This window comes from Magallana gigas, chromosome 9 (assembly GCF_963853765.1).
Source record: "Magallana gigas chromosome 9, xbMagGiga1.1, whole genome shotgun sequence".
Classification (NCBI taxonomy): domain Eukaryota; kingdom Metazoa; phylum Mollusca; class Bivalvia; order Ostreida; family Ostreidae; genus Magallana; species Magallana gigas.
Window position 1 is genome coordinate 19,247,335 of NC_088861.1, and position 140,098 is coordinate 19,387,432.

The window sequence follows — 140,098 nt, forward strand, 5'->3', positions numbered from 1 at the left end:
TTTCTTAAATCTATACCAGGATCTAATTTGAGCATGTTTCGTAGCTCGTTTGTCACCTTAAGCGTTTTGATAAAAATAAATTATCCTATATTTAGAAAGAAAAAACCAACCAATAATACAAATTTTTAATGTGTGTCTATAGTCTATCTTAATACTCAATACATGTTTGGCATACGCATTTTAGCACTTTTACTAATGAAACAGATTAAAGGGTCAATTAACTTATATGAGTTAAACATGGGCCGGTAATTAATTTTTTTTTGGTGGCCAAAGTGCCATAAGTTTGGTATGTTGTTAAAAAAAAGGCATGGAAAGAAAATCTGAGAAATTCAAAACGCTTTCGAACAATTGAATATATACACGGACAGACGGTACGTAATTGGAACAGAAATAAACTGTGGTAGATAATCTACCGCATATCTGTAGAAATAAATGTTCTTTCTTCGATCGAATTAACCTCAAACAGAATCAAAAAGAAAGGAAACATAAAAATTATTTTGACGATACAGTGAAATTGCATTTTCAGTACTCACTCCTCTGCAAATCAAAAATGGCATCATGAATTTTAGTTTACTTTAAAATGAACCTTCACAATCTACCAGACCGGCTCCATTTTTTCTTCAAATGGTTGTTGTTTAAGAGAAAAAGTTCAAAATCTTTATTTTAACTGACGACGAGCGACCCATAAATTATATCGAAAAGAGACAGACCAGATGAACTCATCATGCAGTTGTTATCCAAAAGTCTTATTTGAGCAATTATAAATATCAGATTAATTACTTTTTTCAACTTACTATTATTATGTTTGATTTTGTAAAATGTTGATTAAGCACTTGTAGGAGGTAAGGGGTTAGTAGTTAAACTCATTTAAAGGTAATCAGTAAAGTAGAACTCGTCATGTATTTCTGTCAAAGACAATTATTACCTGTTTTACTGCTGGTCGTGACAGTTCTGTTCCCAAATTAGAAAAGTATCAGTCAAAAGCGGGCAATTTTTGAAAACAAAGTCTTCACTTAATCCCTCGCAGTAAAGATGAAAGAAAAAGTCATATGAAAAATACAGCAAAAGAATTTTTTTTTATTAAAAATCAAAGAAAAAGCAAAAACTGAAATTATAAGAATATAAGATTTAAAATTCAGCACATGCATTATGATATAAAGTGTGAATTGTTTCAGAGGTATGAGATTGTTTCCTGATTTTGAAGTAATTAGTACTGTTTTGTTTATGTTTTTTTTTTAAAAATACAATTGAAACAAATTATGTCAAATGAAACAGCAAATGGACCCGAAAAAAATTTAGAAGAGAGGGGGGAACCGTTTCATTCATGCAGAAAACAAATGTAATTTACCATCTTCACATTGTGATTTTATCAACATTTAATACCAAGTTTTTGTGGATTTCGTCGTTGGTTTGTTCCACGATATTATATGTTTCTTGAATGGCAATATCTAGTAACACATTTTAAATTTTAGATTCATTGCCAACAAATAAACGTATTTTTAAAACAGTAACAATACTTAGTCTTTGAAAATTGATTTGCAAGAATATTGAATACTAGTAAAACGAAGTTGCCTTAGGTTCTTTGATATATTGAAAGTATATTAAATTTTGCTTAAAAAGAAGGGCTTAAAATGAAGAAAGCTTTTCGGTTACAATACAACCATTGTTTCATCTGCATAATGCACACGATTTCTGTTAATAAACATTCATTTAATTATGGCAAAACGTGAATGGTTTCGTCAAAACTCCAATTTACGTAATCATGATTTCAAGAAAGCACATGCTACTTTTACTGCTGAATATGTCAAAGAATAAATGCACCAATTTAGACAGAAGAAAACAAACACAATTTGTGGAATGTTATATAATAATTTGAGGAAAAGTTCATATGCAATGTTAATCAAAACCCCAAAAGTAATAATTCATTCTTAGCGACTCCTATTCATCATGTCATTATGGAAATCGTGACTCGATGCTGATCGGAAATGAGGCCCTATGAATTGTAAATAGATAATAGAGACCCTTATTTAAATCTGAACAGGTTTTTTTATATAAAATTCTTACGCAAGTCCAAAGGTGTAACATTGTGTGGCGTAGGAATATTTTTGACAGTTCGTGAAAAGGTGTTATATTAATATCGTACATACTGTTCAACAGATCAGAATTTGTTTCTCACTTCATTAGGAAAGAACCATGGTAAGTCTTGACATAAAAATAACATTTTTCTTTTCATATACTTAAACTTTGATATATTTATGATTTCTTTTAAAATTTACTTTTGTATATATGAAAACTGTAAAAAAAATTCGACTCTGAATAGAAAATAAATATTTGAAAAAATTTTCAATGAAGAATTATAAAGACGATTTCAACAATTCATTTTTTTCATTATTGATTTTATCATCGGAATAAAAATAACATATTTTACTTCATTGTTTGTAGGAATCGACAACATTTTTCTCCGTATTGGTATCATGCTTGGGAATAGTTTTGTCCCAGAACCCCGCAGCCGGCCCCCAACACCCACCCCTGTGTCTGATGGAATGCATGTCGGAATGGATTTCATGTGAATACGAATGTAGAATAGAATTCCCCGTGGCTACAAATCCCATCGACTTCCAAGGCTGTGCCATGCCATGTGAGGAGGAGAGAATGATGTGCATGATTGGATCACCTGATCCTGCTTGTAATAACAACACTCTAAACAACGTAGCCCACCTGCCTTTCCAGGTGGACCTGACCCCTACGACTACTGCTGCTCCCACTACCACACCTGCCCCAACACCTGCGCCAACGCCCGCACCAACACCCGCGCCAACTCCTGCGCCTGTTGCTGCTGTAGCAGCTTCTGTGCCAAAGGCACCAGTTGCTGCTGTGGCAGCTTCTGTGCCAAATGCTCCAGTTGCTGCTGTAGCAGCTTCTGCGCCAAAGGCGCCAGTTGTTGGTCCAGTAGTTGGACCATATCCAAAGGTTATTAAGTCCCCCCAAATCAAGCAAGTGGCCAGTAATCCACAACCAGTTGTCATTCAAGGTCCCAGCCAGAGAGGGCCAAGCCCACAAGTTCAGAACAAGAGAGCTCAGAACATCTTTTCAGGATCTCCAAATCAGATTTCTTATCCAAGGCGGTCAAGCAACAAAAATCAAAACCGTGTGCAGGGACCACCAATGCCCGCTGTCAGCGCGCCGTCTTCAAGTGGAAATGCTGCAATGCCAGCCACGGTGCAACAGGCTAAACTTAATGAACCACCAAAACAACGGTTTGGACACAGATTTTTGAAAGTCCATAAACTTACTTATAATTTAAACAACCAAGGAGGAAAATAGATAAAAAAGGATACAGCAAAAAAAAAAAATACAACAGTGATAATACAGTACTGATACAGTAACTCTTTTGTCGCTTTGATGGCAACCATCAAGGACTACTTTTATATCACCTGTGGCTTTTTTGCTGGTGATAGAAAAGAAACAACACAATTTGAACTTTAATGCATCATCAATGTGCATTTATTCTTTTTGTCTGTGGTATTGGAAGATATCGCTTTTTTTTTTAACTCTGAGGTTGTAGTCGAGCAGATAATGCCATGGCTGTCACGCATGAGCATGACTTTAACAATCAAGTCACTAATTTATTACTTGCACGTTTTGAATTGAATATATACTCATGTTTCTTTGATTTATGTTTTTTTTCTTCTGTTCTGTTACTGTCATTTATTAATGAAATGTTAATAATATGGACGTAAAACACTCTAAATTCGTGTCTTTTTTGTTTGACAAATGCCACTGATGGGTTGAACTGATCAAGCATTCATTACCAAACTTCTATATGAATTATATTTCTTTAAAATAGATTACTACCGGTGTGTTTTCTCAATCATCACATACTTGCACTATTCAAAACAAACTAATCTTTTAATTAAGTTTCAAAGAGTAGGATTAGTTATAATGAAGACATGTGTTAATTTTATTTAAAACTTATGATTTGGAAATAAATCAGCGACAACATGTCTATAATTATGGTTAAAAAAATCAAAATGAAATTAAGAAGGCTTAGTTATCGAATTTATCGAAAAATATGTTGACCACCTACCAGATATAAGCATAAAAGTTGGATGAATAGTGAGTTGCTCCTTTTAAACAATTTAAAACTATACTGGAAATATCCTAATGTTAAGTTTAATCTCACTAGTTTAGATCTACATTTACAATATAATAATTTTAAATATGACCCAAAAATTGACGAAAATTTTTTTTGTATGATATAAAATTATAGAAAATATTCAAATGAATAAGTTTCAAGGATAAAATATAATTCCTGACCGCCTGTCCCCTTAAAATGATGTCTTAAAATGCACATATTGAGGAAACGTATGTTTGTACGAAATACCGGTATGTAGCCTTCAAAAATTCTTAGTCAGTAACTGAACTCACTGTCTTTGATCATATAATGTTACTTAGTATATTCAGTTATTTTCCTATGTATATACTAGCTGTACATACATCATGAACCCACAGACTAATTACTCCTTTGAAGTGATTTCTTCGTTGTTAAACAAAGAATTAAAAAATATGATCTGCATTTGTTCACTTCGAACATATTTACACAAATTATAATACTCCAATTGCATAAAACAGATATCTTTCTCTGCAAAAAAATCTGTGTTTAGCTTTATTGCTACTCTTTATTTTCATAGAAGATAAGCACATTATTTTATTTAAAATAACAATCACGTGCATGATAATTCAGGTCATATTAATTTAAAGTAATTAACATAAAAAAAAAATACCGGAGAAAAAAAACTTCGGAGTGAATTATGGACGTTTCATTTCATTGGATTACTCAGTTGACAAGAACTTCTAGACTGTTTTTTTTTTGTGAGACTATTTTTGAACATATCTTTAATTTGAAATGTCATTCGGCATGGTTTAAGGACTTGTATAAGCATAAAAATGATGTTATCAATTTAGTCACGAATACACTTTAAGTGTTCATTACGATGTGTCGCGAAATGGTAGACAACAGACAGAAATATTTATTCAATTGTATAATAAAACTTCATTCCCAGCTAAGAGAACTTAGTCTAAAAATTACTTTTGAATTTAAAATTCTGAAATGGTCATTGAAAGATCTGATATTATAATTACTGTACATGTATTTTGATATGGAAAAAATCAAGTAGTCTCTCTCTCTCTCTCTCTCTCTCTCTCTCTCTCTCTCTCTCTCTCTCTCTCTCTCTCTCTCTCTCTCTCTCTCCAGATATCTAAAAAAAAAAGGAAAATGCTGAAATATATTATATTTAGAATATTTTGAATATAACGTTACATCTCCTGACTTTTCTAAAGGAAGAAAATAAAGAACCCATTTTTGCATAATATATATTGGTGCAGTGCCGGAATCAGAGTCGAAGGATCTGCGTACACATTTACAACGTTCGAGCTGTAGATTGAAGAGGACAGTGTTTGTCATTGTTTTGATGCCGAGATTGATAATGTACGAGCATACTTGCACACGCCAATGAATTAAAGCGTACACAGGACTCAGACGCTTGGTCAACAACAGACGTTTTCAGAAGACCCTCTGTCGCAAGTCTGTCGATTCGGTTGATAGAAATATTTTAAGATGAAACGATAAGTAAGTTCTGCAGACAGAGGATGATCATACGTACTGATGCTGCTGTGATCGGACAATTTAAAATCTTTATGCTGAAAGAGTTATCTTTCCTATTAAAACGACATTGTACCTTAAGGAGAGACGAGACGTTCCTCAATTTTGCATAATTTTCCTTGATATTTTATTCCTTATTTATTAACATTTAAACCTGTTAATTCCCAAAAATTCAGGGTATATTACCAGGCTCGTTTCGGAGCTAGAATAGTTTGAATTTTCCTTAAAATAGCATGCAAAATGCATTTGAATGCCTATAAGTAAAGTCATAGTATACATTTTCAATTGAACACTTTATATCTAAATAAAAAATAAATCATATTACATAAAGATATCATTATGAAATTACGAAGTGGAAATCTTCACATTGTGGAGATAGAAAAAAATATAAAAAAAGGAAGATAGGTCGCGTCAGACCTTAAGCTTGAAAATTTCAGAAGGATCCGTAACAATGTTTCGTAATCACCCGATACTTTTACGCTACCCTTTAAAAATCAAACCTAATCCATTCAAAAAGGTTTTAATATGATTTTACTCCATATATTGCATGTGGGAGCATGTTTTCTAGCCTAGCTGCATGTATTTAAATACCAGTAAATATTTAAATATCCCTTGTATGTCCAAAACAAGACATTTAAATACGTTATTTTCATTCACTGTGCCATGGAACAAGTTTATCCTTAAAAGAATTGAACCCTGCCAAGTTTACGTTCGCATTAGATTTTGACAGTATGAGAAAGCAAACTTGAACCGAGAGAGTCGATGATTTCGGGACTCTCAGCGTAGCGTTCTATTGATTATCAGGGCTGTTTTGGTTGATCGTCGGATCCCGTGTTATGAAGGAAAATATGATCTTCAGGTAGATATTACAGCTTCTGTTCATTTTGGGGCTTCGTACGGTATACATAAGTAATAGGAACATCGATTTTGGCCGAGAATTGTTTGAAATGTTTACCTGCCTCGCAACATGGATACTTGTGGAAAAATTATCTTTATCAAGGAGTTTTCGGGAGTTTAAATAACTTTACACGATAAAAGTTCATACACTGTACACTGAGTTGAATATTGATTCGAAGAAGAAGAGAAGAATCGGGCTCCACGTGGAAAGCAAGGAATTTGATATTTATTACGGCAGTTTCGGCATTAATTATGAATGAAGATTAGGATATATGAAACAAGAAAGTTGTGAAGTAGAGAAGATATTGGGACATGGTGCACGGGGGAAATGTCGCTGGATGTGCGAGATTTCGATGCAGAGTTTGTGAACTCGCGTCTTTTTGTGGCAATCAAAGAGAAAAACCACCGGCACGTGTTGGCCTACATAAAGAAAGGTGATAATGTCAACAACAGGTGCAAGAAGTCAGGAATGACTTATCTGCACGTTGTGATAAAATGTGCGAACCCAATTTCCGAAACAAAATACGTGCCAATTATTTACTTGTTTTCCAATGCGGATATTGAGTTAAACGTGGCGGACAACTCAGGAACGAGTCCGCTCCAACTAGCAATCAAACATAATCTGTTAGAGATCATGGAAGCTTTAATCAAATGTGGTACCGAATATATTGTTGATCCGGAGGACACGCTTTTTTCCGGGTTACGAGGTCCGTGTGTTTATGAATTAATCAACAAGTATAAATTCTTCAGTCCCGGTTATTGGAACGCCGTGAAAGAGGACAAGGCGTTCCGGGTCAATGTACTGGTCAAATCGTGGTGCCGAATAAACGTTTCCCAAAACGGAATTACTTTGATCGAGTGTGCCAAAAAATCTTTCGCCTGCGATAAAATTGTCAAACAGCTGACCAATAACGAGGCTTCCATTGAATTCGCCCATGCTACGATGGCAGGCGACAAGTTCCGAATGAAATACCTTCTGGATCATTACAAAATCGACATGGACATAACGGATTGTTCACACAGGGACAGCTATTTTGAGCCCTATAGCCCCCTATCTTTGTACGGCGCGGCCCTTAAGTATGGACATAAGGATATTCTAGAACTACTACGGACAGATAACAACTCTCAAGCAAACACAGTTCAATCAACTGTGTGCTCGGTTTCGTAACGATATGTGTTTATTATTAATGTTTTTTAAAATAAATCAACAAAATATTTTTCCTGAGTGTCGAAACACATCGATTTGGTGTCTGTCTGCTAGGAAGCACTTGAGAGAAGGGTGTATCAATTTTATACGGTAGTCTTTTGTTGACACGAATTATATCCATTGACGATAAAATATTACCTGCCCTCAATGATCAGTTTTGACATTTAAAAGGAAAACTATATCTCGCATTAAAGTACAATCTCGGTACAAAATGAACAGTATTGCATTGATTTTAACTGCCTTAGCAGGTATATCAATCAACAGATAAACGTTGTTTGGGCGTTATGTGTAAAATTAATAAATTGCTAGCTTTTCTTGAGGCGCGATTATAGGCCAGAGTATTACCTATAAACAGAAACTTTATTAAAAATTTGGTGTTTGATATTAGAACTCGACAGTCTGCTTAAAATTATACTAAAAGTAAAAAAAAATCCAAATTTCATCTAGAAGTTTATGTTTTGAAGGTTTAATCGTAAATTTACGATTGTTGTGGTTGATGTATAACCGCCTCAACGTAAATTAACTACATATTCAGCAGTTAATCTGATTAATAAGCAGTTAATATGTCCTTGACAATTTTGTACCTTTAGAGGAAAAAACCGCACATGGGAAAGTGCACTTAATTAAATGTACCCTGCTCGATTTATGTTAAGCCATGCAAGAGTGCATTCATTGAATTATGAATTACATTGCACTAAAATCAAAATTAACGATATGCTATTACAACAAATGTTGCCAACTCTTAAGATTAAATCGTGTTTACAAAGCCACATATTAAATAAAATATCTTATGATCTTTGTAAACAGTTGAATGCTTTGCTTTCTGGAATATACCTGAAGTGAAGCGAAAATATTTAATTTTAAAAGTTTGAAGTTTATAATGATGCGGCTTTCTAATTAATTTCCTCTCTGTGTCCTCCATTGTAACCGCAACATTTGAAATGCTAAAGAAGACAGTACCTTTTTTTTTTGCTGTAATGAGGGACATAAATCTTTTATTAGGTCTGAAAAAAAGCTATTGTGTGACAATGTAATGATAAACTTTTAACATCTATTATGCCATTAGAATAAGTTTTATTGTCGTATATAAACAGGCTCCGACATTGGTTCTTTGCCTACACTTATGTAAGGAGAAGAAAAACGGTTCTTTAAAATATAAGACTTTGATTGGTGTTTTAAAATTTGCATTTTTAACACGACAGTTAGTTATGTTATGCAGTCATGCGCGGTTTCAGAAAATTTTTCCGGGAGAGGGGGGAGGGTTTGGACCCCACACCCCCTCTAGATCCGGGCATGCGGTGATACATGTAGATGTATGCCCCCTCCTCTTTTATGTAAATTTGTATTGAAAATAGACCAGAAGTGTTTGAAACTAATTATTGCACATTTGGTGATTGAAATACTTGTATTTTTTAAAATAATTTTAATTAACATTTTATCATGATTCAAAATATAGTTACTTCGGGGAAAGGAAAAACTAATGTAATATCCCAGTTACATTCGCAATTCAACAATTGAGATTTGCAGTTTTGAGGATGCAGAATTACTTCTAGTTTAAAATTCAAAAAGAGTTTATGTCTTTTATGCCATGAACCATTTTTGTTGCAATTATTTAGGTTCTATTTTAAAGAATTTCCCGTCTACCTTCGTTCTTTAAGGTCAGACGACACGTTCCTCGAGAATCTTTTTTGTATCTCCTCGTAATAAAGAGTTCCAATAAAAAACATTAATTTTATGATTACTTTAAAAGTGATCAAAATTTACTTGGAATTGGTATATGTCTAGATGGTCGAGTGGTTAGAACCGTGGCCGCTCACTGCCAGAATCGTATAGGTTCTAGAGGTCGTGAGTTCAAAGCCCCGGCCCGGCGGAGATATAGTTCTAATATAATAAATTTCGCTATGCTGTAGATGTATTTATTTTTATATCAGCAAATCAAGTGTATTTTCAAGAAGATTATGTCGAAAATTGCATACTCTAGTATTTTGTAGAAATGCCTGGTAAGGTACCCTAATTTTTTGCAAGAAAGCTTGTCAAAGTAGTAGTAAACCATTAACAAATTCCTGGAAAAAGTTATCTAAAATTGAGGAACGTGTCGTCTGACCTTAAACAACCAATTGAACAATTTGACCTTGACCTTAGACCTTTATCTTAACCACGAATACTCCGCTGAGTTGAATGTCTTTATTAATCTTCATGGGATGACAGCAATTGCTTATAAACAATAAAACAATATAATCATTCTCTCGTTAATTATGAAATTAATATGGTGTACGCTGGAATTATGTTATAGGCATTTTATTGTTATGTACAGATATACGTATTGTACAACAAAAAATCTCTATAATTTATGTGATTGTTTAAGATTAACTGCGAGGAAAGACTGCCCCCAAATAGTTCATGAAAGACTTATGTACATGTACAATGTATTCCACAGAGTTTGAAAAAGAAAACCAAGTTACTACGGCCATTTGTTTGACCTAGCAACGCTGAGCAGAGCGTTCTTGAAATTGCAACAAGAGTTGTATGTTGGCTCTTTTATTTTTCATTTTAATGTAACTTGCTATCAAGTCAATAACTCATTTAAAGCTAACTTATTTGCTTGTTTCTTTTGTTGTATTGGTAACTCTCACTCAAACTTTGAGTTATATCTTCGAAGTGATATGGGATTTCGGGAGAAATAATTCATAGATACATGTGCTTGAAACTTTGGTACTGAATATGATTTGTCATATTGCGTGCAATGCTATTAAAAGATGTACATGAAAAGTCTGGCTATTCAGAATATCAAAATATTTTCTCTTAATCTTCCGTACAAGCTTTTTTTACATTCCAGCAAACACATAGCAATGTTACATCACCTCAGCAATAAGTTGTGCTAGAGGATAATTAAGCAAAAAAAAAAGAAAAAAAGACAGACCAGCATACTGGATTCATGATATGCACACACGCCATTTTTTTCAGACAGTCACATTTCAAATTCGCTTATAATATTTTAAATAACTCCTTTTAGCATTTTTTACCATGGGGGCAATGTGACAAAGATTAATATCTATTGCAAAGACGTCCAGAAATACGATTCATAAGTCTGTTTTAAAGCATCAAGGTTGACAGATTGGTCAGATGCATATATATATATATGTAGACACTTGAGACAGCTATATTCTATTTAAATTTTAAGTTAATAAGTACTCAGCAAGTCAAGTAAAGAAACATAGACACGTAATATATTAAAATTACTTAAAATGTTTGAAATTTATAGGTTTTCATTTTTTTTTTGTTCTTGAATATTTCTTGCATTGTTCTAGACATCAACATTCTTGCACCATTGCTCTGTTGTAAACAACTTTTTTGGTCGTCCAACATAAAAAAGTTGGCTGCAAATTTGAATTTATATAAGCATAGTTAATTTTTTATTTTCATCACTGTATAGAATTAAAAACTAAACGAGCGGAAGCCCCCCCCCCCCCCCCCCCTCCGTTTCCCTCGTGACATCATGAAGATTACGCTTAACCGATTATAAATAAAAGTTAAGGACATTTACCGATAATAAGAGATAAAAGCAAACAAAACTTCAGAATTTATTAATGTATACAATTTACTCATCATCAAGTGTCATTATCATTGAATTAACATCGATTTCAGGGACATTGTCTTCTTCGTTTTTATATGAATAATTCAGCTTCATCGAACCTTTTTACGGCACAGTGATGTTGACCCCCCTTTTTTCATTATAGTTTTAAATTATTGATTAATATGTAATGGTTTTCTACATTTTATTAAAACAATAATAAATCGTTACTTTAGAAAAAAAAAACAACGTTCTTTTAAATGACACAAGTGCATTGCCTTCCTTTAGAAATGAACAATTAAAGAATGGTGTTACATTTCAATTATTAACTCATGTTACGATAGAAACGACAAAACATACATTAATGAATACAAAAATTAATACAAAACTATTTTAAAGACAATACGTGTTAATGTATGATATCGGATACGTGGGAAATTGAAAATTAAAGTCCAAACAAGTCTATAAAAATAATAATGGGGTCTTTACTTGCCTGAATTTGTGATTGTAACATATTATTGTATAGATTCAGTTTTAAAATTCTGATATCTTCGATTATTTGGATGAACATGATCCAAAAGACGTCCGAATTTCGTTTCAATGCCAAATTATATCCCGTTTATAAAATCGAAATTGATGGACACTGTAATTTGTAACTCACTTTTATTCAACACACTGTAAGTTGTAGAATCTTCTCAATGACAGTTACTCGCGTCAAATTATGACAACGGGTCGCCTTTCTTCAATAAAGAGGTCAAACAACATTGACGCTCAATTTATATATACATGCTCATATTTAGCGCTATGCAACAGAGCTTGCTTCCTCGCACTTGCTCATATTCATTATTTATATATATTTACATTTTCCAGCGTCTTTGCCTGTGATAGCACTACGTATCGATTTTGTACTATATAACCCATAACTTCAAAGACGCCAAATTGAGGCGCCAGCGGGGTTTGCTTATTTGTATTTAAATATTTAATCGTACGATGGCTTAAACTTATATAAATGTAAGTAATAAGGAATAATTCTTTGAATATTATGAGGTGATAATTTCGGTCGGGCGTGATCAAATCTATCATTAAAAAAATGCTTTATTGGATTTGATCACGCCCCGACCGAAATTATCACCTCATAATACTCTGAGAATGATTCCTTATTCCTTATACACATTCTCATATTTAGCGCTATGCAACAGCGCTTGCTTCCTCGGCTTTGAGGGTACCGTAGGCACAATGTAGGTTCAAGTTAAATAGAAAGGAGCCCCAAGAAAATGACAATGAAACGTTTTGTTAGGATGCCTGGAACACTCAACTCTATTGCGTCTGCAAGAATCTGCGAGAATCTGCGAAAACACTGTAATAGTCAGATAAGCAGTTAAAACTCGATATTTTAACATTTGAATTTTCTGTGCAACCACGCAGGAAGGATCGAATGACATGTCTTTTTCATTATTGATATGTAATTTATGTTTGTATATCAGGTCAAATAAATGACATTATACGAATCTCGAATACAATCAATAAAACGACATGTACAGTTAGTAAATTGTTCTGATGACAAATAATTGACAATTTTAGGTTAAATATCATGCATTTATAAAAAAAATATCACATTAATACATCATTCTCATATTTTATAAAAAGATTAATTCTACCATTGATTCTATAGACCCCGACCTTTCCATAAGTTCTTTTTGCGTCTTTTGATAATCCATATCTCAAACTAGTTTTTACGCTCAATAATATTTGATATTAAGTGATACTAGTAATTAATGAACAAAAATAATACGGGTAACCGTAAAATCGAGATAAGGATTCCCTATATTTGTCAATAGATTCTTGGTTCGTTGATCATAAATGTCTACGTTTACGTGAACAGATACGTTAAGATAAACGAAATGACTGTGTTAAATGCAATTTGTGAAAGTAGACATTATATTAAATGATATCATGTTTAATCAATCAGTGATCTGTTAATTTCTTAGTCTAAAATGATATTAACATTAAACGGGAGGGGGGGGGGGGGTAATCATCATACTAACCATAATGACCCTTGGCAATCCAAGTACAGTTTATCAGAAATAATAAAAGACGAATTCTTACATTTGAAATATCGTCTTGAATTTCCCTTGGGAATCCGTTTAAATTGTAATTTTGGTAAAATGGATCAACACTCAAGAGACAAATAAAAGACATCAGATAGTTACATTTCTCAAACCTCTTCTATCCATTATCACTATTCCAATTATGGTTCTCAAACCGTATATATTGACGGAGAAAAGTTATGGTTATCGATTTATTGGAGAAAAAATTGATACCTTTCAAATTTTAGATAATGAATCATTTTCTATATTCGTGTATTGCCAAATATTTCTAGTGTACGTAAGATTACTTTGATTTTTCTCTGTGTATCTTCACCGTCTTAATTTCTCTACTCTCGTTCTCTCTCCATGGTCTGTCTGCTCCGTGCATTATTTTTTTTACTATGTAATGCTCGCTGATAAGGATATTTGAATAAATTAACATGTTTACAATGTCAGAACTTCATAATTGTCCTTATACATGTATTGCTATCGTATACATTCATTTTATGTAATTCTCTATACAAATATAGTATATATTTATATCAAAGATTTCGTATCATACAATATGTCCTTTAGCTTGGAATTGGCAAATTACGAGTTTTCTTTAATAAACAAAAATATATTTATTTTTCATTAATAATTATTTCTTTTTTACGCAAAAATATATATATCAACTTGAAAATTACACAACAGTTTTAATCGTACTAAGTTGTTTTTTTTTATGGTCCATCCTTCCATTTAAATTAAATCATGCTAGTTTCTTTAATGGAATTCCTTTAATGCAATTAAATTACACCCCCCCCCCCCACCATACACACACGGACGCACGCGTAGAATACTAGAGTTGTTTCTCTTGGAACATGATTTTACTTATCATTGTGGTATATGGGCAATACACACTGTATAGATATGGCCTGGGTTGACTATGGTCGAATGTTAAAATATCACATGATCAAACCATGCAACTCACACGTGCAGTGGCCTCATTTTCTTCCTGATCGTCGGTCATTTGTTTCTGGGTTAGGTTTTTTTTTTGTCTTATCAAACTCTTTTAAAAATTCATTTTTCTATCAACGATGTAAATAATTATAGGAAGCAAACCCAATTTGCATGTAGGACTATACATACTACAATTGTAATGTACATGTACATCCAAATGAAAGGCAGGTTTGATATGAACATATTTTATTGTATAATATAAATTATATAATATAATATACAGTGGGTTTGAACACAAATGACAACTAACTATTTTTTATAGGATAAAAATCAGGTGACATTCGCGAGGGTTATTTCCCTTGACTTGTAAAAATGATCAAAAAAGAAAAAAGAAAAAAAAGAGCAGTTTTAATATTGATGATTTTTCCTCGTCTAATCGATCTTACCATTAGCAAGAGTTTAAATAGTGATTGACTTATCAAATTCTACTGACACCATTAATTGTATGGGTTAGTAGACATGGTAGATTAGAATCTGCATACGCAAGGGTTATTGTCCGACATATCTGACGTTTTCCTGGCTTTTTTTTTAATGATTTTGATAATTTACTTGTCAAGAAAACACAATTACATGTATTTTCACAATTTTCCTTGCAAGTACAATATCAAAAATTGTTAAAAAGGCCAGGAAAACGTATGTATTCTTTTTATTTAAATTTATCATTTCAAATAGTGTAAATAAATTAAATTTTCGCAAAGAGATATTAAGGTTGGAGCCTGGCTTATACATTTTTTATTTTCTTTGATCAAGTATGACAAATAAAAAGCTATAGTTAAATATTTACATTTTCCAGTGTCTTTGCCTGTGATAACACTACGCATCGATTTTGTACTATAAAACCCATATATAATACAAATGACGCCAAATTGAGGCGCCAGCAGGGTTTGTTTATTTACATTTTTATATTTAATCGTACGATGGCTTAAAATTATATAAATATAAGTAATAAGGAATCATTCTTTGAATATTATGAGGTGATAATTTCGGTCGGGGCGTGATCAAATCAATCATAAAGCCCTTCGGGCTTTATTGGATTTGATCACGTCCCGACCGAAATTATCACCTCATAATACTCAAAGAATGATTCCTTATTCCTTATATATATGTAACGTTTTCTTTATAATCGTAAACGTATTGACAATTACATGCATGTACGTTGGTAAACCGGGAAAACTTACAGCAAATCTGACATTTTTGACACTGAAATTAACATAATATCCTGTTGATAATTGACATTGCCACCTGCACCATGATATCACACAGAAGGGCGTGGTCTAGTCGGTCAAATGAAAAATGTAGCTTATAACTATTTCTAGTTGAAGCAATATGAGCTGGGTTTTTAAGAATTTTATTTTGCTGGAAAAACCTGCAAGTATGCTAAGTCTGCATGTGACTTAACTTTTTTGATAAATAAGATTTGAAAGAATCATTGATTTTTGTCAGAAGAAAGATTTCTGTCTTGAGGAATATATAGTAGTTCAATTTTTGTACAGGACGACAATAATTCAATTTTGCTTCAATTAAGGCTTCTTAACGGCTTTTCCAACAAAACTAAGACTAACAGAGATTAAAAATTCATGATAATTTTAAAGTCATTTTAGTAGAAAATAACATTTTCAGTAAAAAATGCATGAAAATTGTTTTAAATTAAACAATTAAGCCAATCTAATTCAATCAATAAATTAAATTCTACCCTTTCTAGGCAAGTATCGCTCTATTACCTAGATAGATTTTTAAAGTGACACACAGTATCTGTTTTAAAACGATATGAGAAAGTATTTTCCTTTAAAAAAAAAATTGCCGCCACATCATTCAAAACATTTAACCTAAAGGGTTAAAAATGTTTTTTCGTAGGAATGGGAAACCATGGGATTACATGTAACTGTTACGATAGTGTATAATAATAAATACATGGTGGTAATATGGTAAATCATTACAAGTTCGTAGCGCTATTATTAATTAAATATAATTTCTAATTGACTTTCTCGGATCAAATCGCAACTTCTTGGGCCGCTCCAACAGCAAGAAAAACAACTTTGTCGGAATTGAATCCTTATAAAGTTTTCCGGTCAAGCGCCACCTATGATAGTGAACTACATAATGATACCCTAACCAAATGGGTCTTACTACCTTGATGTTTACTTCTAATGAATGAAATCAATATACACCATAGAAACGCGTTACTGAAGTAGGGCTGTATAAAATTATATACATACATATTTTAAAGAGTAACACGTGTATTATGGCAAAAAAACAAAACAAAAAAACAACAACACCCCGCTCTGACGGCGCGTTACAAACACTACAAGACTGCGGCTAGAAAACAAGCATATGATACATATATTCAGATATGTAAAAATTGATGAAAGGGTAAAATGATTTTTCCTAAATGTTCATTCCTACAACAGCAGAAAATTAACAGACTATTTTGATTTTTAAAATCTTCATTTTATTACATTTAAATTCATGATAAAACATAAACAAGGAATAATCAATTTTCTCGTATTCAATTACCAGAAGGACGAACATATATAACTTCTGTTTGCTTATATGTAAAAAGAAGCATTAATGGTTTTTGTTTTTTGCTTCGACATTGACACGGTTTTATGACGGGGTGTGGAACCAACACGTGAAAAAGTGCTATAAACGTTTTTTGACATTTCTGCGTCCCTGGCATGCAAATTTTTTCGAGGTCTATATATGCAGTACACAGCCATTAAAAAGAGCCCCAATCTCCTGTGTTGTTAAAAAAATCAAAAGAATTTTAAATTTTCATAGAAAATGCATCGAATTTCATTTTAATGTCTACGGTCAATGTATTAGCTACAAAAACTAGTATTGAAGAAACTAAAATATGAAAATGTGAATCGTAAGAGAATTGTACTTTACTTCCTTTTTTACATAGAAATAGAAAGCTTAATGAACCCACGTTATGTTAATTATACCGTCTACACTGCGGTCAATTAAAGGTCGCTTAATTACTCTTTACATAAAAATGAGATCAGCTAAGACAAATTGTTTACACGAGGAAACCAAATTGCTAAGATAAGCAGCTTAAAAATTTCAGCACAACAGTTTCAAAAATTTATTGCCGAAATATTAAAACGAGGCCACGAATCAAAGAACAAAGCGACCCTGGTCGTCTGTAATGTCCCGCCCTCTACTTTCACAGCTAGGCCTCAGTGACCCTCGTTTCAAAATTACTAGTTTCTGATTTCCGTATTTCTAAAAAAATTCAATTGTTACTTTATGACTCTTAACTCCCCACAATCTCTTCCCACACACTAGTGTACTCTCAACTCTTTATCTTCCCGCACTCTTATTCCCCAAACTCTCCCCACAAACTCACTCACTTCCCATATTCTATCACTCCCCATATACCTACTCCCAACTATTTATTTCCCCACACACTACTAGTAACTTTCCATATCTTTTATTCCAACACACACTTCCCATACTCTCTCTTCCCACTCTCTTTACATACTTCTACCACTCTCCCTACTCACACTCTCTCCACACACACTCACTCTCTCCCCACACAGCCACTCCTTAAACTCACAGGCCACACTCACATCCTTAATTTCCTCACACACATACACTCTCACCCCCGACATTCTTATTCTCTCATACCCCTTACACTCTCTTTTTCCCCACATCACACTACTGTAGATTCCTAATTTTACATGAGTACTTAATTTCGCGATTCTATCGTTATGCATCAAATCGCGAGAATATAAAATTGCGGACACCAATTTTTTTTTCTATCATATTTTTTAATAGTTTACATCTCTCCGAAAATTTAAAGCGTGATTTTAAAATCTGCGAGATGTGCTTCTCGCGATTTTACGCGGACATTAATTAATCGCGTTTAATAAGGAAAGTATCTCCCCAAACACTTACTCCAACAACTAATCCTCACTCCCCATACATTCGTTTCCCCCACACATTCATGCTGAATCCCAACACACTCACTCCACCCATACTCGTGCTCACTCCACACACACTCACTACCAATACATTCACACTCTCCCCACACACTCACTCTCATGACACATCCACAATCTCTCTTTTTCTCCACACACACTTTCTCTCCTAACATGCTTACCCTTATTTTCTGCCATCCTGCTCACTCTCCAAAATGCTCATTCTTTCCCACTCATTGCTCTCTCGCTTCCAACTCTAACTATCACTCCTCACACTCTCTCTCTCTCTCCCCACATTCACACTCTATCATCACACTTTCTCTCCAAGCACACCCTCCCTTCGCACCATCTCTCTCTCCCAACACAATCAACACTATCACCATCTATCCCAACAAATTTAACCTCTCTTTCTCTCTCCCCACACTCTCATCCGCTCTCCCAACAATCTCATCCCTCCCTACACTCTATCACTCCCCAAACACTCTCCCCATGCTCATCTTCTCTCTCTCTCCTCCACACACTCTCACCCCCTCTCCCCAACACACTCTCGCCAACCCCCCCCCTCTTTCTCTCTCTCCAAATTTTCTCACCCTCTCTCCCCACCTCACCTCACACTCGCCTCTCTCTCTCTCTTTCTCTCTCTCTCTCTCTCTCTGTCTCTCTCTCTCTTTCTCCCAACAATAGCCCTCTCTTTCTTGCCCTACACTGGCACCCTCTCTCTTTCTCGCCCCAAAGTCACCCTATCTTTTTTTTGCCCCTCTCTCTCTCGCCCAACAATCACCCCTTTTTCTCTCTCCCCGCACTCGCCCCCTCTCTCTCGCCCCATTCACCCCCTCCCCTCTCTCTCTCGCCTTACACTTACCCCTCTCTCTCTCCCACACTCACCCCCTCTCTCGCCCCACACTCACCCCCTCTCTCTCTCTCGCCTCACACTCACCCCCTCTCTCTCACTCTCTCGCCCAACATTCACCCCTCTCTCTCGCCCCACACTCACTTCCTCTATCTCTCGTCCCACACTGACCCCCCTTTTCGCCCCACACTCACCCCTCTCTCTCTCTCTCCCCACACTCACCCCTCTCTCTTTCTCTCTCTCACGCCCCACATTCACCCCCTCTCTCTCTCGCCCCACACTCACCTCCTCTATCTCTCGTCCCACACTCAGCCCCTCTCTCTCTCTCTCGCCCCACACTCACTCACCTCTCTCTCTCTCTCACCCACACTCACCCCCTCATTCTCTTTCTCTCTCTCTCGCCCAACACTCACCTCCCTGTCTCGCCCCACACATACCCATTCTCTCTCTCTTCCCACACTCGACCCCTCTCTCTCTCTTTCGCCCCACACTCACCTCCCTCTCTCTCTCTCTCTCTCTCGCCCCACACTCACCTCCCTCTCTCTCTCTCTTTCGCACCACATTCTCTCTCTCTCGCCTTACACTTACCCCTCTCTCTCTCCCACACTCACCCCTCTCTCGCCCCACACTCACCCCCCCTCTCTCTCTCTCTTGCCCCAAACTCACCCCCCTCTCTCTCTCGCCTCACACTCACCCCTCTCTCTCTTTCTCACCCCACACTCACCCCCCTCTCTCTCACTCTCTCGCCCAACATTCACCCCTCTCTCTCGTCCCACACTCAGCCCCTCTCTCTCTCTCTCTCGCCCCACACTCACTCACCTCTCTCTCTCTCTCTCACCCACACTCACCCCCTCATTCTCTTTCTCTCTCTCTCGCCCAACACTCACCTCCCTGTCTCGCCCCACACATACCCCCTCTCTCTCTCTTCCCACACTCGACCCCTCTCTCTCTCTTTCGCCCCACACTCACCTCCCTCTCTCTCTCTCTCTCTCTCGCCCCACACTCACCTCCCTCTCTCTCTCTCTTTCGCACCACATTCTCTCTCTCTCGCCTTACACTTACCCCTCTCTCTCTCCCACACTCACCCCTCTCTCGCCCCACACTCACCCCCCCTCTCTCTCTTGCCCCAAACTCACCCCCCTCTCTTTCTCGCCTCACACTCACCCTCTCTCTCTTTCTCACCCCACACTCACCTCCTCTATCTCTCGTCCCATACTCACCTCCTCTATCTCTCGTCCCATACTCACCCCTCTCTCGTTCTCGCCCCACACTCACCTCGCTCTCTCTCTCGCCCCACACTCACCTCTCTCTCTCTCTTTCTCACCCACACTCACCCCTTCATTCTCTCTCTGTCTCGCCCAACACTCACCCCCTTGTCTCGCCCCACACATACCCTCTCTCTCCCTCTCTCTTCCCACACTCACCCCCACTCTCTCTTCCCACACTCACCCCCTCTCTCTCGCCCCACACTCACCCCCTCTCTCTCTCTCTCGCCCCACACACACTCACCCCCTCTCTCTTCACTCACCCCTCATTCTCTCTCTCGCCCCACACTCACCCCCTCTCTCTCTCTCTCTCTCTCCCCACACTCACCCCTCTCTCTTTCTCTCTCTCTCGCCCCACATTCACCCCCTCTCTCTCTCGCCCCACACTCACCTCCTCTATCTCTCGTCCCACACTCACCTCCCTCCCTCTCTCTCTCTCGCCCCACACTCACCTCCCTCTCTCTCTCTCTTTCGCACCACATTCTCTCTCTCTCGCCTTACACTTACCCCTCTCTCTCTCCCACACTCACCCCTCTCTCGCCCCACACTCACCCCCTCTCTCTCTCTCTCTCTTGCCCCAAACTCACCCCCTCTCTCTCTCGCCTCACACTCACCCCTCTCTCTCTTTCTCACCCCACACTCACCCCCTCTCTCTCACTCTCTCGCCCAACATTCACCCCCCTCTCTCGCCCCACACTCACTTCCTCTATCTCTCGTCCCACACTGACCCCCCTTTTCGCCCCACACTCACCCCTTCATTCTCTCTCTCTCTCTCCCCACACTCACCCCTCTCTCTCTCGCCCCACATTCACCCCCTCTCTCTCTTGCCCCACACTCACCTCCTCTATCTCTCGTCCCACACTCACCCCCTCTCTCTCTCTCTCTCGCCCCACACTCACTCACCTCTCTCTCTCTCTCTCACCCACACTCACCCCCTCATTCTCTTTCTCTCTCTCTCGCCCAACACTCACCTCCCTGTCTCGCCCCACACATACCCTCTCTCTCTCTCTTCCCACACTCGACCCCTCTCTCTCTCTTTCGCCCCACACTCACCTCCCTCTCTCTCTCTCTCTCTCTCGCCCCACACTCACCTCCCTTTCTCTCTCTCTTTCGCACCACATTCTCTCTCTCTCGCCCAACATTCACCCCCCTCTCTCGCCCCACACTCACTTCCTCTATCTCTCGTCCCACACTGACCCCCCTTTTCGCCCCACACTCACCCCTTCATTCTCTCTCTCTCTCCCCACACTCACCCCTCTCTCTCTCGCCCCACATTCACCCCCTCTCTCTCTTGCCCCACACTCACCTCCTCTATCTCTCGTCCCACACTCACCCCCTCTCTCTCTCTCTCTCGCCCCACACTCACTCACCTCTCTCTCTCTCTCTCACCCACACTCACCCCCTCATTCTCTTTCTCTCTCTCTCGCCCAACACTCACCTCCCTGTCTCGCCCCACACATACCCTCTCTCTCTCTCTTCCCACACTCGACCCCTCTCTCTCTCTCTTTCGCCCCACACTCACCTCCCTCTCTCTCTCTCTCTCTCTCGCCCCACACTCACCTCCCTTTCTCTCTCTCTTTCGCACCACATTCTCTCTCTCTCGCCTTACACTTACCCCTCTCTCTCTCCCACACTCACCCCTCTCTCGCCCCACACTCACCCCCCCTCTCTCTCTCTCTTGCCCGAAACTCACCCCCCCTCTCTCTCTCGCCTCACACTCACCCCTCTCTCTCTTTCTCACCCCACACTCACCTCCTCTATCTCTCGTCCCATACTCACCTCCTCTATCTCTCCTCCCATACTCACCCCTCTCTCGTTCTCGCCCCACACTCACCTCGCTTTCTCTCGCCCCACACTAACCTCTCTCTCTCTTTCTCACCCACACTCACCCCTTCATTCTCTCTCTGTCTCGCCCAACACTCACCCCCTTGTCTCGCCCCACACATACCCTCTCTCTCCCTCTCTCTTCCCACACTCACCCCCACTCTCTCTTCCCACACTCACCCCCTCTCTCTCGCCCCACACTCACCCCCTCTCTCTCTCTCTCGCCCCACACACACTCACCCCCTCTCTCTTCACTCACCCCTCATTCTCTCTCTCGCCCCACACTCACCCCCTCTCTCTCGCCCCACACTCACCCCGTCTCTCTCGCCCAACAATCACCTCCCTTTCTCTCTCTCTCGCCTCACACTCACCTCCTCTCTTTCTCTCGCCACACTCACCTCCTTCTCTCGCCTCACACTCACCCCCTCTCTTTCTCTCGCCACACTCACCTCCCTCTCTCACCACACACTCACCGCCTCTCTCTTCACCCACCCCCTCATTCTCTCTCTCGCCCCACACTCACCCCACTTTCTCTCGCCTTACACTCAACCCCCCCACCCTTTTCTCGCCTCACACCCATCCCCCTTTCTCTCCCCCACACTCACTTACTATCTCTCCCCACACTCATCCCCTCTCTCTTTTTCCCCACACTCACCCCCTTTCCCCCTTCTCTCTCACTACATTCTCTCTATCTCTATTTCTCCCCACTCTCTCTCCTCTCTCTTTCTCTCCACACACTCTCCTTACACATCTTCACAAACTTTTTTCCCTGCCTTTCTCACTAATCATACTTACTCTTCAGTCACACATGACAAACTTACAATTTGAAGGTAGCGATAATTGCAACAAAAAAAACTTACACGGATTATGTATATTTTTGCAATATTGCTACCTCTATACATACAAGAAACACCAAACAAAATATTTCATTGGTTAGATATACTAAAATACGCATAATAAAGCATTGTGATTTGATTATATAACATGCAAACTAAAATAATCACGAGTGAATACGAGTTATAAATAACTTTTTGCTGAATAATTTCAAAACATAGGATACAATTAATAAAATAGCAAACATCCAGAGCTGGATTTTCGTCGTTATCGGAATAATGTGATGTGGATATGGCACTTCTTGTAGTATCGTAACTGTTGATATCGTGACTTCCCTTGATATTTCGGTAACACATGCTGATGTCCGATTTTCTGTTGTTCTGACGGCACATGAAGTTTTGGTAGCACATATTGTTGGTTTCCAAACCTGTTGTTGTTGCGTGGTAGCACATATTATTGGTTTCCGAACCTGCTGTTGTGTAGTTACGCATATCGTTGGTTTCTGAAGTTGTTGTTGTTGCGTGGTAGCACATATTGTTGGTTTCCGAACCTGTAGTTGTTGCATGGTAGAACATATTGTTGGTTTCCAAACCTGTTGTTGTTGCGTGTTAGCACATATTGTTGGTTTCCAAACCTGTTGTTGTTGCGTGGTAGCACATATTGTTGGTTTCCAAACCTGTTGTTGTTGCGTGTTAGCACATATTGTTGGTTTCCGAATCTGTTGTTGTTGTGTGGTAGCACATATTGTTGGTTTTCGAACCTGTTGTTGTTGTGTGGTAGCACATATTGTTGGTTTCCGAACCTGTTGTTGTTTCGTGTTAGCACATATAGTTGGTTTCCAAACCTGTGGTTGTTGCGTGTTAGCATATATTGTTGGTTTCCAAACCTGTTGTTGTTGCGTGTTAGCACATATTGTTGGTTTCCGAATCTGTTGTTGTTGCGTGTTAGCACATATTGTTGGTTTCCAAACCTGTTGTTGTTGCGTGGTAGCATATATTGTTGGTTTCCAAATCTGTTGTTGTTGTTTGGTAGCACATATTGTTAGTTTCAGAAAACTGTTGTTGTTGCGTGGTTGTACATATTGTTGGTTTCTGAACCTGTTGTTGTTGCGTGGTAGCACATATTGTTGGTTTTCAATCTGTTGTTGTTGTTTGGTAGCATATATTGTTAGTTTCAGAAAACTGTTGTTGTTGCGTGGTTGTACATATCGTTGGTTTCTGAACCTGTTGTTGATGCGTGGTAGCACATATTGTTGGTTTCCAAACCTGTTGTTGTTGCGTGGTAGCATATGTTGTTGGTGTCCGAACCTGTTGTTGTTGCATGGTAGCACATATTGTTTGTTTCCGAACTTGTTGTTGTATGGTTGCACATATTGTTAGTTCCAGAACCTGTTGTTGTTGCGTGGTAGCATATATTGTTGGTTTCCAAACCTGTTGTTGCTGCGTGGTAGCATATGTTGTTGGTGTCCGAACCTGTTGTTGTTGCATGGTAGCACATATTGTTGGTTTCCGAACTTGTTGTTGTATGGTTGCACATATTGTTAGTTCCAGAACCCGTTGTTGTTGCGTGGTAGCACATATTGTTGGTTTCTGTACCTGTTGTTGATGCGTGGTGCACATATTGTTGGTTTCTGAACCTGCTGTCGTTGTGGCACCACAAGCTGTTATGGTATCCAATGTTGTTTCAGCACTTGCTCTTGTTGAGTTGTTGTTACAGCACCAGTTGTTGATGAGTTGCTCTGGTAGCACTTAAGGTTGTTGTGGAATTATACATCGCTATAATTGCAGCACAAGCTGTTGTGGGTGTTGTTTATATCTAAATATGTAATCACCTGAAAATAAAATGAACCTGTAACGTAATTCTACTTACTGTAAAATGTAAATATTAAACACAACTACAGTATATATATATTTACCAATCTAATACTTTACATAACAGTGTAAGAACCACAACCTCATATCAAAATAGGTTTTAGAATGATTATAATAGCTGAAGTTATTAATATTAAGACCTATTCTAAAAAATATATATATTTCATAAGATAGCATGCACAAATCCAGAATTTTTTAATAAAGAGGGGGTGAGGGGTTCTAAGTGATAATCATATTTCCCGGGGGTAGGGGTGGATTGTATTGTATTTATTAATATTACTTCGTGAATTTAATAGATTTGAATCCCATTCATGACTGCACTGATCGTTATAAGGATTATGAATATTATATGTACATAATATATTCATGTTAGTAATGACATGAACCTAATATCGGCAGCAGGCAGGTAATTGATTACATAATATTTGCATTTTCCGTGTATTTGTCTGTGATAATACTACGAATCGATTTTGACAATGTATTTACAGTCAAATAAATTTTAATGATCACAAGCAGCTTTTGCAAAATTAAATACTAGTATGTCAGTTTTCTAATATTCAATCGTATATGTATATTTATATAAATTTTTAGCAACTGTAAGTAATGTAATTAGGAGCCTGGTCAAATCTATCATAAAAGTCCTTTGGGGTTTGTTGGATTGACTACGCCAGGACCAAAATAACTTCCTCATAATACTAAAAGAATGATTCCTTATTCCTTAATCCATTCGTAAGATGAAAAGAGGGAGACACAATACACGTGACAGCAGTCAGGGAGGTTAACAAAAAAAAAAAACCCCTCTAAAAACTGTTATCGTCATGGCTCGCTTAAACTAAATAGAACGATCCGAAATTCCAATTTGAATTGTTATATAATAGTTAATCTATGAACAAGAAAGTAGCAACCTCCTCAGCAGCCTGTAATGATACAGTATACATTTTATAATTGTATTAATAACGGACTACATAATATTTTACTTTTTAGAATATTAATCTCGTGTAATTACCCTAAAACTATGAATTAGATGCATTAACAAAGGTGTACCAATCTCTGGAGGTTGGGGGGGGGGGGGTCTGGATTTGATAATTATTAAAGTTTTTAACAATTTGATTTGTTTTTTAAAATAATTAAAACTGGAATTATTATCGTGTATCCAAAATAAATTAATTAGAGTTCGTACAGTACTGGCAGACACGTCTGAAACAATTTGAGAAATAATATATGCATTGTATACATTCAACACATTTAGCCTTTTCTTAATTTAGATATGAAGTTTCATAAAACTTATGTTAAACAATATTTTTAACTTGACGTGATCTGTCTTTTCCATAATAATTGCTCATGGAATAATTCATTGTATGCTGCAGCTCTAATATAAATGACGGAAAAGAAGTGCAATTAGGAGTCGGCTTTTCTTTAAACCTGTAGTTTAAGATAAAGTAAAATTCTCTAAATCTAAAATAGGCCTTTTATGTTACACGAGCTGTCACTGAAATTGAAGTTTATAATGAACCTGAATTGATTCCTTTTATTTTTAGGAACATCGGTCAGTTATTGCACTTGTGCAAGCTTTGTCAGGCACGTAGCATGATGCCCCCCTCCCGTCCCCCCCCCCCCCCACACACACACACACACATTTTCTTCTCATGACACACATTTTTCTAAGATTTACATATCAAATTAAAACTACCATGTTTTAAAATTAATTACAAATTACAAATTAAACTACCATGGAGTTGCCCCCCCCCCCCCCCCACTTTTTGCATATCTGTACGCCATACACTTTTGACGCTCATTACTAGCTGCGAGCCGAGTTCGATCACCCTGTTCGATAGTGTTTGATTGTGAAAGGCTACGGGTTCTCTCCGGGTACTCCGGCTTCCTCCCACATCAATAAACCCCTTCGTACTAACATTCGTACCAACGAGAGATATGATATGCAGAACATGTTTTCAGTCGTTATAAAACACGTGAAGTTCAGTTTAAAAGCCATTGAACGTGTGTTGCCTTATGGGAATTTTTTTTTCATAATTTGTATTATATCTTTTTCCCCTAATTGTAAGATATGAATATTTTGAACATGCAATTAATGTATTGATAGTTTATGGTCTTGTAATTTGGGTTTTACCGGATACTAATGAACCGTAAAAAATCCCACTTCTTCAAAACTTATGAATCTTCTTTTGCTCAATTTGATTCATAACACATACATGTATAGTGGACCTTTTATGTCGATTTAGAAATGTCAGATATCGCCCACATGTATCACCAACCCCATGAGGGTAGCGACATATTTATGATGACACTTCAGATGGGGTCGTTTCATGTTATTATGTAACTTACTTATCCGTCATGCATTTTATTAAAATACACTTGCTATTTTAATTAATTTATGTACGAAAGATCACTTACATCGCTGAAGTTGTTGTGATGATTTCATTTTTAAGACGTTGTGTAGAATTTTAATTTAAAATTTATTTTCCATTTAATTTATGTATTTCTCAAGTGTGCATTAACCCGTTAAGTGTAAATCGCATAATTCGAGGACGTTTCATTTCAAGACCTGTTTTGCAGTAATACGCGTACAATATTATATGATGTAATTCCATCAGTTTGCGTGCATTAAATGACAGGTTCTTATTACCAGTTCGTGCTTGCTACATCAATGAATTATGACATTGTTCGTTTGTTTTGGTGGGGTTTTTTTTACGGTTTTCGGGTCTTTGCTCATTGTTAGATTAGCAATATTCCAAAACTACATACTTACGCACTTTTTAAAACAGTTTTTGGTAGAGAAAATTATGTAGTTTTAGATATGCCTGAACATTTGCGATCAATTTTGGCTCAGTTTAGATGTGGGATTTTATTACCATTGAGAATTGAGACGGGTAGATACCACGGTGAACCCGTTGAAGAGCGAATTTGTACTTTTTGTTGTAAAAATAGTATAGAAAACGAAATTCACTTTTTATTACATTGTCCTTTATATAACGACTATAGAAGAATCCTTTTCGAAAATACTTGGTTTAATCAATTACTAGATTTTTCAGATACAGATGCACTAATTGTTCTTATTTCAAATTATCCTCGGCAGGTTGCCAAATACTTATACATGTATCATTCTTTTACACGTAGACAATCTTTATTGTTCTGAAAATAAACATACACTGTATTATATAAACTATGCAAACTCAAGTCTCTGAAGAAAATTTTATACTCATACATGTATATTTTCAATCATATCCTTGTTTACCGCTTGATGCTGTGTTATTTTCTTTTCTTTTTTCATGTATTATGTGTTCAAAGTGGCATATAGGCCCGACGGGCCGGGTGTTAAAACTATGCTGACTTTTGTTAATATTACACTTGGAAATGTATACACATGTCACTATAAATAAATAAATTACTTTTTTACTTATTTACTTATAATGTTTTGTTGCAGAGTTAAATTAAAACAAAATGTCAGTATATATATACATTTAAAGTATTTTGCATCGACGTCCATGTTTCTCTACATACATATTACATAAACAATTATATACCAAAATTTAAAAAAAAAAGTATTTTGCAACCATATATTTTCTTACAGAATTAAATCTAAAGTTTGTAAATCTAGTAAGTTATGTTTCCATCTGTTTTTCACAACCATAACGTTACATGAATTTATATAATCTTTGAAAATACATTCATTGATGTATCTCAAGTTAAAAATGGTAAAAATTTATATTTTGTCATCAGTACGTACAACTTCACTATTAGAAAATATTTATATTAAATTCATTTCCTTAATTGTGAATGGACTTTTTTTCTGCAGCTAGATATGCACATCTTACACTAAATTATGTAGGAATTACGATACAAAAAAACATGTTTTGCTTATTAAAGTTAAAAAAAAAAACACTGAAAAATCTTTCAAGACTTATCTTTGTCACAAGCAACACCGATTCAACCACTGTCATTATACAGTCTGCTATTAGGACGCTTGTGACCTTACTTTCTGAACGACGCAATTCAATGTAAAAAAAAAACCAAAACCCACCAAACCTTAGTAAATTATAAACAAGACCTTTTACACCAAACAGAAAATAGAAATTCCGTTTGTTAAATATTTTTTTCGGCTCAAAGCCGTAATAGGTATACATGTACATGTATCTCAATCGATGTCGCTAATATTATAGTACATGTACATATATGTACTGTAACTGTTCAGTGTATAGTACATACCTCTTCAGTAACTGGTATTGCATGCTTTAAATTTTGTTTTTCCGAGGCCTGAAGTGAGTTTAGATGCGATTTACAAATAAACGTGTGTCGTTTACTGAATTTTATTTTATCAAGTTAAATTACATGTAAGTGTACGACCACGTATAGTGGTATATTTAATTCAACCCGATTGACAAGATTGACATGTGTGACTTACTGCCAAAATAAATGCTTAACTTTTATTCACTTAACTTAAATTTATCGTGTACAGTGGTTGTATGTGATAGGATTTGGTGGTCGCCCGCTTGGACACGTGGGTTCTCTCCGGATACTACGGCCTCCTCCCACATCAATGACCCCCTCGCGCTAACATCCGTGCCAACGAGAGATATTAATATAAGTTGTAGAACTTATTCATCAATCGTTGTAAAAATAAATAAAGTTCAGTTCATTGAACGGGATTAATTAATCTTGTTCATTGAAATTGTTTCGAGTGGAAAATTCATCTACAACCATGAAAATGTCAGTTCCCCTCACTTTATAGAGTACAATGAGACTGGTTAATAATTTTGGTAATAAAGATAGGATATCCATTTTTCCATTCCTCACATCTCGACAATTTCCTAAATAAATTTTTAAAGAAAATTCGTTAAATAAGATAAGGTATCCACTCATGTTCCTTAGATATTTTTACAACCATATTTTTCATATTCATTTACTAAAGTGTTGGTACAGTATATTATAAAAATGCTCAAACAATTTTTTAAAAAGAAAAATAATATTTTTAACATTGCTTAACTCATCTACATTGTAAAATGACACCTCAATAGGTGGTTTAACAACCACAGAAAGTGGTTTTAAATATTTTAAATACGAAAATAAATGTTGACAGGATAAACCGCAAAATATTACATAACCATCCATAAATAACAAATAAGAATGCATTTTTAGTTTTTATTCTAATTTTTTAAATTTAAACATTGTCTTTTCATTTTTTCTTCTTTAAAAATAATTATAAGTTATAATTATTTTCAAAGATGAAATGAAAAGACAATGTTTAAATGTTTTATGATTTATAACATTAAATTTAAATACAACATGTGCTTTATTTAAAGAAATATTATTTTGCACAGTTACAAATGTGCCCCGTCTCGTAAAAGTTAATCTATATGTGAAAAATTATTTTCTACAAATAAAAAATAAATAAATTAGTTAAGAAATTGGTCGCTTTGGGAGGAGGGGGGGGGGCTGTCCATACATGTATTTGCCAGCATGGACGGTCTAAAAGTACCGAGTAATTTATATTGAATTAAGATTGACCTTCTAATAAGTTAGTTATTTTCATCATACAACGACTTCCAAAAAATGTTTAGATTAAAATATACTTAAAAATCTTTAAAATTTATTTTGTATGAGTTATTGTTTTTATCAATAAAACTGCATAAATAATCAGTGATTTCATATTGTCTTCAATGAATCCTTCGAAATGAAGCATTAGTTTTTGTGATAAAGAATTGCTGAAAATGTGACAAAAGAAAATTTTAATATATTTCTATTAAGATGAATGCCAACAATCCTTCATTAAATTTAGTAAGTAATCTTATTAAAAAGTTCATTACTTATCTTTTGTATTCTGATATTTATATGCAACTTTTTCATTTAATGCATTTTAGGATAAGACAAGGCATCAGATAAAGCTTTCTATTCAATCAAACTTTCACCCATACTAAGACAGTTTCCTTTTCGAAAAAAATGAAAGCTATCTATTGGCTAATGAATTTCAATTTCAATGAAATCTTTTTCGTTCCTAGAAAGATTAATTCTGCAAAATAGACATAAGTTAATGCAATTTGTATACAAAGAGGCTGATGGTGCCCGTACATTAATTGAATTAAAGTCTTGTCTTAATTGTTTTCATTGGTAATGGCTCCCTGGTATTACCTGACAGTTGTGTCAAAAGTGCGTGGCGAGTTGATGTTAAAAAAATTAATTACAATAACTTCGTACATCCCGTATGTAAATTTCAGATTTTTCGTATAAAACTGGAAAGACTGCGGCAAAATTGTGTAAGTTTACAAGCGAACATCAGACAAAATGGTAAGTGTTGGAATTTTTTCTCCAGCGTTATTCTACCAAATCTTCGTTGTGTTGGAGTTATGCCAGAATAAGCTAAAGCTTAAATTATTTTTTCCTATAAACACAATGCTTTAAATATTTCTAAGACCAAAGTTGACTCTTCAAAAAGTAAGCATCATGATTGCTTTGAAAAAAATCTAACCGTTGAAGAAAAAGAAACATTATATGGCTAAAATTCATAAACAGACAAGATTTTAGTGTTTGTAATCCATAAATTGTTTTTTTTTTAAATTCAAGCTCTTCACTCAATAATATCAGTTACATGTATATGTAGTGAAAAATTTACACATTTTAAGTCTTATACTGTACGAAACTGAAATACAAAACAACTATTTAAACCTTATGCCAACAACGTTCAATAAAATAGTAATCTATTTAACAACACCAATGGTATTCAGGAGGTTAAAGAGTAATGTTGTCTAATTGTTGTTGTAAAAACGGCACGTTTCTTTTTTTAAAATATGAAAAGATTATCCTCTATCGTCCATGCTTCTAATGATGCTCATAGAAGCTGAATAATTTCTTATGTAGACTTTAAATAAACCAAATCTTGCATTATATTTTTTTTCCAGGGGAAGAGCGTCCGATTTTCCATCTTCGTTGTCTCCATGTGTCTATGTTTGGTGTACACATCAGGGTACATTTTCGCCGGGCGACCAAAACAACAGCAGGGACGCCAACAACAACAACTACAATATCAGGGGCGACAACAACAACAACAATCGCGAGGAGGATACCAACAACAGAAACAACAACAACAGCCGCGGGGCGGGCGCCAACAACGACAACCCATGCCCTTGTGTGTGATGGACTGTCTGGCCGAGTGGTTCCCTTGTGAGTACGAATGCAGGGTGGACTGGGGCAGCAATCGCCGTCAACTCAGAACCTGTACCAAAGAATGCGAACAAGAGAGGGCGTCTTGCATGACCGGATCTTCCGATCCAGCGTGTAGCACCAACAAAGCCAACAACCAGCTTCACGTGCAGTTCAAGACCTTGTAAAATATGATCTCTCTGATGGAACATAGGGCAAAAATGTATTTAATTTTTGTTCTTGCGGACAAATATTCTGTTATATTTGTAGTGTTGGTCATGTGGACTTGTTTTGTTTTTTTTTTGAAATACAAACTTTAGAAAACTGAATTTTATATCTTTTTTGTGTCTTATTTTTGGGTTGATAGACGTAGAGACAAGCTTCCTGCAGTTTTTTGTTACAAATTACAACGAATTAACAATAAAGGTGTGTACTTTGTCTACTGCTAATGGTTAACCGCAGAAAGAAAACCATGACAAGTATACGCTAATTAATACACAGTGCAAACTCCAGCCGTTGACTGTTAATTCACAGAACTCGACGTCAACAGTTTAAAAAAAAAATCATGCCTTCTCGGGTTTTCAGTTTAAAATTATATTTTAAGCAAAGTAGACTTTATTATATAAAAAATAAGTTCATCAGCACAAGAGTTTACTTCTTGCTTGGTCAGATTACTCATAAAGCACCTGGTTTTTAAAAGGAACAGGTCTGAAATACTCTATGAATAATTCGTAACCTTAATATGGTTTTCAAAAATGAAATATGAAGTATTAGCAAAACGCACGAAATGTGCATTTGGTGTCAAGACCTCTAGAACATATATTGTATGATGGATGCAAATGCTTGCAGAATTAGATCAGTGAAGCTCGTTTAAGTAAAACAGAAATAAATTCAAAATGATTTATCAATGTTTTCGATGGGTTTTCGCAGTCTCAATAGTTTAAAATTCTTTTTATCCATTATTGTGGCTTTGTCTTAAAAGAGTGCCTTTTCAAATTAAAATTATGGAATGGTCAATATGCGAGCATATATGTATAATTACAATAAAACTTAATGAGTTTGCTTTTGTAATTAAAATCGACAACAGTTACCGCAAAATTCATCAATTTTTTTTTTTGTTTCTAGAAAAAATTATCAAAATTATAAAAACGAAAAATCGTTTATAATAGACATTTTGAATAAGAGAGGATACGCGATTAGCCATTTTATAATGTTCCTATCTCCGTACAAAGAATAGTTTAATCGATTGATAGTGCAAAACAAAGACACTTACACTGAACACGTCAAGTAAGTGGGTTTTTTTTTCTACGTTTAAACAGCTAAATTAATGTAGATATACATTTGCATAGAGTTCATGAACGTCTTCCTAAATTATGTAGAAAAAAAGACAACATTAATGTTTGAAAAGATTAATAACTTTTCCAGTTCATTCTGCATAGGTTGCGATGAAGTAAGATGAACAGACAACGAAGATAAAAAAAAAAGTTTCGCCACAACCTTGCCTTTTCTATCACCCTTTCTCTCCGAAGGATTTTTCCATGAAAGGTTTATGGGCGAAGAACATGGAAGAGAGCGGCCTCCCCTGGGGTGGATTGTCTTCACACCCCAACCCAATCTCCGGATATTCTTTTCATATGCTTTATAATACATGTAGTGTTTTGTGTGCGTTTATGGGATGGTTTCTTCTATTTTGACCGCTTTGCGCCACAGATCAGGGCACGATCCGCGATTTTTTCAAACTAAAACTCAAATTTTCATTGAGGATATCAAAGTATAAATATATTAATATCATTATAAATGTGTGTCATTTATTATGGTTGTTTGTAAGTAATGAGGTCCGTCATACGATTTTGTTATCCAGCGGCACTTCTCTATGAATACAGATTTTCTAGAGTTTTTAAAAATAATAAACCTATAGCTAAGGGCTTTATGATAGATTTCAACACGCTCAAAAATTATCACTTCATAATATTCAAAGAATGATTCCCTGTTACTTATATTTATATTATTTCCAATTTGTACAGTTTAAAAAACATTTTAAAACCACTATATTTCACATATAACATGCTATGTATTACTAGTATATTCCGTTTTCAGTTATGCTGTAAGACATGCCCATTTTTTGCCACTCATCGTTAATAAAATCATTGAGCTATAGGCTTCAAAATTGATTCAAAATGTTATCACAGACAAAGACAGTTGAAAATGGAAATATAATGTTATCATAAATTGTGTTGAAAGTAAAATGCAATAAATACAACGTCCAGCGCACACTTTCGGCTGGCTCATACATTGTAGGCATATGCTGTTGCATCTTCACAAGTCAAAGGTTTCTGATCCGCCCCGCTCTACATAAACTCTTGACCGAATAGGCAGAGTTTGACGGGGTTAGAAACCTCGCACGCTGGTTGGTGTCATACAGGTTTGCATGATCCAGTAAGAAAAACGTTGTTTCAATAATGACGTTAATTGTGCATTGATCAATGTTTAACCGTTGTCAAATAAATTTGAGACGGACTAGTAAGTGTTTGACTCACTGCTATCGGTTTTTAGTCCAAGTGAATCCATCTTTTTTTTACAAATTGGATATTGTTCATGGGAGCAGCCATATTGCTATAGTGTTTCTGTTTATAACGCATTCTCTAATTGGTCATAATAAGAGGTCAAAACAGTTTAAAAATGAGTACTTTCACTATGGCTGAAAATATGATATCTGTATGTAGGTTATATGCTGATATCAACTCCTTACAACAATGTTCAGATAATATTAATCTTATTAAACAAAATCTCAATCATAATATCAAAATATTAGATGAGTGGTAAAAAAAGGGTTGTCAAAAAATAATCCACAAAAAACCAGGGCTGTTTTTTTTCATTTGAAAAATCTACATCATTTTCCTAATTTATTTTTCGAAAATTGTCAATTAGAATATGTTACTGAACACAAACATGTTTATGTTTTCTCATGCTGCACAACCTCACCGCAGCTCCGTTTTTGCTGTCTGATAAATGAACTCAACACTTGTGAATGATGAAATATGTCATTTACTAAAAATGACGAAAGTAAAGAAAAATATAAACAACATAGTAGGGGATCAGACCCAAAACTGTTCACACAAAATGTTAAATAACTTATCAATATGCTGATCCCCTTAAAATACAGAAAAACAATATTTTGTTCAAAATTATAAACAATATATACAAACCAAGAAAAGATGGCACCTCAAAAATAAAATATGCCATATGCAAAATAACAATATTTTGTACATGTATGCAACTTTCGAATATTGGAGTGGAGAAGCGGGGATGGTGGTGGGTGTATCAAAACATTACTCGTGCTAACACTCTCATAGATGAAGACAGAATGACCCTACTCTCACTGGTCAGATACTGACCGCATCAAACCACGTGACCGTATCGCTTAATTTGATTGGCTATTAAATTAAATTTGGGGAGAATTACACCATGGAATTTTTAGCAATTACATAATAGGTCACTGGGAGGTTTTTAGACTAGGAATTTGGGCTAAAAATAGACATGGACAGTGACCACTGCAGGGAAATTACATAATATGGCCAACGACCTCTACAAGGCCTGGGAAAGAAATGCAACTTATCTAATCAAACATAAACATGAAAAATACAATAAATCAGCAAATAAAATTATAGCATTCAACACATAAATACAATTATTAACATAATTGTTGTTTGGTATACAGTTTTCTTCAATTCTAAGTTGGTCACAACATATTGATAACATTGTTAAAAAAGCTTACAAAACTGGGTTAACTTAACAATGCTCTTGATTATTCTGTTCCAAAATTAAGAATAGAACTATATTCCTGATACTGTCAGAAGATGAAATGCCCTTAGTCTTGACAGAAGAGAGGTAACCTCTATAAAAACATTTTTAAAACTGTTTATACAATGGTATGGTAAAACTTCAGAAATATCTTTCAATCTGAAAAAAGATTTTCAAAAATAACTCAGATAGGATTGAGACACAACTGTATTTTTAATTCTGACATTCTGATGTAATTTAATATCGAGTCCAAATTGTTCATGTGGCTTTCTAGAAGATGCGTATCATTTGTTCTTTGTCTGTAAAACTTCTTTGATAGATGATCGAGCTCTTAGCATTACATTATATACACATGATAGATGTACAATTACTTTTATGGGGGATGATTCTTTGACGAATACACAAATCACTGATATTTTCAAGACTGTAGTGAATGTGGTCACTTCTCAAAAAAAAGAAGAAGTTTAAATTCATGATATCATATTATATATGAAGTACATGTATACTGTTTATTCATGTATATTTCTATGTATTTATATATATCATTGGCAATATTTATAAATTTTATTGTAAGAAGACTACCTAAGTTACTTGTATTTAGAACTTGTGTTTTATCAATTTGATTTAATCAATAACATATGCTAAATTCAACTTCGGTTGAGTAAGATAACCAAACAAAACATTCCAAAAACAAATTGTCCTTCTTTACTTAGAATGACTGTGTTATGAATTTTTAAAAAAATACTAAAATTTGATTTTGAAATGATTATGTCTGACTTACTGACAAATCTAGAAGAGAACATGTCACTTAATTCTTAGGGACTGGGAAAATGTTGGTCATCTTTATAATGTCTTCTTTAATCCTCGAAATTCCCAATCGAATTTGATGTGTCACTAAATATGGATTTTTTTTTGGTTTTCCACAGTACTAGTAAAAATACATGTAATTCTGAACCTACCAATGATAAGAAACACAGTTTTAGATTTGTCTTTAAACATATTTTTTATGTTAAAATTTTCAAAATGTTTTATTGATCTTTGATTATTCATGAAGTTTTCTTTAACTTAATAATAAACCAACTAGTTTTGTATATTTTTTCCGTTTAAGGCTGTGGCATTCACTGATATGAACAACCTTGTTGCTTTCCTTCCTTTATACATTATATATGTATAATCATCTAAGACAACATTACTATACTCTACAAATGGTCTTTAAAATTGTACAATAAAAGAAGTATGAAAAAAGCCATAGGTAATGGTGTTGAATTTACATTAACTTAGTCGCATGACTTTCATTAATACATGTACCTTGTATATATAGGTAGTTTCAAACTTGCTTCAGACTGAATGGTTAAAATTTGATGAGTTTGGATTGTATCCAGAACTTTAAATGAGGATAAGGAAGCATATTTTCTATGGAAATACTATCAATTGAATAAAAACAAAGTACTTTTTTCATTTTTTCTCTCCCATTTTATTGTTCCAATTGAAAATCAGCAAGAATATAACCATATGATAAATGCATAATACATAATTCCCTGAAAAATGTGCTTCTAAAAAACATTCATCTCTGTAATTTAGTAAAATATTAAGTACACAATCGTCAATGGATTTTGGATTTATACAATAGGTACAATGAAAAGTCAATCTAAACAGCATCAAAGAAAAGGAAACATGGCTTCTAGGTCCACCTCGCCCGCGAGTTGGAGGTAATGGATTGGGAATTGGAAATCGTGTTGTTGTAGTAAAGGCTCTTCAAAAGCTGTAAATAAATGGATCAATTTTACTTCACATATTTCTGCGCTTTTCATGGATTCACAAGGTTCTTGAAAATTTTCGCTGCTTTTAATTTCATTTTCTCGTTTATTATGTATTTTTGTCTTCTTATGCAATTGTGTTTTAAACAAATGTCAATGTTTAATGTTTATATTTCATATTCTTAACTTTTATCAATACTACAATGTACTTTTTTTCGATTCTAAGATTCTAAGATTTTTTGAAAGACCAAACGTAGGTTGCTTTTTCGAAAAAGTATTGTGTTTTTTATGATGACGTTAAATGTTTGTTAAACAAAAACAAATGTTTTCCGTGTCATCGTGAATCGTTTGAAGTTATGGGGCTTGTAATTGACATGACAGATAAAAAGATTGCCTCATTAATAAAATTAACCTCTGCTGCTTGACCAGTTTTTGCCTTCAAGTGGCTATATATATTTCTAGTGATTCATAAAAAAAAACTTCTATCGATGTGTTTGTTGCGTATAATCCCACGCTTTCTATTTAGTATTATCTAAATTACTTATTTCTTTAAATGAACAAAAAATTACACAGAAAGGTGTGAAAAAAGATGAACTGGAAAATAAGAAATGAAAAATCAAGATTTAAATTAAAGTGTTGTGAATTGAAAATGGCTGCTTAAGAAAAACGGCTATGTGTACTTGTTAAAAGACGTGAATGGGTAAATATGTGCAAAATACATTGTATAAGTATGCATAGTGCTATTATGATATTAGTACCATTAACAATGATCAACAATTTATATTTAGATGCATACTAAGTAAGAACTTCTTACGACAGACATATATAACCTTTGATTTGGTTATAATACTGTGCATTGTGCAAATGCTAAATACTAATAGTGAAAAACAGAAACGTTACAGTTAAGTAAGAGAAAAATTGTTAATAAAAGGACAAAGACATGTACCCATCACATGCATCACAATTCCATCAGCTCTAGAAGCCAGCCCCACCCTCCGTGCTCTCCCGTCCACCAAGGTTCTGACTGGTTTAGCTCTATCTTATATTCTGGCTCCTCTACACCCGCTTCTTTTTCTTCGGTCTTAGTTTTCTTTTTGCGTGAGAGCTTTTGCTTTTTAGTAGGTCTAGTTTTGTTTCGGCGCTTAGCCTCTTTTTTACCAGCACCGCCACCATTTTGTTTAGTTGATTTTACTTCCGTACCTCCTTCGTCAGCACATTCTAATACACAGGCTTGCTTGATCATCTTGCAGTCGCGAACACAGTCAAATAACAGCTTTCTGTTCTTGGATATAGGGAATTTGCAGTCATTTGAACACTGGAAGTTCGTAGAATCACACTTGTTCAAACAAATGTCTCCCTTGGATGCAGGTTTTTTGCTTGGCGCTGACGACACTATACAGAGAATGGTGGTTACAAAGACGCTTGTTGGCGAGATGAGCTGCATTGTGATCTAAAAGAGCACCTGCAACACAGAGAGACTGTTCAGTTACCACACTTAATCTTCTTACCCAAAATCCTTCCCTTTTGCAACCAATACTGATTTAACATTAATTTGTTTGGATTTTTATACTAACTGAAACATTTGCATAATTTGAGGTTTAATCATAAATGGAGACATAATATACCACTTTAAAACTATGGATCTAATTATGTTTGATTTATCTGCTATATTTACACTGTTATCACATGCTTTTGGCTGTTTCTTACAACGTTAAGTTTAAGGTTCAAACCAACGCTCATTAATTATCTCTTTGCCGTCCTTTACGGCAGAAAGTGTAATCATGACTCTTAATTTTGTGGCAGTAATTAACATGTTCTGATTCAAAAGCTAAAATTTGTTTGTAATTCTGTTCAGTTTGTAACACATTTCTATCGTAACCATTAATTCCTTTAAAATTTGAAAAAAAATATACTTCTGATGATTAGAACTGTACAAAACATAACAAACTTAATGGGTGTAATAATAAAGTAAAATGTAAAATACATAAGAACATAAACATGGGATTATTTATTAAAAACAATTTATAATTCTTCGTAATTCTATGTTTAAAAGTTTATAATAACAACATAAATACATGTGTATACTACAAAAAAAGATTGATTTTGGATGATACATGATCTGTCTTCTTGCGTAGGTGTATTTAACAGCTTATAAATCAAGAAATACCAACTGTAAAATGTGTATGAAAATGTACTTGATTACCATTCTAGAAATAGAATTTTTCTCTTTTGAAGAAGTCTAAAAAGTTTTGAGGACGGCTCTAATGAGACATAATACAGGTTGACCAAATGGCCTTTACTCATCCTAAACCCATATAATGAATACTTTTCTATTTTAAAAGTACTAAAACATTATGTTACAAAAATGTACATGTATTTCTATTCTCAACGTTTAATTTTTATAGTTTTGCACTTTTGTAAAAAGCAATTGGATTTTTTTTTTAAACAATCATTATTTCTATTTCTATGACTTTTAAATTGACTTTCTGACATGGTTTAACACGTGACGAAAATGTGCACTTTTACCTTTCCCAACACTATTATTAAATTTTAAAGATAAACTGCTCGATTTATTGCAGTGTGCAAACGAATTATGTATATAGTGTTTTGAATGGTCTTTGCCATTTTTGAACTTTATGAATCATTTTTTGATGAAGAAATTTTTATACACTGTATATAGATATAAATAAAATACAACATTTAAATCTAAATATTCGGAGTTTTAGTTACAAACAAATAGTTAAATACCAAATATTCTAAAGGATAATTGGTAATTTGTTGAGCATCTAGCCTATAAAGCATACATGTATTAACATGTATCCAAAAAGTTGAGCATAATTTTTTTCCTAACGATTACGCAAATTATAATTGTCATTAGATTTATAACTTACCTGAATAATTTTCAAATCAGTTCAATGAAATATTAAGACTGCAATGGTGTATTAAACTCTGAATTAACATAACAGCGTTAACCTCTATAATCATATGCTTAATGGTGGAGCCACGGGAACAGACTGAGACCACAACATGTGAGGGGTCCGTTTAAAGGCTAATTGTCTCATGATTAATATAATTACTAACTACGCAGGATTCGGCTGCAAACATAACTTTTTAAATAACTTTGATGTTGAGGAATGTATTATATCTTGTTAAACTGTAATGGGCTTCTTCCAGGTGAATTTGTATCTTGACGAAATATTTTTTAACCGACAAGACATTTTTTAGCAAAACATTTCCTTTTCTAAACATCACGTATCTCATATGGTGAGCTATTAATAATTGTGATGTATGGTATAAGCAGATGATACAGACAATGACGAACTCAATTTCTCTTGAATTCTTTCTCGTTTTGACCTTTGACATGCGCATGATTAGCAAAAATGATTCAGACAATATAGTTTTATGGCTTGATAAAGACAATAACTTAACTGTCAACAAATTATCTGTCGTTCTAATGAAAAAACCTCAAACACATTAACAGTTCAAAATTTGTAAAAAAAATTTATATATACCTAATAATAGATGTTTTATGTCTCAGGCACACGATGAAGTAAAACTAATCCAAAATTTGTACTTTCGATGTAAGGCTTTTTTTTTAATTTAAAAAAGGGATTATTTTGGACACTGGTTGTTTAGAAATAATTGGGTTTTTCTCTTTTATCTCCTTAATTTTCACAAAATATTTTTTCATTCCCATACGAATTTAATTCATGTTCGTTTTTAGCATTGTTGTTTTCATCGCAAACGGAAACATTTTCTCCTTAAAGGGGCATGGTCACGATTTTGGTCAAATTTTATTTTTCTGTTTTTATTATTTACAATGCTTTAGGAATGCATTTCTAATGATCAAATAAAACTTGGGTGCCAGTCGTTGAGTTTTAAGCAAGATACAGGGCTTACAATTCTTCCTCATGTAAACAAGGCTCGTGCCCTGTTTTTGTTTACATAGGTTCAATATACCATTAAAAAATCTTTTTAAAGCTGGTTTGTCTATCTTATTATTCATTTTAAGCATAAATAAACAGTTCCTAACGATTAACACATTCATTTTAGGTCTAAAACTGGAATTTTCACTTCAACATTCAAAATGTAAACAAACCGCTTTGTTTACATGGCGAAGAATTGTAAGCTCTGTGACTCGCTTATGGCTCATCAAATGACACTCAAATTTTGGTTGCCTATTAAAAATACCTTACTGAAGCATTGTAAACAATAAAATCGAGAGAAAAAATTTGACCAAAATCGTGACCATGCCCCTTTAATTCTCAGAGGCAATACGATAACTGTCAAAAAAAAGGTATATGTATAAATTTCATACAAAATATAAATTTTAAAACCCCGTTATTAAAAGAATTGTGTAACCGAAAATTAACAATTTAGTTACAAACTCAATCCATTAGGTGCACTATCTCGAAAAAATCATTTAGTAACATCACAAAGGCGTATATAGTTTAGTGTAGTTTAGTGCAGTTAACTGGGGATATAGTGTAGTAGTGTAAATGTTCAAAGAAGTTTTATGTACTTGCATACGTGTAGTATAATATATGCAAAATAATGTTATTGAAACCTACCCGATTGTGTAATGTTAGTTTAGTGTAATATAAGTGTGGAGTAATGTTAGTGTAGTGTAATTTAAGTGTAGAGTAATGTTGGTGTATGTATTTAGGTGTAGTGTAATATTAGTGTTATGTAATGTAAGCGAAGTGAAGAGAAATGAAGCTTATTAAATCGACACTGTTCTTATGCATATTATTGTGCACATTTTTATTCACCCATATCAAATGATCTGTAGAGGACACAAGTTATACATATGAAAACAAATTGAAATAGTTAATGTATTTTCAGGGCAACGAAATAAAAATTTGCGTGAAAATATCAGATATGAGTTTTTGGTCTTAAACGATGAATTAATTTTAAAAAATCCAAAATATGCTAGCTTTAAAAATTATTAACTAAAGCAGAGTATTGTTATCTAAAATGGTTACCACCGATATACCACCGATATAAAAGTCTTTATGAAATGATTAACGAAACTTATGTTGTTTAACACTGAAATGATCACCATGGCAAATGAATACATAGTAAAGTTTGTTCAGAATCAATTGTTTGGTAATTCTTATTAAAACATATGCATGCAATGAAGGAACCCCCATCAATATGAACAAATTTTACCGGATATATTACTTTCAATCATACTTAGAAAATCTGGCACGATTCTAGTTTATTTGTAACGCACGGAAATGTAAGCCCTCTAACAAATTATTGAAACAAATTGCTTTGAGCAACTGAAAGGGAGCGTGCTTGTATTATTAGTAACACAATGACTAATTTCTTATCATTACAAAATAAAGCTGCATTTTTAAAAATGAAATTAGCATTGTAAAATACCCGTATTTAGATAACAATTAACCAATTATGTCCTTAAATAGCAAACAATCAAACATTTTACCATAGACACGTTGAAATATTAAAAAGTTGTAATGTAATTGCAATAACTCTAATCTTTTGAAGGCTATTTGCGGCATTGCTAATTCATCAATTTAAATCATAAAGTTCTGATATAAATTTAGATAATCCAACATATGAAATAAGCACATAGTGGATATTTACATTTAGATGTTTCATGTTTTGATTTATTAACGAGAATACCTTTAATTGTTCTAGAAGTAATTAGCGAAACGCTTTTTAACCGTAATGAGTTATTCTCTGACGTTATACAAACATGTACTTGATCCATCTGCCATAATTTTCAGCAATCAGTCTAATTAAGAACACTTTATGCAACCAGAGCATTCTGCAAGAGTAAAAATAAATCTAATTTAAATGGGATCTATATTCCATAATGTTAATTATTGATTTTTTTAAGTAATTTATTTTCTGGACAAAGGGCTAGAAATATCATTTATGCGTAATGTTGACTTGTCACTAGATTTCATGATTTAATATGTTATTTTATTTGTTTCTTGCACTATTATTTGCACGAGATAAGACGTCTAGAGACTTCAATAAGACACAGTAGAAACGATTAGGTTTTAACTTTTAGTATTGTGACGATTTGCTTCTGAACTGCTGTAACAAAGAAATAGACGTCAACGTAGTCAACATCATTTCTTTCTTAAACCTGTGTCAAAATTCTTGCTAAATTTGAATCATGATATCATTCATATTGTTGTATTACATGTATAAAATCAATGTACGGTTATTTCAAAGATGGTCAAGGGAATTTCAAGTTTCCTTGACAATTACATGTACCCTTACTGTCAATGGTTAAAGCATATGGCTGCCGTCTTTATGTGTGCAACAAGAGGCTTATGAACACTTCCTCCTGGTCTTGGAAGTTAATCTTTATTATCCCTTTATTCCGTGCATACCTCCTCAAATAACAACAGAAATAGTTTAACCACTTCTAGTGTCAATTCATATCAATACACAAACCAAATCATGTACAAATTAAAGAAACTTTAAGAAAATGAAAATATTTCATAAAGGAGACGGTTAAATATTAATATTTCAGCTGTAAAAAAATAAAATATTTTAAGCATATTCTATTAGAAATTTTTTTTATCAAGTCGTTTTATGGATATTATCTAAATTAGAGTTTAAATCTCTTATTGCTAAAAATCAGAAATACTTATTTTACATGAAGAAAAACTACTAGTCAAAACTGATTAGTTATCAAAACGTTGCAAAACACAGGGAATAAGTTGTTTTTTTTTTAAATAACTTACATTTTTGTCACATTGTCATGCAGAATAAATGTATTTAATTTCTTTGTTCAAAAATAATTGACCACGCACAATAATAGTTTGATACATTTTCCGTTTTAATTAAGATTTGATATGTCAGTTGAAACTTATAAAAGTTTCGATTAATCTTTCATGGTTACAAGTGATAAAATGGTATTTTGTTATAATTCAAAATTTTAATGAACAACATTTGATTGGAACGGCATGGTTATAGATCACTTTGAAATAAGTTTTAAAAAATCGATATGAGAATTTTATATAAAAGACTCATCAATAATTTTAAACTTTAATTTATTTAAAAAAATTGCTATAATATTAGATAAATGCTTTGATTATGATAAATAACACAAGTGCAGACATTGAGAAAATGAAGCCCTTTAATATTAAGTGTTTTCTAGATGTAAGTAAGCGTAGCTACATATGTCTTTTTAAATGTTAATCTTGATGAAAACTAAAAGAAAGTTAAATAATTGGAAACGGACAAGCATTAAATGTGTAATGAACTGAGTACTAGTTACAAAACCCTAAACATTTTATATATATGTTACTTTAAACCTCCCATTCTCTCTCTCTCTCTCTCTCTCTCTCTCTCTCTCTCTCTCTCTCTCTCTCTCTCAGCATGTGATTCAGCACTCCCGGTATAATTCATTTCAGTGACAAATTAACAAAACGTTCCTTGTTTATAACAAAGAACGAGAAAATGATTATAAGCAGCTTTGAGTTTCCGTGTCAAGCAAAATGAATAAATGTGTGTCATTCGCACGTGGAGAATCATTCTGTCACATCAATATGTGAAGGTCAAGGGCATGCAAAGTCTCGCTATTATTTCACGCTGTTGACTGTAAAACCCAAAAACTATTTTTTTTTAATTTTTTTTTCTGCAATATTCACGTTTCATATAATGCCGACCTAATGCTTTAATGGCTTTTTATCGTTTCTGCAAAATGTTTCACCTGTTTTGATGGGTTATGCATCGTTTGATACGGGAAATTATTAAAAATTGCAAAAGACGTCACTTTCGTCTCCCATTTGCTTACAAATCTCATCTTATTATCCTGCAGTTTGCCCGCCATTGTCTTTGGATAATGCTATCATAGTTTTCTAGGCATTAATTTTATACAGTACTCCAATCGCGTATGATTTCCTATCGGTGTTATAAAATTAAACTTTGGATAAATCTTAAAACATTACACAATAATTTACTTCTAAAGTTTATTTGCCACATATTTCGCCACACAAAACAAGACTTTATCCAAAAATCTAGTGCAACCCTTTGAAAACTGCTAAAATTGTGATCTAGCATTGTGTAGATTTATACATCATACATGTTAATCAAAATGCAAGTGAGCGTTTGGAAAATATCAAACAAATATCATATAAATGAAACTTAAACAATAACAATGAAGAAGCCTAACACCAACTACGACCCAGACACACAGTACTGTAAATTCCTTATTTTATGCGAATACTTAATTTCGTGATTCCACTGTTTTGTGTCAAATCGCGAGAATATAAAATCGTAATCACCAATTTTTTGTTAACATTTCCTATAGTTCAAAACTGTCAAAAAAAATAAAGATTTAAAATAGAGATTTAAAATTCCGCGAGGGTTGCTTCTCGCGATATTACGCGAAAATTAATTCCTCGCGTTTAATTAGGAATCTACAGTACTATGTTCCAAGGATGCATAAATACAACAATCCATCGGCCGAACACTTCTTTATATAGTCACAAAAAAGAATATTTATAGGTAAAAACAGTTTTCCCGTTTTAAATTCGACCGCCTTTGAATAAGCCCGATTTTGATTTCGTCTTCTGAAGAAAAATACATGTACAGTAAATAAATGATTCATTTTAATTATTAAATAATACAACTTAATAAGATCTAGAACCTTTTAATCGCAAGAAAAATGACATCTATGACAAAGATGGAAATTTTAAATATTTTCTATCTGCATTCTTTCGTAGATAAAACTTGTGTCAATCTTTAGGCCCTTTAGGTAACCTTCCAGAAAAGAAAAAGACGTAAGATTATATTTAACGTTAAAAAAATCATAAGACAAAAATGAATCATTTCTTATTGTTTTATACAATTCATGATCAGCATGCACTCAATAAAAGCCGACATTTGATGACTGAAATGTTTTTATGGCCATTAAAATTACTGAAAGTACATGCACATTATGCAACTATCCATTGACATTGTATAAATAATAAAAAGACAAAGAAACAGTCAGCTGGGTTTAAAATTAGTGACAAAATGATGAAAAACATGTATGTACAATATTAGAAAAGATAACATTGTCAGTATCATTTTATAGCACATTCTTGAAATAACAGCATTGAATATATAGTATTACATGAGTGCACAATGTTTGCAAAAATTAATTCTCTTAACACTTTATGTTTATTCTATTTTAGTTTCCAGACCATGACATTAATGAATATTTCTTGAATGGAATGCATTAGGATTAGGATGGAACCTTAATCTATTTGGGTTCAGCTATACGATGACAAAATTTAAAATAATTTAAATTTGGTCTAAGAATTAGTTCTTATAATATTAATGTTCACACAACGGTTTATTATTAACTAGCTTTTATTAAATTTCATTTACATCAAAAAGACGTTAACTCTACCTACTAACGTACTGCAGGGTTAGATTTCTGAATGAAAGCTATACACGTTATAATTGGCGTTGATTTTGAATGACAGTGAAAACGCATATGTTTGTCTACTTATAAAAATTACCTTTATTCTGTCAATTACAGTGGTGAACTCCATCTCGTGTACAAAGGTATAGACTTTTAATTGTTAATTTTCCTGCCAAGAAAGTATTACCTTTTCATGAATATTGATGAAGAAAGAGCGAAGCCGACCTCATTGCGCATGTCCGCCGGAAATCAGGTTGTCGTTATTGTTTGTCTAATTAGATATCCGACTTGATTTTTAATATGCTTAACAGTTGTTAATTTGAAATACATACATGTATAATAAATAAAATACGTTTGTCACTCACGATACCCTTATTTTTGCACTAACACTTACATGTTCTAAAAATAGAACATATGGGGAAACACATACAGGTCTACGTCATTATTTTTTAAGGAAGCATTCATATATACTCATGGAATCGTATTTTTTTGTACTTGTATTTTGGACAAATTTATGCTTTACTGAAAATATCCTTTCCTTTGTAAAATGATTACAATTATGAAGATGTTGACCTTACACAAAGTTTTGCATGATAGACTAAATTTAGCTGTCGACATCACGTGGTATATTGGTATTCATTAGGAGGCATTACTTTCCTTGCAGAAAAATAAATACTTTTTTATTGTTTAATATTTGATGTTTTTGTTACGTGATCGAATTGAGCATTGTAATTAACAGCATAAAGGTAACTTTTTTAAAGTAATCAAACACATGCATTTTCACCGTTATTCAAAATTGACGCAAATTATAGCGTGTATAGCTTTAAGTCTTTACTGAGATATTACATAATACAAAATAGCCAAATGTTTTATATTGTGAAATTAATAAATTATCATATTTACATGTATTTAACCCAGTGACACATTTTATGACGCTATAGCATTTTGGCAACGCACTTCGAATAAATTTTTTAACATTCATTCATTTATTTCAATCTCAACACCATTGCACAATGGTACACAGAGATTATAATAATACAATATGTGGTATTTCTTAATAATTAACAATGCATGCGTAAGCGAGAGAGAGAGAGAGAAAAAAAAAACAAAAACATATAAACTCTGACTCGTTAATACAAATGTGAAGTATGGGGGTTCTAACCTGGGGAGCATTTTTTATTTATTTTTCTAATAAAAGCACATAATTTCCTCAAAGAACAGTGTTTTGTACTTGCCATTATAAATTTGAAACTAATAGCATTTTTTATTTTTATATTTATATTTGATAAGCATTGCTTGCGTTCTTGCTGCAACGAGTTACAACTAAGTATGTAGTGAAATTCATCTCCTATTTCACACTTATTACAATGAGCACAGAATCTTTCATGTCTGGGAATATTTGCCCAACGTCCACTTTCAATGGGTAGATGGTGATTACATGTTCGAAATCTACAAAATGTAATTGCATCTTTTTTTGATAATGTATCAAAATAATGTTCAAATTTTAACTCTTCCTTATAAATTCTATAATTTAGAGCTTTTGGGGATGATTGTAGAATAGATTGCCAATTTTGTTTGAATTGGTCTACCAACGTGAGTTTTATTTTTGCCTTTAGCCATTGTGAGTTATGTATAGTTTGATTAATCCATATATTAGATAAACCGCAATTATTTAGAATATGTTTGATATTTTCATACCAAGGGATTTTCCCCCCAATTTCGTGATTCATACAAATTCCTAGATCATATATTAACTTTGCAATTTTTGTATCTTTTCCGGTAAGTATTCTTGACCAATAAGAAATAATGCGTGTTTTAATTTGAATTTCAAGTGGGTATCGACCAAGTTCACCATATATCATGAAATCTGGAGTTGATTGTTTTAAATGGAGTAGAAGTTTACAAAATTTGAGATGAATTCTTTCTATAATTGCAATATTTGAAAAGCCCCAGACTTCACATCCATATAACAGTATAGGTTGGACAATTTTGTCAAATAAATCTAGTTGACACTGTACTGATAGATTATGAAATCTCCCCTTTTTTAACACTTCATATAATGCTTTTGTAGCTTTTTCGGCTAATTTCTGTATTGCAATTTTAAAAGATCCTGCTCTGCTAAATACTATTCCCAAGTAGTTAAAATCAGTAACAACTTCAATAAATTTATCGTTATATTTTATCTGCACGTTTTCTTTCTGCCTACCTTTGCTAAATATTATTATTTTAGATTTATCGATATTCATTTTCAGGTTCCATTTTATGCAATAAGTATGAAAGCAATCTATCTCTCTTTGCAATTCCTCGGGAGATTCAGCTAACAGTACAGTGTCGTCTGCATATAATATAGCAAATAATTTGAAAAATATATCTAACTTATTTTCTAACATGTCAGTAATAGTTGGTAAACCTTGTACATTAGACTCATTTAAAAAGTCATGCAAATCATTAAGGTACATAGAGAATAAGAAGGCTGACATATTTTCACCTTGCCTCACTCCGTTTTCACAATGAAAAAAAGTAGAGGTTTCATTATTGTAAACAATTCTTGACTTAATATGACTGTACATATTGAAAATAATATTAAACATTTTGCCACAAATATTATGGGATAATAGTTTAAACCACAATGCTTTTCGCCATACGTTATCAAACGCTTTTTCGAAATCTACAAACATACAATAAAGTTTTTTCTTCTTCATTCTCAAAAGTTCGAGTAGAATATGCAATGTAAAAATATTATCAATGGTTGAATATTCTTTTCTAAAACCGGTTTGGTTTTCATGTAATACGTTAAATTCATCTGAAAATGTATTCAGTCGTTCGTTAAGAATGGAGGTAAAAAGTTTTCCAATACAGCTTAGTATAGTGATTGGTCTGTAGTTTTGTGGGTTGGTTTTAACTCCCTTGTTTTTGTATATTGGTATAATATTTCCCTCCAACCAAATAGAGGGAATCTTACCAGACGAAAAAACTAAATTGAACAACTTTTCATAAACTGGCAACATTAACTGCTGTGTTGCTTTAATATATTCGTTTCTTATCCCATCTTCCCCACTGGCTTTATTATTTTTTAGATTCTTAATTGCTTTTTTTATTTCATCTTGGGTAATGTAATTATTTAGATCGTGATTATAATCTTCATACTGTAAATTAGCAATTTCATTATCAACCATGTGATTATTTTCATCGCTTATTTCGGGAGACCTGTTTAAGTCTCTGAAATACTGATAAAGATCATCAATACCGATTGCCGATTGATTTTGGCAATTTTTATTTTTGTTATTCTTATTTATTACTTTCCAATATTCTTTAGGATTTTTGTTTTTGATATCTTTCAAATGTTTACTAATTTTGTTTCTGTACTTCAGCTGCTCTTTATCAATAATTTTTTTGTAGTTTTTTTCATGTTCTTTATATTTTTTATGCGCATTTACTGTACGTTTTCTATAATAATAAACTTTGCTATTACGATATTTTGTACGAGCTTTTTGGCATGCTTTTGTAAACCAAGGTTTTGAATTGGTATGTGTTTTTGAGTTTTGATTTTTTCCACCAATAACACCTGAGCCTATGGCAATTTTAGCAGCATCTATATATATATTATTAAGGATTTCGACAATATCATTAATAACAACATCCGTGGTATTTTCAACACAACTGTTATCTAACAATAATAAAAGTTTGTTAAGATGTTCGGTATCAATAGATTGTACATATAAGTTTTCTTTAGTAGGATCCCATGGTTTGATTTTTTCTAAACAATCAACCTTCAATTGAGACACAGCTGCATTTGTATTTCGCTGTAGATTTAAATACAATAAAATTGGTGTATGACAATCAGAAAAAAGTTTGCTTTGTTCAAGAACTCTCATATTCGACACATATTTATAAGTAGAATAATCACAGAGGAAGTAATCAACAGTGCTCGAACCTTTACATGTTAGCTTCCCTGATAAATTATCACCAATGCGCCCATTTACAATTAGCATCTTGTTTGCTTTACACATTTCTAGTAGCATTTTACCATATGCATTTTGGTGTTTGTCTTCGTTGTTTCTTTCAGTTTTATTGCTTAAAAATGTCAGGTCATCTTCCATGTTATCAAAAATTTCATTAAATTGGTCATTTTTTGCATTTTCAATATCAAAAAATTCTGAACTTGTTCCAGTTCGAGCATTGAAATCACCTGTTAATATTACATGTTTATCATCAAAGCACAATTCTTGCATTTCTAATTCTATCATATTCAATGAATCTCTATTACTGTATTTTGAATTTTCTGGAGGTAAATATACAATGCCTATTAATAAATTCTTTTCATTATTAGTAAGTTGTTTCGAAATTTCAAACCATAATACAGCTTTCGATTCCGTTTCATGTATGTTAATAAATTCGCTCAATTCTTGCTTATATGCTAGTATAATACCTCCAGAATTTACTCTACCATATTTGACTCTGTTTTTCATTTTTATTTCGTACCCATCAATTTCTATAACATCTAAATCGTCAGTTTTTGTCTCTTGTAAACATACGATATCTTGCTCTTTGACAAGTTCTTGGAATTCTGAGTAATTCAGTTTTTTCTTTACGCCGCAACAATTTAATGACAGAATTTTAAGGTCACAATAAGTACGCACGCACTGAGGTTCATTGATTGGTTTTGTATTTTTAGAACACTCCCCAACGAGTCCCTATCGCGTTTCCTGTGACGAGCTGATTCGACGCCTTTTGTTAGACACGCTCCGATGTCGGTTTGGTGTTGGTCTGTCACGCCTGGGTGGGTTACTGTACTCCTCCTCAGTTTCCGGGTTGTAGGGTTGACCATTAATGTAGAGAATATCTCTAACTAACTTCACATGATCTCCTTTCTGCTTATGTTCTTTCATGATCGGATAGAGGCTTTTCCTTGCTTGTTCTATCTCTTCTGGGAATTGTTGGTTTATTTGGAATGGCTTTCCTTTCAGTTTTTTGGCGCTTTTGAGCACTTGATCCAAATCGCACTGATATATAAATTTCGCAACGATTGGTCGAGCTCTTTTCTTGTTTTTCTTTCCAAATCTATGCACGCTGGTAAATTCAACTTGGTGATCAATATCAAGGTTTCTGGCCATGAAGTCACGGAGAACTTCCTCGGTGTTTTCATGATCATTCTCATAGATACCTGAGAAAATCAGGTTGTATTTCATAGATCTACACCTTAAATCAGTGATCTGGTCTGAGAGCTCTTCATTTTCCTCTATTAGCTTTTTAATTTCAGTCTCTCTAAGGGATGTGCATCGCTCGAATTTGGATTCAATATCACCGAGTTTATTTCTGAGATCTTGAGTTTTTTCTTCCATGTCCGCCACCTGCTCTTTTACGCCATCAAACACATTACTCATGCCATTTAAATGCTCATGGAATTCTCCACATGTTTTATTGACCGCGCTCATCTCATTTTCAATGGTGTTTACTCTGTTTGTGATGCTTACCATTTGTTCACATAATTTGTCGACTTTTTGTAGCGCATTATCAATTGTTTTATTTTTGGCATCAATTGTTGCACTCATTTCATTGAGACGTTCATTGATAGTTTTCCCCATATTTTTCATCAGTTCATACAACTTTTCCATGTTTATCTCACTTTCTCTTTCTTGTTCTTCTTCGCCCCCATATAAAACAGTTCTACTTTCGCCTAGTAAACTCACAGTTTGTGTTTCGGATGACATTTTTTCCACTATAGTATAATTCGTATGTGTTTATGTTTGTTTACGTTTATCACTTGCTTAGACTAAAAATAGCTACACCTGAAGACACACCTGTAGAACCGGTTTATCCGAGCCTTTCGAACACCCACAACTTTGAGATGTTAATATTTTGCTTTAATTGTATTACCTTTAAAAACAACTGCAAAACAACTGTTCTACTACCGATTCTACACTTAGGAGTACCTTTTTTCCTCTGTTCTTAGATCCGAATTTAACATATAAGGCGTTTTTTCTCTCTTGTTTTGTTGACCATCTCTCCACTTTCACGCATGCGCATACACATGTAACATAATACATGTATCAATTAAGCAGTGCCTTTAGTGTAGTTTTTCCACTGCGCATGTGCGGGGGTGTTAAGGATTCATATGGGCGATTTAGCGTGTTATTATGACTGTTATATTCATAATCGTGAGATTGAATAAGTGTTTTGAATCAGATGAAAAAAGTAGTATTATCCTTTAAAAACACTTATCATTAAACGATTAGTTACTATGACTAATTAATTTTTTCTATATAAAAGGCAGCATTATGGTACAAACCAAAAGGTCTGGATAATTCAGAATAATCGAACATTGCTGAGGATCGGATATCGTTAAATCTATGCTAGATTTTGTGGGATTATCTTGTCTTTTAAACATTACCGCTTTATATTTCCCATTCGAAAAAAAGAGAAGAAAAATATAATTTTTTTAATAATTTTTATTAAATTATAAAAATTGCGTAACTTCGAATTCTGACGTCATAAAGTGCCAGTAAGTGCAAACAATTTGAATACATAGGTAAAAAAAATACATCGTCTATCAACTCTTCTAAAATATTACATAACAATTTAATTTACCTGAAACACTTTAAAAAATGGCGAATTATGGGGGCCAAATATGACCGATATCATACATAGTTCATTGTCGATTCATCATGAAATAACAGGATTCATCTTTTTGTCATCAATGAAGAGAGCATGAATCTATGCTCTTGTTTCGTTTCTTTCCAAACAACAACTCTATAGAAAACCACATGTCTACAGACAAATAGACTGCCACACGCATTAACTTTATTATTAAGATTAATACACAAAGTCTAGATTGTCATAATTTGTGCTTTCGTTTTTTGATAATTTAAGTTAAAAAGTTGAGAGAAGTTTAACCAAATAGTTTTTTCAATGGTGCAACTGATGAGCCTCTCTCGTTGCTTTGGGAATTCTCCTTAACGACGATTCGATGTCCTTTTTTATTGTTTCCCCCAATGTCCTGTGGCTGTATCTTTTAATAGGTTGTCCGTCGTGCGACACTAGAAATTTCTCATAATTCCAGCTGACGTCACTTCTACAAACCGGATGCCAGCCAATCTCGCCAAAGTCTCGCGCGATTTGCCCGTCGTCATCTTGAGGTACTGGTTGTTTTACTTTGAGGTATTCATACACGGGGTGGGTTTGACTGCCATTTATATCGATTTTGTTATATATGGAGAATTTTGGTTCAAATTTCACCCCTGGTCTCACGTTTTGTAAAAATAAAGGAATTTCGGCGTTACTTAAGGGTTCCAATTTGCCAAATTGGTTGCAGGGAAAAGCCATAACAACGAGTCCTTTGTGTCCATATGACGTCACAAATTCATTCAACTATTTGGGGAAAAAAGAATATCATATAAATTCATATCTGTAACATTCATATATGCATCATAAATTTTTAATTTATTAAAAAAGTCTTAAAACATATGAACTTCAAAGATCCTTCCGAAATAAAATTAAGTGTGCCATTTTCTTTTTAATTTTTCAATGGCTTTATATTTATATTGCGGAACTCAGCAATGTTTGGTAACTCTTAGATATCCTAACTTTATATTGTATAATATTAAAAATTTGATTTAACGTTAGAAAATGTACATTTACAAAATGTCCATCTTTTAAATAACTATTGGAAATCTATTTTCAATCAGTTTTGATCCTTGTTATCACAGAAAACAACAGTATAAGATGTGTTTTCGACCCCTCAGGTATAAAAACGGATTTTACATAAATGTACTCTCATCGTTTATTTTTTTTATTTGTTGATATCTTAACTTGCTGAAAAGCTTTAACTTTGTCAAAAAGTGTAGTAAAACTTCTGCTGATTTTAAAATAACACTATAATTAACACATATATAGATGATGACAATATTTTGAGATGAAAACCTGAATACCGTTAAGCAAGATGAGCTGTATTTAAAAAAAAAATTAAAATTGGTTTTTCTGCAAGCATGTTCTTTTGTGAAAATTCTACACAATAATGATTAACTTGATTACTTAAACACAGATCAAAAAGGTTTATCACGCAGAATCTGTAATATGAACTTTATATAGTACGAAGTAATTATTCAACATGATGGCAAAAGTGTTTAATTTCTTTCTTCGATACAGAGCCTCATTGCTTTTTCCCTAAAATATTACCGACATTACTTTATAAGCTACAAAATATATTTTATCATTCATTTTAAGAAGTATATTACATTTTTTCTCAATAACAAGAAAACAACAGCCATTTTGTTTTAAGTATTGAGAAAATGTTATATATGTTTTATCTTCAATTGTGAAAAGTCTAATATGCTTTGTTTTGATATGTGTAGAATAATCGGATATGGATAAAACTAGTTTATAGAGAAACCGTAAATATGGGGTATGTCAAATATTCGTTTAAAGGAAATTAGGAGATTACAGTGTATTTCCCTTTTATTGCTAGTCGTACATGTATTTGAGTTTATTATTATGAAATTGATATTCTAGTGTTTAAGTAATGTAATAAAATACATTGTTTCCATCCTTTAATTGCCAGTTGCCAGTCTTGAAAAAGTTTTATTTTCCAATACTATACATAATGATAATGAATTTGATATTTACACTCTAGTGTGTATATCGGGAATCTTTACTTTGCAAAATAGATTTTTGTATATTTTTAAAAATGTATTATTGAATTTTAGCTTAAACGGACATTCAACCCTACTGACGCTTTATCGCAAGTTTATTTTACAATAATGGAATTGTTTTACACATAGAAATCAATAACTCTCTTATCAAATTGAAGTTTGTTATGCCGAAATATAGCACCGTTATTATAATTTCCAAGTCAAAGGATGCGAAATAATATTTTCTATATCATGATGTTATGTAGATTGTGGTTTCAAATTTTAGATCTAATTTACAATTCCAATTGACTCTTTGGTTAAAATCTCCGGCAATGGCCCCCCATGAAAATTGAAAACATGTAGATATAGAGTATATTCTAGAAGTATTCAAGGGGTACGCAGTTTTACCTGAGACACCTGTCTTAAACCGCGTTGCAATTTGGACCGCGGGGGACGCGCGGAAAATACGGGATCCTCGTTGATGTTACTGTAGATATAGAGTATATTCTAGAATTATTTAAATAAGTTTATCAGGTATACTAAAAAAACCTAATTAAATATGCGTACCTGAGTAAGTTCCTGCTTCGTGTTCTTGTCACAAGAAGCCATGTTGACCACAAGAATCACTTTCCCGTGATATTTCTCAAAATGGTCCATTTTCCCACTGGGAAGGTACGCCGACAGCTCATAAAACGAGGACACTGATAACACAGGAATCGGTTTGACGGACATATTGTTCCCGGAAACATTCGTTCCTTTTTTCCTCACGGAAGGCGAACCACTCGGAGATTGTTGGGAGTTGAATTTCCCGGCTCCATTGGTATTCGCAGTTGTATGAGGTACCTTAAGGGTCGGAGCCTGAAGATTATGCGCTGTAGCGACAGCGGTTGGTTTTTCCATCGGTAATACAGAGGTCATGGCGGAACTGCCAGTAACGACAGAGAAACTCGCAGGAGAGGGGAAAGACACAGGGAATACCTCGCACTTCTTTGTGTACTTGTCATTATAAGAGAGCTAATATCGCGAATGTTGAAAATGGACCTACTGTACGTTCTTTAAATCAATATTACGTCCCCGATATCTACGTAGAGGCTCCGAAAGGGTTTATTCAAGTATCAGCAAATACCTGGCTTCTTAAATTTTAATTAACGTATTGACAAAACATAGCATTTTTTTTAAAACAGTTGTTAAACTTTCAAGAGATATTTAAATTCTTTCATCAAATTGGTGATAAGTTTTGAAGTTTAAAAGGAGAGTTTACTTTTTTTTTACCCAACGTGGGCCTTAAAAGTGACGTGCTTGGGATATTTGTAGAGGATATGTTTGCGATTATTGGAGAGTTAAACATTAGGCCCTAGCTTGTGTGATTACATATATTTGTAGACCATGCTTCGAGAAAGAGAAGCGACTATTGATTTAAGCTGATACAAGAGGGCCGAACTCACAACCAAGTGTTCCGAAAAAATTCGTTTTATCTTTCGCAATATTGACCGATAATTTTCAAGTACCCTTTAATTTCTTTGTTACTTTCCACAATCGATATCCTTTTATGCTGTATATATTAACTTCTCTAGCCGGAGATTAACACCAGTTATCAATATGTTCTTTTGAAATACATGATAAAGCCCGGTGCTCAAAATGATGAAGATTTTTTTTTAAATTGTATCGTGGATTATTAGCGACCGGAGTCGCGAAGAACAATAGCAGGAAGGTTCAATACAAAAGCTACCACTATCTTCAAAGGCAAAGCTTTCTAGCCATGTCGTTTTCAGAGTTAATCCTTCGGTTTAATTTTTTTACAAGTATTCTTTCCCCCCTTTGATAAAAAAGAGTCGTGAAAAACAACGGTAGGGAGAATCAATATTTAAGTACCACTATCTTTGAAGTAAGGGGTTTTTTTTTAATCATGTCGTTTACAGAGCTCCTCCGTCGATTTAGATTTTAACAAATATCTCTTTCGCCCTTTAATACAATAAAAAGATTTATGAGGAAAAACAATCTTCAATTTTTTTTTTATTTTTAATTTTTCTTCGCCATATTGTAAAAAATACGGAACAAAGGAACATTATATTTATAAGTTTAACATTTTTTTGACAATCAACATTTCTTTCCTAGATATCAAATATTATGCCGTCGCTGTATGAATTTAATTGAAACTAACGTAAAAGAAACCATAATGTAAACAAAAATACATTAATTCTTAAGAAAAAACAATTATGATTTTTATTACTTAGAATCAAAACATAATGACAAATAAATAAAATGAAATGAAGATTTAGCTTTTCTTAATAAACAAAGAGGCTTACAACTTAGGGCTATTGGTCTCTCATGTATCTCGCTTCTTTGCCTCATTGTTCCGTTAGGATGTAATGGACGATTTGATATTTCAATACAATGCATTGTTTTTATGTTTTATCTTATTACCGATATTTTGCACGAGGTTTACAATAGGTCATGATGAAAATCGTAAAGCATCGGATATACGCCACTGTGCCTTTATTAACATTGACTTCCGTAACACATCTTCTCGATCTTCCTTAAGAAGACCAAGCATTCAATTTATTTAGAGCAAACTACGTTATGTATCTCAATTCACGTCAGCTTATAATGTTATGGACGATGATCTATGCGGTCTCGTCAAACTCAAATCTGACTGCTCACCTAGATGTCGATTCGAGTAGTCGAGTCATCAATCAATCGAGTGGTGCCGTCGACCTTCGATCCTTGCAACAACAACTGAATCAGGAGTCTTTGATCAGGCTGTCTCTGGTCAACCAACTGTACACACTGAGTAGCGACATGCTTACCGTAAAACAACGAATGATGGCTATTGCAGTGGAAGGTCGACAGTTTGATGACAAACTGAAAGCGATGAAGAAGAAATTCATCGCACTTAAAAACGAAAACCGGCGCATGCGTGATACCCAGGAGCAGATTTCGGTCAAAGTGAGCAATGCAACTGATGCTGGAACTAGTCATGCTTCTTCAGGATCTCAGAGTATGTTATCAATCTTTTTTCTGAAGTTGAAATCAAAACATTTATATATTTTTTAACCAATTGAATTTTAGGAGATTTATGTATTGATCCTTCGTGTCATCGTATATTATCTATTTAAAGAGCAATAAAACGTCGAAATCATTTCGTAAACGGGAATGTTTTCAATCCCACACAGATACTGATTGTATTTCTGAATTCATTTCGCTTTTTACCTCCTCAGAAGTGTCTTGTTTTGGTGAACTCAAACCAGACAACAAAGTCGATAATATATGTGCACTGTTCTTATCAGAAATATATTAATTTTGCAGATATCAGCTTAAAGTGTGCAAATATGGTTGTTACGAATGTTTCTGTTCGTTAGTACATTTGAAACCGGATGCATTAAGAGTCTTAGCTTGTGTTTATTTCATTTAGGGTGGTATGGGACACTTCCGTACGCGTGTTGCAACGTATTATTTATCGAACTAAACAATAAAATCAAGTGTAATATTATTTTTTCCTTTCCTAAAAGTGTCACATAAAAGCGTAGCGAAGTACTAGTAGGTTAGAGGGTTTACTACGAATCTGTAAGTCATGAGTTCGAATTCCGCTGAGAAATATTTCAAAAACAATATATAACGTATTTTAGGTTAAATATTGTAAAAATTTGAAAATTCTAAATCGGTGAAATTATTTTAATTATAATGTACTTTAATCCACATTAATATCGACAAATGTCCCATACCACCTTAACTCAATGATCGTGTTTAATTCATTTAAGTCGACAAAAATTATTGCATATTTCATTCAAGTCAACTATTTTTTTATTTCATTAAAGTCATTGAAATTGTTTATTTTGGTCAATGATCGTGTTTATTTCGTTAAAGTCGACGATTATGTTACTGAAAGCTTCTGGAAAACTCTTTAAATTTAATCTTTTCACTTCAATTCACTTTACATCAGCAATGTTTAGGAGAGTATTTTTAATTGAAGATGTTTGTAAAAGAACTTTGGCAATTCCAAAATATTTGATTCAACTAAGCCATATATAATTATTATTGATTTTGTCAACGTAAATCTCTTATTTAGATAAATTTAGATAAAAACAATAACTTCACGACAATTTTGATTTCACAGATGAAGACTCGGTGGTCGCATTTCACGCCTTTACTAGCAAGAAGCTTAATTTCAAAACGGACACTACGGTGAATGTGGTTTACGATAAAACTTCTCTTAACACCCATGACGTGTACAATACGAAAAATGGCTTCTTCACAGCGCCGTCTGGTGGATTATACGTGTTTTCCTGGACGAGTCTGGTAGCAGAAATGTCAAAGTTCAATGCAGAGCTGCTTGTGAACGGAGAGAGAAAAGGACTGGCAAAGTGTGATCATGAGCTGGGTCAACAAGGTTTTGAAAGTTGTTCCAATACAGTACCTGTTATTCTGAAGACAGGGGATCTGGTGAATATCCGAACTGTGGATTCTCTTTCTCTTCTTGGAATTCAATGGTCCAGTTTCAAAGGATGGAAAGTCCAATAAGAACACTTGTTTTTGAGTTTTTTTTAGAAACTCTTTGTATTTTGCATGTTTGAATTTCGAATTTAAAATTGTATGAGAGCTATTAAATTTGCATTAAAATGGAAAGACTTTTTGTTTCACTATCTTTGAATGATTAATGTATACGTATAATTTCTCATAATCATCTATCTTAAATTTAAGAAAAATGAAGGTTCGGATTGGGGAAGATTTGTAATTTAGAGAAAATTACAACTTAATAAATCCTCTCTACCCAACATCACCCCTCATTCTCCTTATCTTTTATTCTGAGCTGTAAGTATAGATTAAAACTTCATAAGGAAGCTTAAAAAGTATTAAGCAAGCACCTTCATTTATTTTTCAGCTCTCCGTGTACAAAATCTTCAATCCTTCAACGATATTCCAGAATGAGCAACCGGAACACTCGATTTTCTGCCCTTTTCTGTCTTTTTCTAGTTTGTCACAGAGTGACAATTTTTAGATTTGTTTGATTTGATAAAAACATTATTTACGATCAACTTTGCAGATGATTTTACCTAGAAATATAACAATCTGTCAATTTACGATTCTTTAAATTGTGCATCATGTGTATAAAGCATTATCTTGTCGTTCACATTACATTCAGTACTTTGAGTTTTCGGGAATGTTTGGAATTGAAAAGGCATTGCACAATTGCACAATTGTAAATTTACATTTTATGCATTTTTTACAATGAATACTAGGTTAATGAATACTTGAAATTTAATTTCCTGCCCTTATTTGTTCAGAAGAGGCTGTCACTAACCAGCCTTAAGCAATCTTATTATTTCCTCCAGAGCTTCGCTTTTAATCTGAGTTTTCGACACGTATTTCACACATTTTCCAAAATCTGTATCGTTATTAAAAAAGAACTCATTAAGACTTTCACATGAAATTTACAGATTTTCCAATTCCCAGAATTGTTCAGCATTGGCCTGGTAGCTATTTGAGGGCAACTTAGATATAAATCAATAGATCCTTGCCCCTTCCCCCACCCCATAACACAACAGCAGCAGCAGCGTCACTGTCAGAGCTGGTCAAAGTGATAAAACGACCTTGGAAAATAAGGAAATAATAATGTATATTGTACAGTTCGAGACTAATTTTGGATGAGATTTATAATGAAAAATAATGCTATGCTATGAAATTGTTATTTACACGACGACCCCGTATATATATGCGTTATCTATGTTTGGCAAAATAGCTTTTTATATATTTTGTATCATGTCATTTTTTAAAGGATGGCCCATCATATTGAAGGTATTTTTTACACATATAAACCATTAACCCTATAATAAAAGTGAAGTGTGGTTTGATTGAGAATGAATAAGTATTCCGCTGTAATGAACAAATATTTTTATTAATATCCTTCAAAGTGTGTTTCATCAAGTAATTATTTTGCACTTGGTGTACACTATATGATTTTCATTAAAGTTAATGCGTATATATTCTAAGTGGCGGATGTACTCCACTTAGCCTGTGATACTAACCCTAACTTCCTTGGTAGGTATTCTCTTTCGAAAGATATCATAGTGTTCATTGTAATGTATGGTATTCTGCAAAATGTATCCCAGTTCACATCAACTCATAATCTTGTGGACAATAATCCACGTTGTTGCGGCTATCTCAAATCTTACTTCTGACCAAGGTTTCGATTCGAGTAGTCGAGTCGTCGAGCAATCGAGTGATGCCGTCGACCTTCGGTCCTTGCAACAACAACTGAATCAGGAGTCTTTGATCAGGCTGTCTCTGGTCAACCAACTGTACACGTTGAGCAGCGACATGCTTACCGTGAAACAACGAATGATGGCCATCGCAGTGGAAGGTCGACAGTTTGAAGACAAACTGGAAGCAATGGAGAAGAAAATAGTTGCGCTTGAAAACGAAAACCGGCGTATGCGTGATACTCAGGAGCAAATTTCTATCCTTTTGAGCAATGCAACTGACGCTGCAACAGGGTATGGTTTGCCCAATGTTGCTTCTACACGTTCTCAGGGTAAGTTATCAAACTTTTCCTGAAGCTCAAATTACATCATTAAAACACTTGAGTTTCAAAAGAGTTGTGTATTGATCTTTTGTGTAAAAATATCTAAATTGTGAAAAAGAGCAATAAGAAATTTAAAATCAATTTATAACTAATAAAAAGAGTGCTACTTTAATTTACAATGAAACTATTTGTGTCACATTTTACAGGGGTTTTTTTTTTCAAACAAGACAGAAAACTCGATAATAGATGTGCACGTCAGAAAATTGCCGATACTCATTTAAAAATGAGCAAACAATGTTCCGAATGCTAGTATTTTTTTTTAATAAACTTGCGAAATTCAATGTTTATGCAATTATTCAACAATCTTGATATACAAATTTTGAATTTTACGAAACACGACGTTTTAGGACAGCATATTAATGACTTATTATTATTAAGATGCATTAATGTAACTTGTAACCCTAAATATTGGTAAAGAAACTAAACCTTATATTTAATTATTTTTGTTTATGTCAAAATCATCCTAATTTTAGATAAACCAATTTTTTTTCCACAGACAATGAGTCAGTTGTTGCATTCAGTGCCTATATGAGTCAAAAGCATGATTTAAGCAAACTCACTGCAGAAAACGTTGTGTACGATAAGACCTGGCTGAACACAAATGGCGTTTACAACACGATCACGGGATTCTTCACAGCGCCATCTAGTGGACTTCTTGTATTTTCCTGGACGAACCTCGTAGCCGAAATGCCAATGTTCGATTCGGAGATTCTTGTGAATGGGGAGAGAAAAGATCTGGCAAAATGCAGTACTGAACTTGATAGACAAGGATATGAAAGTTGTTCTAATACAGTTCCCTTGGTTCTTAAAAAGGGAGATTTGGTGAATATTCGAAAAGTGGATGCCATTTTACTGCAAGGAAATCAGTGGTCCAGTTTCAAAGGATGGAAAGTGCGATAAAGACATGTTCTTTTTGTTTGTTTTTTTTTTCAAAAATATTGTTTCATATTTTTTAAGTTTCAATGTATATAATTTAAACTTTAATCACAAAAGTTCCTGATTTATATGAGAATTGATTTATACAAAAAAAAAATATAGAAGAATTTGTCATCAGAAATTTGTTCGTTTTTACTTTTTGGTTTTATCTGGATGATTTTAAAAATAAATGTGAAAAAGAATACTATCATCGCTGTTTCCTATTGACCTGGGTGTTCTTTTTTTAGTCCCCTACCGGTTTTCACCGGAGGGGACTATAGCTTTCCTCTGCGTCCGTCAGTCAGTCTGTCCGTCCGTCTGTCTGTCCCACTTCAGTTTTCCATTAATTAATTTTTTATTTCCATTAATTAATTTTTTATATTCCAATTTTTTAATGTTCGGGTTCGATATTCTGCATAACAGTGCATTGTTTTCACAATTTCCACAAACCGGTAGGGGACGTGTACTGCTGATGCAATACTCTCAGAATTCTTGTTAATTATACAAAAGATCTTAATACATTTCAATCGACTAATTTTGAACTTACTACTCGGCTACAAAATTTACCCTTTTATCCGCTGCATTACACATTTAAATCTTGATATATATGTATTAATAACAATTAATCATCAGATATATATCTCTTCGCAATATTAAACAAATAGGTGATGTAATTGCATAGATACATTAGCAGGGTAAATTCAATCTAAATGAGTTCTATGCGTAAGCTTAGAATATTTTTCAGATTTAATATCAACATTTTCAATAAAAAGCATCAAAAAGTAAAACACTTATAGGATAGGTGTATTGTCAAAATAGGTAAACTTTATTCCTATGCTTCTTAAGGAAGTTATATATTAATATTTTTTTATCAAGCTCCTTCATTTTTAGCACACCCTGTACAAAAACTTCAATCCTGGAACAGTTTTCCAGAATGGACATTCGGAGCACTCGATTTTCTGCCATTTGCCGTCTTTTTCTAGTTTATCACAGAGCGGGAAGAATGAATCTTTATATTCCTCAAATTGGTAAAACCCTTCCATACGGGATACGATGCAGATGGTTCCATCTGAAAAGATAAGCAATGCTGAAAAAGAATTCTTTCAGTTTTTTCAGAATGTTTTCTCAAAGCGATACTTCCTGTACTTTGATTTATCGGAAAATCTTAGAAATAGCAATATATCGATGGAAGATGGAAATACATTTTCCACAATGAGTGTCAAATCTTTAAAGGTCAAAAGTTTTATTTTCTAGCGGTGTAGTTTTTGCAGAAGTTGTCACTTACCCGCATTCACCAGTCTTATCATTTCCTCCAGAGCTTCACTTTGAATGTGATTTTTCGTATGGCCTCCGACAACAGTTACAATATCATAAGATCCTATTTAGAAAAAAAGAGTGCGTTATGAGGTCAAGGATACGTATTGTACATACAAGTATTTACTGAAGAGGGTTTTTGATGGGCATGGCCATATTAAGATTATATAAATCTTCTTTACAAGAACACCCCTGTAGAGAAAATGTTTGAATTTTAAATCAAAAATATTGGACTCTTTTCTTTAATTACTATGCAATGGTTTTAGGCAAAGAAATCATGTCTAAAATTTTTTAGTAGATCTGGTGGTTAATTTGTTGATCATCCAGCCTCCTGATTTCAATTCTTATGTCCCTTAGTTAATAGTTCTTATGTCCCTTGGTTAATAGTTATTATGTCCCTTAGTTAATAGTTATTATGTCCCTTAGTTAATAGTTGTCCCTTAGTTAATAGTTATTATGTCCCTTAGTTAATAGTTATTATGTCCCTTAGTTAATAGTTCTTATGTCCCTTGGTTAATAGTTATTATGTCCCTTAGTTAATAGTTCTTATGTCCCTTAGTTAATAGTTATTATGTCCCTTAGTTAATAGTTATTATGTCCCTTAGTTAATAGTTGTCCCTTAGTTAATAGTTATTATGTCCCTTTGTTGATAGTTATTATGTGCCTTAGTTAATAGTTATTCATCTAAACCTCATTATAATAGCTTTTGAAAATAGTCACATAAATTTGCTCAAGGTGAAATTAATAAAAAAAAACCAAATATCATTACTGATATATTAGGACCTATTTGCTACCTGATGGAATATTTAAAGGTTCTGTTCCAATAGCCTCACAGATGTACTTCCGGTACAATCCTTTCTCTCGTGCCTTCTCCAGCATACCAGACGACGGCTCCAAGGCATCAATAATTTTAAAGCCAATCTTGGTCAACTGTAATACGAACAAGTCTAATACATTTAGGTCAACTCTTACGAAACTCATTTTAATTTGACATGTTCATTTCGAGAATTTTCAAGTCCTCTTTTAATCAATTTGCATCTGTAACCAACCCTTATAGTTGGGCCTTTTTTTGCAAAGTAAAAATTTAATGACCATTTCTTTAAAAACTTTAACATTCTATTACATTGACACTTTTGTTCTGTGCTCTTCTTCAAAGGGAAAAAAGATAATTTTTCATTTCCTTGTGGGACAAAATATAACATCATTTAAGGTCCTTTTAAAGTGTCATTGATATAGGAATTTACACTCCATCTTCACGGTGTTAAACTTAAGGTAAGAATTTTGTAAGAGCGCAAGATTTCTTACATAGTATCTTACGTGATTACTCTAATGAGATAAACCACAGTGTAGCTCGCTTGAAGAAGAAGAAGAAGAAGATGGTGATGATGATGAACAAGACATTACTTGAACTCTCAAAACTTGTCGATGTAAAAGCATCGTTTGAGATTTAAATCTAAATATTTTTCACAGCAAACAATACTATACATTGTAACATCTGTAACATAAGATTAGACAATGACTACCTCTTCTGCAACCAATCCCGTTCCGGCGCCGATGTCCAGGATTGTTTTCTGGGGTCGTTCATCTGGTTTGATTAACTTTGCGAGGGATTCTGTCGCTGTTTTATGAGCAACGTACTCACTTTTAGTTAAAACCTGCAAGACACCAAAGGGCCATACATAATCACAGAAAATGTATTCTATGTGTATCAGTGATTTTATAGCTCAATATACATATGAGCTCAAAAATATTAAGTCATATCATATAAATACAGTAGACTTGGGAACAACAATATTTAAGCTCAAATATTTTGTAACCATTTTGATTTCATTCACTAGGCTTGAGAACAACGAAAGCCACAATGTTTGATAATAATGTTGATGTTAATCTCAACATATGCCTTAAATTGATTTAAAAGATCAAAAATAAGCACTGAGGCATCATTTTTTACGATAACTGGAATATAGATACAATTTGATTACACGACCAATTCCCATTGGCCAGGATTTCTTATTGTTTGCAATCTGATTCTAACAGACGAGTTATATTTGTAGCTGTTTGCAGGGTGTTACCATTCCGGGGATGGCGGTTTGCTCTACGATGATGGTCCATCGCAATATTAAGATGGAATCGCCCAAAAATGATACTTATAAAAATAAAAATTTGCAGACTAATTAGTAAACATTTTAAGTTGAGAGTTTTACAGATTACTAGTAATGACAGCTTTAAATGTACAGATTAATGGGTAAAAGTTAAATATTAGATTACGTGTGAGAAAATGATTAAAGTAAGTGTCATTGTGGCGAAAATGCGTCTCCTTAGTAAATATTGCATGAGGATAATAAACATATGGACAACAGAAGAACTCGCCTACAGTGTATACTCTAGAAAGCACCTTATCGTAATCCTTGCTGACGTCATCATAAGCGGCGGCAAGTTCTGACTGATTAAGTCCATCTTTGAAAACTTTTCCCAGCAGAGTTGTCACCCCTGTCTCTGCCGAGGGGACACTGTACTTGTTGGTGTCCATCTGCTTTAATGAAAATGAAAAAAATATAAACTTTTCTGATCACTTTTGCAACGTATTCCTTTCGTGTAGATCTTTCGATACGTAAACTGCGTAGAAAATCTGTTTGTCAAAATATTGCAAAGTGTCATTATGATTTGCTGCCATGTTATTTTGACATGTACATATGTGCTCAAGGTAACCAGATATTTTATTTAAAAAACGTCGCTTACCTGTAAATGTTTGTGTGTGACCTATTTAATTGTGCATCCGGATTTTTAAAACGTAAATCCTTTCAAGACATGTGTATAAATCTTGACACAACTGATAGTGCTGTTATATGGAGGGTAATCGTGTTCAAAAATCCAGACATCCGAATATGCAATCGTGTTGGTGTGTGAGCCTGAGTATGAATATGTGTAATTCTGATCGTGTACCCTATAAAACTCGGGCATAAACACATGTACGATTTGACTCAGTTCCTTCGCATGATGCATATTTTGCAGCTTTATGTTTTCATTAGTTAATTAAACCTTCAACTCTGCACACTTTCAATGCGTAGTTTCTGCATTTGTATCTTCAGGCTCGGCAATAGCACGTCTGACATGATACAAATTGACAAATGTAAAGTCTACAAGTTTGTCGAATTTTGACATGACCTTATATGGCAACTGCCTTGCTGCAAGAAATGGCATGTCGTAATTGCCGGAATGGACGGAAAATAAACATGATATTCCGCTAAACTGTTGCAATAAGCTTTTAATGAACGACTCTTTTTCTATCGAAAATACCGGTATTATTTTTAGAAAGGTGTTCGGGGTATGATTGAAACTGGACCAAACAGGAAGAGGTTCATCTATATAAGAATCGATGCCGATGTGACGAATGCGCAAACTTCTGTAGTATAATTATCATGGTATTATACGATAACGGTTAAAAAGAAATGCCTGATGTCTTATTTCTCTAAAATAATTTGAGATGTAATTTAAACTGGAATATAAGTTAATGCGTACTCTTTTCTAGAAATGAGACGGATCAAGAAATTTCCTAAGGGGGTAAATATATTTTGAGCGGCATGGGGTTCGGAGACCGCCGTGAGGTCCCAAGTACAGTCTGTAGCTCCATTGCTTCTGAATTCTAAGAATTTTAAAAGAGAAATTTTAACCGGGTTTTCCGATTATTGAAATAGTGATGAAAATGGCGGGCGGGCGAGTGGCTGCCAAAAAGGTACCCTTATTGTACCGATAACTCCTCGTACAGTTCTTTTGAAAATCAATTATACATAGATCATAGATATGCAAATTGGAAAAATATCAGCTGTTGAACTTGGTCATTTTTTTGGAAAATACATTGCTATAGAGTATCCCATTTCTTTGGATAGGTAGTATTTATCAATTCAGGATTGACAAATGGATTATGAATACTGTTCACACACAAAAAACCCGGTTTGCTGTCACATTGACAGCTTTTCTCTTGCTATTTTTCTGAATTAGTTTGAATAAACGACCTGCAAAGATTTGGGAATTTTTCGCAGAAAAATGTATGTAACTATAATGAAATGTATTTACCTATTTAAACTTTTTTTAAATATCAAAATGATTTTGTTTTGCAAGTGAAAGATAAATAATAAAACAATCTAAAACTGTTATAAATAAAAAGAAGTTTTATAAGCACCAAGTTTTGTTAAAAATTGAAAGGTTTTGAAGAAATAGTACGGGTATACTAGTATGTTTATGTTTTTGTAATTATGTTTTTTCTTCGGAAATAGGATTTCTGAAAGTAAGGAACGGGATGGGTCAGCTGAATTTGATCGAATTTGAACTGGTAGAGTTTTAATTATAAATATTTTAAAATATATACTGTATTGACGATAATTTTAAAAAATTAAGTAGCTGCTTTATGGTAAAGAGTAAATGTTCACAAGTAGCTGTAAAGCTGTATTATAATAGCTCTCCGGAAATTTGTTATCAACCAACTTCACAAAGTCAGTCTGTATTGAGCCGACATTCAGGACGTCATACTCATATCCCGTAATAATTGCTTGAAATAATTAAATGCCCATTTTCACCTGCATGATAGGCTTTTTCCCTATATATTGCGAACAATGCAAGATGAGACATTTTAAAAAAATAATTTATAAACTTTTTAATTTCACGACAGCTCTCTGTCTCTCTCTCTCTCTCTCTCTCTCTCTGTCTCTCTCTCTCTCATCTTGGGTTTATATGATTAATATACAACAAAGAAAACAATCGACTACAATCATTAAACAATTGACATTTCGTGTTAACGTTAAGTATGTTAAATAGACAAGTACATGTAAACTATATCAAGTATCTGCAATTTAGGTCAACAAGTCCTTAACTTATTGCCATTTATATGAAAGAGTAGCATCCGCAAAGGGTTCCGTCTTACTCTGGGTCATTGACTCTAACTATGTGGTGTTTTACTAAGTAAACATGAATTAATTATTCATCATATGATGTTCCTTCAGACTCTCAATCGAGGATATCTTGGGACAGAGTAGCAAAAGTTCTTTTTTACCAGCAAACAATTATTAATTTTTAAAATAGGACATATCATTGTTCATCCCAATAAATCGATTGACTTAAGTTACATACAGTAGGTCACAACAATGATATCTCTCTTGATTATTACAAGTAAATTAATTAGCTATTAAAGTGACATGTGCATATAATTATGTACAATTGTGCCGTACAATACACATTTTAAACAATCAGTTGTACATAAATATAAGACAACAACCCATTTTGACCAATGAATAGGTCACCTTTGATTTTATTAACGATTGCAGTTCATCGCAGATTAAACAATTGGTTGACTTATCATATACGTCAAAGCAGAGCAATTTTGGTTACACATGAAAACAAAGTCGTTCTGCGAAATTCGGTCCCATTGGAACAATTTATTTTTATTTATCAAATGTAAAATAGCGGATAGGAAATATAGAGCGAACAGGCACCTGCTATATTGTTCCGTCAGCACACCTTGTACAAAAATGTTATTCCTTTAAGGGTATTCCAGTATGGGCATTCGGAACACTCGATTTTCTGCCATTTTCCGTCTTTTTCTAGTTTGTCACAGAGCGGGAAGAATGAATCTTTATATTCCTCGAATTTGTAAAACCCTTCCATACGTGCTACTATACAGATGATACCGCCTGAGGAAAAAATGTGACATTTTCTTATAAAAAATATATAAACTCTGCAGTTTTCAAATTATGATGTAAAGTTTTCATTTATTAATTCAATGACAGAAAAAATATGGCCATCTTTACTTCTATTATTCGTGTTTTTGTGGAAAAATCACACGTATACACAGATTCTGAATAATATTAATACAAGTATGTAGCAAAATTACGTCAATATCGTCCTATATATTTTTTTGCAATGTTTTCCTGCTAAAACTGAAGCTAACATTGTTTTATTTTTTTTTAAATAAATTATTCGGATTTTTTTAAAGTTGTTCTCTAGAATACTATGAATTAGAGTTTGTTCAATATGAATCATTCAACATTGTGTCAGTTGTTGTTGTTTTTTTATAGTAAATGAAAGGTCGTCACTTACCAGACTTCAACAGTCGTATCATTTCTTGCAAAGCTTCGCCTTTGATGTGATTTTTTGTGTGACTACCGACAACAGTTATAACATCATACGATCCTATGTATATTTGGAAGAAAAAAAAGTCTATCACAAATACTGGACAAAGTTTTGTGTAGATCTTAACTATAAACTATTCAAACCATACCTGTGTTACTTCCTTTTTTATATCAGTATTGATATGCCAACCCTTGAAATGTATCATTAGTGTTTTGAACACTTTCGATCAGTTTTCGAGAGTTTTGAATTTTGATTTAGAGGCTTAATTTGTTACATGTACCTGAGGGAATGTTCAAGGGTTTTGAGCCAATCACTTCATAGATGTAGTTCCTGTACAACCCCTTCTCTCGAGCCTTCTCTAGCATTCCAGATGATGGGTCCAAGGCATCAAAGACTTTAAATCCCTTCTTTGTCAACTGCAACATTACAATTCTGACAGATGCAAAACATATCTGGGTGTCTGTGTGTTTTAAATGAAAGAACCAAAAGATGTCATGGTTGTATTTTCACATCGCCTTAACTTGAACTTGAAGTTAAATCATTTAATGTACTCACATGAGAATTGGTAAACCATGTTGTTGCTTATTAAATTCACTCATTAATTATGGAATTCAATGTCCCGTTTTTTGTTGTTTTTTTTTGGTTCATTGCTCAATTTCTCAAATACTTTTTTTATTCTTTGGGGCATCGTGTAAAGAGCTGCATGTTTACTTTACAGTTATATTTCACTCTTTAAAAATTCACAAATTTTTCACATTTGATAGCGAGCGCAGCTCGCAGGCGCGCAGCGCCGGCGCGAAGCGAGCTCTACCGGCAAGGCGTGTGTGAATAGAAAATTCGGACTATTTGCACATTCATTCAACGGATTTTTTTGGCGTCAGTAAATCGGACCAGTAATGCCTTGTTTTAATCGTCCCAGTAGTTCCCTGTAATTATGGTTTCCCATTTCACACTCTCGCGAGAACAAGATAAAAAACTATGTACATGCATGCATTGTAAATAACACAACGCCAATTTCCATTACTTTTAAGACTAACGGAGTTATCGTCCTTCCGAGTGACGTCACAATGGATTTCTTACACATTGATCTGACAGAATTTTTCGGCGTCAGTAAATTTCGACCCACAATGCAAATCCTCAATGTCGGCCGATCTAACTAGACTGGATACCATCTCGCGAGAATCAAAGTAAAACTTCTGAGAAACAGATAAATTGTGTAATTTCCAGAACATCATGCTTTTTAAGTAAACAAAACAGTATTTTTCGCGTAGTTTTTTCTAGTGTGTTTTCAAAGAGACAGACTACACTTGACCGACGTGAACGTTGACGTCACAATAAGGGGGAACTACTCTAAGTAGTTATTGTAAATCTGCTGAAATATGAATACCAAAATTTTCTAAAAATCTTGCAGAGCTAACGAATGGGGACATTTCTTCAGAGACAGGAAACAGCTGTTACTCGCTCTCATTTGGATGAATGCTCACATTTATTTTATTCACTATATTTACGGTAATTTCCAGGAACGTTTTTTAAATGGGGCGTGGCAAATTCATTCAAAAAATCTTCACAAGCAAAAAGAAAAATAAAATTCTCAAAATCAGGAAAATTCTAATCGGGGTGAGGAATGGGGAGTGCGTGGTACGCCTTTAGCTCTTTAGCTGCTCAAAAGTGTCTTTATTTTCACTACTATTTACGGTATTACATGCTTCCGGGGGATCCATTTTCCTTATGTGATCAACAAATTTTTTTTATACGTAAATTTGATTTTTTTTTTAAACGTGGGGGGGGGGGGTCTCTGATAAGTCAATTTTTATTTGTAAGTTTAAGAAAAATGTCTGCTGCAAGAAAAGATGAAATAAACTGCAATGCACATTATGTTAAAATCTTAATTATTCAACAACATTTTATCTGAGTTAAATTCTATACTGGCGTGCGACCAGTATATAAACTAGATACGATCTCGTTACGAGTAACGAGTAGGTCTTCCTTGCGATTTCTGTTTTAAATCATACCATGAATAATCGATACAATTTCAGAATTATCTCCCACACACACACAAATGGGTGTGGCAATGAGTTTTTCAGATAGATATTGCTACAATCAACAACTTTGCTTCTATAATGCATTACGAAATCTTAATCGTTTTTATGTAATTTGTAATAGACTTTACGAGTCTCTTACCCCCCCCCCCAAAAAAAAAAGGGGCAAGCCCCTTTTTCTTGATATCTTTGAAAAGGTCTTAAGAATACTAACATATTTTGTTCTTATACCAATCTAAAATTGTTGATCATTTTTGAGATACAAATGATTTAATATTTTAGGGGCCAGCCCTTAAGATCCTTAATGGGGACAAAATTCGTGTTTTGATAAGTGGAATCGATTTAAATCATAAATTCAAACATTTTCTCTTCTATGATGTCTAACAAAATATGTCTACTTCTCTAGATATATTGCGTCCAAGTTTAAGTACTTTGGCCCCTAAAAATCCCTAATTACGTAATAAATGGGTGTGGCAATAATTTTTTCTGATAGATATTGTAACGATCAACAACTTTGCTTCTATAATGCATCACAACATTTTTATTGTTTTTATGTTATTTGTAATAGAGTTTACGAATGTCTTGGCCCCTAAATAAAGGGGCCAGCCCCTTTTTCTTGATTTTGTTGGAAAGAACGTTTGAATCTCTACCACTTTTGTTATATATGTCTAAACAAAATATCAACTGATAAAAAGATACAGATCAAAACGTATGAAAATTTTGAATAGAAATTCGTACCCAATTTTCGTGCCCAGGCGAGCTCCAAGAAATGGCGCCACTGGCGTAAAACAACATAATAGTGCACAACTTCAAACTATAGACTACCTATCCTGAAAATTTCATAGTCATATCTCTGATAGTTTCTGAGATCAGCTCTGCACAAAATAGGTCGTAAAAATGTACAAAACGGCCGATAAATCGGTACCGGAAGTGACGACAGGAAAAATCTCAAAAATGTATGAAGTTTACATCAAGTCCCATCTTCTGTGAAAAAATGGTTGAAATCAGTTGAACAGTTTTCGAGAAATCTCGTGCACAAAATTTGGAAAAAAAAAATAATAAGAAACAGTACGAAAACTATAAGGTCTTCCGTTGGAAACGGAAGACCTTAACAATCTGATTAAAATCAGATCTTTGATCCGCTCCGACAACTTCTGATGTCGCTACACTTTGTTCAGCAACTATCAGAATTTCGGAGCGTTACAAAGATCTGATTTTAATCAGATTGGTATATAAATAAATAAAAGACTTATGAATTATGACATGCATAATGAAAATTTACTGGAAAATTAGGTATATTTATTTTATTTTGCATTCAAATTCATTTACTTTACGTCACTACTTTTATTTTTATTGATTTATCATAATTCATTTTTGATCACCTGCTGCGCTCGCCCCAACGGTTGCACCGTAAAACATTATTTAAGTTTCTTTTGAAAGGAGAGCTTACGTCCGGAAGAGACTTTGATTTATTGAATCAACCTTTAATCAGCAATTTATATGTATATATATAACTTTATGTATATAAAAATCTCCAAAAACATAATTTTCTGAGGTACATGTAAACGGTACACTAGAATCATATTCGCACGACGTCAAAAACATCACACCAAACAATACATGCAAATAACCTCTTCCGCAACTAATCCCGTTCCGGCGCCAATGTCCAGGATTATTTTCTGAGGCCGTTCCTCCGGTTTGATTATCTTTGACACGGCGTCCGTGGCTGTATTTGGACCGTAATATTTACTCTCAGTTAAAACCTGTGAGAGCCAATTTGAAGACATTGTTCGTTTTACAAACCTTCAAAATGTAATTGACGATATTTTTACCAGAAAAAAATAATAAACAGTTTTAGTAAAAACCGATTTTTCAGTAAAATTTTGGGGGTGGTTGTTTTACGGTATAAATGTGGTTTTTCAATTAAAAAAAATAAACTTTAATTATCGACACTCTGATTCACAGACGCTATTTGTTGCAAGAGTTGTTCATGACCTTGTCGTACTCCTGGCTGAGGTCATCATAAACAGCGGCAAGTTCCGTCGTGTTGAGACCTTCGTGTAAAACTTTCTCTAACAGAGTCGTCACTTCCGCCTCCGCCGAGGGAAGGGTGTACTCACTCTCGGTTGCCATCTGTTTAATAATCAATCAAAAACATTCTTTGCATTAATTTTTTAATTATCATTTTTAAATTTTTAAAAAGATAAATAAGTATATTATATTTTTTGTGTAACCATGTCATTGACTTGAAAGCTTTGGTACACGTGTATTTAATTTTCAAAACCAGAACTGTATCAAGAAATGAATATATAATACTTTAAAAATGACCAGTCGAATACTAATAACATGTGATCAAATATTATGCCAAATTGAATACTTCGTCACATAAAATTATCTTATCGAAAAAATGAACATGACACACATGTAGCACAATATTGATTAAATTAACTCTAATTGTAATTTCATACTGATCTTTTTAACAAGCACTGCTTAAAAAATCGAGTAGCTGTATGAATACTTCTCTTACCTGTTGATGTGAAATTTGACCTATTTTAATTTAAACTATGGACAAAGTTGTCTAAAACTAGACTAGGTATATCCATGCCGCGGTTGCTGTGTTGTGTAATTGTCTGAAACATTTTATAAAAAGGCGAGGCATCCGGCATTTCATAACACTTTGCACTTCTTAATTTACATTACACAGACAATGACAATTAAATCTTTAATAATTGTTTACTGCTAAAGATTTGTTTTTCATTCATCTTGAAAGGTACATACATCTTACAGCTGCATGGTGATTATGAAACCATTTTTTTTTTCAAATGCTTATTTTGTGTGCTACACACACCGATTATATACAAGTATGATCTCAACTATTTCTAACGGAAATTGATTGCAATTCATAGCTATGTAGAAAAGTACAGGACTGAAATCTACACGCCCCATATATCGAATGGTCGTTTCGACCATTCGACCTTCTGCAATCTAAGAAAATTCACGGACTGCAAGAGATAATCATGATGATATCAGACTCAAGTTCCCATGCAGAGGGTGTATACTTACATTAACAGTAATTAAATTAATTTAACTGACATTAACAATCAATTTATTAACCTGTTCAAAAAATGTAACTATAAACAATAAAATGCTTTCTTTGATGAATTATTTGGGCTATGAAAGTATCGATTATTGCAGAAAAAAATTATATAACATGCTAACACGGGTTATGTATTTTTTTCTGCAAAGTTGCAATCTTCATATCCCGCATGACTCACCAAAGAAAACATTTCTTGTTCTAAATAAATAGCATATGGAGTAAGCCTAGAATTTAAATAATTAATATTTCCATTGACACAGATTAATTAGAATTTACATTGTATATATTTCTTGGCACGCCCATTTAAGATTCGTTCCAAACGTCGAGGCGTATATGATTTTGTAGCCTTCTCCCTCTCTCTGCATGTGCGGTCCAATTGATTTCACAATAATGTAGACAAACGCAATATGTAAATTCATTTTAATCAAAATTTTCAAAAAGTGAAACAAAAGTTTTTGGCATATGTACAGGTAGTTAAGGCGCCATAGGGCTGGGGAAAAAACCTCAAAATTCTCGATTGTTTGTTTTCGATGTGTTCATGTTATAAAAGTCCTTATTACTCTGTTGTTCAAACTTAACATTCTGAACAGATAGGATTTCTATGTGCGTATGGTTACGACTTCCATCCTAAAAAAACTTAAACAAGTCTTTTATGCTTTATAAGCTATCGTAGTCTTCAATATTGCATTGAAGAAAATGTTTAATATTCAAATGCATAGCCAATTCGAGCGCATAGCCAATTCGAACGAATATCCATTCGAACGCAAAGCCAATTCGAACGAATATCCATTCGAACGCAAAGCCAATTCGAACGAATATCCCATTCGAACGCATAGCCAATTCGAACGCATGGCCAATCGGATAATGGGTATTTAACATGTTTTTATCACAGTGATGTAGTGAATGTTTATTCATTGTTCTTGGTAACGTGAAACATTGTGATTTATTTAACAGAACTAGCACACTTTATACAACACTTGAGCCCCCTCCACTTTCTGCCAGTACGGACACGACGAGGATTCTATTTTCTGCCATCTACCTTCTTTTTCAAGCTGATCACACAATGGGAAAAACGTATCTTTGTATTCCTCTAGATTCGTTAAACTTTCCATTCGTGCCACGATGCATACAATTCCACCTGTTGTGATAAAGAAATAAATAATAAGGTTCTGAATGTTAAAAATCTCAATTTTTCGTTTTTTATTCTGTATACAGGAAAATATTCGCCCCGTTTTATTTTCGCCCCTTTCGCCCTCGTTGTCAGTGGGCAAATTTAAGACTGGATGAATTCCATGTATATATAATATTCATTTTAACACAACTGCATTTTGGCAAAATCGAGAGAGTGTTAAACCTTTTGCAAGTTTAGAGGGGCGAAAATATCCCGGGGCGAAAATAACCCTGTATACAGTAGAAAAATTACTCCCTTACTTAAAGAAAAGTGTGTAACCTTATTTGCTAATCTACCAGAAATTTTTTTTAAAATTTGCATGCATATTTGCATCATCTGATTTTGCAGTGTAATGTCTAGCAGCGCTGTCTATTTGTAACCAGTGACACGTAAAACTAACATCTGTGACGTAAACCCAATAACCAAATTCCTTAACCAAATACTAAATGATAGAACAGCCATAACCATATAAGGCTGTACAAATAATGTCGCACTAGGCCCTTTGCATTTAAGTTTGTCAATGTATTAAACAATCATTTATTACACGAACCTGGCTTGGTTAATCGTATTATTTCATATAAAGCCTCGCTTTCGATGTGGTTTACCCCGTGACTTCCGACCACTGTGATGATGTCGTATGATGCTGTAAAGCAAGATTGAAATAAATACATTTAGAACACGATCGTACCTAAAGGATTTACATTTTAACCGGATGAAATTATAATCTGGGCGATTATACAGTCTCCCAAACGAACGAGGCCATCCTTGGGAGAAGGGGTGACCCACATGGGTCAAACTTAACAGACAAAAAGATTAAGAACTTGATTATTTTTATTTCTGAAGTCTCATGATGTTCCCCAGGGGTCCTTTACTATTTATCAGGTGAACCAACATGACCCAAGAAACAAGAATATATATGGTTAAGGGTTGGGGATCTTAACTGTTTTCAAGATATTCGGGCACTTCCTGTTTGAGGGGGGTCAGGATCACCCCCAGGGCCCATGACCTACATACCATTTGGTGCCCCTTGACACAAGGAACAAGAATATATATAGCATAGAGGTGGGGTCAGGACTGTTTTTAAGATATTTGGGCACTTCCTGTTTGAGGGGGGTCAAGACCACCCCCAGGGCCCATGACCTACATACCATTTGATGCCCCTTAACACATGGAACAAGAATATATAGGTTTAGGGGTCAGGATTCTAACAGTTTCTGAGATATATGGTTTCCAATTCCTTGGGGGTGGGGATGACCCCAGGGGTCAGATCTAATAAACCATATATATTGCTTGTAACAGTTCATATATGATTCTGAAAACCCTATATTATTATCTTTGTCCGTTTTCAAGTTATAACCATTTACAATAGAGTCTACGATTTTTCCCATAAGGTTCACTGTTAGACCCCATGACCATTTGACCCCTCAGAAAAGTGGTTGGCCAACCCCAAATGAGAAAAATTAAACCAGCGTGCACATCTAGATATGCAGGCTTATCGTATCATAGAGTTTTGTACAATTCTGTTAAGCCATCCCTGAGAAAGGCTACGGACAAGTTCAGAGCGGGAAAGAAGAAAAAGAAGAACTGTACAAAAACAATAAGTCTCCAAACTTCGTTTGGGAGACTTAAAAATAGCTTATATGGTCTTCTACATGTGTAATATGTAAATGACAAAAGCGTATTCTAAGGCTCAACTTAAATAATAGAAATGGAAGGCTGCTGCCTTATATTGTTTGGTTCATTATAAGATGGCGTGTTTCTATGTTTTAAATGTTGTGATTAATTTTTAATTAGATAGTGCTTTATTATTATAATAATAACACCCATTTCAATTTTTTTGTCTGACATAAAAGGTAATCGGGCCAAATTTATCATGTTATTTCTACTTTTAATAGAAACATACACTTATTCTAATCATGTTCTGTATAATTATGTAACTATGCAAATCATTGCTCTGCCAAATATACCTGCTGGAAGGTTCAATTGTTCCTTGCCAATGGCTTCACAGATGTAGTTTCTGTATAAGCCTTTCTCTTTGGCTACATCTAACATTCCTTGGGACGGCTCTAACGCATCAAAGATTTTAAATCCTACTTTATGCATCTACAATACAATCGTTTTCAAGTTGATAAAGACTATAATTTTATGAACAAAACGCTTATCTATATTTGCAGTAATTTTCTCTCCAAACATTATAGCCAGTAGTTTTTATATTCAAATGAGGAAACTTGTCAAGAAAAAAAAGAGAAATCAATTTAATGCACTTCATTACAAACGAGTGACAGGTCATTTTCGCTACTTTTTTCCCGTCCATTCACATGTGTCTGAAAAAATTCCCTGCTCCAATTTCGCCCCCCCCCCCCCCAATAAAAAACCCAAAAATTTTAAGTGAAATTAACGTAGCGCTTTAAATTTTCTAACTCATAATGTAGACAAGGTGGGGGGGGGGACAAAATGGGTGTCTGGGTGGAGCAAAATTAAAAGCAAAAAAGTTAAATATATCTAGCCAGCACAGGCTCATTAACTAAAGAACATTGGTTGTTCCGTGCACAGCCAAGCAACCTACAGATTTCACCACTGATATATTTCGCTCCTACCGACTTTCTTTAGAGACTTCTTGGGGAAAGGGGGAGGGGACGTGAGGCGAGTACCTCTTCCGCTAGCAGCCCCGTCCCAGCACCGATGTCAAGGGTTATCTTCTGGGCTCGCTCCGCCTCGGGGTAGATTTTTGCAACGGCCAGGGCCGCACTGTTTGGGGCCATGTAACCATTACTTAACACAACCTGCAAAAAAGTTAAGAACGTACCTTGTAAGCTATCATGATGAGATAATTTAGATACATACTGTTTCAGTATTTCATGTGATTCTTTTGACAAATTTCAAATTAATGATAATAATCTAAATCGGTTTTTTTTTAATGTCTCAGACTCAATGTGCGTTCCAATCATATAAAATGTGAGAATAATTTAAAAGCAAAACTGAATTTTTAATGTTTATTCATATTTACAATTTAGAAATATGTTCAATTCAGTAAGGGAGGCAACAGTGGACAAAATTATACTTAATTTGATTCAAAACTATTACATAAACAGCAGAAACAATAGATATACATTACAATACAACACTTTCAATAATTACGCACTTCAAATATAACTAATTTGGAATTTTAGCAATATAAACAGACCCGGGCCGGGGGGGGGGGGGGGTGTGGACTGGACCATTATAAAAGAAATGAGATTATTATTAGGCCGACAGCTCATAACAAGATGTATGGTGAAAAATGGCTTGCACAATTCTGTCAGTAAAATTAATAAGTCGTCATTGAAAAGATGTATAGGTGAGGAGTTGATACCTTGTCGTAATCCTTGCAGACATCGTCGTAAGCTGCGTTCAGTTCTTTCTGGGACAGGCCTTCCGCCAGGACTTTGCCCACAAGTTTTGCCGCATCCTGATCCTCAACTGGAATGGTATGTCTAAACGTCGTCATTTGTCTTTTCTAAGGATATTAAAGTATTTTTGAGGTAAAGCTTTAAGGTACTACAAAGAAATTGGTCACGGAGAGAATAATTCTGAGCATAGATTATAATCACTGTCAATTTAAGCAAAATGCGACCTTCGTTAAAACGTGGTTTAATTTATTATTGCTCTGAACATGACATGAGATCATTTTCTGAACATGACATTTCGTTTTCCTTTTTCCGATTTCAAAAAACTAGTTTTGTTGTATATTGTCACGAGAACATGAGATTAAAAAAATGTTATAATCTATTTCTAATTTCAATATTTGTAAATATATTATCATACATGTACTTGTGGGATTTTTATATTTACCATCTCTCTCTCTCTCTCTCTCTCTCTCTCTCTCTCTCTCTCTCTCTCTCTCTCTCTCTCTCTCTCTCTCTCGTAATTTTTAAAAGAGATAACTTATAGTGTCACAATAAACAAAATCAATCTAAGTTGTAGAAAATAAAAAGCAACAATGAATTTGAAAATGTATAAATTTCAACACAGATAATTCTCATCATAAGAAAACAACATTGTAATATATTTTGCTTAATTCGAGCAGCAGGTTACGCTTTTTAAAAAAGTGCACATTTTTCAAAACAAAGATTATTATAAATGTTGTAAATGCACTACAGTTTCGGGCACATGATAGCCCCATTGTGGTCATCCCATTCCTTGTCCGTGCCGTGTTTACATTACGTAATGTAAATTTCCGCTGGGTGAATTCAATACAAACTAGCCCTTAATTAAGTGGCCCATAATAAACATGAGCATCTCGCGTTCTTCAATGAAATTGACCACCTAGAATATAATGCTGAGCACAATTTATTAAAAAAAAAAGCTGTCAATTTTAATTGAGCGAAATATAGGACCATTAATGAGAGATGGTGTTTGAATACTGACAGTCTCTTACCTGCCTGGTAAATTTCCGCTTCTGCTATGCATTCAGAGGTCTCCACGACTTTACTCGGTGTTTGACAATGACCTTGGCATTTAAATAACTGAAGAGTTACGGCTCTATATAGTTGGCTAGACCAAGTGGTCAAGGGAAATTTTTATGATAATATTCAGCGGACACTACACTGGATATATATTGGGGGGGGGGGGGTTAACCTTGACGAAATATGTCGTCTGGCCGAGAAAAAAAAGTGGCCAGTTGAATAAGGGCAACCAATCTTGTCTTATTTATATTTGTATTGGACCTACATGTTTTTGATTAAGGATCAAAGTGATCTTATCCGATATACATGTACTTTTAGATATTTCACAGAGAGAGAGAGAGAGAGAGAGAGAGAGAGAGAGAGAGAGAGAGAGAGAGAGAGAGAGAGAGAGAGAAGCGGCCAGTTGAATAAGGACAACCAGTCTTGCCTTATTCATATTTGTATTGGTCCTTTACGATTAAGGTCAGATTAAAGTGATCTTGTCCGATATACAAGTACTTTTAGGGAGAGAGAGAGAGAGAGAGAAAGAGAGAGAGAGACAGAGAGAGACAGAGAGAGTTTGTGAGAGAGACAGAGAGAGTTCGGACGCTGTCAGATGTGCAATGGAGGAGCAAGGACTTACACGGATTTACATTTATATTTTTAGTACATAATCAATGATCTAGCTAATAATTCATCGACTGGAACTTTTTAACCCCTTTATTTTACTTTACATATGTTTCATAGCTGCCCCCCCCCCCCATTCCCCAAGAGTCATTCAGACAATAAAATGGTGTGATGTTGCATGGTATGCATGATAAAGAGGAAAAAAATCACGCCATGTTAGGCATTTGAAGAATATGATCTGAACGCGACCTTGAGTAGTACACTTCAAACTAAGCGATGTTTTACAGCGAGAGATCATGATATCTAGGTGACACGCCGTGATAAAGATTTTGAGATCTAGTTCGACTGTGTAAGGTTAACATTAATATCTTAATAAAAAAAATATATATTTTGGAGTTTACACATCAGTTAAATAGAGGCTACATGTTTTTCTACTTACATGTACGCATGACCGATCCTAGATTTATCTGCCAACTATATTTTTTTTTATGATTTCAATTCAAATTTGAATTTGGTATTTACGTATACGGGACAACGGAAATGGTTTTGTTGTACATTTATTTTTATTCATTAGATTTTCTGTGGTGCGTATGATTTATGTTTGTTCTTGAAGTAATTATTGACATATAAGTACGAATTTCTAAGTATTCCCTTAGAATAAGAAAATAAGGAAGCAAATGTACAGACCATTGTTAACATTTTTAAAAACTTCGATCCAAAAACATGTTTTGTCAAAACTTTATATCATAGACCAAGTTATTTCAATCACTGGTATCTTATTTTTTTCAGTAATAAATGATAAATAGATAGGTACACTTTGAGAATAATTCAACAACGGATAATTTAAATTTCTACAAACAATAAAATAATAATGTTGTGATTCAACAGATATTTGATATTAAACATGGTTTATTTTAAAGTTATGCTCTACTTTTCAGTAAATTGTAATCAAGCATAAAATTCTATGGTCTAATATTGAATATTTGCATCAAATCCTTATCGGATAAAATTCCATTGCAGTTATCCCTCATTCTATTTTACAGAATAGCATGCATTTGTGGTCCTTTAAAGGGTTAAAAAAAAGTATTTCAATAGATTTATATTTTTTTCTCTGGATAATATTAAATAAGAAAATGAACCATTAATTTAAATCCAAATTGTTTTTTGGATTCTCTCTCTCTCTCTCTCTTCTCTCTCTTTCATAGATTTTTTTTTATTATAACGGCAATACAGATACCTCAATCAATATGATAGAGTTTAATATTCCATAGAATTTTAATTTGATGTTCGAAAAATGTAAATTATCACCAGTAAAAAGTCAAACAATCCGTTCATATTTTCATAACATTTATTCACACATTTTTAAAATGTATATTCATAAAATAAAATAATTTGTACATAAAAAATGTCAACATTTTTGTCAAAATTTGTCAATATTATAACACAAGTCAGAACACAATTCAGCACACTCTGTACACGAGCTGAACACCTTGGATTCTGTTCCAGTACGGACACGGCGAACACTCGATTTTTGTCCATTTTCCGGCTTTTTCAAGGTCATCGCACAACGGGAAAAAAGAGTCTTTGTATTTGTCTAAGTTGGATAAACTCTCCATCCGGGCAACTATGCAGACGATGCCACCTAGAACAAATTTAAAAAAAAGATGGTTACCAAAGGGGTAAAACACGTGTTTGTTGCATGTAGAAAATTTCCCTGCTTTGAGTCAAATTTCCTCTTTTTTATTTTTCGGTAATGGAATTTTTTGTTCATATACCATATCTTGATAGGGAGAAGGAATATGAATATTCATAATTTTTTTCTGTAAGTGCTTCATGTCAATTATTCGACTCACCTGATTTGACCAATCGGATGATTTCTATCAGAGCTTCGCTTTCGATGTGATTCGCTATATGACTTCCAACAACTGTGACGATATCGTATGAGTCTGAAAGGAAAAAAAAAACCCACAGTCATTCAATTCATTCTGCATTTGCCTAAAATGAATTTAAAAACATCATAATCAATCTCTGATTAAGCTTATCAAACCATGCCGTCAAATTTGCATTCCTATATTGAATGAACAATATAGAAAAAAAAGCACCCGTTTCATTGGGGTTTTTACCTGCGGGGATTTTGAGGGGTTCTTTGCCTATCGCATCACATATGTAGTTTCTGTAGATGCCCTTTTCTTGGGCAATATCCAACATTCCCTGGGATGGATCTAAGGCGTCTAATGTTTTGAATCCTTTCTTTAACATCTGCAGAGAAAACGAAAAGAAATATATTGATCTTTTTGGACATGAAAGAAAATTATGGGGCCGAAAAAATCCTAAATTCTTTACTTTTTAAAAGATTTAAAATAACACTTTTCCATTGTGTTAAAATATAAAAAAAGACGTAAATAATAAGACCGTCTATTTCCGTAACGGCAATATTTTCGGTCACGGAAGTACCCGAAGTGTACGTTGACGTCACGCTTACCTCCTCTGCTAGGAGCCCAGTCCCGGCGCCGATGTCAAGGGTCACCAGACTGGCTCGGTCTTTCTCGGGGAACAGTTTGGTCACCGCCTCGGCACAGCTATTAGGAGCCTTGTACCCGTTGTCTAAAACTACCTACACATTTCAAATATGAATAAATAAAATCTAGCAAGGAGTGAAGAACGAACGCGTTTTGGTTGATGACGATAGCTTATGTTCATCTGCAAACTACATGTATAACTGCAAAAATGTGAATATGTTTAGATTTTCTTTTTAATTCCAAAAATGCGTATTTCAAAATACTCTCAGTCATGATATCAAAGCAGAAACAATAGAGTGTCACGATTCTGTGTGGTTCTATGTACCTTGAACGCCCCCCCCCCCCCCCAAGGAACATGAAAAAATGTTGAAAATTGCAATCTCATTGAGAAAACTTACTTCAATTACCTAATCTATATGACATATCAATCACAATTCAATGTACCCACATTGTTGTATTGATACATGTATATATTAACGTTCAACTAGACAAGTCCTGCAGACAGAGAGCGTTATTTTCCGCTCAGTGTTATAACGCTAAGAAGATTAACCATTAAAAGTTCACCTGTGCCTGCCCTGAAAAGATTGTCCAAATATGGTCAAACACCGTGCATGAATGTGTGCACCACCCGTATACATTTTCAGCTTTTTTCCGCCGTCTATTGATATGTTAAAATAACGTTCCGGCCTGACATTTTTCAAGCTAATTTTGAATGGAATCATTTCCGAGATATAATTTGTTTATTGTCCAGTAAAATGATTTTTTTAATATTTTGAAAGAACTGTTTTTTAATTGATTTCAATTTTTGTTTTTATCTAAAATCGATTTCGTCTCGGAAGAAAACATTTCTTTCCTGTACCTGATCGTAGTCTTTGCTGACGTCATCGTAGGCCGCGTTCAGTTCATTCTGTGAGAGTCCGTCGGCGAGAATCTTCCCCAGTAAATACTGCGCCTTTTTGTCCTCACTTGGTAGAGAGTATTTCTTTTCTGCTACTGAAGTCATCTGAAAATTCAACAAATGAAAATTACACATTTTGTTATTATTTTCTAAGCATACAATTTTATTAAAAAATTAAAACTGTGTTTTTTTTCAAAGAAGTAGTTTTTGGTGCCAAACGACTTTTATTAAAGCTATACAGATTTTCAAAATAGGTGGCAATATTTAAATGCATAAACAAGAAGAAATGAATCATTTGTGAAAGTTGAAAATCGTACGAATTACTTTTGAAATGATTCATTTCGAAATAAAATAACCTGCAAATTTTTATCTAATGCTATCCTTAATTTTCTGACTCAAACAAACACAGAAAGATCCTATTTCAAATCTTACCTTGAAGATTTTAGAACTTTGAAAAAAAATTGAGATTGCAATAAAATTATCAGTCCTATCACAAATGGACACTATGCCGGACAGTAAAGATTTAAGGCCACTGGACAAGAATTTTTCTTTTTAAATGCCCATTCAAACTTTACGGAAAATTACCAATTTTTTTTTCCCGTATAAGCGTAGTCTACATATACATGTCATAGTTTTCAAGGTCAGCCGGGCCTGACACGGTCTTCTGTCATGTGAAAAAAATCTCAAACCTGGGAACAAGGCGCCCTGTCATCAGAATGACCAGTATATGTATATACACCGATAAACGGACACACAGGTAAATACCTGTTAACTGGGATGTGCGACATTTAACTTGCAAACAGAAATTTTCCTATCTCGGTACTGTATCTCCGCTTCCTCAGCGAGGAAAATATTTTTTCAAGAAAATGTAAAATGTTTGTGATGGAAGAGTCGTCTGTCTGTCTGTCTGTCTGTCCGTCCGTCTCTCTCTCTCCACACACACACACACACAAAGGAAATTGAATAGTGACACAAACGAAAATGCCAAAATGTGTGCATATAAGTTCAGACGAAGAAGTTATGAATAGATAATCAAACATGCCCGCGAGCAGTGCTATTCCTATCCCCACCCCACTTCCACCAATCTCCCTCCCAGGTTCTTTTCCCATAGGTACATGTGTTCCAATTAATAATCTGTATTAATAATCAGTATTATGCTGCAAAAAGACTCTATACATGAAAAAAAAAATGGAATTAAAAGTGAATTATAAAAAAGATCTTCTTCTGGGACATGTTAGAAAATGGTGAACAGGTGATGACTTCTGAGGTAATGGATAAAAGGATTATTCATTACGTCTTTAGATTTGAAAATTCTACAAAAAGATATTACAAGACATTCATGAAATAAAGGATTAACTACATCTTCCCAAGTCAAGGGTTTCTGATCCGCTCTGCTCTACATAAACCAGAGCGGATCAGAAACCCTTGACTTGGGAAGATGGATTAACTAGCTATTTAAACAATCGGTGTTTATAATAATCTTTATCACTTAAAGTATTAACCGTATAGATCTAAATGTATTGTGTATGTTAAATGAGAGAGAGAGAGAGAGAGAGAGAGAGAGAGAGAGAGAGAGAATGAATTTCCACCTCTAACGCTGATTTAAATAGTGTGTTGAAATGTGATCATAAAAGTTATAGGAAACGAATTACATGTACTTAGAAAGAAAACATCTTTTTATAATTTACTTTAGTTCTAAAAATTATCCTAATATGGTACATGGTTTTTTTTTACATTTTAATAATTTTAATCTGTACAATATAGGATTATTTCTTAAAGAATTGATGCTTGTAATTAATTAGGTTGAATTTTTTCTTGTTTATTGTGTGACGTCACGGACATCGGACAGTGCTGCACCTTTATTTGCATCTAAATTATTCAATGGTTAAAATTATGGAATGTTTCATTAATTCCTATGTATATGTAAATGTATATTACCCATTGGTTGCATGTTAAATGGACCTGCATTATAATATAATTGAATTTAATTTAAAATAATTCGTTCTCTTTTAAATGTATTCGTGATAATAACATATTTCAAATATAGTTAATAGTTCAGATACTTCTAATAGAGAGAAAGAAAAAAGATAGATAGATAGATAGATAGATAAAGTTGTCGATTTGCGTTGGAAACAAATCGCGTCAACATACTAGTATTCGGGTTTGAATATATCATTCCCTATGTTTGTAAGTTCACACTCATGATATCCCCCTAAAAAAAAAATTTTGATGCAACATGTAATCAATTAAACAATAAAACGCTTTTTCTTTGGTTATTAATGCGGTGTATTTACATGTATAGGTGGCAACATTGCAAAATAAAATACACAACTCGAGACAGCGAATTATGTATTTTTTTTCAGCGATGATCGTTACCTCCATATCCCGCATGAATCCTCATAGAAAGCATTTTATAGTTTTACTTTATATTTACATTTTTTTCTTTTAACAAATTAATAAATTGATTGTGAAAAGGGAGTAAATAAATCTAAATTATTGTAAATATTCATCAGTACGTTAGTTAAAAGAAACAGCCAAATCGTCTTCTAAGGCAATTTAAGTCTGGCATGATTCATCAAGATTATTTTTTGCAGTCCGTGATTTTTCTTATAAAGATCTCTGTAACTCGGGCGTGTAGATTGTCAGTTTCTAAATAAGGATTAAGGAATCGTTCTTTGAGTATTACAAGGTGATAATTTTGGTCGGGGCGTGATTAAATCCAATAAAGTCCGAAGGGCTTTATGATAGATTTGTTTACTCCCCGACCGAAATTATCACCTTATAATACTCAAAGAATGATTCCTTATTAAAATATTAATATAATTTTAAGTCATCGTATGATTAAATAATAAAATATAGATAAGAAAACCCCGCTGGTGCCTCAATTTGTCGTCATTTGAAGTTATGGGCTATATAATACAAAATCGATACGTAGTGTTATCACAAGCAAAGACACTGGAAAATGTAAATATGGAGCTATTTTACAATCTATTTTCGTAAGAAATAGACGGAGTCATACTTGGTGAATGTAAAAAAAATTTCGCTTTAATCAGCAATTTTAAAAGTGTGGGGGCTGACACAGAACTCTTGTCTGGTTTAAATGTATCTGTGTCACTGTTTCACTACTCTCCGGAAGAAAAGTACAGCTTTGTGCACTAAATAACACTGACCTTGTTTAGCATGTTACCAATCTGAACTCTCGACTTATCACACCGACCTTCGAACTGATAGAAGGGACATTCCTGTCCTGGTCAGATGTCCCTGTAACGGAGAGAACGGAAGATTTAAAAGTTTTTCTTAACATTTCCACGGGTGACTGTGGACAGTAACCCCCCCCCCCCACCCTCCTTTACCCGATTTACGCCCCATGCAGGAGGATTGACTCTTTCAACACTCAGAGTGATGGAAACCCCTTATCAATTTAAAGGGATTTTTTAAAAATTCAATTTTGATAATCTTTTTTAAAAAGCTGAAAAAATGCAGAGGATGGTTCTTAATTTATGTGGGTGCATTTGTGTTTAAGAAAATGATTGTCGATTTTGTGTGAAATTTTGCAGATGACAATTTTAAACAATGCTGACATCGAATAAACGTAGTATTTTCTTACATTAAAAAAATAATCATAAGCAATAGCTTTTATAGTCTAATTTAATAAAAGTTAAAACTAAGTAAAATCTCATTTACACTGAACAATTCTACTTTTTAAAATTTCTTCTAAAGAATATCAAATATCGAATTAAAACAGCTTTTACTTTCTTGCGATTTTAGGTGGTCAGTTCATATAGATAAGTGAATATGCCATTGAAAAAAGGCATTAAAAGTTGTGCTGAATGTTAAAATGTGTATTTATCACAGAGGTTCTGTCCAAATAGTATATATACGTGTATGAATTTGAAATATACATGTCATAATGAATGCACATATGATAAAAGCATAAGGGCACATATTTTTTTGAAAGTATACAACCATACTTTGCGACTTCAAAAACTATGTAAACTAAAAATCCTCTCTAAAAGTACTATTATCCTTTTGAATGCGATATGTAGCGTTTCCTGAGTTTCAAACACAATAAATTTACAAGATACACACAATATATCTGTTGTACATGAAGCTGAAAAGATGACGCATGTGAGGTCATATTCGATTGACTCGATATTAAAACGGTCATGTATACATGAACAGGTTGCGCTTGGAGTTGTGGGTGTTTTGGATGGCCAAGTGATATTTTTATGTAGAGGTACCCTGATATGCTTTCAAATTTTGACGAAGGTTTCTCTTAAACATTTTTAAAAGTCATGCGTCGGATGGGATTATTGCTTGAAAAATAGGGCAACCAATGTCGACCTGTTAAGCTCCATATTTAAAGCATGAGCTGTGTTTTTTAGAATTTTATTTAAATGCAAAGAATGCTAGTATGCTAAGTCTGCATGTAACTTAAACTTTCACGATAAAAAAGAATTGAAAAAATCATTATAATGAATATATACCAATTCAATTTTTGTATAGGACGACAATAATTTAATTATGCTTCAATTAAGGTTTTGTATCGGCTTTTCCCACAAAAATAAGGCTAACAGAAATTTAAAAAACCATGATATTTTTCTCCTTTTAGTAGAAAATAACATTTTCGTTAAAAAAAATTCAGCATGAAAACTGCAACTCATATTACTTTAATAAGGTGTTGCGTAGTCCAAAATGCGATAGGCTTTCTTATGATGGACACCTTTCCACAAAATTGAGATGATTCGAATTTAAAGAATGTTGATAAACTTAGCGAATGATTAATCAATTGATATCGTAAAAAGAACCCCATCAAAATTGAAATCATACGATAACGTGAAAAAAAACCGAAAACAGTTTTAAGTTTAAACACGTGTAGCTTGATTTCATGGCGAAATTACGTATGTTATATGATATCGCAATAGTTTTAGTATTAAAAAATATAATGCATGTAATATAATGAAGTGAATTTTATTGTAGGAAAATCTCGTTATCGCGTATCACAGAGAAAAGACAACGTTGACAATGTATATATTTAGTCTATAAGAAAAACCAAGTGACTTAAAATTCACTGGTTCATTGCACGGAATTAGATCCACTCTTTAAACGCTCTTTCGAAAAAAAAATCCCAGCTATATACAATATGTATTTTATTACATAAGTTGTACCCTTACAAAAGCTGGCATTTGGTTTGTAAAAATGATTCAGCATATAAATATATAAAGTAGACATTTTGATTTTTAGCTCACCCGGGGCAGACAGCTATAGTTGACTATTCGTTATTTGTGTTATTGTGGTGGGGTTTTTTTTGGCCATCGTGGGTCTTGTATTAACATTTTCAGCTTCATCTCTGCAATTACTTTGATAAAAAAATATTGTATAAAGCATCTACGAAGAGGAAGGGGGCAATAAATTATAACCTTCGTAAACCTAACCGCACGGGGGAAAAACTAGGGTACAGACTTTGAAATTCGATGCATTCGGTGGAAAAAATATTCACTCTTTTCTCTATTCTGTAAAAATATAAGAGAAAAGAACAATGTACATGCTTATGATCATTAAGACTACAATTGTAAAACATGGCTCCAAGATATGAGGTTCTGATGTAAGAGAGTGGGCTGTAATGGTCCTATTGGAAGAAATTAAATTCTCTTGGAGTCTTCGAATGTAGATATGGTGAATGTACGATGACCAATTAATACAAGTTGAGAATAAATGTAGATTTCCATGTCCTCTTAGATTTTTTTTATCTCCATCGTTGTGCTTGGCAATGCAGCTCTCGGAAAAACAAAATGATATCAAATTTTCGATCGAATAATAATTTGACGAGGGAAAAATTAATAATGTTATCATCTTTTCGGTGGGTTAAAGTTCTTCAATGCATAAGAAAAACAAAAGCTTCGTTTTTGTATGAAAAACAAGACTTAGAGAAACAAGAATGGGGATTTTAGATCTTCCACAGGAAATTCCTCTGTCGATATTTTCATACGTTCCTCTATATAACATTTTCATCTCAGTTTAGGGAAAACATCTTGCACGGAGATATCTGTACTCTCACCATATCTTGTGGAAAGAAGTTCAATACAGCAAGGAGTTTGACGAAAGATTAACTAAAAGGAAACTACTTTCCGTTCCCAGACAAGTGTCTAGAGACATACATTGTCTTGATATAGCTTCTGCTTGCACAGAGAACGATTTCCCAAAGTTAATTCAATGACGTCGACATGAAGCACATTCCTTTCTTTGCTAGAAACATAATCCATTCCTGGTGAATACATAGAGCCCCTTTTGCGAAAATGTTCAGGATATTCTATTCTCCGATTAGAAGTCGGGTTTTCTTATGTATATTGCAATGACGTGGTGATTTTTTTTTTCAAATTGGGTCAAATTGTGCTTTAAAGATGTCCTTCTTGTATTCCGATCAAAAAACATTTATTGAGAGACGCCATGAACCTTCTTCTCGCGTGAAATTGTGCCTGTAAGGTAACTTTAAGATTAAAAGAGCACAGATGCAATAGTTTTTGTGGGGCAAAATTCACGCTAATAAAAATACAGAAAACATTCAAAAAGACAAATAATTTGACAAATTAAATTGACAAATTTGACAAATAACCTCTTTTTTACACAAATAAGATAATTAATTTGATTTGATTTGAACAATTTTTATTTTACAAAATAATAAATATTATTGGGATTGGACCCAAGTTACCACCCTCTCCCTATACGAACATATCGATCATACAATATTAAGAATATGTTTATTAATATACACAACATAATCAAATCAATAAAATTTGCTAGACAGTCATGCATGTGTATAATTTTGCTTAACAACCATGATAATAGTGATGAATTTGTGTCAGCCAGGTCACTTTGCAATCCCAAAATGTTGTATGGACAGAAACCCAAAACGGAGTACAATTTGTAATATACGTATGGTTGGGTTCCGAAGTGCATAGGAACGAAGTGCATTCATCCGAAACGTCGGGTTTACCTGTATTTACAGGAAAAAACACTTCCTCGATATAAGGTATGTATCAATATGTCAGTAGTTTACAATGTAAATTGGTAATCGTAACGCAGTTGAAATCGATTTTGGTACTATTCATTTCTCTTTCGTTTTCTCACAATGCCTCGTTAAAAGAGAAAAAGTGATAATATTGATGTTTAGGTAATTATAAGAAATGAAAAATATCAGCACTTTAGCTACAGGTGTGGTAAAATGATGAAGATATAAAACTTAAACGTAAATGAATTCCTTTAATAATCAATGTCATATATATGCATGTGTTACATGCAATCCATTCCCCTTGGGTTTTTTTAAATCCCTAATTTTCTGAAAACAAGACTCGCTTTTTAATTTTTTACCTGGTGTGACTGAAAACACCCAACAAGCATGTATGTGTATCTATGTGTATTGACCTCTTAAAAACTGGAAGTTATAACAAATTGTTGTTTGATAACTCTATGCATTGACAATAAGACCTTTTTTGAAAGCATGTATCCTACACAATTCAAAGTCTGCAGAGCCCAACATATTTTTTTTTATTCTGAATAGGTGGAATAGGCGGTCAGTCTTCCGTAAAAATGAATACCAATATCTCTGGTTGCATTAGTGTTTCATTTTTTCATTTCATTTATTTATTCGCTCAAAACCATTTCAAACATATGGTACATGAGGACAAAAATAACATTAAAATATACATATAAATTGGTCAGAGGTAAACATATATTAATATAAAGGTTATAGAGTTAGGAAAAGTTATACAAAGTGAAACTCATGGAGGACAGACTACCTCGTATATCTTTGTTATAAAAATGCACAATTTTCTCAGCAATTTCATGTTAAATGTTGTCATAAGATACGAAAATTTTAACACATTAGGTCTAGCTGAAAATTTTTTGTCTATAAACTTGTTCCGGACTTGTGATATTGCATCACATTCTAAAATATAATGAAATTCATCGGCTACACGTTTTGTATTACAGAGAGGACAAAATCTTTCATTTAATGGGATACCCTCCCATCTTCCCAGTTCAACTGGTAGATGGTGATTTGAAGTACGAAATTTACCAAGAATTTTTCTGAATTTCAGGGGTAAAATATCTAAATATATTTCATATCCAAAATTTGTTTTAAAAATTTTATATATTACTCCTTTTGATGAATTATTTATATCAGCATGCCACTTTTGAATAAATTGATCTTGTAATCTCTGTTTAACTGCCGTTGAAACCCATTTTTGGTTAACAATATTTAAAAACTGACTTTGCCAAATATTTGATAAACCACATGAATTAAAAACATGACGAATACAATCAATCCAAGGGTTAGTACTGGTTGTATTTTCAGTCTGATTCAACAAGTGCCGGTATAATATATTTGTAATGCTAGAATTCGTCCTAGAAAATAATTTACACCAGTATGATACCATTCTAGTAAATACAATTACAGATAAAGGAAAACGACCTGTTTCTCCGTAAACCATATAGTTTGGAGTACTACTTTTTAAACATAAAATGTGCTTTAAAAACTTTAGGTGAACACGTTCAATACTATCAAGTTTTTCAAAACCCCATACTTCGCAACCATACAGCAATACAGGTACAACCATTTTATCAAAGAGTTCTAACTGACATGCAACTGGTAGATTAAATTGTCTAATTTTTCTAATGACACCATACATTGCCTTTTGGGCTTGGTCACATAAATGTTTTTTGGCTTTTAAAAAAGAGCCAGTTCTTGAGAATATAATGCCAAGGTACTTAAATTCTTTAACAATTTCTAAAACTCTATCGTTAAAATAAAAAACTCTTTTACACATTCGTCCTTTGGAAAAAATTAATACTTTTGTTTTATCTATATTAACATTTAATTTCCACTCTTTACAATAACATTCAAACTCATTCAGTGCGTTCTGCAAATCATCGCCAGATTCCGCCAAGATAACAGTATCGTCTGCATAAAGAAGTACAAGCAGTTTTATATATATACATAATTCATTTTCTACTGATGTGGTAAAACTTTGCAGACCAGCAATATTTTTTTCAACAAGATAATTTTCTAAATCATTTATGTATAATGAAAACAAAAATGGTGACAAATTTTCGCCTTGGCGGACTCCAATATTACAACAAAAAAAGTCGGATACCGTGCCATTCATCTTGATGAGTGATTTAATACCTTTATACATATTTGTAATATATTTAAAACATTTACCATTAATACCATAATTTAAGAGCTTGCACCATAAACCATAAACCATTTGTTGAATGTGTAGTTTTCAGAAAACAAGCTGCTAAGGTCATATTCTTCAAAACTCATTTTCAGAAATCAGCAAACTTTTTAAATGTTTAGATCTGTATGGATATTGTTTTTGACAGAGAGTAAGTCTTCAAAAGTTCATCATTTAGTGATAATGCCATCATGTAAAATTTGGGCTTTTTTAAAATCAAAGATTTATATATTATTCAAAGAGACATGGTTTCAGCTCAATTTACCTTTTAATTTTTCTTTAATTTTCTGTTTCAATCTTATTCATAATTTATAATGTTCAATACAAATTTAATGTCAGTTGTAGAGTTCGAGCGAGACACAGAGTTCACAATTGTTATGTATGGTGACATATCTCTGCCCCTTGTGTGCAAGTCATTTTTCTATCAAATGTGTCGACATGCAAGATAAATATGTTGACATGCAAGATAGTTATGTCAACATACAACATAACTATGTTGACATTCAAGAAAATTGAAATATAAAATAAATTATAAAAAATCACAAATATCGCCAACATGTGACATCTAAGATACTAGATACGTTACCTATTGATGTCAACATGCAACTTATTTATGTTAACATGCACCTTCTTTATGTTGACATGCAACTTCTTTATGTCGACATGAAACTTAGCTATGTTGACATGCGAGGTGAATATGTTGACATGCAACATATTGATGTCGACATGCAACTTAGTTATGTTGATATACACCTTATAAGTTGCATGTCAACATATTTATCTCGCATGTAAACATAACTAAGTTGCATGTCAACATATTCATCTCGCATGTCAACATAAGTAAGTTGCATGTTGACATAAATAAATTGCATGTCGACATACATAAGTTCCATGTCGACATAAATAAGTTTGATGTCAGCAAATTGATCCTGAATGTTTACATAAATAAGTTGCATGTCGACATAAAAAGGTGGAATTTAGCATTGATATATTGTTGAAATTTTTTATCTATCTATGTACTTTTCTATTATTTGCAATTTTATGATCAACACAATTAAACAAGTTTCCTATATTTTCCACGAATCATTTTTTTTCAAAGCATAGAGAAATGTTTTCATTGGCAAAATAAGTACGAGACTTGCATACGTGACCATTCATTTTCTGGGTTTTGCTCAGAATTTACCCAAAATACAGTTGGTAAGGGATAAAGAGTTACCCCAAGACATGTTTCTATAAGTCGAAATATATGTCTATTTTTGCTATTTTATAAACAATTACTGTTACATTATTAAAAAAAATGTTTATATAGGTAGATAGTCAACGAATTGATTATTTCTTACCTTTAAAATCACATAGCGTGAAATAGCCATGTTTACGTAGAACGTTACTCTGGTGAAAAGTAATGAGACCAATGAGCGAAAAGACCGGTTTATATTGCTACATAAATGAACTATTGATGAGAAAATGTACATGCAAAAGAGCAACATATGTGCAAAATGGTTGATTTCGGTATAAAATCGCACAATGATTTAGTTAAAAATTAATTCCAAATTTGAATTCTTCATTCCAAAACAATTAACATGCAGAGCACCATATGTGCAACTTGGTTTATTGTATTATAAAACACGCAAAGATTTAGTTACAAAATGATTCTATATCTAATTCCACATTTCTCAAAAAATTACATGCTAAAGAGCACCATGTGTGCAACGAGGTTGATTTTGAAAAAAATCACGCTCATATTTAGTTACAAAATGATTCTATATTCTAACTCCAGATTGTTCAAAACACCTAAAAAGTGTAACATGATATAAATCCATAGCGCATAATGCATGTCCATATTTTGTTTCGAAAGATTTAATATGGAGATATGTCGTGTCATGTTTATTTGGAGCCTGTTTCAATAAGGTATAATTTTCTAATACATCTATTCTAAAATGTATATATTCATGTATCAGAAACTACTGACTGGTGTTTAAAAATCTTTTTTTTAACGGAATACTTTACGGTGATTGTAAGGTTTTTATTAAGATCTTCTGTTTCCAACGGAAGACCTTATAGTAATTTGTTTGCTTTTATTAAGGTCTTCCTTGTGTTTATTAAGGTCTTCCTTTTCCAAAGGCAGACGATATTGTGGTTGTAGTGTTTTAAGTTCACCTGAGCTGAAAGCTCAAATGAGCTATTCTGATCACATTTTGTCTGTCGTCCGTCTGTCTGTCTGTCCGTAATCTTTTCACATTTTCAACATCTTCTCAAGAACTACTTGGCCAATTTCAACCAAACTTAGCACAAATTATCCTTAGGCAAAGGGGATTCAAAGTTGTGGCCACACTCGTTTTCAAGAGGAGATAATTAGAAATTAATGAAAAATTTCGAAAATTTTCAAAAATCTTCTTCTCAAGAACCAGAAAGCCAGGAAAGCTGAAACTTGTGTTGAAGCATCCTCAGGTAGTGTAGATTCAAAGTTGTGAAATTCATGACCCCCGGGGTAGGGTGGGGCCACAATGGGGGGTCGAAGTTTAACATAGGAATATAAAGAGTAAATCTTTAAAAAAAATTTCTCAGAAACTAATCAGCCTGGAAAGCTGAATCTTGTGTGGAAGCATCCTCAGGTAGTGTAGATTCAAAGTTGTGAAAATCATGATCCTCGGGGGTAGGGTGGGGCCACAATTGGGGGTCGAAGTTTTACATAGGAATATATAGAATAAATCTTTAAAAATCTTCTTCTCAGAAACTAATCAGCCAGGAAAGCTGAAACTTGTGTGGAAGCATCTTCAGGTAGTGTAGATTCAAAGTTGTGAAAATCATGATCCCTAGGAATAGGGTGGGGCCACAATTGGGGGGTCGAAGTTTTACATAGGAATATATAGAGTAAATCTTTAAAAATCTTCTTCTCAGAAACTAATCAGCCAGGAAAGCTTAAACTTGTGTGGAAGCATTCTCAGGTAGTGTTGTTCAAAGTTGTGAAAATCATGATCCCTGGGGATAGGGTGAGGCCACATTGGGGGGTCGAAGTTTTACATAGGAATTTATATATAGAATAAATCTTTAAAAATCTTCTTGTCAGAAACTAATCAGCCAGGAAAGTTGAAACTTGTGTGGAAGCATCCTCAGCTAGTGTAGATTCAAAGTTGTGAAATCCATGACCCCCAGGGGTAGGGTGGGGCCACAGTGGGGGGGGGGTGGGGGGGGGGGGGTCGAAGTTTTACATAGAGTAAATCTTTAAAAATCTTCTTCTCAGAAAGTAAGCAGCCAGGAAAGCTGAAACTTGTGTGGAAGCATCCTCACGTAGTGTAGATTCAAAGTTGTGAAAATCATGATCCTTGGGGGTAGGGTGGGGCCACAATTGGGGGTCGAAGTTTTACATAGGAATATATAGAGTAAATATCGAAAATTTAGAGAAATTTGAATTTTGCAAGGGGGAGGGTTTCTGGACCCTTCAGACTCCTCCTCTAGATTCGCGCATGCTCTAAATATGTCAGTATTTTATCACCTTTCAAAAGTGCATTTATTGGCTTACCTGGCGATGAATGATGTCTCGGGTTCTTTGACTGCACATTTAGATGCCCTAGGCCGCCTTTGTAAGTCTTTGTGGCCCTTCCCGTGAACTGAATAAATCGCCCAGCGCTGTTCTCTCCGATCTTGAACTGCTCACACTGCAAGTCGTGATGTTCGTCGTATCCTCTTAGTCCAAAGACTTTGCATGCGTAAAAGAAAACGGTGTGTTGCAACTGTTCGGCACACGTGCTTTTGCCACAAAGTCTCTTCGTCTTTAGGCAGAATAGGGTCCGCTTGTTTTAAACTACACCCGAATCCTTTGTCAATTAACGATTTCATTCTTGCATCAACCAATTTCCGGAAATCGGTAAATTCTCCGTTATTTCGTCAAGGAAATTCTTATCATAGACAACCTAATTGCAAAAGTCTTCACAGTATGAGGTAGATAGATCTTGGCGGATATTCTGTTCCATCGCGCTTCCGCGCCTCCACTACGAACCGTCCAAGCCAAAAACTCATCTGCTCAGTGGTCATCAGCTTAAAATCGGGAATATTTTCCCGCCGATTGGCCCGCCATTTTTCAAAGAGATTCATGGACCACTTCGTGTTGTTTTTCGTATTCACGTTTTCTTGATCTTTGATAAGTTTAAAGATTTCATCATCACTTACAGGTTGACCAAAACGACTGTCGCTTGATGTAGATGCGCTGTCCTTACAATCTACCTCCATTGATCCGGTTTTTATACCATCAACATCCTGCCGAGTCGGGAGTTAAAGATAGGTCCAACAGTCCCTCAAATGCGGCGTTTTCACATTCTAACGTCTCGCATACTTGCGATAGGGTAATGTCACCTATTTTGTTGACCAGAAATTCGTCAATTGGCGCCAGTTCGGCGAGCAAATCAAAATCAAACTTAAGATCAAATTCTCCGTCCATCCTCTTCGAGGTTTCGGCGCATTATGTCAAAATTAAAGTCTGATAGCATGATCAGCTAAATAAAACATATCTGATTGGTCATTTGATTGCGTGATCTGTGGAATGATAATTTATGATTGGTCATTTTATCAGAGTGTTATAACCTTTTTTTCTTATATTTGGGGTCGAGTCACAAGTCATTTAGAATACTCGTTTCCGATTTTATCAGAGAAACAGTGCGGGCCCGGCTCGAGCTGTCGCTCTGTATCTCTGATAAAATAGGAAACTCGCACTCTAAATATAACTTATTATACATGTACTTATTGTAATTTCTGGTCAAATACCACAAATATACATATATGCATATATTTATCAAAATAATAATTATATATTATAATACTAATGTCAATATTGTACGACACAAAATTTTGTCTATTTGACTTTGACCTTGTATGTCGGAGAGGATTTGTATAGGCAATGCCTGCTATCCGCCCCCGATAATGTGATGCATAATACAACTTTGTTTAAATTTGAAAAAGTTTTTGGGATCTGGGGTTTTAGTTCGTGCATTTGTTGACTCGAATATATTCTGAACAGCCATTCTACTGAAAACTATTAATGGTTTTGTTTCAATTATGTATGTCTATATTCAACTTGTTTGTAGAATTCTATATTATGTTTATTTCCATAGATGAAATCCTATCAAATTCTCCTTAAATCCATGATTGGGTAAGGGTTTGTTGTTATTTTATCCCAGGGGAAAAAAACTGAGTAGGAAACTTTAAAAAAAACAGCATTGTCTTTGATTGATTGACAAGATGCTCATATATATTCATTCATATCCTGTAATCACTTTAACTATTTTTTTTTTACGGATTTCAGTTATCAAACTGTTAAAGGTAGGAAACCTCAAATAATATACACATAAGGTAAGCTGTAATCTGAAAAATACATGCTTTCCTCTGCATGTCTTCAACATGTTGGATGACGGTAACTGTATAGAAACAAACATATGAATTGTAAATGCATAGTTTATACGAGTGATACCTTTTTGGGAGTTGATTTTAATCAACTCTCCTATGCAGTTACTATGGCAAACCGAAAGTGAAACAGTGTTTGGACCTAAGCACAAATCATCACCGCTGACAAGACTAAGTTCTTAAAAATAATAGACTAAAATTCGATGTGATGTATGCTGAAGCATTGTTTTTCAAGGGAATTTACCTATAAACACTTTGAAAATAGTCAAATTTTATATACTACGAACAATTTAGATATTTTTGTAGTCTCATGTATTCCTACGCCAGAGTTAATATAGTCTCGTTCAACCAGACGCTTGGCTGTCTCCAGCAGAGAGGGGGCTCTCTTGCTTGTCGGATATTAACGGAGGCAGTCGAGCGTCTAGTTTAACGAGACTAGAGTTCGATATCAATAGTGCTTGGATCCATACAATTTTTAGAATTGTTTCGATAACTAAAACATACTAGTAGTTGAAATCTATCTTTAGATATCAGGGTCCAGGGCGTAGCCCTGGTGGGGGTCCAGGGGGTGAAGCCCCCGGAAGCTCCTGAAATGTAGATATTTTGAAAGGCAAAATCATGTTGTCTGGAGGGCCAATTTTTACTTATTTTCCCGTCATTTTAGTCACTAGAAATGTTACCAAAATGTTATGAGACATTTAATTTTGAAGTAACAGAAGCTGCAGAAAGTTTCAATTGAGCTCTTACAAATAAGAAGTATATTTATTTCATTGTATCTGGGATAAGGCTTTTAACTAAATTTTGTTCATTTTGTAGGCTTTTGCAATTTTACTCAATAATATTGTTATTTGTCATAATTGTCCAGGAGAAAATTTGCACCAATGAGTTTGTCGGTCGTAAATGATTAAAATAAATAAAAACAAGAAATACTTCAAAATATCGTACACAATTATAGCTGTTTTATTTAAATGGATTGTTAGACACCATTCTTCTTGGGTTTTTGTTAATGAAGATGTCGACAATTTTCTTGTAGTCTAGGGGAATATCTCTATGAATTTGGAGAAGAGTAAGGGCGTTTAACCGGTCCTGTCCCATAGTACTTCTCTGGGACGATTTAATACGTTTTATTGCTGAGTTTCCTCGTTCAACAGTAGCACTCGACACAGGAATAAGTAATAGAAGAGTTTTTATTCTGTGAATATTAGTACTACATAAACCGAGTCTTACACAAGAAGTCCACTCGTACACAAGTTGAGCCGTTCCTATTTTTTTTTAAATTACTAAACTATATCGAATGAAATAACACTTCTACATGAATATGCCTACAAATTATAAATCTTTGTATTTTTCATTTTACAAATTGAATTTAATATTAAAGTAAAGCATGACTTTATATGATCAGAAAAAAATCATCCACCAAAAAAAAAAAAATCAAACGGGGGGGGGGGGGGGGGGGGCGCGCGCCCGGCGCGCCGGCGCTGGATCCGCCACTGGATATTACACAACGTGATTCATATGGGGTTTCTCGAAATTCTTGTCGGAAAAGTCTAAAAATTCATATCATATAAAAGTACGTAATTCAAATACAAACTAGAAACTAATTGCCATGCAAGATAAATTGATTTTAAAATAAATCATAATCGATAAAATCAACTCCCGTCAGTACTTCAGTACTTTGATTTGTTCATGTTCTTTCTTTTAACAAAATTCGTTTAATAAGAACACGGATGCATCAGTCGAAGTTTTATTTTAGGCTCCTGCTAATTCAAACAAATCCTCCTACAGTTTCACGGTATATAACCTGATAAAGCGATCCGATTTTGGAGAGCCATGCAAGACTTTACTATGTACGGTATAAAGTACATGGAAGAACCTTTGTCAAATCTCTGGACTTTATCCTCCAAAAAATATATTGAAATAGTACAAAATTCGTCACCTCTGTGTCATCACTCCATCTTAAAAAAGGCAACATTTTTTATGATGAAATATGTCGTCTTTACACTTGTCAAATTTGTGAAGAGACGACCCACAGACAACAAATTAGTTTAAAAACAGCTTTATATATGTAGGATTTTGCATCAGTTGCGTCGTGTTGCTATATTTAGACCCATATTGTGATAAAAATCTTTTGCATTTCAAGCATTCTACTCATACCGTGTCCAAAAGAAATCAACGGTTATTCGAAAAATGTAATTATTCGATGAAATTTTCACTCTCACTGTGCGCCCAGATTCGTACCGAATCTACATCTTATGCGCCCATTTTCTTTGCCTCAACTATTATTAATGCATGGATAATTGGATATAACAAACTTGTAGTTTAATTAATAGCTTCCCAGGAAAACACAGCATTACTTATATAGTGTGCAATTTACATAATCTCTCTCTCTCTCTCTCTCTCTCTCTCTCTCTCTCTCTCTCTCTCTCTCTCTCTCTTGCAAAGAACGATAACTCTGAGTAAGGTGGTTGAATTTATTCAATGGTTTTAATAGTAAATGGTTTTAATTTTTAACAATAGAAATTCAACTTTAATAACTATTGAAATATAAAATACACAAATTACAAAAACACAAAAAAAATAAGAAAATACTAATAAATAAAATGGGACGGAAAATATAATTTAAGCTAATCAGTTTATGTGGCATATAGGTACATGTTTCTTTGTAGAAGTAGCATTATGCAAAATTTAATGGCACAAAATATTTTCAAATAAATTCCTCGAACATAAGTAAAGATTAGGCAAACAAGTACTTGTAGAAAAAGTTACAACACTTTCAAGCTGCAGAAATGCAGAAGTCGATTTGTCAGAGTGTGAAATGACAGCGATAATGTAGTCCTCTCCTTTGTTTTTTTAAATCTCTTGTGAAGTCTTCTCTCGTGCCCCCCCCTCCCCCCCCCAATAAAAAAACAAACAAATAAACAAACAAAAAACAGGAGAGGGCTACATGTTTTAAGGTAAGAGCAATAACATTATATTGATATATTATCAAAATGACACTGTTTTAGCAGAAACATTGTGAAGTAATTTTGAACATTTGTATATTAGGTAAAAGAAGGATGAACTGGTTATATGGTTTAACTGGTTAAAAAGTTTCACAATTGACAGCAACTGTAAACCAAGTATTTTATGTATGATAAATTTCCTTGACACTCGAAAGTAATCTCTGCTTGTAGATTATTTTGTCAAGGAACGGTTTTTGTCTCTGTATGAAATAAATCAACTAATCCTTACACACAGAAATTTCTTATAATTGTCTAGGATCAGTTTTTTTTTACTTGTAAAATGCCACTCAGGAATAAAAATTATTACCTATAATAATTGGTTTACAGTATCTACGTATATTGCCCCCAAAAACACTTAATTAAAGGTAACACCTAATTAAAGGTAATTAATTACTCCAGGATGTGTCCGTCAGAGTTGTACAACAGCACATCCAGGTGGTAGATGTTCCCTTTATAGCAGCCCCTACAGAAAACATTCACTCTCTTACATGAATTCAAGCCGCTATCCATCGATAGAATGTCCGTCTTAAGAATCTCTGGCGATTTGGTCGTCAGCGAAACGGTGCAAGGCAGAGAGCAGTGATCGAAGAGATTCTTATAACCGTCCAATGACATCAGAGGGTTCTTCTCTATGAAGAGCTGTCGCAGGCCCTTACAGTGCGTTGCTATGGATACCAGAGACTGGTCAGTCAGGCACATCTTCTGTATCATGGATCCGCTGGAGATGTTGAGGAGCTTCAGTCCCTGACACCCCCGGGCGATGTACGATATTCCCAGATCCGTCGTGTTGAAGCAGCCCTTAATGTCTAGCTCGCGTAAATCCGGGCAATACATTGCGATCTGGCGTAGACAGTGGTCGGTGACCTTGGAACACAGGCCCAAGTTCAGGAAGCGTAGTTCCGAATGGACTTTGGGTGAAGGAATCGATGAACAGGTCAGGGCATTCAGAAAGTTTGCTCTAGCTCTAGTTCTGTCCAGTTCTGATTTCTCATCGGTTTTATGGTTTGTAATGTAACATGTTTGCGTGCTGTTTTCTGGATTATTCTCTTCCACCAACTCGGGGTCTGCTGCCAAAGATACTCTGCCGTTATCATCTGGAGAAACAGATGAATCATAAACATTATAAGCATACACGTAAATTAACAATTACACGGGAATGCTTACAAATAGAAGCTTTGTAAAATGTATAAAAAAAGTCTGATACTGTTCAGTTGTATATTAAGATGAATAGATGATGCAATTAGAGATGAAGACTTACTTCGTCAAAAACCAAATTATTTGCTTAGGTAACCAGGTAACAGGTTTTTTTTTCAAGAAAAAAAACCAAGAAGATTTCTTCAAGTCTTTTGAATAAAGATTAGAATATAGTTTTTAATGAAAAAATTAATTCAAATACATTTACACTCTTAATAACACTGCTAGTATCAGAAATGAATTGATAATTTAAATATGTATACAATACCATTTAATATGTCAGGGAGATTTGACAATATTTCTTTTTCTTTTAAATATCTGGAAATAAAATTGTATCACAACTATCAGTATATGCAGAGCAAATGGTTACAAAAGTATGAATAATCTAAATTATAAAAATGTAAAGTAAATACTGGTATATCCTGTATAAAAAGTGGATTCCAATTATGTGCTAATTTTTTAAGTAATCAAAGTTTTGTAGAATTTATCAACATGTGAACAATTTCGAAAACAAAATTCATTCTATGAATTCTTTACTCCAGCAAGTGTTACTCATACCATTTGTTACTTTCTTGGATTTACATGTAAAATGCATGTACTCCTCAACTTATGAATATAAACACAGTTTAATAAAGTATATGAGGATCTCTTCCAAGACTTTTGTTATTCATGTACAATTGAAACAGCTTAGAAAGCAAAATTTTACTTTAGCCTAAATACACTGAATTTTCACATCCAAAGTTATCGTTTACACGAAAGGAATAAGTAATATGAAACTTTAAAAATAAGACTTAGTCTAAAATTATGAGAACTGACACTTAAGTCCTATATGTTTTCTGTAGTTACCTATCATAGGGAGTCTCTATCTGATCAAACGCTTCGAAATTCAGATTCTGTACAAATGGACAGTTGGCCACATTCAGTGTTTTCAGCCATTTACAGGACGTCACCAATGGATTGATGCCTTTGCCGGTCAGATGAACACATTCGCTGAAGTTCACGGTCTGTAGATGGTTACAGTGCTGCGCCAGCACTTGTAGTGTGTTATCCGAGACTGACAGACATCCGGACACATCTAGCTGCATCAGGTTACAACAGCTCCTAGCCAGCTGGTCCAAGCCCAGGTCCGAGATCTGAGCACTGTTACACATGGTGAGCGAGCGCAGTGCATGGGAATTCTGGGATAGATAATCCAGTCCTCCGTCCGTTATGTTGGATTTGTGGTAGAAGATTTCCGGATCCGACACGCACAGAGATTCAAGGTTGGGGCAGTGGGTGCATAAATGTTTGATTGAAATGTCTGTAACATACATACAGCCAGCAAATGAGACATTGCGTAGACCAGGACAGGACCTACAAATGTGTTCCATTCCTTTGTCATTCACGCTGGTGGAATTCAAATGAAGGGAGGTAATTGCTGATTTTTCTGGTAAAGATTGGAAGCCAGCATTGGATATACCATCACATCCATACAGAGCAAGTTCCTTCATGTTTTTACAAGCATCTAGCAGAGCACACAAAGTAGAGTCATATAACTTGTTCACACTGGCAATGTGAACAACTTCCAATTCCAACAGACCGCTGAACATGTCTGCAAGCATTTCATTGAACCTGTTCTGATGGAAGGCAGGTTCAGCAAATGTTTCAATACACTTGGAGCTCTCCGTTATTTTGAACACTTTCAAATGTGGAAGTTTTTTCATGGTTACGAAAAATTCTCCATTGCTGCAGTATGCGTAATAATAACTGACTTCAATCGAAGACAATCCTGAACATTTATCCACGAGGGGCTCTAAATACCCGTTTGGGATCGACGGTATCTTAAGTGATGAGATATTACTCACATCCACGTCTTGATGTAAAATACACTTAAGAATTTTTAGGAATGAAAAATCAGTCTCCCGGTGCTGGAAAGCTTTCTCAAAAACAAGATGCTGTAGGCCTCTGGACACTGATTTCAGGACTGAAAGCAGTTCCTCTTCGGTCAGCTTTTCATCAATCTGTTGGCTATAGTGAACCGTACCCCACAAGCTGTGGTGGAAGCACAGATCCCTCCATGCAAGACATGTTTGCTGGACAGAGAAGAAAAGGTTGTACAGTGGTACATATGAGAAAATCAACAAGAGTACCTCCTCTGGAAGATCTAAAATCTCCATGTTAACTCAGGATATAAGTAGTCTTGTCTTTTCCATACAGAAGCTGGGTTTGCAGAATCCATGCATGATGGAGCAAGGGGTCACAACTGAAGAATTGAACTTTGGCATCTTCTTGAAAATGGAGCATGACCTTGTCCAAATTGATCCAAATAACAATATAAAATAGACCATAAATCTGCAGTTATTTTCTCTTCAAATGGCGATTACCTGGAAAAATATTGATACATGTTACACAAGGAAATTAATCAGAAAACACTCTGGCATTTCTAGTATGCCAGAGAAATGGGTCATCTTGATAAAGATTTAATTTAGCTTGACTTGATATTTGGACTGATGCCTTAAGCAAATCTTGTGACAGTCCTAAACAATTTAGTTGAAGTTGGAAATTAAGCACTAATATCCTTATTTTAATCATGTTAACCACAACATGTTACAAACTTTGGGGCAAAGCTTTCAGACATGAATTGATGAGGGTCAGTCCAAATATCAAGTATAATAATAGCAAGCGCAGCTCACCAGCACATAGCACTGGCAAACGCCGCAAGCTCTAATGACAATGCCTCAGCGAAGAGAAAATTTGAACTACAATACTTCCTTTGACGTACTGAATTTTCTGTCATCAGAATTGTACTCATAATTCCATGTAAATTGCATATAGCTACCAGTGTCATGTTCTTGTGTAACAAGTTAAAAAGCAAAAGAATAAATAAAATGGATGATTACGTTGAAAAACCGAGAACATGCAACACAGTAATCCGAGATTCCTCTGACTCTAACCCCCGCTTTTATATCCCCCGCACGTCCCAATATAAAAGCGGGGGTTAAGAGTCAGAGGAATCTCGGATTAGCAACACAGCTGATGGAAGTTTTTTAAGTCTATACAAAGATTCAGTCATTCTATTAAAATGTGTCAGCTATGAATATCATGGCGAGTCGTAATATTTATACTGTATAATGCAGGCAGTCAGCATGTTATCGATTGACTTTGTTCAATAATACATAGTATTACAAGTGATATAACGCTATAACGTTATTCATTTACAAATAAAGTTGCCAATAACTAAATAAGTAACGTTATGCCACTATTCCTCTAAAAATAATGTAATTCAAGTTTCTCAAAATCTGTAATGTTTGTTAAAGCAGTTGAACTGTATTATTATTCGCATACAGATCAAATTATTTTCATAATCAATAACAATATCCAAATGAATAGTCAATACATAGTAACATACATTTTCGTAGTGATGAGGAAGTTTTCTACGTTTAGAGGTAAATTCCCTATAATGGGTGTCTTTATCTTTCGTTCCTCTGTATGTTCGGACCCTTTCGGAGAAGGGGGGGGGGGGGGGGTGGGTAATGATGTTAAAAAAACAAAACTTGGTCTCTTAGAACTGAAACATATTTTTGCTGTTTGAAAGCAAAATCTTGGGGTCTGTTTACCAGTACATATTCGTTTATTTTAAAATCACAAGTTGTATCAGATACATAAATAACATATTTATGTCTCTGGTTGTATTAACTTTTCAGTCCAGTTTTCATGCCCTATTCACACTTTTGTGAAAAAGATGTCCGGTACATGTCCTAGTGAAAAAATGCACACTTTCATTACATGATCGCCGTTTTCATGCCTCCAAAAATTAGAGTTTTCCTGCATCCTTGGTGAACCGAGAATGATTAATATTGAATTTGTAAAAACTATGAAATTTCAATGAGTTGGACCATGGTCAGTAGGCGTATGCTAGGCTGGACTTGGTTTTCTGATGATGCATCCAACAAAACTGCTCTTTATTGTTTCATAAAAATCTTTTAATTATCAAATAGCAGATAGCCATAGCTGTCTGCTTTGATAATCAACCATTAAAAGTACATGCCTGTAGTATTTTTGGTAGAGATAATACATAATACATAAAATTTTAAAAGAACGCTGAAAGAAATAACAGAAGACTAAATTCAGTGATTATATTTTTTTAATTCAATATTTTCACATGAAATAACAACTTATCACAGAATTCACTCAATCATCCATGAAAAGCGATCAAAATCAAACAATTTCCATCTCGCTGCATTCTTGTATCAATGAGATAAAAATGGGCTGCATTCCTTTCATATCAAACCAATCATAGACAATGGCAGTCTGCAATCACTAAAAACTACACAACAACTTGCTGAAACTTAACAATAATTGTACATGGACCTTTAAGAATGATGTACAAATGTTACTGGGTATTTCTTATGGACAAATTCAAACCCCTCTACACTAAAGAATGATGCATGTGTTGGCAAAATTGTATTTACAGTAATATATAAAATAGATCGTATCATTTGTTAGTATATTTCCAGTGGACAAATACAATCCATTGAAAAAAAATTGTTAATGGATAATATGGTCAATATTGGCCAAAAGTTGGTATATTATTATCAAACAAAAAAAGAGTATCTGGACATTACTAGTAAATTAGAAAACAAATTGACACTTGCCTAATGCTCATCCTCTATCTTGTTTTGTGAAACTCAATACAACTACATGTACACTACATTAAATTGAAGTTATCTATGATGATACTTCATCCTGCTATGAGAGAATTGCAGGTCTGGAAAAAATTACACAGAAACAACATACCGGTAGTACAAAAATAGCAGTCCCACACAACATTCATATTGGTCACTAAAGCTCTGCTTACATATCACTCAACACCCCTAATGTACACATGCATCTAATAATTTCATGCAGTCATTCATATCTAGGACAAATTTTGGAGGAGCAAAGACAATTGGTTATATTTCTGGATTACAAGAAAACTGCCACAGAAATGGAGGAAAAGAGGCTCCATGATCAAATGGGAAATCTGGGATAAAATATTAGTATGTGGCTCCCTTAATTACTTGGTTTTTTTTGTCTTTTCTTTTTCAGCAAAAAATTAAGTCGGATTTGCAAGGGGACATAACTTAAATTTCATTCTTTTTTTCCTTTTTCTTTACTTAAACAGTTTATTCCCCATTTCAACATGGTATAAGATTAATCAATACAACAGCATTTGTCATTTTAACTAATTTAGCAAAAAAAATATCAATCCTTCTGGTACATAAAATTATTCATTCTATTTTAAATGACATTACATGCATGTTCATTTTTTTCTTTCTAATGCATGATTATTAAAAAGATAATTGGGACATACATGTATTCATTAAAGGCATCAAAATTGCAAATATGTGAATGGTCAAATTTACACACAAAATATCCACAGGAAAAAAGAGCCATGAAAATGGTATCAAGAAACGGCATGCAAGCATTCATGTATATTTTACATGCATGCAACATACATATAAATGAATGATGAAAAAACTTCATTTCCTCTTCTGAACAATTACTACAAATTATTTTCATTCAAAGCAAAGACTTCCTGTTATAAAAATCTGTCAAAATTTAAAGCTTAACTGAACAAGAATTCTACATGATTTGAATTCGATCTGATCAGAAATTATCTTTGGATAAAAGACCTGAAAAGAATACTTCAACATGTATGCTTTAGAGCATTAAACATTGAATTGACATAAGGAAAACACAATTAAAGTTATGAAATCCAGTGGGGTTTTTTTTCAATTGAAAACAAGAGCCCCTTTTGCAATAAAAATGAAATCAAAAGATAACAGTATATCAAACACTAAACAATTTAAGGAATGCATTCAGCTATCTTAACAAATCATGTGTTCGACTGCATCCAAATTATTTAAATACAACACTTTAAAAGCTGCTGAAAGTAAACTTATATATTCTACATAATTAGGATCTCTCAATTAATATCATTGTTTATAACTATTCTTATACTTTACATTATTAAATATAAATTCATATACATGTACATGTAAAACATGTACATTCCAATAAATTACACATGTAAAAAGGGGATAAATATCCCACTTAAAACATTTAAGAGCAACCTCCTCAATTCTTCTGGATTTTTCCTATTAAAAATGCTTTCATACACTCAATGCTTTGGAAAATGTTTGAAAAAAAGAACTAAAAATCTTGTACATTTTGAAAAAAAAGAGCTGCAGAATGCCTACCTCAAAAGGGTTGCAATTAACAAAGACTAGATATCAATGAAAAAAATAACAGTATATGTCTATTATTTCAATTTTTCTTTGAAACAGGCAAACTTCTGTTATAAATCAATGCAAAACATTATTGTACGTACATGTAAATGTAAATTAACTGAAATAAAAAAAATCAAGCTTTTTATCAGATTTGCAAAAGAATGATCAATGGGATCCAGCACTACTAAGAGAGGTGTTTAACATCATAAATTCCCAGTAAAACTTTTTACATGTGCAATTACATGTGTACTGTAAATTCTCTGGATGAATAGAGAACCTAAAGTCCTTCATAAAACGCATTTCCAAATGACATGTTCTACTTTTACATGAACATGTATTATGCATTTCATTTCATCATGCAATAATGCCAACATCACATTTCAAATGTGATACTTAAAAAAAAAAACATACACACAAATATTTGGGAATTCCGAGGAACCTTACAATATCAAACCCCAAAACATAATTGCAGCCATGATGCGACTCATAGCTTAAATATTAATGCACTTCCTGAAACTTAATTTAAACACTAAAATAACCTATTTGAACCTTCCATCAAGATTTGAAGAAGCTTGCTTGTTCTTTCTTTTGGGAGAAAAAAAACTGGCATCACTATGGCAACAGTGTCAACAACAACCCGACTTTTGTTGTGCTGGAGTATCGTCGTCGACGACAACAACACTTTTACGGTTCGTACTGTCTTTTTGATTCCGGTTGTTATCCTGTCCTGCTTTCTCTATCATACCTGTAAAAAACAAAATCTAAACAGTAAATATGCAACAAACTGCAATAAAAGATAACAAATATACAGAATTTGAATATTCATAATTCAATATGTTCAATTTATACTTGTAAATGAATATCCACAATTTATTTGAAGTGCAATGAATGTTGAAAGAAACAATGAAATACATGTACACTTCTATCATAGACTTTGAAAAAAACTAACAGGTTTAACTTCATTTTCAAACAATTAATACATGCAGTTTATTCATTTTTAAATAGTTCATACAACAATTCATAAGAATTAAGGCTTTTAAGGATGCAATGATACCCCAGATAATGAATAGATTATTTTAGACTTTGATAAAGTTCTAGGAGAAGGAATAAACAAACCCAAAAATAAACCCTAAACTCTACCATTTTATATCTTCTTTTTACATTCACAGTTTAGATATATTATGACTAATGAATGTTACAGTGAACAGTTAATTTGACATCAACATTTGTGACTCACCTTTACTTAAATCTAGGAACATTTCTTCTATACCTTTGTTCAGTTTTGCAGATGTGTGAAAATGTTTAGCCCCCACAGATGCAGCATAACTACAAAATCAAATAAATGTGTCAGAATTTACGATTAAACAACAAAATTTCTTATAAAAACTGGTTAAAAATGATTCAACATCATTCATCTTCAAATCACAAGTTTTAACTTGTTAAAATACAGATGTGAATTTTTCATTTCACTTCAAACATTACATTCCATGTTTTAAGAATATCTGTATCATTTAATTTTTTTCATAATTTTCTAAGGGAATGAACTAAGCTTGCAAGATGCTTCTGGAAAATACATTAATAGAACTTAGAAACTTGTGCAATGATTTTTCAGATATATATGTGGTAGATGCTCTCAATTCTACTTTCTGTCAAACAAACAGGATAGAAATCTAGCACGTACCAAGAAATTGATATCCTCCAAAAAATGAATTCTCGTATAATATCCAGATCAAACTGAATTCTCATCAATACTTTCATATGCACAAAATTATCCACATTTGGACTAAAATGAACATGAGAGCTTATGGTCCAAATCTTAACTAGCACAATACAGAAAGCCTCTTTATTTCTTTTCAATTCCTGACAACTTCATCATAGTACATGCACTATAATCTCCTCAAGTCAAGGGTACCTGATCTACTCTTCTCCTAAAAAAACTCTCAACAGATTTTAATATCTAGAAAAAGTTAAGACTGATTTTAGCACTACCAATCTACCATTACAAATTACATCTAACTAGTGCCCAATCTACAGTCATGCATCTAATACTGTTCACTTCCAACACAATTTAATCTAACTAAACCTGTCAAAAGGAGGAGAGGAAAGAAGAGTATCAGAGAGCCCTGACTCAGGGAATATCCTGTAACCATTACAAAATATGGAAATGATTGCAAAATAACTAAGGTTGTTTACACACTACACCACCACAGAAGAGGATTTATATCAATTTCTGAAAACAAGAGAAAAACTGATTACATACGCTTCTGCGTCTGCCACGGAAACATGGCGTTCCTTTTCTAAGTCTATCTTGTTTCCCGCTATACACAGACAGATGTCATTGCCCAACATCTTCCTCAGCTCCTTCACCCAGTTTTTCACCTGTAAAAGAAATTATTTGAAATTGAAATAAATCAAATAGACTTTTGAGATGTTTTCTTTTGCTTTTGTACTGTCATAATTATGAGATAAATTGAACTTTGTTTAAAGTGGTCAGCAAGAAACACTTGACTCTCCATTTGATAGAAATTCCACATATATGGGTGTTGTATATAAATATACACATCAAGTTTATAAATAAACATGTATGCAAATGTTTATGTCTGTCTCCTTTTAATTATAAAACTTTTTCCCACTTGTGTATGAGTTTATTGTGCATTATGAGTGTTTATTGCAAAATCATCCTGTTGCCCCTTAAGGGCCCTTAATATGGTCAATATAAAAATTGAATTGTACAGAATATTGTCATTTGACATGCCAATAATCATGAAGCAGAGGGAAGTTTAGCGAGTTCATCCATGCTAAGCTACATGTTTGCATTGACTTGATTTCTTTAATAGCCCATAAACATATCAATATATACATACTGTAGATTGGCAAATGATCAAGACGGTTTTAATTACACTATGTTTGCGATTTAACATTTTCCCGCAAAATTAAACCCATCGTGAATACTATCATTAGTTTTCAAAAATGTTTCAATGCTTATATTCTGATCATTCAATTGATTTTTAAGCAGCGTGAAATTAAAACCATCGCAATTGGTACTTAAATAGAAATCGTGAAATGTTAACAAAGTGGAATTTAAACGACTTTCAGTATATATGTATACTGGACACATACCTTCTGGAAGGAGTCTTCGTCAGTGATGTCATACACCAGTATTGCACCATTACTGTCGCGGTAGTAGATGGGACCCAGGGCATGGAAGCGCTCCTGACCCGCCGTGTCCTACAAAAGGGAACCAGTTAAACAGTCTCATGGGAAACTAGCCAAAATATCATCACAATATTCTTTTTACACATTAATTTCATTTTATATTATGTAAATAAATGCTTTACGCAAATTGTTTTTCAACATTGTGTCTTATTCCATGTTTTCCAGTTTACCGTGCAATTTTTTTACTCTCAAATTTTATGATAGGTAAAGTTCAGATTCAATCATATTAGTCATACACTGGTACTAATACTAATAGGAACAAATCAATCCTTTTTCACTGACAAGCATGCATGCAACTCATAAGACTTTCAAATATTCTTACCCATATTGACAAATTGACTCTTTTTCCTCCAATGTTTAGTTTCTTGGTTAGGAAAGAGGCCTATAAATGATACAAAATAAATATTCATAATTTTCAAAATTGAAATTCACAATTTACAATTATTTAACTTGTAAGCAATTCTGGATGTTTTAAAATTTTCATGTACATCAGACTTTCTATGAACATTCTCAAAGTTAAATCCGTCTCCGTGCCATTGGGCACATACATGTACGGCCAGTGCTTATCTCTGGTTTCTGTGGTGGTAAGTGGATGAGAGTCATTGACTCCCCCTGGGTGGGACACCAGTTCATCCCAGGTTAACACCCAGTATAAGTCATTACCCAATTTCAAATTTCAGCTGGGTGTACTGAGACAATGTACTAGGTAAAGTGCCCCATCCAAGTGCATTTCACACATCAAGTGACCAAAATGAGGTTTGAACCATCAACCTTTCGGTTACTGGTCTAACGCCCATGACCACTGAACCACGTGTTCCATCGGTGTACATTTTTTAGGTCATTACAATTGTTAGCCTTGACAGTCAAAACAAGAGCACAGAGACATTCAGAGTAAGGTATATTTCTGTAAAAATCTAATGCAGGGATGAATTTTCTTATCAATTTTCAGAGGGCGGAATAAGGTTTTTTTAATTAAATATGAATTTTGTCATTGTGTTGAAAAGAAGTTCTTTTTCACAGTGTTTTCAGTTGTTTTAAAATGGTGAATTTCAGTAAATGTATATGTCAGCAGCCGTGTTTGACTTTTAGTAACAATACTGGCGTGCGAACTGAGTTTTCGCCAAGTACCATTTCTTGCCAGTACATTGTGAGGTCATTTTATCAACACATAAAATTACGAAAAATGATGTCACAATTTACTGGCAAGAAATGGTACTCGGCGAGAACTGGTCGCACTCCAGTATGGGTCTCGATCAGTAGCTCATGCAGTGGTTAGTGCACAGTACCACCACAGACGGCTAGGAGCACTGTTTAAGTGTCACAGCTTCATGTTAAAAAGCTCATGTGTTATACATGTTAAACAATATCATAAATATTATTATCATAAAAGTGAATCTTTATCTAAACCCCTTTTACATGTGTTTTAAAACCACTCGTGCTCCCTGCTGTCATTTACCAATTAACAACAGGAGGACGTAATACAAACATGTATGGCTAAAACTCCATTAAATTACCTGTAATGTTGTTATATGTTTATCGTTAAATTTATTTTCGACATATCGCAGAACCAGTGAAGTTTTTCCCACACAACCTTCTCCAAGAAGAACGCACTTGAACGAGAAGTTCCGACCGCCAGAATCCGCCATCGCTTAATTCCGACAAAATATGTTCAAAGATCTTGTGATGTACTGTTACGATGCTAAAATTAAACATGTAATCATCATCTGTAGGTTACTTCTGCACTTCACTTTAACAACATGGCGTTTCTTTTTGTTTACGTCATGAAGAGATGGTCACGGGTTTCTTCCGCTTTGAGGCCGCAACATCAATGAAAAATATAAACAAATGTGAAAATCGTTTGGAAATACAGTTTTGCTATCTAAAAATAATATTATTCTAAATAATAAAATATCCTATCTCTGTGAGAAATTCTTCGAAAAATAATCGTCAATTTTCCTAAAACAAAATTGATTTTGTTGCAGATGTAAGGGGCATGCAAGTTAACTTGACGTCATTTCTAAATGACAACATTTAACTAATCTGTAAAAACATGGCACTGCGATCACAGGTAAGAAAATTTTCCCACGCAACTATATGATGTTTTATTAGACCTTACTTTACATGTCTTCCAGTGTCGTTTCCTAATAAACAATTTGTTAATATATGAAAATATGGTGTTCGGCCATTACAATTTAAATACCACCTTCCAGAAGTTCCTATCCATGTTTTTAAATTATATACGTTTTGTTAACACTGAAACATTTGTATATTAGACATAGAGATTGTTTTACAAAAGGTTGTATGAAATGTCATCAAGATTTTTATGAGAAAATATTTGCGTTTGTTTTTAGGTGCTATTTGAAAAGGATGGAGTTTATATTCAGGTGAATGTGAACTCCAATACTACAGATAAAGATGCTCACATTCCAGGCAAAGTTTACCTCATGAAAAAGGTATATAATCAAATTAGTAAATTCATTCACATGCCTCTCTGAAATTGTTACTTTGGAGGTCAAAACATGGCATCTGTAACAGGATAGGAGAAATCATGATATACCAAATTAGGATTCAAAGTCCCCCCCCCCCCCCTTGAATCTCTAGTCAGGTACTCTACTAAGTTAACTGATCAATCCGGTCCAGCTGTCACACATCATTTAAAAACAATTATAGAAAATTTTGTCCCCTTGATAAAACCAATGATTTCAACAAAGCAAGACACAAATGAGGAATTCTGTAGATATCTCATTTCAAATGCAATGCGACTTCATGGACTATTCAGTTTCTTTTGATTTTAAGGCATATTTGTCAATTTCTGTAATTTTATTTTTTATGGAATGAAAGAAACTTCTTGTTCATCTATATCTATTTGTCAACAGCCTGATGGGATATATATTGAGTGGAGGGCTGAAGAAGTGTTGATGTTGGACGGACAGAATAATGCTGATCAGGAGTGGGCCGTTATTGGATCCTCCCTGTCGGTCGGCTACAAACCGGACAGGGACTCAGATGCTTGTGAGCTTCTATGATTAAATTTTTCTAAGTTCTCCATTTAATGTATTTTGCCATTGCAACGATAAAAAGGTTTAGAAACTTTGATTCATGTATTGAGATCCAGGTTTTGAATTCAATTGAAATGAGAAAATGCATGGAGATAATCAAAAAGACTGGCAATTAAGTGACCTATGAGGAAGAAGTCTTAAATATTGTTTTAATCCACATAATATTCAGGATATGAAATAACAAAATGTTATACAATATGTTCATTCAGTTTGGAATTTCTGTTTATTTAACAGTAAATATGAAAGCAGAATTACGGAAGAAATATAATATCTGCTTTGACATCTTGGATTTGAAGAGTTTTAAACGGAGCGCCCCAAATCATGGCTGGGCTTACATCATATTTATTCTAAAGGATGGAACCACCTTCCCAGCACTGCACTTCCATAATGGAGGGAGCAAAGCTTTACTGCAACAGTTTGGGAAATACATTCACATTAAAAGGTACTAGTATTCATAAGTATACTGAGTGTGTAAAAAGTACACATACCACATAGGTATTAGGGCTCGTCAAGATAAATTACCCCTACCATTTTTACTACAGATCTCCAAACGACAACCGTTTATTCATCGTCCAAGAACACGATCCAGACATGTTGTCCAAGTCTTTCGATGAGCTCCATTTATTTGCTGATTCTTCGGGCGACCTTGTATCTGTAAGTATTTCATCATATACAATTTAATCAGATTTTTTCTTCGTATTTTTCAGTGGTGTTTCTTAATTTTTTCTATTTAACAAATAGTCACTTATACTCATAGTTTGCATACCAGAGGGTGAACATTATTACATTGTATTCAATTCTTTAATAATCATACTACACACTATTAGAGCATTTCTTTTATTTCACTATGTGCTTGCATTCTTTTTAATATAAGTTTTTAGAGTGGTGTTTTATTTATATATGTAAACAATGCACTGTCACAGATTGAGTACATGTATTGCATCATGATTTAAATTATTAATATGGGGAAACCTCTCACCTGTATGATGTAATGTGCATGCTTGTGTTTTTTTAGTCAATGACACAGGTAAGACCTTTAACTGACAGCATCCACTGCTTTCGTGCCACTATCAAATTGTTGCATATTGGAGATTTCTTTTTGTTTGTCTGTATCTTGTGTATAGAGATAAAATATACCAGTACTTTGGTATTGAAATGCAGTATTCAAATTCAATGATGAAATGATATCAATTTTCCATCATGGTTTTTAGTCTTTTGATTATATTCATAAAAATCTAACAGGTAAAAACTACAGGGGGGAGAGAGAGAGAGAGAGAGAGAGAGAGAGAGAGATGTACACACTGTTGGGTATTGATACTTGCAATGGACCACACAAAGCACCTGTTCAATGATTTTACCGGTATATGCATGCTTTATAAACATTGTAATGAAAACCAGAGTTTAATATATTAACAATTTTTGCTATTGCAATTAACATGAAGTGTCTCCAACCTGTACATTATTGAGTATTGACCCTGCACATACCATGTATACAATTCAAAAATTCAGTGTTTTTAAAAACATTTGACTGTGTACATATTTTTTTTTTATCAGACTGCATGTATATCATATTAGGAACTTGATTGCACAAATGCCTAAAGATTTGATGAACAATTTAATACAGAAAATATTAAAATTTAAAAAAAATTTAAGCAAAGAAAAAAAAATCATTTCTTAATAGAGTAAATGATATGATTTGCATTGATTCACATGGTTAACTTTTCTCTTTTGATTTAAAATTTGCAGTTACATGTAACAAATCTGGAATTCTTAAAATTCCCTTTTGATAAAAGCAATTTTTATGTTGATGGGTAAACATCGATCATATTTATGATTTTTTTTAAATCAAAGTCAAGTATGAAATAGAAACTAAAGTGTGCTAAAGCAAGAGATTGTCGATTGTTCCTCCATTTATTCATACCTGTAAACTCAGACCCACTCACTGCCTTGTATATAATACTGGGTTGGTGAGCGTGATTAAAAGGAAATAAAAATTTTTTTCGGAAACATTGGTTTCAATCGGGTATGTAAGGAAAAAAAATGAATTAAGAACTAATCGTACACACATTTATCTAAAAAAAAAAAAAAAGGCATGTTTTTTTTCTTTCTGTTTATATAGAATTGTGGCACTTATATGGTCTTTCAACTCAAATTTTCTTGTAGCGCTAAAATTTTGCCGCTAGATGTTTATCTTGTAGGATTTTTTAAAATCTACAATAATTGCTAAAGTTAGATTAAGGATTTTGTTTTACAGACTCTACAAGAGTTTAGGATACAAGATCAAAATAAAATCTCTCTTACCAGCTACTAACTAATATTATGAATGTTTATTTCTCTCAAACCATATCAATGGTACATGAGGTACAAAAAACAAAAATATTTACAAATGTACAAATGCAGGGTCAAGTTAGGAAGAGTACAGAGTTAAATAAATCGAGCTAATATTTTTTTTAACAAATATGGACAATTTTTTTAATGAATCAATGTCATTGGTATTCATAAGGTTCCCAAATTTATAAGTATTAACATTTGTTGAATATTTTTCTTCAATTAATTTGTTGCGGAATAAAGAAAATGCCTGGCATTCCATAACATAGTGGTATTCGTCACCCAAAGTGTTTTTATTACATAATTCTATGACATCTTTCTATGTTATTCCATCTTCCAGTTTCAATAGGTAATTTATGATTACAGGTTCTAAATTTTGAAAATATGAATCTTAAATCATTTGGAAGTTTCATAAGATAAATTTCTTGTCCAAAGCTTTTCTGAAAGATTCTGTAATTCAAACATTTGGGTGAATTTTCTACACTGACTCCTGTACCAATCTTGTAAAAACTGATTTACTCACACATTCAATTCAGACCAGCATTTATCCAAACAAACAAAGAAAACTGTAACACCAAAGTAATTAAACTGCTATAGTATAATCATATTTTTATTATAAAGTGCAGCTTGAAATTCCCATTGACTTGTACCATAAAGTGAATGGCACACTACTTGTATTAAGTCTTGAAATAAACTTTCCCAGCACAATATAACCGCTGTATCCAACAGTCCAGTCACAACCCAGCCGTCAAAACAACAAAAGTAGAAAATATCCTTTGTTGAAGTATATCCGGGAAATATATCCTGAAGTGTATAAGCTACCTTAAGTGCATCAGCATACTTTTCCCCCAAGGAGCATGTGGAATATGTTTATTCACAAATTAATGATGTCCTTAGTCAGAGCTATTGTGTTTGAATTACATTGATAAATAAAACCCCTCTGCTCCCATTGTATACCCTTCAGAGTCGATAACTTGGGTTAAGAAAACGTCAGTAGTTTGGAAAAATCTTTCAAATTTTCTGGTTTTAAATATATCGGCCCATGGTGTTTAAGTAAGTGATGAGGCATAAAAGGGTTAGTAACAATTTTATCTCGATATTTCAGTGATTAATGTGATACTTTGTAATATTTACCATATTTTATTTCCATTTATGAATGTAACATGTTTTAATGTAATATTGTATGTTTACTGAATTCATTAGGTTTAGCTTGATATATGAACAACCTGTGTGAAATCAGTAGTTTTTTGGGTGTTCCTTAGAAGATGCCATAATGAATATGTGATTAGAAACATGAGAAATGCAACGATCGATATTGTGTTTTGTCAAAGTTATGCGAAAATTAAGTTCAATATTTTTTTTTGTATATGTGACAAAGTGCCCACATTAGGAAAAAAAATTTGGATTGCAGAAGTTAAACTTGTCTCGTCTAGAAAGCAGTAATATTGTTAAAATAGTATGATCTAATCCCAATTATGATATACTGCTACATTTACAATGAAATTATGATTAATATGTTGCTTGTGAATTTAATGTAATACATTCATGCCATGATATCATACATTTACAAAATGCAAGATAAATGTTGTTGATAATGGAAAATGTATTGTTTTACCTAAGTTTGTTTCTACAGCTTGCGATTAGATTGTGTTTGCAAGTTCCAGTAAATATACAGGGTGTTTATCCTTCCAATTAATGACATTTAAAGATTTACAAAGTACTACTAACAACAAGTAAAGCAAGAAAGTGTCAATGGCTTTGATGTTGACATCTTTTTCTTTATGATATTTAAATTTTTATGTGGGGTTGGGGGGGGGGGGGGGGTAAGGGGTTTTGCTGATAGAAAGCAAAGACTTAAAGTGATTCTTTTAAAAAAAAATTCATGGAAACAAACATAATGCAAAATTACTTTTAACTGTTGTAACAGTTATAGAACACATTCATTTCAGGTTATGTACACATCAAGTATTTTTGAATTTTAGAAATTCATCAAGGACCCCTACACCACCACCCTGGGCGGCTTCTCCAAGGTGACCAACTTTCTAAGGGACACCATGTTCACCCAGGAGCCGGTCACACACCGCCCAAAGGAGGTGGCAGAAATCCTGCAGGCCGAGGAAATCCCGGGCATGGAGATCAGCCAACAGGAGGCTGGGTTCGAGTTTGTCACCAAGGTAACCGATGTAATGTACTTGTAAAAACCCCAGTCTTGTGCTGTAAAAGCGACTTTTGTTCCCTGCAGCTTTACATTGCGATTAACCAGGTTGTAACTGGTCTGTGGCAACTTTTTTTTGCAAGTTAGCGTATGTAGATAATCTTCAACAAATATGAAAAGAATTTTAGGAATCTTGTAACAATTTTGATTTTGCTTGCAATAGTTTTGTTTGCTCTGAAATTATTCAAGAAGGGGATGTAAAAGTTGAAGAGGAATCAGATACTTTTTCTTCATCATGTTCATAATTTTTCACATTCTATTGTTTATAATGTCCATATTTGCTTTAGTGCATGGCATAACTGTTTTACATGAATAGTATAATTTTTATTTTGCATAGCTTTGATAAAATTACTGCACCATTATTTGCAATATAAAGTGACCTTGACCTTTACAGACCAAGCTTCCCTCGCGGCCGGAGGTGAAGAGGAGTGCCCCCCTGACGGCCCAGCAGTGGTCCAAACACATGGACGCTGACGGGAGGATCAAGAATGTGGAACACCTCAAAGACGTCATGTTCAGAGGGGTATGTACTGACAATATGGTAATGTAATTCCAAAGTTGCCATTAATTTCCTAGTGTTTAGATGTTGATTACAATATATTTTATTCTTTTTTTTTTTTTTAATTGAAATTCATTCATTAAGGGTATTGAATCATTGATATAATGGACTGACATTGTTATAGGGTATTGAGCCCAGTATCCGGATAGAGGTGTGGAAGTTTCTCCTTGGATACCATGATTGGCAGTCAACCTACAAAACCAGGACTGACGAGAGAAAGCGGAAAGTGTACGTGATTTGATTAATGTTTGCAATTATTTGATTCTATTATGATTGCACAACTACAGTACTAAATTTCATATGAATTAAATTCAAAGTACCTGAACCTTAATTACTAGATTGTCATCATCCATGTCATGATACAACTTATTTTTTCCTGTTTCTAGGGATGACTACTTCAGAATGAAGCTACAGTGGAAGACCATTAGTGAGGCCCAGGAGAGGAGGTTTTCTCTGCTGAAAGAAAGAAAATGTCTGATTGGTTAGTCCATGTCTGAATTGTAATTGCTGCCATTGTACCTGAATTGTGTATCACACGAATTCATGGTTTGATACCTGTAGTAACAACATGATGCTGTACATAAGATATGTACAACAACATGATGCTCTACATATGATATGTACAACAACATGATGCTCTACATAAGATATGTACAACAACATGATGCTCTACATATGATATGTACAACAACATGATGCTCTACATATGACATGTACAACAACATGATGCTCTACATATGACATGTACAACAACATGATGCTCTATATATGATATGTACAACAACATGATGCTCTATATATGATATGTACAACAACATGATGCTCTACATATGATATGTATCGGTACATGCTTTTCTATATACTTATGATGCTAATATACAAGGAAACACATTTGTTTGGAAGGCTTTTTAAAGGTATTTTAAATACTTAAAGTTAAAAAAAAATATGAGAGAGAGAGAGCATAATATTCATTTGGGGACAACTTTCATTGATTTTACAGTATTGATGAAGGATATAGTCAAATGAAATTCTTGGAAATTGAGCTGTCACATTTTTTAATGATTCAACAGTGTAGCTCAGACAAAGATTTCTATTTTAATAAACGTTTTATATATATACATGTATTTGAAAAAATCCTTTTATTTGTAGAGAAGGATGTGACACGGACAGACAGAACCCACAAGTTCTTTGAGGGGGAGTGTAATCCAAACCTCCAGGTGTTAAACGACTGTCTGATGACCTACTGCATGTATAACTTTGATTTGGGTAAGCCCAGTTCTCAATGTAGGATTGCAAATTACTGGTGATTTCATATAGGCTTGTTTTCCCCCATCTGCTAAGCAAGAAAGATTTCTGTTTATCTGAAATTTGATGTCTTTGATTACTTCTCTTGAGAAAATATTGACATGTACCCTATATGTTGAAAATGAACCAAGATATTAAAACTTGAGATGTACAAATTAATGGAATTACCATAAATTTTCTTGAAAAATTGCATGTAAAAATTGAGTTATTCCCCTTTTCAATGTGATATGGCAACAAAATGAATCAATACTCAACCTTATGCAGTGGTGCTTTTGAAAGTAAACATAAGTTAATCTTGGCCTTGTTTTGTACCTGTGTAGGTTACGTCCAGGGAATGAGTGACCTGCTGTCTCCAGTACTGGTGGTTATGGAGAACGAGGTGGACGCCTTCTGGTGCTTCGCCGGGCTGATGGAGAGAGTTGTGAGTATAAAGTAGTGTTTAGTAGCTGATTTTTAAATACTGGCCAGGAGGAATTAATTAATCAAACACTGAAATTTCAATGAGGGGAGTTCCATCATGGGAACTTTTTTTTCCTCAAGTAGAGAGTTTAGCCTACTGGAAAAAAATTACTGTGGTTTCATTAATATATTCAAGGGTATAGATTTTTGTGGATAAAGTGAAAATCACAGTTTCAAGGATATGTAAATTCATGGCCAATGACCCCATCAAAACAAAATGGTAATAGAAATTGCATTTTTCAATGAACAGTTAATTTCATGGATCAACTTAAAAACGAAATCCACGACATTTGGTATTCAACGAAAATTGGTGAAACCACAGTAATTAGCATTTACAGGTTACCCATAGGCTGTGAGAAGGAGAATGTGCCTCTCTTGCACTGGTGGTATTTTTGAAGACAGAAATTATTTTTGTAATAAGTGAAGTATTCTCTATGCAAAAGCAAAGAAATTTATTTTGTAAAAATGTTTTTTCACTCCAATTTCTTGTAAAGTGACAAAACTTTTATATAAATAATTGGTAACAGTAAGATTATGCACAATTTCTTGTTGTTCAGTAAAGCCTTCATAAGACATGATTGAAATTAAAATGTTGTATTGTTATACCCCCCGCAAACAAAGTTTGGGGGGGTATATAGGAATCACCCTGTCCGTCTGTCCGTCCGTCTGTCCGTCCGTCTGTCCGTCCGTCTGTCTGTGCAATCGTGTCCGGTACATATCTTTCTTATGGAGAAACATTGGAAGTTCTTACTTCACACAAAGATTGCTTATGACCTAAGGGTGTGTCATGACCTTGGTCCAAGGTCATTTGGGCAAGGTCAAGGTCACTGGCAGAAAAATACAAAAATTCGTGTCCAGTCCATATCTTTCGTATGAAGAAACATTGGAAGTTCTTACTTCACACAAAGATTGCTTATGACCCAAGGGTGTGTCATGATCTTGACCCAAGGTCATTCGGGCAAGGTCAAGGTCACTGGCAGAAAAAATACAAAATTCGTGTCCGGCCCATATCTTTCTTATTGAGAAACATTGGAAGTTCTTACTTCATACAACGATTGCTTATCACCTAAGGGTGTGTCATGACCTTGACCCAAGGTCATTCGGGCAAGGTCAAGGTCACTGGCAGAAAAAATACAAAAATTCGTGTCCGGTCCATATTTTTCATATGGAGAAACATTGGAAGTTCTTACTTCACGCAAAGATTGCCTATGACCTAAGGGTGTATCATGATCTTGACCCAAGGTCACTCGGGCAAGGTCAAGGTCACTGGCAGAAAAAGTGCCAAATTTTTGTCCAGCCCATATCTTTCGTATGGAGAAACATTGGAAGTTCATAATTCACACAAATATTGCTTATGACCTTAGGATGTGTCATGACCTTGATCCAAGGTCATTTGGGTAAGGTCAAGGTCGTTGGGAAAAATAGTGCAAAATTCATGTCCGGTCATTATCTTTCTTATGGAGAAGCATTGAATGTTCTAACTTAACACAAATATTGCTTAGGACCAAAGGGTTTGTCATGACCTTGCCCAAGGTCATTTGGGCAAGGTCAAGGTCACTGGCAGAAAAAGTGCAAAATTTGTGTCTGGTCATTATCTTTCTTATGGAGAAGCATTGAATGTTCTTACTTCACACAAATATTCTTATGACCAACAGTTTTAAAAAAATAGAGCAGTTGTTATTTAGAGAAATAGACGGTGAAATAGATTCATCCAATATTTTCTATAATTGGAAAAATACACGCATTATGATTTTTATCTTAGCGGGGGGTATCAATTGTGAGCTTGCTCACAGTACCTCTAGTTCTCATGTACATATGTAGAAGCAATTTTTTTTGTAAACATGACATTGTTTCAAGATGAAATTATTTTTTTTTACGCAGTGTGATAACTTTGAAATGGATCAGGCCGGGATGAAAACCCAGTTGTCTCAGATCCATAAACTGATGCAGTTTGTGGACCCGGAGTTGTGTAGCTATTTAGGTAGGTTTTGTTAAGACTTCATAGTAAGTGTAAATCGTCATTTAAATGCATTTATGACAGTGTACTATGAAAACAATATATGATATCTTACTTAGCGTTTGTTAAATATCCTTTCAGAGAGTCATGATTCTGGAAATTTCTATTTCTGCTTCCGATGGCTGTTGATTTTATTCAAGCGAGAATTCTCCTTTAATGATGTGATGAGGTTTTGGGAGGTAAGAGGATAGTAATACTGTGATGCATACTTTATCCATGATGAAAAAAAAGGCATAGATAATATTGTATGGTGGTATTCAATTACATGAACCTAGCTAGTAGGGATACATGTACATGGTTCCTCATTACATATTTACTGTCTATAAAAGTACAAAGTTAATTTTGTAATAACTGCCTATACATGTACATTTACATGTATAACATTCAACATGTATACTAATCTAATAATAATATAACCATAAAATTATAAGTAAAAATCATAGAAATACTCTCTATCACCAGTGTGCAGGTATATTGAGACTCTGTTGTTAATAAGATGTGTTCATCCAATGACAATACATCTATATTTGTATATGTATAGCTATAAAATCAATCATTTATTTGACCAACTTCTGTATAACATTATGTTGATTTCTGTGTTAACTATAGGTGTTGTGGACGGACAGGCCGTGTAAGAATTTCCACCTGTTGATCTGTTTAGCTGTACTAGACACGGAGAAATCCACACTCATGGAAAACAAATTTGGCTTTACAGAAATACTAAAAGTAAGATTTTCATTGAAAAATGGTGATTGATTTTGTTCTGCAATTTTTAGTGCAGATTTATTAATGAATAAAAAAAACGTTTCTTTATCTAATGAGCTATAAATTATATGTATGTCATGGATTATATTCAAATTTTTGTATTGTAAAGACCAGCAAAATTTTTTGTTCCTGTCTGCATAATAAAAAAAAAAAATTATAACACTGGATTCTTTAATTTTGTTCTTTTTTCCCAGCACATCAATGATATGAGTGGTGCGATCCATCTAGAAGACACACTCAAAAAGGCGGAAGGCATTTATATACAACTGAAAGACAGTAAAAAATTACCTGCTCCGGTAGCAGAAATAATCGGACTAGATGTGGTTTCTCCTAGTGATTCTGGTTTCGTGGCGTCCCGAGAGAGGTCGCCGCATTTAGATCTAAATCTGAAAGAGAACGGACTTCACACTCCAAATTCTGGGTCGGGAACCACCGGCAATACGCCCGACGACAGCAGTATAGAAATTCTGGCGGAGAACGGAGAAGTAGGGGTCAACAACTTCTTCAACTGATTCCGTTTTATCAAGAGTGCTGGTTTTGATTATACAGACGCCATGCAACTCGGTAAAGATACCACACAGCTCTTAGAATACCGGAAAAAAATTCTATTTTTCAATGTGTGTTAAATCTTTACTAAGTGGATCTTCCATTGTATTGGACTTGAGATGGAGGCGTGGTTTGACCAAGTTTGTGCAAAACCTTTTATTTTTCATTTTTTTTTTTTTTTGGATGGCGTTATACAGGAAGTTTCTTTTAGTCAAAGTGCGTTTCATTACAAAATGAACCATCGTATCCATATTTAATGAATCCATTATCTTGATTACTGGTAGTTTTTGTTGTTTTATTTTAATTTGAGCTTGATCTGAAAGTAGATAGCAAGTTGGAATAGAGAGTAGATGATATTGCAGTTGTATTGAAAGACTTGATCTTGAGTGAAGGAGTTTGATGCTTGATTGGTAATAATGTACATGTACAGCAAGTAAGGAAAGGAGTAAAATTCTTCTATGAAGCTCTCTGGGTGTAAATTAAATTTGATATATGTTAAATTAGACAGACAGAAATCACAGAAACATGAAAAAAAAATTCCACTAATTAAAAGAGTTAACTCCCTTTAGTAAAAATAAAAGGAAAACTGTTTACAGAGATGTTAATTTGATTATTTCCATTGTTTTATATTTGTTTGAACTTAGGTTAGACTCCTCTGTTAGGTCCTATTTATATTGGTGAATATGTTGACCAAGTTTAGTAATAGATATTAATACATGTAAGTTCAACCATGTTGAAATTGAATAGTGATTTTTGCGAGAACGTGCTTGAACAATTGCTGACTGTGGCTACAAGGAGTGATTGCATACATGTATGTGGACTTGTATTTGGACCAATGATATTGTTTTGGGGGGGACAGAATGTTGTATTTTTGCGTGTAATAATGTATAGATTTGTTTTTTATCATGTGTCGCCTGTACCTGTGGTCAATTTACACCATTTTCTTGTGAAATGTATGCAATTTTATTTCATGCTGATTTTTTTTTTTTTTGGTAAACAATGGAAAATGTATGTTTAAATAAAAGTTGGTAGTGCTCTTTCTCTTTGATAGTGCAGACAATTTCATTTACCTTTTGTTGTATCAGTGGTTTGTTCACATTTTATCTTATTAATCTATGACAATGTGCTTTGTTTCTGATATGTCTGTCTACTGACATTTTCAGGATTGATAAAAACTTGATACTCTTATTCCTTGATATATTCTTAAACCAACATTCTAATATTGGTACTGATGGCTTTATCTATTAATTTTTTTGGTGCGTTCAGGTAGAACCTCGTAAGTTATATTTTTCATTTCAGTAGTATGTTTTCAGATTGGCTATTCAAGTTCACTCCTTGTTCTGCTTTTGATTAATGTTTTCTTTAGTGTATTGGATAACAGAGGTATATATTTGCTCATTCTTTCAAAAATAAATTATGGGAAGAAGATAGAAGAAAACCAGTATTATCAGAGCACATGAATTCTTTTACTCATTGATTAAACTAGATGAACAAAATCTATGACACAACTCACAAACAAGAAGTTGACGCAAAACACATACATTGTTAGATAATTCTACTTTCTTTAAACATGGTACATTTATTTATACTACATGTAGTATGCATCCGCATTCTGTGAACTTGATTTTTTTTTTTTCATGGTAGAATCATGAAAGAACTACGGTACGTGAAATGTCTAAAAATGGCTTTTGTGTTAGAGTGATGATTTTTTTGATTTACCATAGTTGAAAATACATTGTGTACACATAAGAAGTGACAAAAAATTTCCACACCCACCTTATATTTAATATTTTTTAAATATTTTTTTTTGATAAGAATTTGGTGCAAACCTCAGTCAGAATGTACATTGTATGATGGTGCATGCAGGTTAGAAACATTTTTGGATTGAAATATATTTTTACTGCTATAACAGGGAACGATTTGAGTGCTTTTTGTGCTAATGTTTATATATACATGCATTCAGATTTGTCAGTTGTGTGTAAATGTGCAAATACACAAAAGATTATGTACCTAAGCTTGCATTGTTGATGTGTGTGCAGATACATAAATCTGTATAAAATTTCTAAAACATGTACATGTGTGCAAGACACATTACTACACAAATTGTTATGTGAGCTATATTTCATGTTGATGTGCTTGACATTATGTGAATATGCCAACATTCTGCTGATGTGAAGTACGTGTAGCTTGTTGGGTTTTCTTTTTTTTTCAACTGTGATACATTGGGTGTGCAAGTTATACATGTAATTAATTTATACCATTATAATGATAAAAACCATGATTGAATAAATTGAAAAAAAAAGATATCTGAAATTCTCTTTCTTGAGTTATCGACCTTTCGAGATTTCATATATTTTTATGTTGCAGTTTTGACACTTTCAGTTTGGGATACTCTCACACAACCTTTAAGATAAATTTTGTTTTACCTTGAGTCTTTTCTTGAATTGTTGGAAGCTTTTTCCCACATACCCCATTCCTCTGGATAGATAGTGTTTATTAATTCAGCTAAGTTGACAAATGGATTATGGATACTGTTCATTCATAAGAAAATCCAGTTTGCTGTCACATTGACAGCTTATTTTCTTGTTTATGAGTTGTTTCTCCAGATTTTCCCCTTAAAAATTAGTTCCATAAGTCGAAATGAAGACATTTTTACACAAATTTATAAATGTATAGTACTAATATAATCTATCACCCTTTTCTATCCAAAACCCAAAAAGATTGAAAACATAGTAAATTTCCCTCTTTTAAAACTTGTTCAAATCTCATTTCAAATTAGTTGAAATTGATTTCTCAAGTGATCAAGATGGTTTGAGTTAATTTGTTTACCTGACTCCACACAAAACTTTTTACCTATGTTTATATATTTTTTTCCAATTTCTTGAAAATTTGGGTTGGTCCATCATGAAAAATAACTAATAAAATAGAATCAAAGAACTGAAGTACTGATGGGAGTTGATTTTATCGATTATCATTTATTTTAAAATCAATTTATCTTGCATGGCAATTAGTTTCTAGTTTGTATTTGAATTACGCACTTTTTTATAAGATGAATTTTTAGACTTTTCCAACAAGAATTTCGAGAAACCCCATATGAATCATGTTGTGTAATATTTAAAGATAGATTTAAACTACTAGTATGTATTAGTTATCGAAACAATTCCAAAAATTGTATGGATCCAAGCACTATATTGATATCGAACTCTATTCTTGTTTAACTAGATGCTCGACTGTCTCCGTTAATATCCGACAAGCAAGAGAGCCCCCTCTCTGCTTGTCACAGATTTACGGAGACAGCCGTGCATCTGGTTGAACAAGACTATATTAACTCTGGTGTAGGAATACATGAGACTACAAAAATATCTAAATTGTTCGTAGTATATAAAATTTGACTATTTTCAAAGTGTTTATAGATAAGTTTCCTTGAAAAACAATGCTTCAGCATACATTACATCAAATTTTTTTCTATTATTTTCAAGAACTTAGTCTTGTCAGCGGTGATGATTTGTGCTTAGGTCCAAACACCGTTTCACTTTCAGTTTGCCAGAGTAACTGCATAGGAGAGTTGATTAAAATCAACTCCCAAAAATGGGTCCTACTTAATACGTTATACCAAATTCTGTTTATACCAACAGAAAATTATTACCGACAAAGTAGTAACTCTACAATCTGATTTACCAAAAGCATAAGGCACTAAAGGCAGCATAACTATCTCAATAGCTTAGTATTTTCTTCAAATGATCCCAAAATGAATGTTAATTCTTAATTCATTTTGGGCTCATGAAGTTCATACATGGTCAGAATATGAATTCATTTTAGAGTCAATGTAATCTTGGTCAATAAAAGCACTCGCTGAGAGACTGTAATATAGCTTTTGAGGACATTTGTCTAGATTGAAAACAAATCACAAAGCCATAAAACTCGATTTGTAATGGAATGACTCCGAGGGCTGAGTAAGCTTATAACATGATCAATTTAATCATATTATATTCTTCAGTGGTCTTGTAGCCGATAGCTCAGGTAACATATGGAATAAGGCAGCAATAAACCTTTGTATGACTTCTAATTTTGTGTAAACAAACAACCTTCCTATTTTTTACGACTATGTGATGTATCAATTCTCCATCACAGAATATATATACATTTCCATTTCTGGACCTTACAGAGTAATGAATGAGAACTCAGTCTTGAATATTTGTTTAATGAAAACAAAAAGGAAAAAAGAACAAAAATTGAACATGATGTAAAATGTAAAAGAGACAACCACATCCAACCATACACTGTGTATATTCATATAGATAAATATGGATATAAAATGACAATGATTTAAGATACTGTGGTTTCATTAATATTCATGGGGTATCAATTTTCATGGATAAAGTGAAAATCAACGTTTCAAGAATACGTAAATTTGTGGCCACTGATCAAATGAATACAAAATCCTAATAGAAACTGCAATTTGATGAACTGGATCAACTTAACAACGAAATCCATGAAAATTGGTATTCAACGAATATTAATGAAACCACAGTAATAGAGATGACAAAGCGATGATGCATGACGATACAGTCTGTGACATTGCGCAATCATTACGTTCCCCTTTCACTGACATCCGGTCTCCTCGTCTGGATAATTTTGGGTTTTTCTCCGTTGCACCTGAGGGGAGGATCCTCACATATGTGAACAACAATGGCAGGGTGTTTATCCGATGGGGGGTGGATCTCATGTGACATACCTGTAAATGGTCAACATGGATGTAAACACGAGTCAAAAGCATGAAATTTTAACAACATTCTTTTAATTTAAAAACAATTACTGAATATAAGCTAGATGTATGACGGGGAAAATTTACAGTAATGATGTAAATATATAATGGTAATATAGGGAGATATATATATATATATAGAGGTGTTACAGTATGGTTTTAAAAAGATACTGGTAATAAAGTTCCGTTTTGTGACTGCATGTAAATTATATCTTTTGGTATTTTGAGAAAAAGAGAAATTACAGTATGCCTGTAAAAATTAAGGGAGAATTTATAGTAAACCTGTAAAAATATATTGCAAGTACAGTGTACATTTATAAGCAAGAAAAAAACCCTGTAATCTCTCCCTTCCATAGACTTAAAGTATAAGTGGAAGACAAGCTGTAATTTCATTTCTCAATTTTCAGAGCAGCTATCTTCAGGCATAAAATCCTCTTAGAAATACATTGCATATAGCTGATACTAGTCCATGTGCATTAATGAGTAAAAAATGAATGGATACTGCAGGTACCATGATGTGCAAGATTCCTTCATTGTGACTATAAAGTCAATATATCATCTCCTATTCTTGTGAGCCTATAGCTGCAGGACATTCATGAAAGTCGGATTTTGATGCATAATACTTTAATCAATACTCACTACATGTAAACCACAAATGAAATTTCTGAAAGAGAGAGAGAGAGAGAGAGAGAGAGAGAGTCTCTACCTCAAATTTCTTTATGAATTGTAATTGTAAAGAAATCAACAAGTGTTCGTGCTGTTTGTGCGTGTACACTAATATTACCTCCAGAGGGGAGCCCCCCCAGGTTGATATTATCTACTGTGGGGGTTTGACGTCATTTATGTCGTGTGTCGGGTGTGAGAGGAGATATCTAGCCTGAGAGATTGTCAGATGTACCAACACGAACAATGACAAAAGGCACCATGAAATTGAATGGGTGAAAACCAGAGAGAAAGTTCTCCAAGCAAATCAAAGTAGGGGGGGGGGGTGTGAACTTTAAAAAACTTTTAAACATATTTCCTTGATATGAATCGCGGTCTACATCATAAGAATGTTATATAAGAGGACCAGAGCAAGAGAAATATTTTTTGTGGGATGTTTTTACGTCAGTTCTTTCATTGATAATCTCTTAGAGGGGAAACATTTAAATAAATTTATGGCACCTCAAGTCTATTGATTTGTCTAAAAATATAGCATAGCAAATAACTCTCTAAATTTTTAAATAAAAATATATGGGCTAGACTGAAATTACATCAGGAAACTTCAGAAGAAGTTCACAAACAAAGAACTTGGACCAGGATTTATCATGTTTATGAATTCCAGGTATATTTTGAAACAAAAATTTTACCTCCTGCAGACTTATCTTATGAATATAAATATCTCCATATTCAAAGGTAACTAGGTGTACAATCAACTGTCCAAGAATTTTAACAAGAATAAGGCTTCTTTTTAACCGGTATATAATATAGTTAGGGCTCAAGAAACTCTGAATTATATATCTCTTTCAATTTCCAATACTAGTGCATGCATGTACATGATGTAAATTTTTATTTAGAAAAAAGGAGGAATAAAATATGCATCACCTGTAAAAATACACCTGGTCATGTACAAAACAGGAAAAAAAGTATAGATACAAAAGCAGTCTTTTCAAAACTTGTTAACCAATATATAAGTTAACAATTAAAGCAAAATACACTGAAAATCCTTCTAAACATCCATTATTACATTTGAAGGGAATTTAAGCAAAGATTAACAAAGAAAATTAACAGAAAGAGAAAATTCCTATATACAGTAATGTAAACCAGCTTTTATTCATGTGCGAGAAATATTCGCAAGATTCACAAAAGCGTCTTCATCGCGAATATATTTCTCGCCGCAAACTAGTCTTTGCCATATATAGATGTTATATCAAAACAAGTGTGGATAGAGCGTGGTTGCGAGAAATAGTCGTTGCTAACCAGTTTATCTCCGGAAAATCGCGAAATAAAGTTGTCGCGAATAAAAGTTGATTTACAATATTCTAGGTTAGTAATGTTACAACATACTTCTCCGTAGCTTTTGGGATGATCATCAAGCTCAGTTTTAATCAATTAACCTAATATTAGTATACAGATATTAATAATAATTGTTCTAGGAATCTCACAATAAAATCTAACCACATTCCACCCACATTTAAAGTTCTGCATGATTTAAGCCAATAGTTAGTGACTCTATTGAAAATTTCTAAAATTATAACAGTTTGTCTAAGATAAGTAATTTGATCTATTACATCAACAATTTGTAGACCAACCAATAGTGCCCTCCTACACACAATGTACCCTGGGTATATAGTGTATCTATACGGATATGTCAACACGGATATCAAATGTGTGATGACGAGAATTTAATTGAATTTGTTTGAACAGGTATTTCTGAAATGCCGACAGATTATTTAGGACCAGATCAAAGGTGTTTGAAAGTACACATTGTACGCGAAAAGATAAATTTAGTTCATAAAATACCTATGTACTATTACAAGACTATATATCAAGTAGAAAATATTTTGCAGAGTTAAGCATGTTTAACTAGGTTATTTGGTCATTCAATTACAAATAACAGTTTTTCCCCCTCTTTGTAACTATAAACAATTAAATGTACTTAGTAGCTGAAATATCTTATCAAAATTTTATCAAGTTCAATTTATTTTTAAAATGCTTCTATTTTTTTGCAAGTTAAACAATTTTACCATCTATCAATATAATCTAAAATCATATTCATTATATATAAAGTTTAACATGATAAAAGATCTTTTCTCTTAAATTACACATAATTTATCATTTATTATACATGTAACCTTCATTGCATACATCTAATTTTTATATAGTCATGATATTTTTTAAAGTTTAAATGAAATCTAAAATTTACTTTTTTATTGAAGAATATATCCACCACAAACTTACATTGAACATGCAATTTAAGTTTTTACTGACACTGATAAAAAAAAAAAGTTATTGATTTTTGCATGCATGTTTGGAAAAAAATTATGTAAATATTAAAATTCTGATTTATAAAGTAATTTATCAAATACAACATGTCTGCATGCATGTAATCTATGTATATTTTTTTTTTTTAAAGATTATTTCCATTGGCCTTGAATTGCATAATCTTAAAGATTTCTGGAAACTAGTGGTTGCTAGACATGGGTAATTTTATTGAATATTTAATTCGATCATGTAGATTTCGATTATTTTCATCCTTTGCATGTGAACAATTTAACTATCCGTATAATGATATTCAAGTCTGATAAACCCACAATGATATACCGGTATTCATGCATATCTCATACACTGATGTGACTAAGGTATTTTCTTGTACCATCTCCTGCCTTGGTATATGAATGTACTTTAATAACAACTATTTAAATGTAATACATGTATTACAGTGTACTGAGAATATTTCACTAAATACAGTACCAGTCATTACAGAAAGCTTACAGAAACCTGCAGATATGACAAACCTTAAGGTACATGTACCATACATTTGACAACTGACATTCAAATACAGAATTTGAAGCAAAGGTGCCAGCCCCCCCCCCCCCCCTCCCCTCCCCATGCACAATGTCACACATGCAACTTTTTGCTAGTATAGTTATACGTGCATGAAGTCATGAGGTAAAGAGCAACAAAGAATAACCCTTAACCCTGACCAAATCTTGATCAATACCCACATGACCTCTCTACTAAAGAGGAAGTCTTTGGGGTCTAAAGTTCCCTTAGATCTCAGTGTTGACCAGTTTTATATAAATAGTATAATGAGGGTATGAACCCTGACAGCAGGCATGCAGTCATCAGCTGACTCCATATTGTTTTTCCTCTACAAGAATAGACTTTTTAACACCATGAATTAATGAACCCTTGTTCCTATTGTCAGTGCAGGGGTTATTCTAGAGGTCAATTGCTTTAGGATCATTATCTTGGAATATAAGCAAGGCCCTGGTAAAGGATAGGGCTACCTTGCTATTGTTTTCAGAAGGTTACAGAAGTCACCACTGATTATATTCACCTTGGTTCGGGACATTTATGACGACAGTGGGTGCCTGCGCTTCACCGACAGAACATGCTACAGAGACTAGATACACCGGTACTGAGTGTGTTTTCTAGCCATACATCACGAGATTCTAGAGCTGATAATACAATTACCACTCTCTCATTTACATCTACATGGACACCGTGCTTGACGTGAAGAAACTTCATAATGTAACAGTTGATAGATAACATCGTTTATTTTCATTTTTTGTGTTTTAAATAACTTTTTAATACACTGTACTTTGAAAAAATAATTCTAGTGTAACCACAGTCAAGGAAATGAGTCACATATCAGGAGGAGGAGAGAGAGAGAGAGAGAGAGAGAGAGAGAGAGAGAGAGAGAGAGAGAGAGAGAATATCCTATCTCAAAACTTTTGAAAAATAAAAAATTTTTAACTTAGAGAACTTACTCTCTGCATGTACATCAGAAGCAAATCTGATTCAATAATGTATGGATAACTATTAAAACATTGAAAACAGTGAAAAAAATTCACTTCCGTATAATTGAAAACTTTTAGAATTAATACATTTCTTTTTAAAACCTTCCTCACCTGGTGCAAGATTTGCGACTGCTGATATAAGATCGTAATTGATGATGGGTTCTGCCTCGTGTGTCTGTTCCCATCCCACGGGGGGTGAGGCCGGAGGAGAGATCAGGAACTGTTTCTCCAGGGGAGGGGGGTGTAGATGTGGGTCCTTATTTTCACTTTCCTCATCCTTGGGCTAGAAAAGAATGAAAGTATACAAAATATTGCATGCACACCTGGTGCAATTTGTGTAACAATATGACTTTATGAATGTAGTATTCTTCATATTCAGTTCAATTTCACCCACTTTTTTTTTTAAACTACTCGAAATTATAAATTAGAAGCATATGTAAATGTTGATGACTAGTAAATCTAGCTACCAGTATGCAGTTTAGCAATGTTTGGTCTTCTCCACTAAAAGAGAGTTCTGAATTATACTGTATACATGTGTACATGTACTCAGTCAATGTGGTTTAATGGGCAAATAAATGTTGTGTACATCGAGGCCTATCTTGCCTGGCTTAGAATACAACAGTCTCATGGAATTAGCTTTATTTGGAATTAGATTAAAGCATGCATGCATGTACTTCAATCTTTGACATTGCCAAAGATGCCCTTTTAGCATGACCAGATCAGACTCACATTGCTAATTAGATAGATTGACAATAATCAACATGTATTTTCAGCACCTCAAAAATATATTGTTACACTGTATTATACGTGTATTTTTAGTGATCAATAAAAATTAATTAATTTTTTTTTAAAATCAAAACACTTAACATTAAAAAATATATACATAGTAAACTGATGGAAGTAATTACAGATATGAGAAATTCACATAGTATATAAACTTAATTGTTTAATTTCTTTATGGTAGCATACCTGTGCAAAATAACATTTGACTCTTTTTCCGTATAATTCAAGTTCATGGAGATGAATTCTCGCTGTTGCTGCCATTTCTGGAGTGGAAAAATTGACACGAGCTCGCCGAAAAGATCTGAGGTATAGAAAAGATGCAGTCTCGTCGTACTTCCTAAATAACGACTCAAATTCTACCTGAAAAGTCAAATTCATACTGTCAATATGGGTTCCACATCAAAATAAAGTGATCACATTAATTTGGTATTATTTATAACAACAACTATACCAGCAATCAACATTGCTGCACATTGATGTAAGATTGCGTCATGCTTATTTCCAGCCTCATTAGGTTAATTATCTTAATGTGCCAGCAATGCAGCTGTCTGGTTAGAAGAGTATACTCTATAATTTGCTAACAAAGTCATCAAATGATCGGGGTCTTTGATTTTAACTCAATCTCTCAAAAATTGTATACATAGTCATCACCAATATGTACTGTAATTTTTTGGGGGCACACATTGTGTCAAATCCCTTATTGCAATGTCCATGTTAATTGAAAACTGCATGTACAGGTATGCATGGCCATCATTTCTGATAATCCATTCAGGTAAGAATTTGGCTTGCATCTGTCGTAGCCAAATTTTTTTTTAAAAGGTACCATTTCCATATATTTACAATTAAACAGAAATAACATATTTATATAGCAGCAGCTGCACCTAACCTCAATGTTTTTGTAAACAGCAAACACGTCCTGTTGTGATGTCCGCGGCACTAACAACGACAAGGATAAACCCGATTAACTTCGCACTAACGTTATTTGAAAGACATTGTTTTCTGACGTTTGTGAGCATGTTGCAAAACAAAACCACGTGTCTTACCTTACACTTCACATCGTCGAATATACATTCATCTATATTAGTGACAATCAATGCATCCGGTAAATCATGAAAGTACATATTTTCACGTGCGTCCGTCCCCGGCTCATTATCATGAGAAGGCGATGACAAATTGTCATCATTGAGAACTGCGTTGATATCTTCTGCATCATCGACATCCGCCATGTTTGAATTAATTTAACCGATGAAAGGGTTAGTTCACGCCTCCCTTACGTAAGCAGTGGAAACATTAAACAAATCTGAGTAAAAATATCACCACTGATGATTATAAATCCTCATGCGATACACTCATAGAAGTTGTGATCTTTTGCGAATGAAACGTACATTTGCGTCACAAAAGGTGTTTCCCAAAGTGATGTGACGTCACAATTCTATAAATATGGATTAAGGGGGCTATTTGTAAATCGAAGTACTGATAGTTTTGGCAGGCCCTTAAAACCACATCGTCGCACCACGGTTTTGAGTCCACAGTTTCCTCAATGGAGAGAATCGATGTGAATCACACGTGGGTCACCGACGGTGTTCAAACCACAGACATCAAGAACTCTTATAAAATTAGACATACGACTTTTTCTTTGGCCACGAATTAACGGACTTGTATTATTTTTATAAAAAGTTCAATTGTTGGGATACAAAATGATATTTCTAATGTATTGTATGTGGGTCATATCTCCACGTTTTTGTTGATTGAAATTGTTTTGTTTTCCATCAGACCTAATTTAGACTATGGCAAAAAATATAGAGCACGTAAGGCCCATTCTATATTTATATGAAATGGAATTGAAGTTCTAAAATATGATACAATTTGGAGGTTTCGATACGCATACGCTAGTTTAAATGTATTTCAAACATATTCAAAGGTTACAATTCGACGTTATCATGGTTATGTTAAATTAACATCGTTTTGAATGATTTTAAAATATTATTTTTTTTTAAATTATCAGTGTGATATTTTGAATTTAAATGAGAGAGAGAGAGATGCACTTACCCGTTTCTTTGAAAATTTTCCCCAAGAGAAATTAACTTGTCTACACAAAATGGATTTTTTTTGGAGGGGTTGTTTTTTTTATTGTCCTTGATTCAAATAATCTGCCACTGTCACGAGCATTTGAATAATTAAGGCAAAAGTTCAAATCAATTAAAATCCTAGCAAATCCGAATCTATCCGAAGTAATGGATTTTTCAAAAACATTCACTTTTTTTACGGAATACGTCACTTTCTGGTTAAATTTGTTACTCCGTTTTTAGTTCAGTATTCCAAAATATGTATATTTTCATTTGCTATAAATGAATAAAGAGAAAAATTATTAACATATTTTCTGTGGTTAAAAAGATAGCGATGACCATTACCGCGGGCAATGTTAAAATAATTACAGTCCGCTAATATACAAGTTTTTGCAAATGCCTAGCTATCTTTTCATATATAAGAGTAAACTTGTTTAATACAAGGAAGCAATTTTCAATAATTTTCTAAAATCTTACATGTATTGGATATATGGTTCTTTATGAAAATTATTATATATAGAGATTCGAGGCCCGTTTTTTTTTTCATACAGGAGAGTTTGACTTAGATTGCAGGAACATAGGAATGATATCACAGCAGTGTTTTAACGTTATATATACTTTAAAACCACAAACACTTTTTTCTATATAGTATTTTTAGAATGTGCTTTTCCTTTTTAGAAAGAAATATTTTTTATCCATAATGTGCAAATGAAACCTGGAGAGGAATGAATGGGAGCTTAATTGTAGCTAAATAATAATAATAATAATAATAATTTTTCGCGTTTAAAGTACAATTTTATCAATTTCATGTAGCATCGTATTGAACATATATCTTCACAACGTCAAGGTTTTGTGATTACGGAACTCCACACACAAAACCTTGACGTTGTGAAGATGCGTATTGAAAGGATAACATATGTTGAGGAGGATATTACAATACACATGTGACATCCGGCCGCGCCCAGAATTTTTTCTCCGGGGGGGGGGGGGGTTCCGAGG

At 33.8% G+C, this 140,098-nt stretch overlaps 13 protein-coding genes, 1 long non-coding RNA gene and 1 other non-coding gene across 17 annotated transcripts; 6 read left to right on the forward strand and 9 right to left on the reverse strand.

The window, feature by feature from the left end:
• The first annotated feature begins 2,069 nt into the window (after window positions 1–2,069).
• Window positions 2,070–3,673, forward strand: LOC105343188 (uncharacterized). The gene is made up of 2 exons (XM_011450436.4): window positions 2,070–2,196; window positions 2,443–3,673. Exons 1-2 carry the CDS (start codon window positions 2,194–2,196, stop codon window positions 3,322–3,324), a joined length of 885 nt encoding a protein of 294 aa, XP_011448738.3. The 5' UTR covers window positions 2,070–2,193; the 3' UTR covers window positions 3,325–3,673.
• Window positions 3,674–6,310: 2,637 nt separating this feature from the next.
• On the forward strand, window positions 6,311–7,779 carry LOC136271345 (uncharacterized). Its single transcript, XM_066071204.1, has one exon. It carries the CDS (start codon window positions 6,888–6,890, stop codon window positions 7,725–7,727), a length of 840 nt encoding a protein of 279 aa, XP_065927276.1. The 5' UTR covers window positions 6,311–6,887; the 3' UTR covers window positions 7,728–7,779.
• A 23,379-nt stretch (window positions 7,780–31,158) lies between these two features.
• Window positions 31,159–32,471, forward strand: LOC105343189 (uncharacterized). The gene is made up of 2 exons (XR_010709616.1): window positions 31,159–31,290; window positions 31,902–32,471. It is a non-coding gene; the product is annotated as an uncharacterized protein (transcript).
• A 4,936-nt stretch (window positions 32,472–37,407) lies between these two features.
• LOC105343190 (uncharacterized) lies at window positions 37,408–40,740 on the reverse strand. The gene is made up of 3 exons (XR_902664.4): window positions 40,592–40,740; window positions 38,647–39,162; window positions 37,408–37,705 (listed from the first exon to the last, which is right to left on the reverse strand). It is a non-coding gene; the product is annotated as an uncharacterized lncRNA (long non-coding RNA).
• A 12,800-nt stretch (window positions 40,741–53,540) lies between these two features.
• Window positions 53,541–56,893, reverse strand: LOC105343191 (glutathione peroxidase 2). Its single transcript, XM_011450439.4, has 2 exons — window positions 56,295–56,893; window positions 53,541–54,468 (listed from the first exon to the last, which is right to left on the reverse strand). The coding sequence occupies exons 1-2, from the start codon at window positions 56,643–56,645 to the stop codon at window positions 54,007–54,009; spliced, it is 813 nt and encodes a 270-aa protein (XP_011448741.3). The 5' UTR covers window positions 56,646–56,893; the 3' UTR covers window positions 53,541–54,006.
• A 1,352-nt stretch (window positions 56,894–58,245) lies between these two features.
• LOC105343192 (uncharacterized) lies at window positions 58,246–60,355 on the forward strand. The gene is made up of 2 exons (XM_011450440.4): window positions 58,246–58,725; window positions 59,842–60,355. Exons 1-2 carry the CDS (start codon window positions 58,308–58,310, stop codon window positions 60,243–60,245), a joined length of 822 nt encoding a protein of 273 aa, XP_011448742.3. The 5' UTR covers window positions 58,246–58,307; the 3' UTR covers window positions 60,246–60,355.
• A 1,417-nt stretch (window positions 60,356–61,772) lies between these two features.
• Window positions 61,773–63,427, forward strand: LOC105343193 (cerebellin-4). The gene is made up of 2 exons (XM_011450441.4): window positions 61,773–62,256; window positions 62,804–63,427. The coding sequence occupies exons 1-2, from the start codon at window positions 61,809–61,811 to the stop codon at window positions 63,205–63,207; spliced, it is 852 nt and encodes a 283-aa protein (XP_011448743.3). The 5' UTR covers window positions 61,773–61,808; the 3' UTR covers window positions 63,208–63,427.
• Window positions 63,428–63,981: 554 nt separating this feature from the next.
• LOC105343194 (methyltransferase-like protein 27) lies at window positions 63,982–67,410 on the reverse strand. 2 transcript variants are annotated; one of them, XM_020073306.3, is made up of 6 exons: window positions 67,276–67,406; window positions 66,932–67,066; window positions 66,060–66,191; window positions 65,331–65,466; window positions 64,508–64,600; window positions 63,982–64,291 (listed from the first exon to the last, which is right to left on the reverse strand). In XM_020073306.3, the coding sequence occupies exons 2-6, from the start codon at window positions 67,064–67,066 to the stop codon at window positions 64,110–64,112; spliced, it is 678 nt and encodes a 225-aa protein (XP_019928865.3). In that variant the 5' UTR covers window positions 67,276–67,406; the 3' UTR covers window positions 63,982–64,109. The 2 variants fall into 2 exon arrangements, with proteins under 2 accessions (XP_019928865.3, XP_011448744.4); XM_011450442.4 differs by having other exon boundaries at window positions 63,983–64,291; window positions 66,932–67,069; window positions 67,276–67,410.
• Window positions 67,411–69,815: 2,405 nt separating this feature from the next.
• On the reverse strand, window positions 69,816–74,831 carry LOC105343195 (methyltransferase-like protein 27). The gene is made up of 5 exons (XM_034476859.2): window positions 74,694–74,831; window positions 74,330–74,461; window positions 70,940–71,075; window positions 70,627–70,719; window positions 69,816–70,220 (listed from the first exon to the last, which is right to left on the reverse strand). The coding sequence occupies exons 1-5, from the start codon at window positions 74,829–74,831 to the stop codon at window positions 70,039–70,041; spliced, it is 681 nt and encodes a 226-aa protein (XP_034332750.2). The 3' UTR covers window positions 69,816–70,038.
• Window positions 74,832–76,631: 1,800 nt separating this feature from the next.
• On the reverse strand, window positions 76,632–81,519 carry LOC105343196 (methyltransferase-like protein 27). Its single transcript, XM_011450448.4, has 6 exons — window positions 81,384–81,519; window positions 80,319–80,462; window positions 79,618–79,749; window positions 78,934–79,069; window positions 77,517–77,609; window positions 76,632–76,933 (listed from the first exon to the last, which is right to left on the reverse strand). The coding sequence occupies exons 2-6, from the start codon at window positions 80,451–80,453 to the stop codon at window positions 76,752–76,754; spliced, it is 678 nt and encodes a 225-aa protein (XP_011448750.3). The 5' UTR covers window positions 80,454–80,462; window positions 81,384–81,519; the 3' UTR covers window positions 76,632–76,751.
• A 1,828-nt stretch (window positions 81,520–83,347) lies between these two features.
• Window positions 83,348–86,023, reverse strand: LOC105343197 (methyltransferase-like protein 27). Its single transcript, XM_011450451.4, has 6 exons — window positions 85,867–86,023; window positions 85,396–85,539; window positions 84,500–84,631; window positions 84,141–84,276; window positions 83,871–83,963; window positions 83,348–83,659 (listed from the first exon to the last, which is right to left on the reverse strand). The coding sequence occupies exons 2-6, from the start codon at window positions 85,537–85,539 to the stop codon at window positions 83,478–83,480; spliced, it is 687 nt and encodes a 228-aa protein (XP_011448753.3). The 5' UTR covers window positions 85,867–86,023; the 3' UTR covers window positions 83,348–83,477.
• A 16,926-nt stretch (window positions 86,024–102,949) lies between these two features.
• On the reverse strand, window positions 102,950–106,636 carry LOC105343200 (F-box/LRR-repeat protein 7). The gene is made up of 3 exons (XM_066071192.1): window positions 105,107–106,636; window positions 104,529–104,578; window positions 102,950–104,160 (listed from the first exon to the last, which is right to left on the reverse strand). Exons 1-3 carry the CDS (start codon window positions 106,414–106,416, stop codon window positions 103,457–103,459), a joined length of 2,064 nt encoding a protein of 687 aa, XP_065927264.1. The 5' UTR covers window positions 106,417–106,636; the 3' UTR covers window positions 102,950–103,456.
• Window positions 106,637–110,989: 4,353 nt separating this feature from the next.
• LOC105343201 (ras-related protein Rab-21) lies at window positions 110,990–115,528 on the reverse strand. The gene is made up of 6 exons (XM_011450457.4): window positions 115,242–115,528; window positions 114,050–114,109; window positions 113,632–113,739; window positions 112,772–112,890; window positions 111,749–111,837; window positions 110,990–111,256 (listed from the first exon to the last, which is right to left on the reverse strand). Exons 1-6 carry the CDS (start codon window positions 115,371–115,373, stop codon window positions 111,138–111,140), a joined length of 627 nt encoding a protein of 208 aa, XP_011448759.2. The 5' UTR covers window positions 115,374–115,528; the 3' UTR covers window positions 110,990–111,137.
• A 129-nt stretch (window positions 115,529–115,657) lies between these two features.
• LOC105343202 (TBC1 domain family member 15) lies at window positions 115,658–127,465 on the forward strand. Of its 2 annotated transcripts, XM_066070521.1 has the most exons (16): window positions 115,658–115,795; window positions 116,079–116,180; window positions 116,604–116,739; window positions 117,021–117,228; window positions 117,329–117,440; window positions 117,544–117,558; window positions 121,097–121,288; window positions 121,724–121,852; window positions 122,013–122,116; window positions 122,275–122,369; window positions 123,038–123,154; window positions 123,514–123,614; window positions 125,534–125,633; window positions 125,751–125,848; window positions 126,279–126,395; window positions 126,629–127,465. In XM_066070521.1, exons 1-16 carry the CDS (start codon window positions 115,778–115,780, stop codon window positions 126,944–126,946), a joined length of 1,962 nt encoding a protein of 653 aa, XP_065926593.1. In that variant the 5' UTR covers window positions 115,658–115,777; the 3' UTR covers window positions 126,947–127,465. The 2 variants fall into 2 exon arrangements, with proteins under 2 accessions (XP_065926593.1, XP_011448761.3); XM_011450459.4 differs by lacking the exon at window positions 117,544–117,558.
• A 3,699-nt stretch (window positions 127,466–131,164) lies between these two features.
• LOC105343203 (calcipressin-2) lies at window positions 131,165–138,429 on the reverse strand. Its single transcript, XM_011450460.4, has 4 exons — window positions 138,077–138,429; window positions 137,220–137,393; window positions 136,362–136,533; window positions 131,165–131,715 (listed from the first exon to the last, which is right to left on the reverse strand). Exons 1-4 carry the CDS (start codon window positions 138,257–138,259, stop codon window positions 131,570–131,572), a joined length of 675 nt encoding a protein of 224 aa, XP_011448762.3. The 5' UTR covers window positions 138,260–138,429; the 3' UTR covers window positions 131,165–131,569.
• Window positions 138,430–140,098: the final 1,669 nt, after the last annotated feature.

Bases quoted from the DNA above. Each gene is read 5' to 3' on its own strand.
- LOC136271345 (XM_066071204.1), top strand. From the start codon at position 6,888: ATGTCGCTGGATGTGCGAGATTTCGATGCAGAGTTTGTGAACTCGCGT.
- LOC105343191 (XM_011450439.4), bottom strand. From the start codon at position 56,645: ATGACCTCTGTATTACCGATGGAAAAACCAACCGCTGTCGCTACAGCG. The intron at 54,469-56,294 runs GTACGCATATTT...TTCCCCAAATAG, and splicing joins CGAAGCAGGAACTTACTCAG to TTGAATGAATTTGTGACGTC.
- LOC105343192 (XM_011450440.4), top strand. From the start codon at position 58,308: ATGTATCTCAATTCACGTCAGCTTATAATGTTATGGACGATGATCTAT. The intron at 58,726-59,841 runs GTATGTTATCAA...TTGATTTCACAG, and splicing joins TGCTTCTTCAGGATCTCAGA to ATGAAGACTCGGTGGTCGCA.
- LOC105343193 (XM_011450441.4), top strand. From the start codon at position 61,809: ATGGTATTCTGCAAAATGTATCCCAGTTCACATCAACTCATAATCTTG. The intron at 62,257-62,803 runs GTAAGTTATCAA...TTTTTTCCACAG, and splicing joins TGCTTCTACACGTTCTCAGG to ACAATGAGTCAGTTGTTGCA.
- LOC105343194 (XM_020073306.3), bottom strand. From the start codon at position 67,066: ATGGACACCAACAAGTACAGTGTCCCCTCGGCAGAGACAGGGGTGACA. The intron at 64,601-65,330 runs GTAGCAAATAGG...TTTTCTAAATAG, and splicing joins ACCTTTAAATATTCCATCAG to GATCTTATGATATTGTAACT. The intron at 64,292-64,507 runs GTAAGTGACAAC...TTATCTTTTCAG, and splicing joins GATAAGACTGGTGAATGCGG to ATGGAACCATCTGCATCGTA.
- LOC105343195 (XM_034476859.2), bottom strand. From the start codon at position 74,831: ATGGCAACCGAGAGTGAGTACACCCTTCCCTCGGCGGAGGCGGAAGTG. The intron at 74,462-74,693 runs GTCATGAACAAC...TGGCTCTCACAG, and splicing joins TCAGCCAGGAGTACGACAAG to GTTTTAACTGAGAGTAAATA. The intron at 70,720-70,939 runs GTACATGTAACA...AAATATACATAG, and splicing joins ACCCTTGAACATTCCCTCAG to GATCGTATGATGTTATAACT.
- LOC105343196 (XM_011450448.4), bottom strand. From the start codon at position 80,453: ATGACGACGTTTAGACATACCATTCCAGTTGAGGATCAGGATGCGGCA. The intron at 79,750-80,318 runs GTATCAACTCCT...ACTTTTTTGCAG, and splicing joins TCTGCAAGGATTACGACAAG to GTTGTGTTAAGTAATGGTTA. The intron at 79,070-79,617 runs GTACTCGCCTCA...ATTGTATTGTAG, and splicing joins CGGGGCTGCTAGCGGAAGAG to ATGCATAAAGTAGGATTTAA.
- LOC105343197 (XM_011450451.4), bottom strand. From the start codon at position 85,539: ATGACTTCAGTAGCAGAAAAGAAATACTCTCTACCAAGTGAGGACAAA. The intron at 83,964-84,140 runs GTAAAAACCCCA...TTTTCCTTTCAG, and splicing joins ACCCCTCAAAATCCCCGCAG to ACTCATACGATATCGTCACA. The intron at 83,660-83,870 runs GTGAGTCGAATA...AATTTGTTCTAG, and splicing joins CATCCGATTGGTCAAATCAG to GTGGCATCGTCTGCATAGTT.
- LOC105343200 (XM_066071192.1), bottom strand. From the start codon at position 106,416: ATGGAGATTTTAGATCTTCCAGAGGAGGTACTCTTGTTGATTTTCTCA. The intron at 104,579-105,106 runs GTAACTACAGAA...TTTTATTTCCAG, and splicing joins ATAGAGACTCCCTATGATAG to ATATTTAAAAGAAAAAGAAA. The intron at 104,161-104,528 runs GTATTGTATACA...CTGTTTCTCCAG, and splicing joins TCTCCCTGACATATTAAATG to ATGATAACGGCAGAGTATCT.
- LOC105343201 (XM_011450457.4), bottom strand. From the start codon at position 115,373: ATGGCGGATTCTGGCGGTCGGAACTTCTCGTTCAAGTGCGTTCTTCTT. The intron at 112,891-113,631 runs GTATGTGTCCAG...TTTCTTTTACAG, and splicing joins ACGAAGACTCCTTCCAGAAG to GTGAAAAACTGGGTGAAGGA. The intron at 111,257-111,748 runs GTGAGTCACAAA...TGTTTTTTACAG, and splicing joins GTTCCTAGATTTAAGTAAAG to GTATGATAGAGAAAGCAGGA.
- LOC105343202 (XM_066070521.1), top strand. The intron at 122,117-122,274 runs GTACGTGATTTG...TCCTGTTTCTAG, and splicing joins GACGAGAGAAAGCGGAAAGT to GGATGACTACTTCAGAATGA. The intron at 122,370-123,037 runs GTTAGTCCATGT...TTTTATTTGTAG, and splicing joins AGAAAGAAAATGTCTGATTG to AGAAGGATGTGACACGGACA.
- LOC105343203 (XM_011450460.4), bottom strand. From the start codon at position 138,259: ATGGCGGATGTCGATGATGCAGAAGATATCAACGCAGTTCTCAATGAT. The intron at 137,394-138,076 runs GTAAGACACGTG...TTGACTTTTCAG, and splicing joins TCGACGATGTGAAGTGTAAG to GTAGAATTTGAGTCGTTATT. The intron at 131,716-136,361 runs GTGAGGAAGGTT...GACCATTTACAG, and splicing joins AGTCGCAAATCTTGCACCAG to GTATGTCACATGAGATCCAC.